The sequence below is a fragment of the Squalius cephalus genome (assembly GCF_949319135.1).
Source record: "Squalius cephalus genome assembly, chromosome: 8".
Taxonomy (NCBI): domain Eukaryota; kingdom Metazoa; phylum Chordata; class Actinopteri; order Cypriniformes; family Leuciscidae; genus Squalius; species Squalius cephalus.
Window position 1 is genome coordinate 38000082 of NC_137129.1, and position 121896 is coordinate 38121977.

The window sequence follows — 121896 nt, forward strand, 5'->3', positions numbered from 1 at the left end:
ATCTCTAGTTCTGAGGCCTATCCAACACCACAGATTGCGCACCTATCTATCCCCAAATCTTAGGTACGCAAATGAGGGTTGCGGCAATTCATCTGGTACGCATTGTTTAATTGGGTAGCGCATGCGCACCTGCGCACCACTTATGTGCATCCCTGTTTATACCCAAAGTTGTAAAGCAGATTTTTTAAGCAGTTTTTTATTTTTTTATTTATTAGACTATACTATTTATTAGACTATTTAAATATATTTTTTTTTTATGAAGATCATGCAATCATGACCATGCACAGTATATGTCACTCAGGCTTATAGGCTAGCTAGACCATAGACTGCCATCAAGGCCTCAATGAAGGGGATTATGTGAACAGAAAGGGGGTTCCCAATGTAAATGTGCAGCCCAATTATACTGTGATTCTTAATATTCCAGATTAATAATATTATATCAAATAAAAAAAGGCAGTTGACAAATCTTCCATATCACAAATGTGAAAGCAAAATTGCCAGGATCTGTGCATGACTTAAGCATTTTCAGAGATTCACATTTATGCACATTATTTGAAAAGTGGTAAGGAAAGTTCCACAATTAAATATCAAGCTCACTGTATTACATACACTTATGCTGATCCTAACAGAACTGCATTTGTTCATAGGTGATTATGACATGTTCCTGCCAGCAGACAGGTGTTTTATGACCCCATTCCCTGACCCAACCAGTTACAATTCAGCTCTAGCCAGGACAAGGGCACACAATGAAATGAACTTTGGCTAACTAAAGGGAAGATTTCAGTGTCTGAAAAGTCTGAGGGTTGCACACCTGACAGGGCCTGTGACACTGTTGCATGTGCCATATTACACAAAATTGCCACAAAAAAATACAAAAATAAAAAACACTTTTCATTAAATGTTTAATAAAAGACAAATATGCTTGAGTTCCTTGAGTTTTATTTCAATTGTTCTTTGTAAAGAAAAGCCAGTGGTCAAGTGCCTGCAACAAGAGATATTAGACACATGCCTCATACAACAAATAAAAAGGAAAAGTTGGCTACACTGCCCACCTGTAGGCCTATGTCTCCTCTGTCTGTGCAGACTCTTCTGTAGGCCTTTCTGTAGATGTGGAATCCAACTTATATTGCATGCACCCATAAAGCATACAAGTATAAATTACGTAAAGTTATTTATGCACTTGCAGGTAGGTTCCTCCATATGACAGTTATCTGAAAGGGTTTATTTACTGTCCAGTGCAATGGAAACAAATGGACATTACAAAGTCTTATACTTTCTTTCCATTGGAAAGTTAGAAAATGTCCACTTAAGGTAACAAGTGTTGGTGTATTATGTAAAAGTGCACAAAAGAGGAAAACACAATTACAATGAACTACACTTGGGAAAAATGTGATCAATAACTCTTTTTCAACTCTTCTTCAATAAATAGTTTTACATTAACATAAGTTTATCAGTTTTCACTTTTACAAGTCAAAGCAATTCATCATGGCTCAAGATTTAACAGTTGAAATGACTATACAGCCTTAATTTAATGCAGCAAAAAATATTTTACAGTGTAGGCTACTAAGATATTTTCTTTTTTTCAGCCTTTATCTTGGTTGATTTTATAAACAGACAACCATGTATTTTACAGTGCCTTTTATAGAAGAGAAGAGACTATAATATAACAAAAAATGACCATTATGTAGAATATTTTGTTCTTCACTTTTATTTGTTCCCATGTTCTAGTGTGGTGACTCTGACATTACAATGAACAAAATAATTATGCAATTATTAAAATACAAAAATATAGGATAAGTGATAAAAAACATATAACATGGCCACTTCTAACGGATTTAAATTGTCTGCTACTTTTTGCCAGCCCTCTCTCCTGGCTTTTGTAGACTTTGAGGCGTTCCCTGGCGTTTTTTGATTAAACATTAAAATTCCGAATAAACTTCGACTATCTTGCTCTGCTGAGGAGAAAAACTGAGCGCGCTCTTTGGCCACGCTGAGCAGCCAATAGCAGCGTTGCTGATCAATGTTTCTACGATCGATACATATCCCCTTTTAAGCCAGCGCGTGAACGCGCAGTTATCTCAGATAACTCAATCCAGCTATACTAATCATATCCGGCAAGTGTGTTCGAAGAACTCAATTAGTCGGATTATGATTAGCACGATGAAATCATCTTGGATGTGTCATTTGATCTCGGATGTAATAAGCAACGTACGAAGAACGAGCCCCTGGTCTGGGAACTACATGCGCATTTTCTCGTATTTGAGGCGTGGTTTACGAATGCCCAGAGCCGTTTATTGGGCGCTACGAATGTCTATCAAATGCGCCTGTACGTAGCTCATAGCCAATCGCTTCAATTATACCAGATGACGTATGTAGAGTGAGAGAAATTCGACGAGGAAAAAGACGATGGGTCAAAGATTTATTTGTACACGATGGCGTTTAGCGAATATTACCGTTTGTGCAAGATAAACATGAGGGTAGAAGGTAACGTCGAGTCTGATATAAACAAACTGCTTCGGTGTCGTCATTATCTTGCTGCTCCCTCCCCGTTCTGTGATTGGTTCCCTTTTTCAGGGGAAAATTAGTCCCATGGTGTCCAGACTGCCTAGCAGCGTGAATAGAATCGCGCTGCGAGCAAGGCAGTATGGGGAAACCCAGGCTAGTTGTTGCCCATAACACGCTAGCATTCTGCTAATGACGTTAGCATTCTGACGTCATTGACATTTTAAAAGACTTTTTAAACCAAATAAGTGACTCTAAAAAATCTAACACCCAGCAATGTGTAATTTCTTTGCATCTCCTTTCGCATACAACATTTAAATTACTAGACAAAAAATTATATCCTGAGAAAAGTGGGTTTTGAGGGGTATTTCGCCATAGACCTCCATTCATTCTGCACTCGCGAGCGAGCGCCCCCGCATGGACAGAGACGTGTTACTGCAACCAATCCAGATCCCGGAAGTAAGCAGAGAGTGCCAATTCTCTGATCCTGCTCGCCTCGTGGGCCCTGTCCCAAATGGCGCACTTCATGCGGACTTTCGGTCTCGTGGACTTGAATTGCGCGTGCTCGCTGAGTCTACGAGTCCGTAGGCCGTCCCATTCACATTTTACCGCTCTGAAGTGTGCTCAGCAGCGCCCCCTTTGTACCCTTGAAGCGGTCTTCCGCGAAGCCCGCATAGAAGCAGGCTCCACGCACTTTAACTACCCAGGAATCCTTGCGAAAGGCCAATCAGACAACGGATGGGAGGAGATTTCACTCACGGATAATTGTTGACATGGCTGAGAAGAAAATATTATGTTTTTTATGACCTAAATGTACATTTTACCAGTTGTTACCTACAGTTTATACAAACATTATGGTCATCGACCAGTGGTTGATGTCTCAAACATAATAATAGCGCGTTTAATAATACGATCGCATTATGATTCATTAAATAAATAGAACCGAATGTCAGGGCTTTACTGAGTCATATGTAAACATAGTATGAATATTGAAACCTGTAAATTGAAATAAAATATGTTTAAATTATGTTTTAAAATTGTAATCTTAGTTCTAATGGAACATTATGTAGCCTATTATTATGTACAACTGTATACATCATTTAAATAAGCATGATATATTTATTGTTTAATGCCCAGGTGATATGCACAATATCAAAATACAGAACTGTAAAATTAGGCTGTGTAGTTGACATGCAGATAATAGCGCAAAAATGTGATTTCTCCTGGCCAACAACAACCAGGCCGTTATTTCCGGCGTGCCGATCGAGTCTGTCCCAAAAATACCTCTCAATGCGCCCTCGTGGACTCGCACCAAGGGCCGTATAGGTCTGCACTACATGACGTCACCAAAGTGTGGACTCTGAGGAAGTCCACAAGTCCGGAGTGTGCCATTTGGGACAGGGCCTCAGTGGACCTACCCATCCCATATATATAAAGATAATAAATTCTTTGTTTACGAGGGTAAGTCAGATCATTGGCAGAGGTATTTGGACACCATTGAGGACATATTTATGAATAAAAATATTGATTTTAGATAATACAATTTCTAAAAAGTTACTTATTGTCCCTTTAAAATAAATTTTTTGAAGTGAGAAAAGCGTTAGAAAATATAAACTTGTGTAATGTCGTGTAACCGCCTGTAGGCTGCACTGTAGCTCCTGTATAAATACATAGAGAGGCTTCTTGATTCGCGTTGTTGTTGTTGTTGTTGTTTAGACATGATTTCTCCATTTTAGTAGTTTTTATTTTATTTAGATATATATTTAGACATTCTAAAAGACTACTTTTTGTCAAGGTTTAGATATTTTTGTTAGATAAGTATCAGGTTTTGCATTATGATTACAATCAAACAATAACATTTGGTTAGAAAGGGAACACAATGCAAGCATTTTTATTACTCAGTATTTGATCATTAAAAAATCAAACAAAATAAGGGATGGATAGTGATAATTCAAAACACTTATACAGACATTTTGCAATTAATTGGTATTTTGTTCAGTTTAATTCTGTTAATAAAACTTCAGAAGGGAACAGCAATTATGATCTAACAGCAAAAACATAAAGGCATTTTTAGAGTTGTTTTGTCTGAGTGACACACACAAAAGTAAAGACTCATAACTCCAAAACTATAGCAAGGAGAGTCAAAAGGTATCGTTTGATAGAACACTTTTACATTTCTTTGAAAATATAAATTACGTTACATTTGGACATTCTCCTGTCGAGAAACTGCTGATAAAAGACAAAAATATATAATTTTTATTATGATTTTGCATATCTTTCTTGTTTGACATGCAATAACTCAGGAAGGAATTAAGGTTGGAGGAAAATTCTTGGTGAAGTCTCTCTACATGTGAGCTGCATCTGGATAACATTTTGTGGTGATCGCTGTTACGTCCAGAGCCGTGAGGTTTTGTTTGTGTGTGCTCAAGCTGCTGTTTCTCTCTCTATCACTGTCTCTCTTCATAGGAGAAATGTTTCCACCTGATGCACATAATCAATGCCCTGCTGTTGATGCTGGGAGGAGAAGGAGAGGATTTAAACTGCAACCATCATCAGAGCTGTGTTGGTAAAACTTTTCAGTCAAAATCAAGACAGGATATTGTCATTGAAATAATACAAGTTGCAAATAATCTGTTACAATCAGGAACTGAGATAACTCTTGGCACCAGCTCATATAGGAGTTGTAGGAAACGAGTTGATAAATGTGCTAAGCAAGCAGCTGGAAATTCCAATGTAGATATTGAGGTTAATTATAGCAAAGCAGAATTATGGCTAAAAACATTGTTAAGAGTAAATAGCAAACATTATGAGACAATGGGCAGACTGGAAGACAGTTCTATAATATCCAGAAAAAAGCTTTAAGATGAGACATATTTTGTGTTATTGCACGTTTGAAAACGAGCACAGATGGTTCCGGGAAAATTGGAAAACACATTGCACCCCGGAAAGATGAGAGACTTGTTTTGTAGCCAAGTATGCATCATTTGGTGAGGAATATCTCGTGATCAATGCTTTGGTTTGGGCTCTTTGTAACCGTGAGAATCTGCTGTCAATAAAGATTTCTCACAATCCGCCGGCGGGACACTTAGGGTTTAAGGGGATAAAGTAACAAAGCAGCAAACAATCATTATCAAACTGGAGGTTAAAAAACAGTAATAAAAATTTAATAAATAATAAATATTATTTTAACTATATACATACAAACTGTAATTATTTTATTTATTGTTGCATATGCAACAGATATCAGGAACACCTATTAGGCTCAAATAAGAGCAAACACAATTATTATTTGTGTGTCTCTGTGTGTGTGTGTGTGTGTGTGTGTGTGTGTGTGTGTGTGTGTGTGTGTGTGTGTGTGTGTGTGTGTGTGTGTGTGTGTGTGTTTTCTTGTGTGTGTATGTGTGTGTGTGTATTTTCTTGTGTGTGTGTGTGTGTGTGTGTGTGTGTGTATGTGTCCGTGTGTGCTTTTGAGCGAGAGAGTCTCTTTTGTATCTTTTCTCATTTATTGACTGTATTTCGCATATTCTCAAAATTTGCTGTTGCAGTCTTACCAGTTAATTTATGTGTGTGTGTGTGTGTGTGTGTGTGTGTGTGTGTGTGTGCGTGCGTGCGTGCGTGCGTGCGTGTGTGCGTGTGTGTGTGTGTGTGTTTGTGTGTGTGTGTGTGTGGGCGGGGGGGAGGTGTGTTATTTGCACTCTTGATTTTTTAGAGTGTCACCCCTTCATTGTTGTGCACTTGTTTTCTGCACAGTGGCTGATTTGTAGTTTGTACCACCAAAAGTTTCTGACTTTTCGTATTTTTTCTTATTTCCCATTCATTTCCTATGTCGGTCATTTTTGACCACGAAGGAGCCAATTATTTTTACAACCCTTTAACATATCCGAATGATGTCCATGATATTTTTGTGTGTTCACATAGCTAATACAACAAAAGTCACCAATTTTCAAAAAAATGCAAAATTTCAAAACGTAAAAGTTTTCGGTCATTTTTGACCGAAGAGGGCCGGTCTTTTCACAGACTTTTCTTAGAGTTTGTCCTTATCAATGTTCATAAACAATTTAAATGATGTTCATCTGAAATGATGATAATGTTGTTTTAGAGATTTTAGAAACAGCTGCTCAAAATGAAACTCCTCTCAATGTTTCTGTCAGGTTTTGGAGAAGGGAAGTACGTGTCGTTTGAGGATCGTCAGTGGCATCAGTCGTGTTGCATCCCAGACTTCAACATTTTATGATTCAAAATAGCTGAATAACTAACCATCTGAGATTTCGGTATAGAGATGAAGGTTAGGATCATAATTTTCAGGAATATTACAGCACAATGAGTGTATGCTGCAACGGGCTGTTTGTTTGTTTTTGGCATCTGATAGAGCTTTTGGACTTGGAAACAGTGACGTCAGACTTAACAAGTGGACTGAAACACAAATGTTTTAAAATTAAGTGAAGATGGACATTTTTAATTAGTCAAAATGAAAAAAAGATTTACATTGATTTATTACATGTAATGTGTTTCCATGCATTTTGTTGAGGTGTATTTTCTTGTGTAGCCTATTGTATATACATGGTTGATTATTCATGTTGCTTATGTATTATAAAAAAAATTTTGTGTATTAATTGCTATTAATCTATTACCAGATTTTTTTCCAGAGTGCATGGAAGTGAATGTATTAAAATGGATCTAAAATAACTATATTTTCTAAGATAGTAACAACATGAAATTAATTACATTTTTAACCAATTTCTAACCCTAACTCGTGTGGTTCCTCAGAGAACCACCCCTTTTTAAAGGGTGCTTAGAGGATCTACAGAACCCCAAAAAGTTCCTCCAGGCACCTTTTATTTTTACAGTGTGGGATTGGGATTCTGATCGTTCCACCAGCATGGAACCGTGAATGAGAATGTTCTGGAGAGTGATGTTGTGGCTCTCTGTGAACCATGAGCTGTCGCTCATTGACTGATCGTAGGCTTCTGGTAGGGATGTAGACTCGTAGGAGCGAGTGAAAGTAGGAGGGAGCTGAGCCTGTGATAGATCTGTAAGCAAGCACCAATGCCTTGAACTTGATGCGAGCAGCGAGAGGTAGCCAGTGCAGAGAGATGAACAGAGGAGTGACGTGGGCCCTTTTGGGCTCGTTGAAGACAAGACGAGCTGAAGCATTCTGGATCATCTGTAGAGGTTTAGTTGCACATGATGGAAGTCCAGCCAGAAGAGCATTGCAGTGAACAAGCCTAGAGATGACCAGGGCCTGGACGAGAAGTTGTGTTGCATTTTATCACTATCTACTGTAAAAAGCAGCTGTGCTCAATTTTCATACAGATCAAAATACATTAAACATAAATAGCAATATAAATAGGCATCTTTAATAGAATAATCTCTACAATATCCTGAAAGAAGGAAAATATTTTTTATAAGGTTTAATTTTATAAGGTTTCATATTTGTTTCTCTACTTCATATCAGTACCATCAGATATTTAATCATCCTATATTTCATTTAAAGATGTATTTAACTGTTTCAGTACAAAATTCGCATTTAAAATGAATCGGATGTGTTGAAATTTGTCTATCTACTCTATTCTATTTTTGTGGTTAAACAAACCTAGTTTTACCATTGATTAAATATTTGACATGGTACCTTGGTAATAGGACAACAATGTTTTTTTTCTTCTTCTCCTTTTCCTATTTTTTCCCCAGATATTTTGTTATTACCATGATCATAATATCATGGTGTTTTTTAGGTATAGTTTGAAGATCCATAATGTTGTGTATGAATATGGTAATCATACAATTATACATATATTGAGGTATTACCATCTGATTTACCACAGTATTATCACAGATCATTCTGTAATTGAAATGGTAAAAACAGCTTTGATATCATTTATTAATGTTATCACATTCTGGTTTATTTTGATGTAAAAAAAAAAAAAAAACAGACACTTTCACTTGATCAGGTTGAGATGGGAGAAAACAAATGGCATTAACAATTATGAAAAGTTGAAAATAAAATTGTTAAACAAGCATTATATTTTCACAATATAATTTGCAATTATAGCTAGAAAATTTAACAATGAAAAACAAATGATGAAAAAATAGCAAAACATGTTTAGATTTGTAATATAAATCATTTTCATTGTGTATTTCAAAATTTGGGCTGTAAATTCATTTGTTGTGTTTGACAGGTGTGATGATCAGTGGAGTTGAGTTTTTACCTTTATAGTTTAGATATGGGCTAAAATATGGATAGAGTTTCCCAGTGAAAGACTGATCAGTGAAAGAGTAGAGATGAGAGCTGGACTCCACATCATAAAAGGAGACCAGACCCTTCACATAATCCACAAACACACCGACCCGCTGCGGCTTCACTCTCACACACAGAGAGACATCAGGATCATCACAGGCATCATATTCATTCCCATTCCTCAGAGCCATAGTCCAGTATCCATTACTGGGAGTCAGTGCGATCTCTCCCTTCCTGTTAATGGATTCTCTGGCTACTCCTAAAGTCCAGTCAGTCTTTCCCTTCACCTGCACCTCAAAATAAAATCTCCCTGAGGAGAATCCCTCCTTTCCCAAGACATCTACACATGTATCAAATCTCTCTGGTTTGTCTGGGAGTTTCTGTCTAATGTCTCCATGTCTCACTTGTTTTCCATCATCAGACAGGATGAGATTAGGATGAGCTGTATCAGGATCCAGAGTCACATCCACTGAGAAAACAGAGAATATGAATCACAACTTAATACAGATATTTAGTGATGATGTGTGTAATATGTAATCAGTGTTTAATAATACTGTGGGTCAGTGATGAAGCTGTGAGTATCTGAATGTAATCTAGTGTAGTGCAGACAGCACACTGTACCTGCATACTGCTGTATCCTCTTCACTTCTGTAGAGACTAATGACAATAAAACACCATCAGATCTTTGACATGTTTATGTGTGAATTATAGACAAGATTTAAGGTTATATTTAAAGAATTGTGGACAACATCATGTTTTATCTGATCAATGTTTCTCTGCTGATATTTAGAGAATCCCTGAACTCCTATTGTGTTTGAGCTCTAAATATTCCTCCTTTTTAGAACATTTTTGGGAAGGTTTTATGAAATTTGTATTTGAGATATTTTTATGCCTAATGTTATTCATCTCAGTTTTGGAGTGGATTAGTGTTGTGGTTATTCACTAAAGACAACACTTTAAAAAAATATTCTTTAAGAAAATGAAAACCAACAGAAAATGGCAGAAAATGAATGTTTCTTTCTGTAATTTCTCATCTAAAAGTGTTCACAGATTTACTAAAGCCTCAAGGTTCTGGTTACAGTGATGAAGCTTCTAGTACAAGATGAATTTACTGCATGTTTCCTGAAATTAGAGATGAATATGACCTGCTCTCTTCAAGAAAAACTGTGATGATAATGAGACACAAACACATGATCACACACTTCTCTTATTTCACCTTGATCAGACTCATTCTTCATTACTGATATTAAAAGATGATAAATATATGTATCTGTGCGGTGTATTTGATATTGCTGTACCAGTTAGCGTGAGTTTCTCCTGTAGAGAGTCCTGCAGTTTAGTCAGAGCTCTCCTCAGAGTCTCCAGACTCTCATCAGTCTTCACACTGATCTCAGACCAGTTCCTGGTGTTTCTAGAGCTGCACAGGGATGAGTAAATCTACAGCAGGAGAGAGGAGAAATCCTTCAGCATGGGGAGTGTTATGGTGTCATATACTGCATTATCATTGATCAGAGAGATGTTGACTGACCTGTAGGAGGTGGAGGTGATCTTCAGTGTGTGAGAGCTGCTCCAGCTCAGTGTTTCTCATCTTTAGCTCAGTGATCTCCTGCTCCAGCTCTTCAATGAGCTCTTCCTCCTGTTTCTCTGCTGCTTTCTGCTGCTCCTCCATCATCTCCAGCAGTTCAGTCTGACATCTCTCAATGGAGCGGATGAGATCAGTGAAGAGCTCCACACGGGCTGCTTTCTCCTTCTCTGTGTTTCTCTGATCAACCAGGACAATCAATATTGTTTCAATATTGTTAATATTATCAATGATTAGCTGTATTGTGGGCATGATGCATATTACAGAGTACAGACATTAATTATGTCTAAATTCATGTGTCCAGCAAGCAACCAACCACAATTACTCACTTTTCTGACTTCTGCTGAGTGTTTGATGTCTTGAATCTTCTTGAATCTGTCCTGGATCATCTGTTGTGTGTCTTGAATTATCAACTGAGTCTATGAACAGAGAAAATTTGATTGATGGAATGACATGATGAGGGTGAGTAATAATGACAATTTTTATTTATAGGTGAAATATTTTAATATTGTTAGTACTTCATACGCACTTCTTCTAAAGAAACAGTGTTGTGGTTCTTGTGATCTCCGTCCGTGCAGGACAGACACAGACATGTCTGATCATCTCTACAGAACAGCTCCAGAGGTCTCTCATGTTTCTGACATATATAGTCCTCCAGATTACTCACAGGATTGATCAGTTTGTGTTTCCTTAAACCTGCCACTCTCAAATGAGGCTCCAGGTGAGTTTCACAGTAAGAGCTCTGACACACCAGACACGACTTCAGGGCTTTCAGCTTTCTTTCCTCACAGACGTCACACAGAACTTCAGCTTTTTTCAGAACTTCAGCTTTTTTCTCAGGACTTTTCTTTTTATAGTGATCTACGAGCTCTCGGAGTGTGGTGTTAATCTTGAGATCAGGTCTGTGCTTGAATGTTTCTTTACAATATGGACAGTTGCAGGTCTGGCTGTTGTCCCAGCACTTATTCAGACATGTCTTGCAGAAGTTGTGTCCACATGGAATGCTGACTGGATCAGTGAACACGTCCAGACATATAGAGCTCCTCAGTCAGTGGACCGCTGGAGGAAGACATCACTGGAGAGAGAAATGATGAAGATAAATCACCTGCATTAGTGTAAAGTCAAAATCATGTTGAGAAAATGTCCAGAATGAGCAGAGCTTTATTCTAAACAATGCGTGGCTATTTTCAAGATAAAATATAAGATAGATTTGAGTGGGTTATTGACTCACATGGAGGAGGAATAGCCATACTCCCTTTCCTTTCTCGTTTTTTTGTTGATGGTGGAAAAGATTCTGCCATTGTTCTTCACCTCTTTATGACTTTTCAAGGCAAAAGAAAACAACAACAGAATAGTCTTAAACAGGAAATTATGTTTACATTAAAGGACAGCACAAATAACCTTTCCCCCAAAATTAACAAATATTTTGTATGCCAAGAGACATTTAATATTCTTTTAAGTAAATGTGATTTTCAGCTGCAGTGTATTTCAAATGAAATAGCTTTAATACAATTCTGATACCATTTCAGTTCAGTAAACATTTATTCTAGGAGAAAGGTTCCTTTCAAACAGTGAGTGTATTCATAAAAAAACTGAACATTAAGCTGTTTATACTAAATGAAAACAATATTAAACAAACTTTTATTTAAAATATTTTCTGACAAAAATGTCAATAATAAATAAACTGATGTATTATTTCATCTTGTCAAGCGTGTCTGCATTCAGTCATACTTTCTTCACTCTTCATAAGGTGTTTGACACATTTGTGCACAAAACTTTGTAGCAGGTTTTTCTGTGTAAGGGTCATTTATACTTCTTGTTTCTTTATTTTTTATGTTGTATGACAAAATTAAAGAAAGCCCAAACTTTGCTTTCACAACCAATCAAATGACATTTAAATACAATTCTGATACCATTTCAGTTCAGGAAACAACTAAAGTAGTTAAATGAGTATTTGACGATTAAACACTCGGGCCAGTAGCATAAACAACTATTATGTTAAGACTGTCTAAAGAACTAAATCAGTTATTTAGGGGTTATCTGTCTTACTTTTCGGTCTCAAATTAGACCAATCTACGTTTTCCTGTGACTTAAAAAAAGTTATGAACAGCCTGAAGGAAAAACATTTGATTAACTTGTAAGACAAGTCTTAGTAGTTTATGCAAACAGACCCTGGTTCTGTTCAACTGTTGTTCGACATAAACCTACTAAACCAGATCACTTCCATTAGAAATCTGTTCAGCACAATCTCTCTTATATTTCTATCTCTTACCTGTGAGGATCAGATATGTCCACAAGACTATTTGAACAGATCAATAAATATTCTGTTGTTTAAAGAGGTTTATCGTTTCAGGAGTCCATATCATTGTTGATCAGATAGTTTTACATTCTCTGAATCTCTCTGAACTAGTAGAGGCAGGGTTTAGTCGATCTGCTCAGAGAAACACTGCTATGATTTTACAAAATCCAAATTAAAAGGTTTATAATGTCTCAAACAAAAGAAAGCAGCAGTAAAACGAGTTTCTCGACATAACGATTTATCTCAGTGTTTGAACAACTAGTATAAATGGTTTTAATAACATTTATATCAAGATGCTTACACAGTCCAGTTTTTAATTCAAGAACTGGCCACCAAACAACACACTGTCTCAGTTTTATTCAAAACAAGATGGTAAAAAAACAAAACAAAAAATAATGACAAACAATTTTTTACAATAGCTACACAAGTTTGATGGATATCCAAAAGCAAGAGGCAACGGTCTGGATCCACTGATGCATCATCTATGTAACGTAATAAATAAAAAAATTCCAGCATTATGAGCAGTTCTGGAACCTCATGTTTGCAATATATATCATGCAATAACAGACTACAAAGCTACATGAGAGCTTCACTACGGTAAGCGAAAAAGCAAACACAAATGGAGAAAAGCAGGAGAAGATCCAGACGTTCTGGACCGGAGAGAATCAGGATTGACTGAAGAGGTTTGGTTTGTGTGAATGTCTGTGAGTGAGACTGAGGGGATCCGTTAGGCCGAGTAATCCTGCAGAATCACACAAATCACACTATTACACTCTGGAGAAAAAGATGAGCTAATATGTGTGAAAGCTTCGACAATTCAAATTTACATTATTTTATTAACAAAAGATTTCTCAATATATATAGCAGTGGGAAAACATCAGAATATGCAAATACTGTCATCACTGATTGGTCTGTACATAATCTGGCACATTCAAACTTTAGTTTATATAACAATATTTGAAGTTATTTACATGGTACGAGATGAGTACATCTGAACTTACCGCTCTGGGTTTCTTGTTCATCTTCATGTCAAATCTGTAAGGAGAAAACAAATGAACTCCATCATGGTCAGATCAACTATTGAACCCGATTAAAACCCTGCATGCAACTAACTAAAAAACCCAACATGTCTATGAACTCCACAAGCATGCAGCTGAAAAATAAATGCAAAACCAGAACAAAACTGCAGCAACATCTGCGAATGATGAGGCAGAAGCAAGCATCACAGCATTCATCCACGCGACGTGGACGGCCCTGCGCAGCTAACGGACAGAAGACACGGGACTGAGAAACAGGAAGTAAAATTGAGACTTACTCAAAGTCATAATCAAACATGCCAGAGGGGCTGAAGGGGGCAGCGTTAGGAAGGAAGAGAGCATCAGAGGTTAGTGCACTAGACGACCAGCACATCAATCCCACAGTGGACTAGATAGGGTGTCAACACTTGGGTTTATATGTAGACACTAAAGCATCCTCTATAGGGCATCAGTGAATATCAGACCCTAGCTAGTGCTCATCTTATTTAATGGGAAACAATCCTGGATGCAAACTTCATCTGCTCCAAATCAAACCACACATAAAATCAAGATTCGCCATCATTTTTGTGGCTTAATTATAGGATTATATCAGCAAATGGAGTTTATTTTGTAAAAAAATAAGGAAACATTTGAAAGGGTCTGAAAATAGTTAATATATTAGACCCAGTTAATATCAAACCTTCCAATCCATAGTAAATTTCCATAAAACATCTCAGTGAGATGTTGAAAACTAGCTCCTCAATCTTCCTTCTGTCCTTCTAATACAAACACAGATTCAAACGGTTTCATTTGAGTGTTTCATTCTTTAATCAAACCAGCCTCTTATAAGTCTGAACTGGCCAAAACAGCATTAGATAATCATTAGGACTGAGTAAGAGTCTTTAGGCCAAATCCATAAGAGAGGAAAGAACAAATATAAAATAACAGAAAGGAAAAAACAAAAATGAAACTGAAGTAACTCCTCCCGTTTGGAAAAGAGGCGTGGCAATCATAATCATCTATGAATATGTTAATTTATAACTGCTCCCACATCCACTCAGAGGAGTCCACAGGACATTACATCAAATATTTCACAGCCTGTTCTGAATTAGCACTGGATCAGCTGGAATGAGGTCTTAAATAAATAACCATCTTATATCCTGGACCCCAAGGGCATGCTGGAGATCGGGTACCTGTGTCTGTTCTTGTTCTTGCGTTTCTTGTGGCTGTTGTGGTGGCTTCCAGAGGAAGACGAAGCGGCTTTCTGGGGTTTCAGGTCCTGTAAGGCTCCGTCTGCCTCCTCTGTGTCTTCCTGGCTGGGTTCGTTTTCCTGGTTCTGGAGGTCCGGGGACGTGTCGCTCTCTGTCCCGCTGCCTGGCTCGCCTATAGGAGCAGAGGAAAAGGAAAGTTTATAAACATAAAGTGATTAACACATCAGGCCACTAAGTACACTTGTACACAATCAAAGTAACTTGCAAAACAATCATCAAATTTGCATGGGGTTTCTCTTAAAAATTGGTTTCTCTTAAAGGTACACTATGTAACTTGTTTTTCTCAATACATCATCCTTCTTCATCATCAATCCTTCTTCCAAAAAGTGTTTCTGCCCTACCCTACGCATGTTGTAAGTGTTTATATTTTAGACCTGAAGGGATGTTTTTTTGCGTGGGCAAATTGCATAGATTGCGTGTCTCGTCATATCCGTAAATAGAAAAAAGTTTTCACATTGAGCGAGAAAGGTTGACATGAAGCAGCTAAATCTCAAACATCTGAGAATCTGCAAGCAGAAAGAGAACCAGATTTGTTTTTGTTTTTACAAAAAGTTCCATTGTGTACCTTTAGGTGTGTTCGATGTAAAACGAGACAGAGAGAGCTGCAGGTCAGAGTAATGGTGTGAAAAGAGTTGTGTTCGACTTGAAGCGGCGCTGTAAAGACCGATCGGTGTATGACATCAAAGCACTGCGAGAGCGATTCGAAACCATACAGAGCCGTCTGCTCTCGTGGTACTTTGATGTCAGACACCGATCGGTCTGCGCAGCGCCACTTCAAGTCCAACACACCATTTAACTTTGTGAGCTGCCAACCTAGACAGCATTTCTGGACTCCACATGCACATTCTGAATGTTCATTTGACGATACCCAAAAATGCTGCCTAGGTAGACGATGAGCCTATGAGGGAGGGTAATCCCTACACAGACAGCTCACTATGTTTTAAAACACAGTCCATTTAACAATAAATGAAGATTCATGATTAACTGAAATTTCTTGCAAACAAGAAGTTTGAGATTCTACTCACGTTTTTCATTCATATGATCAGGAATCCCTCCAAGAGCACAAACAGCCTGTAAGACATTTCACACAAAAATAATGAATTTAAATAATTTTCTTAATTATTGTTTAATATCTTTGTTATTATTTCCTATTATATATTTCTAAAATACTGACCGCCACTGATGTGACAGAGGACTTGCTGAAAAGACGTTCCGCTTCCTTGAACTTCCTGTTCCTCCGATCAGTCTTGCTGTTGGAATTCCTAAAGCAGAAGAAAGCTGATGCTGACCTGGATGACTTTAAGATTTATATTATACATCATTAAACCACATGATGTCACTTTGCACTCACTTTTGATTGGTCAGATATCGGTCCCATCCTCGAATGATGTTCCCGTACATCTGAGTGTCCTCCAGGTAACTGCCTTCAAATGCATAAATCTGTCTTTCCAGATTCACCAGAGTCTCCTGAGGAAAAATACATGCAAAATCTGTAAAGTATATATATATACTCTGTACTTACTGTTCATTTAAACATAAAGATAAAACCGAAGTCAAGCCAAATTGCCGTTAAAAATAATTGTAGCTGCAGCTGTCAATCATACATGGCCTACATATGATCACATCGTAATAATGTTAATTTCACTGTGCAGTTCTACAATCTTGGCTCATTTTTTTGAAACTGTACAAAGTAAACCTCAAGCTATGCACATGTGGCATGATGTCTTTAATGTTGTATATCTGCTGTATGTTGTGCATCAGGAGGCGCCATAACAAAAGCGGCTAACATAGTTAGCATGTTAACATAAATATACAAGTTATACAGCAGTAATTGGCAAAGTCATTTTGATATATATAGTACAAATATGGTTATCTAAGACTATCCGATTATTAAATACAAACACACATGCATTAATTTTAAATCATGTATATGTACAAGTCTATTTCAGTCTCGCGTTAGCATGCTTATCACAAATACGGGTATTCCAGTCAATATACGCATTAATTAGTGCCGGGTCAAGATGGATTTTGGACTTTTGGATATTTAGAAACGTGTATAATTACCGCAAGCTCTTGCTTTCTCTTGACCAGCTCGGAAAGCTCGCGGCGGGTATCGGGGATCTGCGGTGGAGTCGCTTTGGCGTGCATCGCCATGATGGAACTGAACTGCTCAATGACCGAGAAGAGCTGACGCGGATCCTACGACTGTAGTACTTCACATGTCCTCCAGTCCGACAGGGGACGCTCGCTCCCCTCCACAGGAGATTTATTTTTTTTATTCAAGAAAGAAAAATTACAACAGTGCAAACACGAATCTTTTAGAAATCTAGAACATTTCCAACAATGTACAAATTAAACTAGTAAAATCATTCTTGCACAATCATAGGACAAAAATGAAAAAAAAAAAACGAAACAAAGAGAGAGAAAAAATAAACAGCAAACAGATATTAATCATGGTACATGGAAGATCTCATCATATTTCTTCAAAAAAGAAGTACATTTTCTATTGTCACTTATTCTTAGTGATTTGATTAAATATACTACTTTACATAAGGAATCTTTAAAAGTAGGAATGTTCTTAAGAAAACTTTGTTTGTGAAAATAAAATGTTGCCACAAGAATAAGAAAGTTAAAATGCAGAGACGAGAAGCCATCACAAATGCGTTCTTCGGTTCTTCTCTTCATTGTCTTGTTACTTACAGGAGTAATTTGGAGGCCCCGCTGGGATGATTGTTGGGTGGTCTGACTCCAAAGATTTGTTTGGGTTTTCAAAAAGACAAAAAATTAGCATGTATTCCTCCAAACCTCTATGCTCCACACCTGTAACGGGATCCTACAGGATTTTCTTAATGATTTTTAAAAAATAGCAGTTTTCGATTCATATCGTAAGGTATGTGATTAACCTTAACGGAAGACGTTTGTTTTCGGTTGTCAGTGTCATCCCTCTAAATTTAAGTTCTTTAGGCCTTTCGGTTTGGGTAAGATCAGTTTTATGCCAGGGAAATATAATAATAATATTCTGACGGTGTATACAATTGAAGCCCATGCCCATTTGTGTCAATCAATGTCTAACATTTATCAGATTTGAGATTACATAAGTAGTTGTTTCCATGTGACGTATCCTCTTTGACCAATGAAACACGGACACTAACGGTTAAGCCACGCCTTCATGATGTTTTGCGTTTGCGTTCTTTTTCTTTCTAGCCAATATGACATTTCTATCAGCTAAATAACATGGAGCTCGCCCCGCACAACAAGATCTCGCGCTTTCTCCCGCTTTTTTTACTTTCCCGTCATTTTACACACAAATGTATCCAGTAGCCACCAAGCGGCGCCAGAGTATTTGTTATAAAAGCAACTAGCCTTGCGTTTACTAATGTAAAAGCATGCCTTTGGGTTTGGGGTAAGATTTAGGGAGGACAATGGAACGAAAGGAAGGAAAACTATTAATAAAATATTTAATTAATTTCAATATCCTTTTAAACTCAATGGGTCGTAAAATTGTAGAATTGTATAAATCATTTAAAATAGTTTTTTTTTGTTTGTTTGTAATGCGTCTGCCAAACTATTTTTCTGAACCCGTCACGTTTACATGTTGCCATGGCAACAAAGAGTAAATCCGACCGAAACTCTTGAGCGAGTTCACCTACAACAGCATGAAAACACGAGCACAGGCTTTTCTCTCGATGTTTAAACTGACTGGTCATTATTAAATAAAGACTTTTCTTCTGTTTCTCTTTTTCTTTCTCCCTCTACACATAGAGAACTGCATGATCAGGGAAAGGAAGGCATGGGTAAACTACACAAAGGACTGAATGAATGTGAGTGATTTACCTCTAGTGCCATTAAATCTGCTAAAGAGTTTTTATTTTACTGTATTTATTCTTATTCACAGTCATGTATCTGTTTCTATAGTAGGTCAAGGATGTGCTTCCTCCATTCCTACCAAGTACCAGACAGTCATCATCAGTAATGAAGAGAAGAAAGGTTTTTCTTCACAGACAAAGAGGTTTCAGGGTCACCTGGTGAGTTTCATAAGTAATCCAACTCTCCCACATTCAATAAAAAATCTGTCTGTCTGTTTGTCTATATGTCTGTCTGTCTGTCTGTCTATCATTTCAGAATGAGAACCCAGGTCCTGGTTCATATGTCTCGCACGCAGATGCTGAGGGATGCAGTCCTTCATTCTCTAAAAGAGGAACGGGCAGCTTTGCGTCTAAAGTGAGACCCTGATCATCAGACACTTTAATTACTGATTTATCTTACATTAATCAATGCATGTGATGTCTGTTTTATCATTATGTAAGGTCTTAAATCTTAAAAGTTCAAAACATACTTTCATTTTTAGACATTAGGCATTCTATATTGTTAAATAGGTTCATTTCTTGCAGCTCACTGAAATATGACATTAATATAACGACTGTTTTTGCATCTCAAGGCTGGTCGTGTGCCCCGTAGCTTCCCGAAGTTATGCCCAGGACCTGATGCTTATAACCTCCAGACGTCTCTTCTTTACAAGCACGATTTTAACAGAGGAGAATCCAGAACGTTCCGTCTGCCTCTTGCAGTAAAGAGGGAAACGCAAAAGAGTGAAAGTCCTGCACCAAATCAATATGATGTACATATGTAGTATCATTGATTACAGTAAATATGACTTTAGCAAGTACTCCAGTCTTCAGTGTCACATGATCCTTCAGAAATCATTCTACTATGCTGATTTACTGCTCAAGAAACATTTATTATTATTATCATCAATGTTAAAAACAGTTGTGCTGATTCATATTTTTGTGGAAACCATGATGCATTTTTTTCAGGATTCTTTAATGACTAGAAAGTTCAAAAGAACAGCATTTATTTGGAATAGAATCTTTTGTAACTTTTTAAACTTCTCAATTTAATCTGTCCTCGCTGAATAAAAATATGAAAACATTTAAAATATCTTACTGTCTCTAAACTTTTGAATTGAAATGTATGATTAATTAATTTTATTTTTTTCTGTCAGGTGTCTTATGATGTCGTGAAAAGAAATTCAACCATTTCTGCTCAATGTGCATTTCGCTCCAAAACCAGACGTAGTGTTACTTTAATGGACAACTTTAAAGGACCTTCTCCCTGTGAGTAACTCACATATTTGACCAGTTTTAGAATAATTAAGTTAGAGGTGCAGTCCAAAATGTTAAAATTGTCAACACTTCATTAATTAACAGTAATTAAAATCATCATTATATTTTAAAGCATGTGAATATTGATGAGTGTTGTCGGCTTTTCAAGGGTGTGAATGTTCCTTTGCATGTGCATGTAATTACAGCCACTGTACAGTTGGAATTATGGGTTGTATTTTAAATTCAGTAGAGAAATGAGGTATAGTATTCATTGGAAAAGAAGAGATATGCCTTGCTGTAATCACAATCAAATATTGTAATGCTATTAATCTATTTATTTATATGTTCATGTTTAAAGCTATCTACTGCCAAACATATGAAAGATATTACAGATTATGAATCTTTCTATCTCTGTCCTTGTTCTGAAGGCCACTATAAAGTGAGTGATGCTTTGGTCCAGAGGACTCCTCTAGTTCCTGTCTCCTGTTTTAAATCCACCACCGCCCGGATCCAGCCGCCAGTGAGAAACAACATCCCCGGTCCCGGGACATACAACCCCTATCAGCCACCAGAACCCGTGAAGAGAACCGTTCTGCCGTACGTGTTCAGTCACAACTGGACTGCAATAAACTTAAACCAATCAAATACATTTTATTTCATGCTCTTAAAGGGACAGTTCCCCTAAAAATGTAAATCTTGTCATCATTTACTCACCCTCATTTGTTCCAAGCCTTTATGAATTTCTTTCTTCTGCTGAACACAAAAGAAAATATTTGCTAGCACTTTAGTATGGGGAACACAAATTCACTATTAACAATGACTTTTGCCTCAATAAACTCCTAATTTACTGTTTATTAATAGTTAATATGGTAGTTTTTGTAGAGTTTAAGTTTAGGAATTGGGTAGGATTAAGGGATGTAGAATAAGGTCATGCAGAATAAGGCATTAATATGTGCTTTATAAATACTAATAAACAATCAATATCCTAGTATCACGCATGCTAATTAGCATATAGTTAATAGTGAGAATTGAACCCTAAAATAAAGTGTCACCAGAAATGTTGAAAGATGTCAGGAATCAAATGGTTGATGGACCCCATTGACTTCCATTGTATTCTTTTCCCCAAACTATAGAATTCAATGGAGTCCATCAACTGTTTAGTTACTGATAATCTTCAAAATATCTTCTTTTGTGTTCAACAGAAGAAAGAAATTCATACGGGTTTGGAACAACTTGAGTATGAGTAAATGATGAGAGAATTTTCATATTTGGGTGAACTATCCCTTTAAGAGCAATAATGCACTGGTGGAACGTCTACTATAAAATAATTTCTTTTTGGCCGTTTAAATATTGCTTGCAAAGAATTTCATCAGAATACACAGCTACTTTTGAATATATTTGACATAACACAGCTGCTTTTATCATTAACTAGTTTTCAAAAGCCGTATAAAGATAATCATGATATCTCAGATGTCTCATCATTCTTCACACTGGATTAAGCTGTTTTATGTTTGTCACATAAAATGATCAAAGTTGTATCGCTGTGCAGAAGGAGACACTACTTAGGATTGTCAGCGCCACCTCTGATACCCGCTAAAGACCCACCCTTCCCCGGCCCGGGACACTATGATATAGTGAACAACAATCCTCCAGCCAAACACCTCGTGTCCAGCGCCGCCTTCCTGTCTGGAACAAGCAGGTGGATACAGGAGGACAAAGGACAGGACACACCTGGCCCAGGTAACACTTACATCATCTCTGCTTCATTGAAAAATCAGGCTTTTACTTCATTTAGCTGGAGTTGGCTAAAGAGTTTACAATTTTGATCATGGAACGATGTACTGAATATCCTAAATTTCCTCCTCCCAGGTTTCTATGAACCCACAGTCCTTTCAAAGCCATCATTCTTGTATAATGCTGCAAAAATATGGATTCCTGCTTAAACAGCCGTAGTAAAGAATTTACTTATGGATTTGAAGTATTTATGTGCTCTTATTTCATAAAATGTCAGCCACAGTAAGATTATTATTTCTTCTTTTTTCTTATTGTGAATTATTATATCAAATTTTTACTATGACAGGTTAAGGACTTTTCTAAATGTGTATCACTTTAATAAAACCATGTCTAGTAGCTTTTGAACTTCTAGCAGACATGTCTCGAGTGAACAAATCAAAGCATTCTCAGAAGTGTAGATCTGCTCTCTCGGTCTGACTCACGTCTGAACAGCTGAGCTCCAAACCCTTGATCCCTCAGCAGCTGATCCTGGACCTGCTGGACGGGGACCATGATGATGAGGGATGTGCTTCAGCTGATCCTGGGTCAGTGGTGTAATGAGCAGCTGTTGTGGGACTAGAGGAGGGTGTGGAGGTCTGTGCTCATCTGAACAATGCCAAAATCTATGAGGGGATTTCAGACGCTCATGACTTGGAAATGTCCTCTGTCGCTTCAGGGAATGACCTCTGCGCAAGGTCAACATGATGCATAAAATGATTCATCAGGGCTGTTTATTTTCTGTTTGATACCTTTTTTAGATTATGGTGTCACAATTTATAAGATTACTTGATTATGATTTTGCTATGTATTATTGACAACATGCTAATATACACTAAGACCTTCAATGTTTTTGAAAGGTCTCGTCTGCTCACCAAGGCTGCGATTATTAAAAAAAAAAAACAGTAAAAACAGTAATATTGTGAAATATTATTACAATTTAAAAGAAGTGTTTTCTAAGTTAATAAATTGTAACATGTAATTTATTCCTGTGATCAAAGCTGAATTTTCAGCATCATTACTCCAGTCTTCAGTGTCACATGATCCTTCAGAAATCATTCTAATATAATGATTTCTTATTTTTACCAATGTTAAAAGCTGCTTAATATTTTTTGTGAAAACTGAGATAATTTTTTCAGGATTCTTTGATGAATAGAAAGTTCAAAAGAATAGCATTTAATTGAAATAGAATTTTTTTGTAACATTATAAATGTCTTTACTGTCACTTTTATCCATTTTAATGTGTCCTTGCTGAATAAAAGCATTCATTTCTTAAAAAAAAAAAAAAAAACCTAACTGACCTCAAGCTTTTAATGGTAGTCTATATGCTAATGTTTTTTTTAATGATAATTATGAATACATATACTATAAATCTTCAATTTTGTAAGCTTTAAAATAAGATCTACAACAGGTCTGTGTTGAATTTGCATTATTTATTTAGTTACACATTTAGGGCTGTATTTAGACATTTCATTTCTGAAATTTGAAATTGTGTGTTTTTTCCCTGTACATATTTGTTATAGGTGGTTGCCAGGTCATTGCTATGCAGTTGCTAATGTGTCCTGAGTGATGTTGAGTGTGATGCTCTTCAGTAGAGCCACCCTCAAGTCTGACTCCAGTCCCTCCCTTAATGTAAGATGCAGAACAAGTTTCTCACTGAATTTGAATTCCTGGGGTTACTGGTTTTTCATATGCTTTCAGTCTTTAACAATACCATGAGTACAGGGGCCAGTTGCATAAACAGCTATTATGTTAAGACTGTGTCTTAAGGACTAGTATGACCAACTAGTGGTTAGTCAAGGGGCAATCGGTCTTACGTTTTAGTATTAAATTAGACCAATCAACGTTTTTATGCAACTGACTTAATGAGCAATCTTAGAAAAAATGCAATGACTAACTTGTAAGACTAGTCTTAGCAGTTTATGCAACGGGCCCCAGATATTATCCCATTTGAAAGCCTTTAAATAAGAATTTGCTTTTATAGAACTTTGTTTCATTCATACTAGATCTAGCTGTTGAAATATTTGGAGTAATAAGAGTGCAGAAATGCAGAATGTTGTCCACCCATCCCGTGTGTCGCCTGTTGGTGATATCTCAAACCCCGCAGCTGTTCGGACCACCCCCGTCAGCAGCTGTGAATATGTTCAAATGCTGACCTCACCATTGTCCGATACAGCTTCTCTTTATCTGCATATCATACAGATTTCATAAACTGATCTTAGCTGATAATGTGATGAGATGTTTTTGAGATGAGCATGCTATTGACCAACATATTCTAAAAGGTCATCTAACATCACATGTGAGGAGGGATCAGCTGTAATGAGGTTTCCTTAATACAATAATTCACATTTAAATACATCTACTTATAATCTGCTCATCCTTATGATGAACCTATAGGTTTTTGTGTGTTGAACATAAAAAGATGATTGCACACAATGAAAGTGGAATTTCACCAGTTTTCCAAAAAAGTACCATTAAAGTAGTCCATCTAATTTTGCCGGCAATAAGTCAGACTTGTTCTCGGTGCATGTTGGACTCCGGCAGGGCTGCCCTTTGTCGCCGGTTCTGTTCATAATTTTTATGGACAGAATTTCTAGGCGCAGGCAGGGGCCGGAGGGTGTCAGGTTTGGGGACCACACGATTTCGGCTCTGCTTTTTGCGGATGATGTTGTCGTGCTGGGCCCATCAGACCAGGACCTTCAGCATGCACTGGGACAGTTTGCAGCCGAGTGTGAAGCGGCTGGGATGAGAATCAGCACCTCCAAATCCGAGGCCATGGTTCTCAGTCGAAAAAGGGTGGCTTGCCCACTTCAGGTTGGTGGAGAGTTCCTGCCTCAAGTGGAGGAGTTCAAGTATCTTGGGGTCTTGTTCACGAGTGAGGGAAGGATGGAACGGGAGACTGACAGACGGATCGGTGCAGCTTCTGCAGAAATGCGGTCGATGTACCGGTCTGTCGTGGTGAAGAAAGAGCTGAGCCGCAAGGCGAAGCTCTCGATTTGCCGGTCAATCTACGTTCCTACTCTCACCTATGGTCATGAGCTTTGGGTCATGAGCGAAAGAACAAGATCCCGGATACAGGCGGCCGAAATGAGCTTTCTCCGCAGGGTGGCTGGGCGATCCCTTAGAGATAGGGTGAGGAGCTCGGTCACTCGGGAGGAGCTCAAAGTAGAGCCGCTGCTCCTCCACATCGAGAGGGGTCAGCTGAGGTGGCTCGGGCATCTGTTCCGGATGCCTCCTGGACGCCTTCCCGGGAAGGTGTTCCGGGCGCGTCCCACCGGGGAAGACCTAGGACACGCTGGAGGGACTATGTCTCCCGGCTGGCCTGGGAACGCCTCGGTGTCCCCCCGGAAGAGCTGGAGGAAGTGTCTAGGGAGAGGGAAGTCTGGGCATCTCTGCTTAGACTGCTGCCCCCGCGACCCGGCCCCGGATAAGCGGAAGAAGATGGATGGATCTAATTTTTTATGAACAATAGCCCAATATATACGTCGTTACTCACTTTTCTGTATGTTCAAATTTGCCATTTGGCAAATCATTTTTTAACTGCTCGATTTTCATCTTAAAGGGATGGTTCACCCAAAATGTTTAATTCTTTCATCATTTACTGACCCTCATGTTGTTCCAAACCTGTATTAATTTCTTTCTTCTGTTGAACACAAAAGAAGATATTTTGAAGAATGTTGGTAGACAGTTGCAATAGCCATTGACTTCCATAAGTCAACTGTCTGTTTACCAACATTCTGTTGAGGAATCTAGAAACCCCTGAGCCTAGGGGCCTGTGTAGACTTTCATCCGCCCATGTAGATGACAGACGGCCACTTCTGAGAACAATGCAAAATGCACAAGGTGCACAAGGAGACGCCAACAGGCTTGGGCTTCTTCAAAAGCACATCCAAAAACTCCATTATACTCCAGATGCATCCCAATTCACATATACACTATGCCATTTTGTAGACTAAAATAGTGTGAGTAGTGTGTTCACAATGAAAATTCAAACAATTAGAAGTGTACGTCAAATACCTGGATGATGCATTTATTTAACCAGAAAAACGAAGTGAGGAATGTTGGACCCTTCGCGCACTTAATTTGCACCATTTTAATTATGTAGCGGTATAAATGTATACACTAGACAGAGTATGTAGTACATACTAGTAGTGTATGTCATTTGGGAAACATCATCAGATTTGCCCTTCGTATCAGTGACGATGGTGCATGTAGTTGTTGGGTAGATAACAAAATACCTCAGATTTTGTCTAACCTCTTTTACCTGTAGTTCTGCCTCTCTTTTGGGTTTATTAGCTGACCACATTAGAAGAAAATTTTTATGTGAAATCTTTACAAATCACTGCACATATATATAAAACCCATCAGTATCTACTCATAATTAAACCCTGATTTAAGATGAATCACATTTGTAAGTTGCTTATAGCGTCAGCTAAATGAATCTGTTTTCTGGTTTGGTGGCGTCCAGTAAAGACTAACCTGACCGCATTCTCACCTATATGACTCAACAAAGCCTCTTTTATCACATATGTGCTGTTCTCCATAGCAGCGAGACATAACAGATGATTTTAGGAAGGGTACGTAACGAGTGTGCGATGACACCGGATACACATCCCCAGGGTTCTGCGCTCTACAGATCTCAATTGTTTAACTCATGACTGATTGGATCTACATTTAACTCAAAATACCCGCAAGCATGGACTGAAAGCAGTCTGAGAAAACTCTCCTCATGACTGCGTTGCATGCGGTTTTTGACCTCTGTGTTATTTTTTTATGTCTGCTTTGGCTGCATTCTGATGTCTGTGTGTCTTTTTTTATCCATTTGACCATTTTTGTTTTGGAAATGCTGCTGACTCACACAAATGTAAGTGGTTTAATGCAGGTATGCTCCACTAGTTCAGTGCTGGTATTGTTGGCTGGGTTATATCAGTGGTACCAGATGGCTGATTTACTCCGTGCTGCTATCATGGCCTGATTTCAACTCTTAAATGCTCTAGTTAAAGTATTAAATAAGACCAGCCTCACATTTGCTTACACATGACCCAATCCTGTGGGAACCGTAATGACATTTCCAGCAGTCTCAGATTGTTGTGGTGTCAGTTAGAAGGGTCTGAGGGTCTTTTATTAATTATTATAATTTGTGTCTTGGGCATGGTTCACTTTAGTACATCTTTAACTGTAGTTCTAACAACATTTTTTTTTATTAAAATGTAATTTAATGTGATGTTTGATGTTTTTTAAGAGAAATAATAATGTTATCAGTTTGCTACGACTAGTTTCAAGGCAGACCTGGTACTTAATTAAATAAATGCAATATGAATTGATTAGTTAGTTCGAGATATAAGGCAACCTGCTTATAATTTAAGAGCAATCTTTGTTGTTGTTTTTTGAGAACTATATAAAGCTGACCTGTAGCCTTTGTGTAAAAGAAGTAGGCTAAATGAGCAACACATTCGTTAGTATATTTAATCATATATCATAATCCCTTTTGAAACTATAAAACCTTAGACACTGCCAACTCGCTCCCCAAACTGCCAACATCTATATATCCAAAATTACCTTCATTACTTATTATTAAAATAGTAAGCATTTTTACAGAACAATTGTTCAGCTAAATGCTCAAATGTATTATATGTTTTTTAAAAAAATTTTTTTTTTTAAATCACTCTTGTAATCACATGTTGCGTTTGCAGGCCCACCAGTCATAATGTATGTTGGATGACTTCTAAAATATGGGATCCACCTCAGTTTTCCAGTGGGACGCGTTAAAGGACGTGTGTCCCTCCATCCTTCTGCCGCAGATCCAGCTTTTAGAAAGCAGGGGGAGCCATGCTGAAAAAACCAACAAAACTACCTTTTTCTTTACAGCACGTGAGCAGACTCCAGTATTTTCCTTCGCTTATTGAAGTAAATTAGACATATACAACCAGAAATAGTTTATATAAACACGAGAAGCCTTTTTAAACGTGGTAACTGTGTGTCAGTGTCCCCCATGCAGGTCAATGGTACGGTCCAGTGGACAGGCACAGACCGTCCCGCATTGAGAAGCTGTATTCGGCGAACGGCTGCTGTGTGGTGGGCAGGGCCCTGGACCTGGGCCCCCCTCTTCTTCTGTCTTTAGTTTTCACAGCTGAGATTACACAAATTAGTAGGAATAGCGAATTTAATCAATCATCGATCGGTTTTCTCTTTTAATAGAGCGCAACTGTTTGTTACTGGTCAAATTTAAAGGGCTACTGCATTCGTGTGTGTTCAAAACTGGGAGTTCCTCTTTTTACGCGTCTCTTTTGGACCCTGTAATGGAATGACTGACTACAAACCATGAACAAAATGGAGAACAAGGCTCTAGAGAGCAGCTTTGAAGAAAAACTGACGCTGTCAGACAAAGGTATGTAGCCTACAACTGAAATTAAGAAATACGAACACAATGTCCATGAAACCCTGGATAAACGCACGGGTTGTCAAAGGACACTGAATATTTCAGGGTGGTCTTCGTATGTACGCACAATTTCTGTCATTTTATAGTTTTTATTTACTGTATGACCCTATTAATATGTTAAAGGTGGATGTTTCTGTGCCGCCTGTCATTAAAAAACGATAAAAGTAGCGGCTCAGTTGCGCGTGACCTGGATAGCGGTTATTCGCATTTCTGTGAGGAAAATTTGTCGTGTATCGTGAACGCTGTTAATTTGTTGTCCCTAACATGATTCGGACAATATATACGTCGTTTTGTTCATTTGATCATTACTATGTCTCCAGGGGGGAAAAAACATCAGTGCGTTTATTAAGAGGTTTCATAGGTCTAAGCGCAGTGCCGGTGTGCGCAAAAACAACCACGCGCACGACTGTTTACCCCCTACTGTCTATTACAGTAATTATCCAGCACAAAATGAAAGCTCACAGCTTTTTTGCCATCATCATTAACCATCCCGCTCATGATACAGCACTCAATGTGATCCTGCAATTAGCAACTACCATTCTTATATTGTTTGCAAGTAAAAATATATAAAAATACAAGATTAAGGTATTTGCCAGTGGGTAAGAAAAATACATATACTATTCATCTAATATCTTTTAATAAGAAGACAAAGATACTGATTAAAAAAAATGTATTTTATGATGTGCATTAATAGTCTGTGTCAAATAACATCTCTTGCATTTCATGCAGATACATTTGTACTAATTTTCTTATACATGAAAGAGAGAAATTAGTTTATAATTGTGCATTGAATCGTATTTAAATGGATTCTGTATAATTGTTATAGATCTGTGGTTTAAACTCAGAGGTTGCAGGTTCAAATTCCATTAGGTGTGATTCGTGAACTACAGCTATTGTGTCCTTCAGCACATCATTTAACCTCAGGTTCTTGTCATAATGCACTGTAGGTCTTTTGAAATAGGATGCAATCCTTTAGGTTTCACTAGAGTCCTCTCATAAATCACCGTTAATGGCAAGGTCAGAGCTTCCAGATGTGTGCTTGCAGGTAGACTAATGCCAGTAGATCAGTGTGTGTGTTATGCTAAGAAAACATCCTAGTCATTATCTCACAAGATCTAAGTTAGAGCAGCACATTCCTGTCTCTTAGTATTCGCCTGGTGGATTTAAAATGTAAAATTCAAAAAGGGTGTTTTGAGCTGGCATACCACATGTACACTTGTGCGGCCCTAAATGATAATAATGTGCAAAAGAGGAGGAATCTCAGTAGTGTAAATGCATTCCTATGTGATGACTGTGTTAAAAACAGACCTCGTTCTCTTCATTTTTGTCCTGAGCCATAAGTTTCAGCCTAGCAACCATGATGATGAATGTTACATTGTAAAGCTCCCATAATATAATATAATATAATATTCTTGTAGCCCTTTAATAGCCTCATTCCTTCTTTTTAAAGGACCATTCAGTTCTGATCTGGTTCCTCCCACATGTTGTTCTGGTATCCGTTATTCACATCCTGTGAATGTAAAGCTGATTCTAGATCAGTGGCAGCTGTATGTCTCACACCTTCAGCTATTTGAGTCACAGCAGTGTGGCGTTATTATTATCAGTTCTGATGGAGGCCTTGTCCTGCAGTCTAAGAGAGAGAGAGAGAGAGAGAGAGAGAGAGAGAGAGAGAGAGAGAGAGAGAGAGAGAGAGAGAGAGAGAGAGAGAGAGAGAGAGAGAGAGAGGTCAGAGAATCCAGCAACATTGATTGCTTTGTAGTGAGTGTTTTGGGCACTGGACTAAGACTCTTCAAGACTGAACTTGTTCAAAAGGACACTGTTACCCCATCATCACAGATGAGACGGTACGGTTCTCTCTACAAAGACTGCCAGGTTTTCTCTCTCACACATTCGAAGACATTTTCTGTACACTGCACATTGAGATCTTGATTTTGTTCTTTTATATATCTTTGCTGTCTTGCAATAAAAACCAAGAAGATTTTAGAGCCTTATGCCAGACGAGAACCTTCAACATTTCATTCTCTAGTTCACTAGGATTGTATTTATAATTAAACGTATGCAATTTTAACAAAATAGCTATGTTCGTCAGCTAACGTTATTTTGGTGACGTATTTAAATCAGCAGAATTTGCAATAAAAATGTTCATCCGTACAGCCAAAATGTCTCTTGAGAAAGTGCAGAACCACTGAAGAACCTTTATTTTTAAGAGTAAGCCCAGTTGAGAATATTTGTGAGGTTTATTTCAAGCTGAAGGCTTTTGTCTATGTTAGTAATGTATGACGTGGATATTCTCATTCTCAGACACTCAGAGTCACTGACGAAATATTTCCTGCTTTTTTTTCCAAGAGGTCTTGGAGGGTTGGAAATTTCAATATCTGGCCAAAGTGGCCAGCTCAGCAAGACTGCACAGGATTCTTGCGACAGGTTTCATACATAGAATTTCATAATAATATTACCCAACATACTGCTATAACAAAAAAAAAGCATGCTTTAAAAAAATTCTGTCTAAAGCAAAGCAGTTTAAATAACCTGAAAAGCTTCCATAGATTTTAATCATCTAAATTGCCAAATCATACCAATTGTTGTCATAACCAAAATTTCCCATGATAAATATAGATCCAAGAAACGCAAGACATTTTTACTTCTGCTTTCAGTGGAAAAATGAGTAGTTTGTGGCATATCACCAGATTTTGTAGGATTTTATGTTGAATACATCATGGCAGTAAGTAAGTGTGTTGTTTTCCAATGTTGTTATACAAGTAGACCAAGTAATGAGGGGATGACTTCTATTTCTGGAGGTATCTTTGGCAAGGGCTGCTTGTCATAACCGTGTGGGAAGACGGAAAAGGAAAGGGAGGAGGAAGGAATAGAGAGAGCAGGGAAGCAGCAGCATGGAAGGATTTCATTTGAATGTGAGATGTTTGTTTCCAGAGGCTTGAATCTGAAGTTTTATGTGGGCGGAAGAGCAACAAGATGAGACAAAAAAAAGACGAGAACTAGAGAGAGCTGTAAAATCTGCCCGGAAACAGCTTGGATTACATGGACAGAGTATGTTTTCTAATAATATTCATTTGCTGAATTAATATCAGAGATTGAATTTGCAAGACTTATGAGATAGCAACCATTCAGACCATCTTACCAACTAGAAACGCATTGTTATTATCCTCAGTCTTTAAAAAATTCCTCTTTATATGAGATTTTTTGACTGTATAGTCTTCTTGTTTTTCATTGTAAGTTCTGCAGATCAGTATTTTGGTTTCTGGTTTCTTCAGTGCACTAGTAAATCAATACATTGTCAGTGTTTAGTACAATATTTCATAGTTAAGAAGTTACTTCTAAAGTTACTAAATTCTGTCATCAGTTGTTCACCCCAGTGTCGGCCCTAGACTTCTGGGGGCCCTAAGCAAAACTTTAAGGGTCCCCTGTGACTGTCAGTGCATTGATAAAAAACCCAAAATGACCCCCAACCTCTTGAACCGTTTTTTATTTTATTTTTTTTATAGAGCAGGTGAAACAGTAATACAACAAAAAAGAAGAAAATGACAAACAATAGGACAAATACAATATAAAACAGATACAAATGAAACATCTCTAAAAATAATAGTTTACAATACAGAAATTGAAAAAAGTAATCAAATGTAAAAAAGAAACCACTGCATAGGATTCACGGTATGAATTAAATATACATTGATTCCTGTTAAATCTAAGTTATTCAGTGAAGAGCAGTGAATGATTCTCTCTTCTTTTTGTTGTTTTATGAACAATAAATGACAGACAGCAGCAGTAAGATGCACACATCTAATATAAGCTATTGACAAGCATTTCATTTGGACACATTCCTACATATTTATGTGTGTTTTTGTCCAGTTAAGTAAACGCCTGAAGCTCAGAGTAGACTATACTTGTCCAGGTTTTGCTCCATCTCAGAGCTCGTGCACAGAAAGCCTCCTTCGCTGCTCAATATGATTTAAAAAAGAAAAAATTGTATAGTGCAAGTCCGGCAGGAGACTGTATATTACACGTTACATGATTTAACTTATTTGTATAATATGTAGGAAGGCTTTAAAGGAAAGGAACGGAATGTGGCATAATGTTTTCATAATCTTTGGAAGCAAAAATCAAAAATGATATTAATCACACAGTCCTATAGGCATTAAATCATCTTTGAGAGCAAATGGCAGGGTTTGGGGCCCTACGCAACTTGCGTACTTTGCTATAGGGAGGACCTTCATTTGTGTTCTGAAAAAAAGAAAAGAAAAAAAAAGTCTTACGAGTTTAGAACAAAATGAGTGTGAGTAAATTATGACAGAATTTTCATTTTTGGGTGAACCATCCCTTTAATTATAAGTTATCCATATAGATAACCTCAGAGATCCACAATGATTTGAGTTGTCAAACAAGAGAGATGTTTAATAGAGTCCAATTTTTGCATTCTGCTTTAGTTTTATACAACCGTGGGAAGTTTAGGAAATGCACATCCGGCTCTACTTGGACACTAGATGACCTGGATGTCCTTCTTTCCTCTAACATCAATAACAGACTTTTCAATGACCTCTTAATAACCTTAAGCAGCAATAGGCAGACAATGAAGTCATTTTAACATGGAGATACGCCATCATTTGGCAGTTCTTTCCACTCCGCGCTCTGTTTACCCTAAAGCTCATAATGATGGTGTGCACTGATGTTTTAGATCAAAAGCATTTCTTTTTTAAACTGCCAGTGTGCACTATGAAATTAGAGATTAATCGTCTTCTGCTTCAATGATGAGGTGTGGCGTCTGCAGGGCCGTGGAAGTCAGGATCATGTTTTTGTTGGCAAAACTGTTTTGTCGCAGAAGCTGAAATGCAAACAAAGTGAGAATTTGTGTGATTAGATCAAGTCTTCACTGTTGCACAATGACTTCTCTTGGCGGCAGGAAAACAGTGGAAATCTGTCTCCGTCTTACGTAAGCGGGGCGTGTGAATTCCTTTTGAGTCAGAACATGAGAAAACAGGATCTCCTCAAGGACAGAAGATTTGAAATGAACCGTAATGAATTTGTGTTTACCAACACAGAGATCTGAAAATGAGGTCAAACTTTGAATAATTTCTGAATAATGCATTTCATTGTTGGTGTGCTGAGAGAATGTTTGTAAACGGTGGTTAAATATGCTAATTTATGCAGAAATGCAGTTAATTTTTCTGTAATTAGAAATGCCCAGAGTCCATTATATTCAAGCTTGTGGCATTCTAGCAAACGTTACTCAGCACTTTCAGTTTAGAATACATTGGTTTGATTTCTTTCATCCTTTCAGACCAAAAGGGATTTTCAGACTTCTGTAATCTCCTAAACTTCTACAGAATAGTGGAGAATTTAACATTCTTGCTGGTTTTCAAAGCTTTCTTTTGCTCTGTAAATCCTCTGACATAGTGTTTTCTTTGTTGAAGTGAACTTTTAGAGTTTACTCCAGTGGTCCGTGGGCTCTGTTTATTTTTTGACGCCTTGTCTACAGGGTTGGTGGTCTCTATGTCGAATCAATAAAGTGTGGTTGTTGAGACTCTGGTGTGCCTGGAGTCCTGGACTATTAAAATATTTATTAGTTTTTCTGATTATTGTGTCCAACAGTATTTTACTGTAATAAAACAATAAGCCATTACAGGTTGTGCTTAAAAGGTGATTTTACCAGAGTTAAGTTTTGTTTGGAAAAGCACAATGCCTAAAACCATCTTAACTGTGGGAATATCAAATGGTTTCATTTTATATATATAATGATCTATTTCACATCCTTTAATGGCTTATTGCTTTTATCAAACATTTGTTTAAATTTGAGAGGTGAAAAGAAAACATTTTGTAAATGTGGTTTTATTTGGAACTTTCTATGAATTTTTTGTATCAGGGTCAGAAATTAACCAGGACTTAGACAATGACATTGCAGATATTTAAAATGGGCCTGTAGTGAATTCCTCTGTTTGTTTGTTTTTGTTTTTTGTGATACTTAACATTTAATAATATAATATTTTGTTTTATTTTTTATTCAAAGCCTACTGTGTATTATTTACAGATGCTATTGCATTGTGATGTTTATTTTATTAATTTTAAGTAACAGCCATAATTGTTCAGATTGAAAATTTATTTGCATTATTTAAAGGGGGGGTGAAACACTCAGTTTCAGTCAATCTCATGTTAATCTTGAGTACCTATAGAGTAGTATTGCATCCTTCATATCTCCAAAAAGTCTTTAGTTTTATTATATTTATAAAAGAAAGATAGGCTGTACCGAGTCTTTCCGGAAAAAAACCAGCGGCTGGAGGCGTGCCGTGTGGGCGGAGCTAAAGAATCACGAGCGCTGTTTACTTGCTGTGCTAACGCGCCGATAGCTAACAACACACAGAGACATTTGAAGCAGTTTTACTCACCGCCTCCGGTTCCAATGCACGACCGTGAACCTTTATCGTTGGGACTGCTCCATCCTTAAGCATTAGACGATCTGCAAATCTGGCGTCGAACTGCGCCTTGTTTATAAAACAATCATCGTCGAAATGCAGGGAACAAACAAGAACACTTGCACAACTCCGTTGATGCTCTGGAAAAACAAACTCCATCCACTGGTCCCTTAACGCTGGGTTCTTTGTGAATCTGTGCAGGGTTGTCTTGCCCTGGCATTGGCAACCAAAAACACACTTCTTTCTTTGACATTGTGCTAAAGCCGAGCAGAGCGCTTTGTTGGGCGTACTGCTTTCGCTCTCTTGCTCTGGTGTACGGGTGCGCGCGCGCCCTTCCGGGAGAAGTGCCCTTAGGACCCGGATAAGGAAATTCCGCCCCATCTGACGTCACACAGGCCCATACTCGAAAAAAACTTTTCGAAACTTGTGACAAACCGGAAGGAGAATTTTTGGCACAGAAATACTACATCAAATGTACAACTTAATTTTTGAAACTTTGTCCATGTTTAGCATGGGAATCCAACTCTTTAACAGTGTAAAAAACTCAGTATGCATGAAATAGCATTTCACCCCCCCCTTTAAATATAAAGTATTTGATGTAAATGAAGCGACATTCAGTGTTCTACACTCTTAAAAATAACGTTTTTTTAGTGACATCAATGGTTCCATGAAGAACCTTTAACATCCACAGAACCTTTCCATTCTGCAAAAGGCTCTTTAAAGTGTAAAAGGTTCTTTGGATTATCGTGATGTTCTTCACACTAAGAAAAAACAAAAGCAAAAAACATTGTATATGTTGAACACAGTGTGTGTTAGTGTCAGATGCTGTTGTTTAGTGTATGCTAAGGCTGTTGGCATGAACTTTGTGTGGTGCATATGAAGTCTCAACTGGTTCACCAGCAGCTGTAGCCATCAGTGCGTCTTTGACGAGAGACATGAGTGTTTAAGAAAGAGAAAACAGTCGTTAGCATGTGCTTGTGTGTGTGTTCGCACACCCCGTCTGTCGCCTGTCCCACTCAAGTGTGGTCACAGAACTGGCCTACTAATATTAGCTCCGCAGCTGCACAAGTGCGTTGGCCCCTTTGCTCATCATTATTGCCACATAACACTGATCTAGAAACAGCATTGCCACACCTTAAAGTGTTTCAGCAGTCGTAATATAATCTAAAACAGATGCTCTATGCAATTGCTAAGAGAAACATCTATTATGATGTGGTGGGAGAGAGTCTGCAGCATGTGTCGTGATCTCAGAAGGCGTTTCCTGCTGGGAATGAGTCACATGACTCAGAATTTCTTGGGTTCTTTCCCTGATGTTCCCACATCTGCTTCTGGTGACCTTCAAAACGATTCTTGTGTCGCCACAGCATGTGCAGCAGGACGGCTGATTAACACTTTCCCCCAAGTGTGTCTGAATATTTATAGACACGGTCATATGATGAATGTAATATTAGCTGCTCTTCACTGAACGCTGCCTGATCTTCTGTTTTTATGTTTTAAATATCGAGTCATGGTGGCCGGTGTCATTTCCGCATTCATCTTGGCTTGGGAGAGACAGGTTGTCCGTCCTCCATTAAATGACCTCGGCATCAAGTGGCTCCTAATGGAAGGAGCGTGCAGGGAATTACAGGGCCATTTCCTCCTAAACACTTCGCTTTTTGCTCTGTTTGGCTGCATTTGGACAATTGCTTTTTGTTTAGCAGGTACTTTACTCTAAAACAGATTACAGTGCTCTAATTGTAGGGTGCACCTGGAGTAATTTGACCTTTCTGAAGCGGTTTGCTCAAGGTGATAAGGTGTATTGTTCATTTTATTCATCCTCTTGTTTACAGAATCAAAACACCTGACGTCCAGAAATCTAACCATCTGATTCACAGTCATTTTCACTGGTTTTCATTATTATGACTTTCAAAAGCCGTTTAATACTGTGATATGTCAGAGAGCATTTACTCTGACACTTCTGCCAGGATCAGCTGTTATGACAGACAGCATCAGTTTGCTCTGTTTTACATATTTATATCTGTCCTCTTCTGCTTCAGTGCACAGAGACAGCTAGACATGACACGGACAGTCCCAGATATACACTCCTCTACACCCCTGTCGTACATTTTCTCATTGTTTGCATGAATTTAAACGCGAGTGTATGATTTGGGGCACGATTCTCTCTCTGGGACTAATTTCGGGTAACATGACTTTTGTCGTAGGGCAAATTCTGCAGTAAAAAAATATATAGCTTGTATAAAGCTAGTATCACATGATATTATTAATTTCACCTCTTTTGTCTATAAATTTTAATTATTATTTCCATTTTTTTTTTTTATCATTCAAATGGAAATGATACAGTTTTTTTAAAAAACTTTACACATACACAGAATGAATTCTATTTATCAAAGAATCATCACTGCAACTGTTTTGCAAATTGATAATAATAATAAATGTTTCTTGAGCAGAAAATCAGCATATTTATTTCTGAAGGATCACGTGACACTGAAGACTGGAGTAATGATGCTGAAAATGACTTTTAAACTGTAATCATATCTCACAACATTACTGTTTTTACTGTATTTTTAATCAAATAAATGCAGCCTTGGTGAGCTTTTTTTGTCAATTTCACTCCTCAGTGGATTGTGATTTCATGACACCTTTAAGAACGGATTGTTTTCAATTCATTTTCGTTCGCCCATGACATGGGTTGGCCAGAGCTGAGAGTACTGCACTTTTGTTGTTAGCAGAAAACATTGAATAAGCCAAAACATTCTGATGAAATGTGTTGAGCTTTCGGTAGAAATGGTTGTGTGTGGGCGAGGACATAAATGCTGTTTTGTGCACGGCTCTTTAAAATGATTCTGAACCCTTGCGCATGGGATTTTTAAGGGGTCAATCTATCCTTTTTATTTCTCAGAAGTCCACTTGGAATTTTAGTGAAGGTTTACTTAATATTGTGTATATTGTATTATGTTGCACTTACAAGATTACAAAGACAGACAACTTTATTCTGTGTGATAACATTGTAGCTCGAACAGTAGAGCATCTCACTAGCAATGCCAAGGTTATGGGTTTGATTCCAATGAAATGCATGAATTGAAAAAGATGTATTGCTTAAATGCAATGTAAGTTGCTTTGGATAGAAGTGTCTGCCAAATGCATATATTTAAATAAGCAGTAAGTCCAGAAACATTTACTAAGAAAGTAAACCCTTTGACATTTCATATATGTGGCTGAAGGCAGCTGCCATAACATGTAGACGGATAGATGTGGGTCACTGCACATATAAACAAAGTCACTGTGCCGACATCCTTCACGTCCACACACATAAGACATCCTTTATGTCTACACACATAAACGCACAGTTTAAGCATGCATATACATCTGGATGCTCTTTCCATTAAACCACTCAAGGGCAGCTTTAATATAGAAGGATAAAAATCACTTAAAGCGGCTTATCTCGTTTTTACTGATCTGAGGTCAAGGCTTTTGGACGTTTGCTGGGAAAAAAACACATAAAAACACAAAGAACTGTTGAAAAATGACATATTCTGAAATATAAAATACAATGTATTCTGAGTATCATTGTGCCCTGAATGAGATGAAGTGTTTATTGATGCTGATTATTTCTAGATGATTGATCTTGATCATCACACACCAAACAAGCACGAAGCGTCTCAGTTGGAGACCAGTTAGCAAATGATGCAATACTATAACGCTTACGGGTGTCGTGGTTTAAAACGCTCGCCGTTGTTCTGTTTGTTGTGTCTGTAATCGGGGAAACCGTTCAGGTTCTTATTGTTGGATTGAGAATAATTTCGTTTTGTGCCATGAGCTGTCTAGTTTGAAGAACACCTTTTAGCCGTTAAGTCGGTCTTGCCCTACAATCTCACAGTCATATATCAAGATATAGGCCGTTTCTGAGTTTCCATTTGTGCAAGTGTCTGACTTCACTGAGGGGGAGAGATGCAGAGGGTTGTTGAAATATTAATAGTGTTTGGATGATTCCAGCACTCCTCTGGCTCTGTCTGTGTGTGTGTGTGTGTGTGAATGCAGATGTGGGTAACCCAGTTTATCCAGCATGTTGATCAGCGAGACAGATTGCTGCCACTCCACTGGATGCTTCAGAAGAACCCCAAGAGAAACGTAATTCTGTTGCTTTCATTGCTCTGTTTTGTATTTCTAGTGCTGTGAATGTTTTTACTTGCATTGCTTTTGAAGTTATCTTCAATTTTGTGCTTAGCCACGTCACATGGCAAAGACCATATAACAATACAGATGTTCAGTGTTAGGCATGTAGAAACAGGTGTTATGGTTTAGGTAGCACAGTGATTTGCTGCAGAGTTTCTTCTTTATTTTAAAGTAAGTCTGTTTTTGTGTCAGAGCTACTGAAACACTGAGATCTTTATCATGTCATATTCCAGCTTTATTTGGAGCATCAAATATACACATTTTCACATGTTTATTCCTTCTGTATCAGAAGTATAACTGGGTCATTCTGAAGAAATGGTGCTATTTGTTCCTGAAATTTTCAGGAAGATTATTCATAAACTGTTCTTTGTTACCAGTAAATTCTTAGTATTCAATTTACTTAGTAGTTATTTGAATGGAGTAAATTCTGGTAGTATCACTTTGTGTGCCTTGTTGTAATGGAAAAATATTAATACACTACCCTTCAAAAGTTAGGGGTTTGTAAGTTTTTGTCTCCTCTGCTCACCAAGGCTGCATTTATTTGATCAAAAATACAGTAAAATGAGTAATATTTTGAAATATTATTACAATTTAAAATAACTGTTTTTTATTTGAATATATTTTTATATATATTTTAAAATGTAATTTGTTTCTGTGATGCAAACGTGAATTCCCAGTCTTCAGTGTCACATGATCCTTCAGAAATCATTCTAATATGATCATTTTTCAAACATTTCAGACTATTGCCAATGTTGAAAACAGTTGTGGTGCTTCATATATTTTGTGGAAAGCGTGGTACAAATGTTTTTTCAGGATTCTTTGATGAATAGAAAGTTCAAAGGAACAGCATTTATTTGAAATAGAAATCTGTTGTAGCATTATAAATGTCTTGACTGTCCCTTTTAATCAAATATATGCATCCATTCTGATTAAAAGTATTAATTTCTCAGATAAATCTTCTCGACCCCAAACTTCAAACTCTAGTGTATAACATTTTTGTCTCCAAACATGCTTACATGCGTGACTGAAGGTCATGCTAAATAGTTAATAATAACCTAGCAAATATTATCACATTTTTCACAGTCAATATTTTTGTTCTTTGTTCCCAAAAAAAAGGATGATCAAAATTATTTTCCCCTCCAACTTTTGAGTCTAACAGGGCAGAAGTGTGTAAGCTTTTATTTGTCTTATTTATTGTGCATTATTTTCTAATCGGTACTAAATTTGACTCAGTGGGATCTTATATTGTGATCTTATTAATTATAGATCAGCATTAAGTCACTGTGACACAAATAGGCAAAAATGACAGCGTTTCCTGAGAATGATCCATGTGGAAAGACTGAAATGAAGTTTATCAGCTGCAGGACACGTACAATTAAATTATTAGCAATACGTATTTGTGGCATTTTCAAGTGTAAACAGTAGAAGAAATATTCTGTGTCCTTGTTTATCTGCGCCGCTGCTCTCTGACGGTCGTGTGCCTGTGTTGTTCTCTGTTGCCATCCACACAGACTGTAGAGACGCATGCCACACATGCCTGAGGTCCGGCTGACCCAGATCCACTCAGCCTTGTGACTTCCCTCTGCCATGGACGGGCCGCTGACCCACTTCACACCATTGTGTCTGTAAAGCCCTTCACACTAGTGCAAAAAACACAGAACTGTGCATTTACAGCTGTGTATTTAAAGCATCAGGGTTTTCAGAGATAACCACGTGTAGGAAAGGAAAAAATACGAATAGGATCTTGTTAATGTGTCGATTTTTTCCTCTAGGAGTGAGATTTAATGGAGAACAAATGGACAGTGTCTTCACTTGAGTTTCTGAAGAGATCTCAAAATCGTGCTCAGTTTTGCTTGATTTCAATATATATTCAATTTTTTTCATAAAGTTAAGAATAAATGGTCTGAGTTATGTATTTTATAGCCCTATGTCATTAGTTGTCTAATTTCTATTTTTATTCTCCTATTGAATTTTAGGAGAAACATCTCACGGAAATGATAGAACGGCAGTTTCTTTCAGTTTTTCTCCTTCAGTTGGCCTAAAACACTGTGTTCGTTGTCATGCAGTTTAAAATGGTGACCTCAAACACACAGGTTTTTCATATTTTCTGTCACGGTGTACTCTTTGCAAACTTTAGCCACTGCCTACAACACGCTTCACTCCTTCACTGAAAACTGAAAATAATTATTTGAATTCTTGCACATGGGAACAATACAAGTCGACACCATTATGACTAAAAGTTTGCTAAGAAGTATTTCCTACTAAAGCAATGCACTATTTGACTGGTAATCATATCCATAGCAGACTGGTGGGAGTGGCCTTGGACGGCAATGGGTGTTGAAGTTTTCTTACCTATTTGGCAAAAGTGAAGACAAAAACATTTTTTTTTCTGTTTTCTCTAGTCATGTAGCACAGATTTCAAAAATGTTTTCGCCTTTCTACTGGCAGCCAGGTTTTACTGAAAGACCTTTTTGCTGGCGGTGAAGTTCCCCTTTAATTTGTGAAGTTTTCCAATAAGGACCCAAAACAGTGTCGTGTGACTTTTGCTCAGATGCCGTATTTCTGTTATATTTATATTTGAAAGAGCCATATTTTGTGGTGCCTGTTTAGAAAATGTCTGCTTTTAGTTTTCAGAAGTGTGCTTTATGCCTGGTGGATGAATACAATATGTCTGGTGTAAAAAAAAATCACAAAGACTGACAATGAAGGAGAGACCTGAGCCATATATTATAGTTTTTTATTAATATTTTGCATTAGCTTTTATTTTTAAATTTTCATTTTAGTTTAATTTGTAGTAATTTTATTATGTGCTTTTGTCATTTTTATTAGTTTTTTATTACTATAATGCTTTAATTTATTTAAAAATAAAATAATTTTTACATTTTATTTTAGTTCTTATTTTGATTTTTTTTGTTCTTATTTTGATTTCCACTTAGTAATTTTAGTGCTGCAAGTTCATTTTTGCAACTTTTTCCATTTGATATTTATATTTTGTTTTATTTCAGCTTCATTTAAATTAACAAAAAATGCAACAACTTAGCAACAACTTAGCAATACATAGCAATACAATGCATAGCAACACCTTGGCAACCACCCACAACAACCTATCATGGTTGTGAGTTTTCCATGAAAAGATGTAGTTTTTATAGTTTGCATTTCTACTATATATATTTTTATATATTTTTAAAGAGTTTCAGCTCCTTTTATGGCTGATGAGGGATTGTGGGGTCTATTTTTACTGTGAGCTAGAGTTGAAACTCGATCGGGCTGCAGTGGACCTGGCAGATCAGTGTCTGCCCGTCACGTGAACTTTTACACTCATACGCAGGTGTGTGTTTAGCTCACTGCGGTCAGGTCTGTGAGACAGTGATGCCCTCTGCTGTGACTATAGGACTGCTTGCATGAATCACATTATCAGGGTGAAGATTCCTCCTTGTGGCCTTTTCTCTGAAACACTAAATGTATTGCAACACAAAGCCTGTTAGGTCAGTGAGATCTTTCTCTTTTTTGCCACAAACGCCAGACCTCTCGTCACTGTAGTGAGATATTCTTCGCTGTGTCTCAGATGATCTGCCCAGACACGTCCTAAACCCTGTGTATGCTTTAGTCTCGGGGTTTACTGCTGTTTTTATCTCTTTGTCCCTCTGCCCAAACATTGTCTCATCCCTGGATCACATGCAGTTTTTCTTTCTCTTTCAAGCTCACAGAACCTTGGTATCAACCTCTTTTCTACATTTTCCTAGTGCATTTTAGGAGGTTTCGTATTTGTTCCTGTTGCCATGCTGATGGGTGAATAAGACAACATGAAACATTATAATTAATATAATGAGGTTTCAATAATTCAGTTTCCCTAAAAGTACAATCAATTTTGTGGGTTTTTTGTTAGGTTTTTTTGGAGGTGTCACAGTGTTGGTTTATGTTCCCTGGTGTCCACTAGAGGTTTCTCTCCCTTACTGTCACCATTCATTCTGGAACTGCATTTCCCACGATCCTTTGTCTGTTCTCATCACTCATCATTGCACGCAGCTGTTTCCCATTACATTGTTTAGTTTCTGTGTATAAATACCCTGTCTGTTTCAGTCCATATCACGGAGTCGTTGTATATTGTCACCACACTTCAGAGGTCTGTGTTTCTGCCTGTTTCTTGTTTTGTTTATTTGTATTTGATTGCTAACGTGGATTTTGAACCTTGCTTGGACAACTATGAGTTGGATTACGCTTTAATAAACCACTACTGCCATACTGCTTTTGGATCTACCTATTTTCCTGTGTGTCCCCGTGACAGGGGGGGATAAAAATTAAAGTGTTAAATGTAAAATGTTACGAGTTAAAATGTTTGGCCTATAGCAAAATTTGGCCCACAACCATAGCATAATAATAATAATAATGAATTGTATTATTATATTTATATTATTATTACTAAATAAAAATATTAAACAAAAATAATAATATTGTTATTGTAATATTTAACTGTAAAATAAAGTATTTAAGAAAAATAATATAATGATAAAACTATATAATATAATAGTAAAATTGCTAAATTATGTATATATTTATGGCTGTTTTCATTTCTTCATTTTCAAACATAAAACCATTGAACTTTTTGGTGGTAAACCACAGGGAGCACTAAAGCTTCTATTTATTTATTTATTTTTTCATTTTTTTATTTTTTTTACATTTATTTGATATTTATTTCAAAATCTGCCCCTCAAAATGACTTCAAGCCCCCATATTACCCATTTTATGTGTACTTTAATATATCGTAGGTAATCGTGCAAATTCTGTGGAAGTCTAACGCATCATTGGAAATCATAACTATAGAGGCTGCTCTTGTTTTCATGAGGAAGATTTGAACTTTTGACTTTGGCGATCAGTAGGCGTCCTGAAAGATTTCCCGATACATTAAATCTCCGTCCTAAATTTGCTGTATTTTTCTGATAACAAATCAGTGTCTGCTTATGGTATCTCACATCTAACATGCTTTATGTGCCTGCCTAATTGCTTCTGTGAAGTACTAATTAATTCCATCTCCAAATTAGAGTAATTTAGCATCTGATTAGTGTGAGCATGTCTGTTTCTAAGCAGAAGAAAAATGGCACACTTTCTGTGTCTTTCCCAGGACAGATGGCGTTTCTTTGTTGATGCAGACAGTTTGTCCCCTTGGTCTCGATGGTGAGACATTGCCCTGCTGCTAACCTTTACAGACTGAACATGGGAACTTGACTCCCTCTAAAAAGAGCACGGAGGGGAAGCTGGCACTTATCATTGGACTTTGATGCGTGGCTAAATGTTTGTAAGGGGTCGAATTGCTAACAGCGCACTTTATTTCATGGCATATGTTTTACTCTGAGTTATTTACAGTAGCAAAGCTCAGCGATTTTCTCTTTCCACTTCTAAACAGCAGTTGCTTCTGTAGGGAATCAAGCTTTTTGTCTTCCTGTCATGAGGTCTGCCCTAAGAAGACGACAGCTGCACAGTCAAAGACACAAACCTCATTGACCCCAGAAACAACTGGAGAAACACAGACGTGTCCTCTAATCGAAACAGGATGTTTATATACATGCTGACCTCATGTTTACCCTGTGAGGTCAGAGGTCAAGATGCTAGTCAACTGTTTAACATTTAAATAATGATTTTGGACTTGGTCTGACACAATAGATATGATTGACACAAGGTCAGCGGTCAATTTTTAAGTAGATATTTAACAAATGCTTTTTTGCAGCATTTTTTGGTGTTTTTGGGATAGGATAGTATAGACTAGACAGGAAGCGAAGTGGGAGAGAAACGGGGATGGGATCAGGAAAGGCCCATGAGCTAGTACTCGAACTTGGGACGCCTGAAGCTTGCCTGAGTGCTGCCCACAAGGCTATCGGCTTCGACTACAATGCATTTTTTTCATGTAGTAAATTTTAATTTGCATTTCTTAATCATTCATTTAATTTGCATAATTAATCTTGCATATCTTTCAAGTTATTTTATTAATACATTTCTGTGAACGATTCCTGATCAGTTCTGGTATTCAATGTTTACTTTTTATGATCCAACATTTTTTCTTGTTGAATATCCATTTTCACTTGGAAATATGTCACAAAAATGGTTGTACTTGTTACTTGCGGTCCTCCCTCATGGGAAACCCTGATATAAGCTATCATTTTGGTGTGGAGCAAAAATTAGACATTGAACATGATAAGTATTGGGGCAAGCTACTTTTAAAAGTAATGCATTACAATATTCCATTACTACCTAAAAAAGTAACTAACTGTGTTACTTAGTGACTTTTATGGATGCGTTACGTAACTTCTCGTGTTACTTTTCTCCCCTGGACTCGGCTTGTGCAAATTCGCGCCTGTACAGTAGAGGACGCAGCTCGAACAAAACATTCAGCTGTGCTGCCACTCTGGATGGCAGAAGAATACGACACAGCAGTTGTTTTTGTGCGAGTGAGATGAGTAAATGCATGATCACACTTAGTCTAGATCCAATATGTGCACACAACACCTCTGCATTTACTCCCGATTTCTCTCAACATGGGGAAAGGATAGGTGTCAGTCAATAAATGGGAAAACAAAGTAACTTTTGTTACTTATTTGAAAAAGTAACTGATATTTTGTTGTAAATTTAAAAGTAATGCGTTACTTTAATAGTTATTTGAAAAAAGTAATCTGATTATGTAACTCACGTTACTTATAATGCTCTACCCCCAATACTGATCATGATATAGAAGCGTTTGATGCTCTTTAAAATGGTTTCTTCATGTACCCATCATTCAGCCGTGTTACAAATTAAAATGACTTTTTAGCAATGACTTTTTTGCTACATATACTGTCTATTTGAAACCGAGATGAAGCTGTTGACTCGAGACCACCAGCTCTTTAATTGCCCTTCATATATCCTCTCCAGCGGGGCTCACTGCGCCAGCGGACCTTCAGAGTGTCTGAAGCTCTTCCCTGCATCTGATATTAAGACAATAAACATATTTAGTCAGCTGTTAAATGAGCAGTCACTACTGATCCTGTTATTTAATTACATTCATGCCAAACTCATTATCCAAACTCATCTGACGGACTGCAGTCATGGATTTCTACAGTATAGCATTCGGTTTAATCCTCCAGAAGCCACTAAATCCATTATGGTGCGGATGGGGGAGGGTTTAAGACTTGCATTTAACTAATGAAAGCACTATGTTGAAAGGTGGTTAAAGACCCGATGAAGTGGCTTGGCTAGTGCATGTTGATACTGCTGATATTGACATTAGTGTAGCGAGTCATTCCCCTGGCCTCATCCACACCTTTATATTCAGAGAAAAGAGATACACAAGAGGCCAATGATTCTCTGCTGTGTTTCTCCTGTGAAAATCCTGCGGGAGGGAGATCACAGCATATTTTACGTATGAGTAAAGTGTGAACAGGATGCTAATGCCCTATTAATGGGGTTGAGGTGTTTTGCTAGCGAGAAAGCCGAGATCATTTCTGCACAGTGAATCTAGGTTAAAATCTGATACTGTCTCAGTCTGCATGCTGGACACGTACAAAATACTGTATTAACATTCCTGCAAATTCTTTGTTGATACACACAAGTCCTTAAAATTGTTCTGTAGTCATCAGGGAATTATGCTGAAAATCATGATGTTGTTTAATATATCTCCTGATGATGGTAACCATAGTTATCTGCATATGATTACTGCTTTGCACAGTTTGCAGATGATGTAACACATAACAACGTCCCATAGAGATTTAAGGAGGGACACAAGAGACCAAAATATCAGGGAGGGCTTTTTTGACTTGGCTTGTAAGAAACCACCGAGCACATACCGTCCGTTAAATCAAACACCCAGAATACCCTAGCAACACACAAAAACAATAATTCATTTTTTTTGTTTCTTTATTCTATAGCATTAACAAAAAGCTTAGCAAATTTGCAAAAATATTTTTTGCCCACCACATTAACCGTGGTATTTATTTGACCCACTATATTTCCGTCATAAAGAAATTGAAAAAAACTGAAATATACGCTACATAAAAATGTTAATAACAATAATAAAATAATATAATAATAATTATACATAAATAAATATATATGTATTATTTTTATGATGATGATGATAGTCAAGTCACATTTATATAGCGCTTTATGCAATACTGATTGTTTCAAAGCAGCTTCACTGTAATAAACGGAAAATAACTGTTAATATTGCAAAATTTGATTATAAAAAACGACTTTAGATTTAATTCCTTTCAGAATTAATTCCTTTTGAAGTTCTTGCTAAAGTTCTTGTACTCAGACTGTATGATATCAGGCTAAGATTAGTTGAAAGTGCATTGTTTCCAGTTTCTTTTCATCCGCTAAAGAGCTCATTCTGTTTTATCTCTTCATTGTAAATCATTTTCTTTCTTTTTTTCTCTTTCTCTCAGTTCTCACATCTCCTCCAGAGACGAGTGGCACTCTTCAGAACGAGAATGAGCTGGACAGTGAGATCCTGAAAGCCGACGACACAACGGTCACAGACTCGTCCTTCATAACAGACCCTCCCTCAAAAACAGAACCAATCAGATCTGACGCAAGAGTCAGCACACCCGGATCCAGTCCCAACCCACCGGCAAAAAAAGGTACTGAAAAGACTGTGTCTCAAAAACTGTGTTTCATTAGCTTTCTGGTGTTGGTTTATTGGATATGTCCATTCATATGCATTACGGTCTTGTGGACATACAATGGCCGCCTCGTGCACGTGATTGTGGAAGGGACAGTTCACCCAAAAATGAAAATTCTTGTAATTAATTACCCTCATGTCGTTCCAAACCCATAAGACTTCCCTTCATATTCGAAACACAAATGAAGATCTTTTTGATGAACTCTGAGAGCTTTCTGTCCCTCCATTGACAGTCTACACAACTACCACTTTGACTCATTTATTTACAAAATTCATATAGTAGAAGGATGAACAGAAGAATAAAAAAGAAAACGTATTTGAGGAATCCATCTACACGCTCTCGGCATTGTAAACCTCATGCATGTGAACATCCACCAGACTGACTTTTTAAAGACCCTTCTAAATTCGTCCTAATCAGACGGTCGTGGCATCAAGCCAAGTCATTGTTTGTGAAGAGGGCGAGACGTGGAAACCCGGCATGGCCGTGCATCAAAGCGGGGAGCGAACCTTGGGGTGTGTGTGTTTGGGGAAGGTTCGCTGAGGGTTCTCGAACAGTCTCGAGTGTATAAGGCTTAGTCAAGTCCTTTTGATGGTGGGCGCGGGGCAGACCGGTTGCCATAGCAACAGTTCGATTCACTGGGAAAGAGTTGCATATATATTTCATTACAAGGAGGACGTGCTTAACAAGAAGAATGCATAGATGAAAAACTGTTGTATGCGTCTTAATTGAATTGAGCATCCTTTACCTGTGACTGTGTGACTCGCCACATTTCTCTTCAATGCCGTGGGTTAAACCATCTCTGCAGTTAAAGAGCCGGAGTCACTCTTATCTTGATTGAATCAGCTCACTCCTGAGGCCAGGAAGAAAATGGAAAATGTCAGTTACAAGCCTCTAATTTACCAGGAAAGAGAAATGAGGAAGAGGGGGAGCTTGAGAGACAAATTACTCAGCATATGTCTTAGGTATCATGTCGACCAGCTCTCATCAGATTAAAAGCGCCATACTTTACACTTTTTGAAGCATTTTACATTTAAAGTTGACTTAGAATGTCGTCATTTATGCTGCCTTTTTCAATCTTCTAATCCTTAGAATCACACAGGTTTTTGTTACTGTTGCTTTTGTTTTTGTTACTGTAACCTTAATACATAAATGATAGCGATTGACTGCCAAAATATCAATAAAATAAAATAAAATAAAATCTAGCTAATTTAAATGACAGGCCTGCTTTTCTTTCAAAATGTGACAGCATTGTGTCAGCATTAATATATTATATCTAACAATCAAGCAAAGATTAACGATATTTCACATATTATATGAATGTTTACTTGAATAATTGATGCACTATTTACCTAAATTGTATTTGTTCTATCATTTATAATTTTTTTAAATATATATTTTTTTATGTTATAACTTTTTGATATTTATAGTAATATAAGAATATTGTATGTTATATATACATCTGTATTATAAATATACATTTATAATATTTACAATATTTAACATTTTAAGTTTTTTTACTTGAGTATTGACACTTGAAAACTATTTGCAAACGACTTTCTTATGTCATTGTCAACTTTAATGTAATTCGAAAGCTATGAAAAGTCCATTTTAAAGCTTAATCTGCTTTTTTCTCAACAGATGGGATGAGTTCGGAGCAACGACAGAAACAGGCCAAAAAGCGGCGAGAGGAACGGGCCAAATATCTGGGTGAGGCTTTATAAACACAACTTCTGTCCTGCCCTGCAGATCTAATGATGTGGTTGTACAACACAAAACATCAATCTAGTAGCGATTGAAGTACATCAAAATATATATAATTAGGGACTACTGAGACTACAAAGTGAAGCCAAATAATAGTTAACTCAATTATACACTATTACCATGTGAAACAGTTTGTAATTAATACAAATTTAACTGCCAATACAAAGCCAGCTGGTTTCTAATGATGTTCGGTGAAGTCAGCAGTATCATGTAAAGTAGAAACTGATGTGACTGACAGATGTCCTGTGATTTGTGTTTACTGCTGCAGACCAGCGAACCCAGGAGCAAGGTAAGATACGTCACAGGATCAATCATTTGATTAAGTGGATCGTTTCCATTTTGTTCATGTCCTGTGCTCTTTGGGTCTGTGCTCTTTGTTTTTCTCATTTGGTTGTGTCCAATTTTCTTTGTCCACAATTTCATAAATCATTACGGTTAAGGAATAGTATATTAAATATACCTCATATGCACAATAATACTTTGCATATCTTTTTTCCCTGTTGTTATGTTTTTCCTATTGTTTTCCTATTGTTGTGTTTCCCCTGTTTCCTATGATTATGCATTTTAACAGAGTTCATGCTCAGTTACAAGAAACTACCCATCATTTTTAACATCTATAGCAGTAGCTCAAGAACATTTGCCATCCCAAGCTACAAATTATTATGAATACATGCATATTTCATCATTCCCATGTGCAGCAGCTTTTATAAATCAATGCATGTGTCTCATATTCTCCACTTTTAACTATCTGATAGATCCCTGCAGGCACAGGGTGAAAAATGTGCCATCATTACAGTTCATTTAGCCATGCCCCTCTCTCTCAGATTAGCTGTAATTACTTTTGCCATTAGCATGATTAGCCTGCTTGGCTATCAGCTCACTTTCAGCTGGAGAAACGCAGATAAACCTCAATCTCTAGTCAGCTGTTTATCGGGTCGACAAGTCCAGTCATGCACCACAGCTGTAGGCTTTACATAAAGGGTTTATTGTAGTTTGGGACAAAACATCTTAGCTTGACATATGCTGTGTATACAAAGATATAAACCTAGCTTAGCTGTTAGAACGAAGCAATCGTTGTAATGCCGGATTGCTGCTACATTGAATTGCACTGAGAATAAAATCTATTTTTCAGTGCAGTCGCACTGTCATATTGCATGAAACTAATAGGATTATTGAGCTTGTTTAGCTCGCTAGCGGTTCACTGGAGCTGAGACCAGTGGTTTAATGTGAAGGCTGAGATCATCTTATTTTGAACAGAATTGTTATATCATTTATAAAGGACTGAAGGGTTTTATGTAATTGGATTTAGAGTAAGTCTGCTTATTCGGAGCACAAACCACATCTCTGCCACACAGTTTTAAATAGTCTGCATAAGAGACTTTTTAAGTTAATGTTAAAAGAAATTTGTGAATCTGAAATTTGTGGTACAATATTTTTATGTAGTAAAAAAAGCAATATAAAAGAAATAAGGCAATATGTGAATCTATCTATCTATCTATCTATCTATCTATCTATCTATCTGTCTGTCTGTCTGTCTATCTGACTCTTTCTGTATGTCTGTATATCTGTCTATCTCTGTCTGTCTATCTGACTGTCTGTATGTCTAGTCTGTCTATCTATCTATCTATCTATCTATCTATCTATCTATCTATCTATCTATCTATCTATCTGACTCTTTCTGTATGTCTGTATATCTGTCTATCTCTGTCTGTCTGTCTGTATGTCTAGTCTGTCTATCTGTCTGATCTATCTATCTATCTATCTATCTATCTATCTATCTATCTATCTATCTATCTATCTGTCTATCTATCTGTCTGTCTGTCTATCTGACTCTTTCTGTATGTCTGTATATCTGTCTATCTCTGTCTGTCTATCTGTATGTCTAGTCTGTCTAATCTATCTATCTATCTATCTATCTATCTATCTATCTATCTATCTATCTATCTATCTATATATCTACAGTATCTATCTTTCTATCTGACTGTCTGTCTGTCTGTCTGTATATCTGTGTATATATATATATATCTGTCTATATCTCTATATATCTATATATGTCTATATCTCTGTCTGTCTGTCTGTCTGTCTGTCTGTCTGTCTGTCTGTCTGCCTGTCTGTCTATATATGAAAAAATGGCATTACCAAAGTACCCTGTCCAAACAGCTTACTGACACATTACCATGGTACTTCTCCTTTTACTTGTCTAAAAAGATGTTAATCAACAAAATACAGACACATTTTCTCTGTGTTCAGATTTTTGTCATGTTTGTGTTCAATCAAATTGTGTCCTTCAGTGCTTCTCATTCACATATAGCTTTTGTGTGAATCACAGCTCGTCTCATTACTGAGTCACTGCATTTCCTGTGTTATTCAGCCGATGTGCTTTTGAACTGAAACAGGGTAAAGTAAATACAGTGGGTCGCCCCACATGGATCTAAAGCAATGTTGTGAATGGAAGCAGTTCCCCTGTGTCTGTATTCCTCAACTCAAATCCCATCTGGACTGCTGTGTGTGTGTAGACTTAGTTATGGTTGAGGGACTGAAAAACAGGAAATTCCACTGTGTGATGTCTCGTGTGTTCCTTAAATCGGGCCTGTGAGCAGAATGCATCCAGCTGCCGCTCAGCGTGCTTGGGGTTTTAAATAAAGAGCTTTGATTGGTTTTTAATTGTTTTTGAAGTCAAACTGCTGAACACACAGAGAAAAAGGCTGTTTTATTAGCAGTTTAGTCTTTCCTCAAGCACTGATTTATAAATATATAAATATAAAAAGTATTCAGTGGTGATTAAATCAACAGCTATGGGTGAGATTGCACAATTGTGAATGATTATTAATGTTAAATGAACGTAAAACAATTAGTTCTGATTTCCAAACAACCAAATAAGATATTCACATATGAGATATTTATCTAATTAATTTCTGCTAGACACTAATGAGAGTTTTGATAAATGAGGACCTTTTCTGAAGACCCCAGCTAACAAAAGTATGTTCTAAGAACAATTGCTAATGTTCCCATTAAGTTAAAAGATGTTTTTTATCGGTTATACGAGCATTAAGAGAGCATTTTATTATTTCACAAACATTATGGGAATGTTACACGAAAATGTTCGTGTAGAAACGAACATCCAACTAAAACGTTTCAGGAAAAAGGTTCATCAACATAAATAATGTTTTTTGCTAATGTTTTGAGAACATTATTAAAGACATTGAACGAACGTTCTGTTAACGTTACTTTAATGTATGTTCATATTTTTAAGGAGAACCTCACCAGAACGTTAGCCAAAGATCTGAGAACTTTCGCTGTTAAAATGATTCTTAAATGACATGTAATTGTTAACCCTGACAGAAATTGACATAAGAAACAGTGGTTAGCATCACCCAAAAACTCTCTCTCTCTTCTCTTTCTCAGCGGCGAAGAAAGCTCAGTGGCTGGAGAAGGAGGAGAAGGCACGGCGTTTGCGCGAGAGCCAGTTGGAAGAGCGGAGGAGGAAGTTGGAGGAACAACGACTGAAGACAGAGAAACGAAGAGCTCTGCTGGAGGAAAAACAGAGGCAGAAACTGGAGAAGAATAAGGTGTGGAGACGCCATGTGCTCAGGAAGGGGGGGCTGTGGGAGGACAAACCAGCTGCAAACATAATGTTCATTGAGCAAGTGACATACAGTTAGGGTTAGGGTTAGGGTTAGGGTTAGGGTTAGGGTTAGTATAGCAATGCAAAGCTTGTTAGGTGTCAAATTCAAAAGTCGATAGTTCAAATTTGATGAACTACCAAATTTCAGATTCTTTTTAGGTGAAAAAAGTAACCAAAATTGGGTTCATCCTTGTGATTGTCTTTTTCTCCACAGGAGAGGTATGAATCCGCCATAAAGAGGTCAACCAAAAAAACGTGGGCTGAGATCCGTCAGCAGAGGTGGTCATGGGCCGGCGGCTTGAACCAGACCTCCCGCAGAGAGAGTAAGTGTTGCTAGTCAAACTTTATAGTCTCATACAACTTTAGCAGACAAACTAGAGTCATTATATCCATCTAAAACAATACTGATATGAATTTGGAAACTTCTTATGTTGACACAATATTGTTTTTGACTCCAGCAGTGTTTGTTCTGTGTCAGTCAGTTTGAGTGCTGAGATTTTACTGCGGTAGATGGTTAATAGGCGTCACCATCTGGTTATGATTTTGTTGATCCATTTAAATTTTCAAAAAGACATCAAAAAGTGAGGGAGGAAAATCATCCTATGATGGTTTCACCAACAAAAACTTGCTAATCATTGGCATCAACATCATTTCTATGGTTTATTTTTATGTTTTACTGTGGTTTTTATATGGTTTTTATTCTTTAAAAACATTATTTCTGGTGTTGTAGTAGCTGTGATGGATGTATGTAGGCAAAGGACTGTGATATAATCTCTTTCTCTTGCTAAGATGTGATTTTCTCCATATTATTAGACCAAAGAAGTTAAAAGAGATGTTAGTGTGGGATGGGCGTTGTTGTGTCTACTGCAGTGTAATGATAACACAAATGATAAGAAGTCTATTCTTTTTCCTCTAATTTAATGTTGATGTGTCTTCAGTGACCAGTGTGTTACAGGAAGTGATGCCATGTTGGATCACTTTGTACAGTTCTACCCTGTTGAAAAGACCAGATCAGACTTATAAATTTCAAGTATGCTGGTTGGAGTTGGTAATGATGGATGACCAACATGTTTTTTATGGTTAAGCTGGTTGTGGACACCAGGATGACATGCTAGAAAACATCATCCATTAAAAAACACATGCTGGTGATAATTCTGGTCTTATCAGTAGGATAGTGCTGATTTACCGGGATAGTCTAGTATGCACTACTGTTAAAGAGTTTGGGGTCAGTAAGAATTTGAAAGAAATTATTACTTTTATTCAGCAAGGTTGCATTAAATTGATAAAAAGTGACATAATGTTACAAAAGATTCTATTTCAAATAAATGCTGTTTATTGAACTTTCAATTCAACAAAAAAATCTGAAAAAAATGTATCAAGGTTTCCACAAAAATATGAATCAGCACGACTGTTTTCAACATTGATAATAATCAGAAATGTTTCTTGAGCATGATTTCTGGATCATGTGACACTGAAGACTGAAATGATGCTGAAAATTCAGCTTTGCATCACAGGAATAAATTACATTTTAAAATGAAAAAATAAAATATATTCAGTTATTTTAAATTGTAATAACTTTTTACAAAATTACTGTTTTAACTGTATATACTATCAAAGAGATGCAGCCTTGGCGAGCGTAACAGACTTCTTACAAAAACCATTAAAAAATCTTACCGACCCAAACTTTTGAACGGTAGTTTATCTAAATATTTAACTTTTGGTCAGCATTCATGTGCCTAAAAATGGTTGTTAGCATTGTATGGAATTGAATGTACATCTTAAATGTACGATCATCTTACATGATCACAAGTTGATGCAAGAGTGGCCCGCCTCCTCCAGCTCTCCCTCCTGCAGTCTGCATGTCCCTCCAAGCGCTCCAGCTGTGCGCCCCGTCCCGCCGTCACTCACGGGGTCAGTATGAACGCTCTGCTCTCTGTGTTGCGTTCTGCAGGCAGATGCTCGGCCTCCACGGTCAACCTGCCGCGGCAGACGGAGCCTGTGATTAACAACAGGCTGTCCAAGTCCTCGGCCACGCTCTGGAACTCGCCCTGCAGAAGTAAGAACGGAGCGGCTCCCGCGTTTCACCTCCCTCCCAACCCTCCGTCTGGTTTTTTTGGTTCTTCAGTTGTGTTTTCTCATGAACTACTTTTGATTTGCTCATTTCTGGTGGCCTGCTTGCCTGTGCCTGTGCCCGGTGATCGATGGTCATTCTCACACCTCTCTTATTCACTCCCCCACCCCACAACCCCTCGTTCTTGTGTTGCATCGTGGGTAATCTCTACTTCCGTGCACTTTTTGATCAGCGCTCACATTGTTGCATCATAGTCTGTGATGGTTATTTATCTGTGGTCCAGTAAGTGGTGGAAATATTTCATCTCTTTCTTATTTTTGTGTTCCGGTCATCATTTTCAGTCTGTGGTGTGGGTCATGGTGCTGGTGGTGGGTTTTTTAACCTGAGTGTGTGATTTGAAAGGCTGATTATTTATCAGTGTTCATAAAACAGTGGTCTGGTCACCAAGTTAGGATACATAATATAGTATGTGCCACTTTAATTGACTAATCTGATTTTAATCAGTTTGAATGACTCATATAAATAAGTGATGCTGTGCAATAGTTAAGTATTTGTAAAATGTATCTGGCTGTGTTCAGACTGGAATACTTGCATACTGCTTACTGTGTACTGCTCATTTACACTGTATACTAAGGATGGGAATGGAACAGAATTTATTGCTCATTCCAAATCCACTTAACGCTTCTGGCTTATGTTTTTTTTTTTTTATGTGTGTGTGTGTGAGAATCTCAGTGGTTCTCAACTCCAGTCTTCGGGACCCTTTGCTCTGCACATTTTGTATGTCTCTCTTATCTGACACACTCAGTTCAGTTCATGGAGTCTCTCCTGACGAGCTGATGATCTGATTCAGGTGTGTTAAATAAGGGAGACATACAAAATGTGCAGAGCAGCGGGTCCCGAGGACTGGAGTTGAGAACCACTGTGTGAGATAATTGGGGTAAGTTCAAAAATTACTACATTACTGTTCAAAGTTTGGGGTCAGTAAGATTGTTTAAAATTTCTGTTATGTATGGACCCGCACACGACATGCGGGGGGGAAAAAATTATATTGTGGCCTCAAATTAACAATTTGTTTCCACAACTCACTAATACATAAGAACGTTTTACTAATTCGTTCCCTCGTTTTGCTAAATCATGTCCACGGTGTAAAATTTCGTTTCCTTGTAGTTGAATCAAAGCGAGGAAAGGAATTAATTCAACATGGCCACGATTTACTAAGAGGAGGGAACAAATTAATAAGTTGTGGGAATGAATACTTAATTTGTGGCCATGATATATATATATATTTGACCACATGTAATAGGCTCTCCAAGGCTGCATTTATTTGATCAAAAATACAGTAAAAACAATATTGTCAAATATTGCTACAATTTAAAATGTTTTCTATTTGAATATATTTTTAAATAATTAAATCCTTTGATTGCAAAACTGAATTTTAAGCAGCCATTAATACTTTTCTGCTTAATATTTTTGTGGAAACTGTGATATATTTTTTCTGAAAACTTTGATGAATAGAAAGTTAAAAAAAAAACAGCATTTATTTTAAAACATTTGTCTTTGTAACACTATAAATGTTTTTACTGATACTTTTGATCAATTTAATGCATCCTTGCTGAATATAACTATTAATTTCTTTCTTTTTTTTAAATCCCAAACTTTTGAATGGTATTTATATATATATATATATACTAAAGAAATATGTTTAGTATAGTGTTTAGTATGAAGAAACACTAATCAAGTTAGTGCAATCAACATTTGAAAACATCATTCAGTTATATATATATATATATATATATATATATATATATATATATATATATATATATATATATATATATATATATTTAAATATTTATGATTCTGGTTAAGAACTGTTTCTCATTTCCCATCCCTACTGTATACTGCACACTATTTTTAACAAGTATTATGTGAAACAGTATAGCATTATGCAATGCTAAGCACTTGCAAACAGTAGTATGCTACATATCACAATGTGTAAATAACAGTTATTGTCCACATTTTCAGTCCACTCTTGTTGGTCCAATCAAATTAAAGACAAGAGGTTAAAAATCATAACACTCATCATTCTGCAAATGAAAGGTCAGTTTAAGCACATTGCATTATATACACAGCTAAAGTAGTATCGGTATTCTATGCAAATGGATACTATGCACAGTATAAATGCTAGAACCTGCAGAGACAGTAGTAGTATGGTAGTTATTCTGAACATACCCTTATTTTAAGTTTCTCTCTAAGGAAATAATGGGTTTTCTAGAATGCTGACATCCACATGCAGCAGAAAGTACCGGTGACAAGTCAGCAAAACTGTAGCTATGCAGATGTGTATAAATCAACATAATAACAGCATTGTGCACCGCATGGCAACTGTGTAGCTTGTGGTCTGCTCTTATTTCCCTGTCATTAGAGATGACCACTCAAACTGCACTTTTTGCTGAGATATAATATATAATATTTAGGTTATGTTATATTTAGCTGCAGTCTTGTGAGACTTTCTGACCATTGAGGTTTATGTTTTTGCAACAAGCTTCCTGGAAATACTGCTAAATATTGTTTTCATAAGATATAGAATGAATATAGTTTAGAAACAGGAGTTTATATCCTAGATCGTGATCAAACCTTCTGTTACAGTAGTTCAGGCAACAGCACGGTTTGCCGCAGTGGGGGAGAAAAAAAGGCAGCTGTTGCCTAGCAACGGCCAGTGACCAGCCGTCACGAAGTGTTGTAAATTTTCTCGTGTTGCTAAAGTGTCAAATCGGAACACCAACTCGTTGCTACATTGAGAACAAGGGTCTGTTTGGAGACACAGTATTGTTTTAATGCTATTTATTGCTACATTCGGAGTGTGTTTCTGCCTGTTGGTGCCCAAGTGTGTGTGTTTGTAGCAAAGGAGCATGGGAGAAGACGAGTGTCATCAACACAGATTCATTTCTTCGTCACTTCACTTGTTTTTCTCATGTCTGTAGAGAACTGTCATTCAGCCATCTCTGTGACAGCCCAAACCTCATTTTAATGTGCTCTCAGAATATTAACACCGCAGCATCCCATAATTCCCAGAATAAAACCAGTTTTACCCCGACTTTGAGCATATGAATACTCTAATTGTTCTGCTTTTAGAGCGCTGTTCGTCTAGACATGCAGTTAAACCATGCAGAAAATTCACAAATTAAATCTCTTAAATATTGCAGAAGTTTCTCCTAGAGAATAATGAGATTAAATGGAGAGCAAAATTTTACTCCTGAGAAATTTCTCCTGAGAAAAAGACTCATATTTGTCTCTTCTAGAGGTTGAGAAAAGATCTCAATGATGTCTTAAACTGTGCTCAGACTTGCAGAGAATACTAAAGTTTGCGATCAAAAGATCTCAATATGAACACAAACTTGTCTCATCATATTTTTGTAAGACTAAATAATCTGAGCGATTTACACAACCGTTCAAAGGTTAAAGTTGGTAAGATTTTTTTTATGTTTTGAAAGTAGTCTCTTATACACATCAAGGCTGCATTTATTCAATCAAAATTATAGTAATATTATGATTTTACATTAATTCTATTTTAATACAATTTAAAATGTAGTTTATTCCTGTGATCAAATCAAAGCTGAATTTTCAGCATCATTACTCCAGTCTCCAGTGTCACATGATCCTTCAGGAATCATTCTAATATCATGATTTGCTGCTCAAGAAACATTTCTGATTATTATCATCAATATTGATTATATATATATATATATATATATATATATATATATATATATATTTACATTATACTTTTACAAGGATTCTTTGAAGAATAGAAAATATTTGAATTTATTTGAAATGGAAATATTTTTTAACATTTTTCTGTCTCTATCCTTGCTGAATAAAATTAATAATTTCCTTAGAAAAAATCTTGCTGAACATTAACTTTTCAATGGCAGTATAAATAAATTATCGCTCTTTACTTTTAATGTCAACGATTGGCTCATTTGTGTCTACTTTTAGTTCTTACTAGACATTTTAAGAGAAAAATCTTAAATGAAACATGTATTAGAGCTCCATTTTGTCTCCTGATTTATGAAAGAGAAAACTTAAAATAAAGCATCAAAGTCTAACACACTTAAACTTTAGTTACTGTATGATTGATTTAACCAGCATGAGTAAGATTGCTGGTCAGATTCACTAATTAAGTTGAAACTTCAAGTCCCTTGAAGTTACAATGAGCCGATGAGCAAATAAAGTGTGTGAATGTGTGTGTAAAGAAGTACAGCAATCACAATATTCACAGCAGTGTAGATTCTGTGTCTTGCAGGAGTCCAGATCAAGACATCACTGTCAGTGTTCACTCAACGAAGGGCTTGAGAATTCCACTTCCAGTAACAGCCTCTCTGATTGGTCAGGCTCCTCGTTACTGGATGTTACAGCCAGCCGATTGGCTGAGCGCTTGCTTCGGCCCTTTGTCGAGTGACCTGCGGTATGTTGTCCACATGTGCCGATGCTAACAGCTCCCTCTTGTGTCAGCCCGCAGCTTGCGCCTGAGCCCGTGGGAGAGCCGCATCGTGGAGCGCTTGATGACGCCCACTCTTTCCTTTCTGGCTCGCAGCCGGAGCGTCGCCACCCTCCAGAACAGCAGCGACCCTCGTGAGTTACACAACACACATGCACTTAACATGTCAGGAGCTTAAAGTAATGGTTATACTCACCACATACAGGCACACACCCATGTAATGAGTAAAACACACATCATAAACAGGCCTCATTGAGTGCAAACAAGCAATTGTTCTTATTTGCTGAAATCAAACAAGAGATCTGCAGGTGAAAGAGTATGCACTTTCACCGGCTTCCATTGTTAATATTTTTAACCTTAGTTCAATGTAAAGCAGTTTTCGTTTCTAACCTTCTACCTGTTTCTACCTATTTTCTTGTGTTTGAGCTTAGTATGAGTTTGTCTAATGCATACATGAACGTTTAAATGTTTGCATCTGATGGAATTGCGTGTTTTTTTTTTATCTTTAAGATTTCAAATGAAAGTACATAAATTTCAGACCATATCAGCCAATAACTATTTCATCTGCTGATTTTCTCTTTGATGTTTGGAGTTACTGTATACTGCAGTGCACAGTTTCTCCTATTGTACATTTTGTTGAATTTACATAAAACAGTACGCACTTTTACGTCGAGTATACATTTTGCACAGAAGTCCCTTATTACCTCCGTGTTTAATTCAACTAGTAATGTCCAGTTGTCACTGCAGAAATAAAAATGGTTATTTTTCATTCTTTTTCATCCAGTTTTGTGTCAAAATGTCTGTCCATTTAAAAATCATAGTTTATTTTTTAGATTGGAATGCAAAGTCAAGTTGAGTGCAGTGCATTGTGGGATATTATACCCTGTGCTTTGTTTATGTACTGCATATTTAGGAATCTTACTGACCCTAAACATTTAAACACTAGTATGTATTATCTCAATTAAGTATGTAATGTTTTGAGTATAAGTGACTGTCTGTAAACATCTCTGTGTCTGATCTCAGATCAGTGTTCCCGCTCTGCGTCCGTGTCTCCTCTGACGCCCTGCTCCCATCATCATCCTCACCAGCACAGCGCTGAACGCTGGAGGGTCTCGGCCAGCACTCCCGACATCACACAGCGCGCGAACAGACGCAACTCCACACCGGTAAAACACAGTAACACAAACAATGCAGAAATATTCAGATAAAAATGCTAATATAAACTCCCGTTCAAAAGCTTGAGGACTGTATCTTTGTAAGATTTTTTTATGTTTTTGATTGAAGTCTCTAATTCTCACCAAAGTTGCATTTGTTTGATTTAAAATACATTAATATTGTAAAATGTTGTTACAATTTAAAATAAATGATTATATTTTAATGTAATAAATTGATATATTTTGAAAAGTCATTTATTCCTGTGATTTCTAGCATCATTACTCAGTTTTCAGTGTCACATGATCCTTCAGAAATTATTCTAATATGATTTGATGCTCAAGAAACATTTATGATTATTATCAGTGTTGAAAACAATTGTGCTGCTTAATATTTTCATAGAAAAACGTGTTTTTCAGGATTATTTGACTTTTGATTAACTTAATATATCTTTACTTATTAATTTACCTTTTAAAATAACTTAATGATATTAATAATATTATAATATTTCTCAAGAAAAAGTCCTGGTTTTCATGATTTGACCTTTAAAATGATTTATCAATGTTTTCCTCTAGTTTGAGAAGAAGAAGAAAGAAAAGAAAGACAAGGAACGAGAGAACGAAAAGGAGAAGAGCGCTCTTTCTAAAGAAAAGGTGGAGAAGAAGAGAAAATCCCAATCCATAACCAGAACAAAAACAGAAGCCAGGTGACTCTCTCTCTCTCTGTCTCTCTCTCTCTCTCTCTCTCTCTCTCTCTCTCTCTCTCTCTCTCTCTCTCTCTCTCTCTCTCTCTCTCTCTCTCTCTCTCTCTCTCTCTCTCTCTCTCTCTCTCTCTCTGTCTCACACACACACACACACACACACACACGCTCTCTGAGCTCTAAGCTGCTGCAGGTTAAGTACTGTGCTCTCGCGAGCCGAAGAGAGGCTCTGATGTGATGCAGCCCAGCGAGGCGTCTGGCAGGCTGTTCGTTTTTATACAGGCCTTTGTGTTCAGTTGCTTTGTGGAAAAAGTGATAAATTAGCCATTAAAGGATTAAAGCTGTACTCTTATTATGGCTGTCCATGTCCTGCCTGATTATTTACACTGAGTCCAAACCAGGCGCCAAGGTCTCAGTGTAATTTGTTTCCTCACTGAAAGTGACAAAATCCACATTATTAGTGATACTTGCTAAGGCAGGCGTCACTATTATTATTGTTCACACTTAGGGTTAGTGTATATATGTGTGTGTGTGTGTGTGTGTGTGTGTGTGTGTGTGTGTGTGTGTGTGTGTGTGTGTGTGTGTGTGTGTGTGTGTGTGTGTGTGTGCAATAATCAGGGTTAGTGTGTGTGTGTGTGTATTATATTATAATTTTTGAAGCACTTACTTACTGGAAATAATATGTTTTGGTCTATATTGGAAGGTTCTTCATTCTATTCTCGGTTATGAAGCTAAAAAACTAAATCTAAAACTTAAAAAATAAACCTAAATACAAATATCAAAAACTAACAAAAATGACAAAAGCACATTATTTAAAATTTTTATTAAATGAAAATGTAAAATATCAAAAGAATGTAATGGAAATCAGAATCAAAATACTAAGAAAATCTTTTTTTATTGTGGTTGTTTTGATGTATGTTGGGATGTGTTCTTAATTCTCTTCTTTTTTTAGCCCAAATATCAAAGCTAAAAACAGAGCTTCATCACCTGCGACGCCCAGGAGTCGTCCCCTCTCCCCCAATCCAGCGGCGTCCCCCAAACCACCCTCATCTTCAGGCCGGACTCCTCCTGGCACCAAGACCCGGCCTAAACGGGCTCAGACTCCCGCCCGCATACAGGCCCCCGCCGTCGCCGCTGTCGCCGTGGAAACCAAGGAGCCCCGTCAGGCTGACCCTCCCAAGGACACAAAGAGTGAGTGTGATCATCATGACGACCGAAGCTCTCAGATAAATCTGCATGACGGCTCAATGGTTTTCAAGGAGCCCAGGGCGACTTTTATAGCTTTAATATGTATGAACGAAACGCAAGTGCTTTTAAGGATTTTACTCTTCTTGATGAACTGTTTTTTTCTGTTTAGCTGCTCCTAGTGTTCCTGACATCACTGTCTCGTCTGCTCCGGCCACGCCCGTCACTACCTCTGCACCAATCACAATAGCTCCTCAGACACCAGAGGTGGCCCATGTGGCTGCCACTCCTTCTCGATCGCTCTCTCCTGAGCCCGGCCCTCCGACCGCCAAGCCCACAGCTGGGACCAATGATCCAGAGGAGGCGGCCAGGGTTTTGGCGGAAAAGAGACGTCAGGCACGTGAGCAGAGAGAGAAGGAGGAGCAAGAGAGACGAGAGCAGGAGCAGAAGAGCAGGTTAGTTGATTGGAGAGTGTCAGTCTTGCATATCAAACACACACTTTTCAAAGAACCGCTCATTTAGATTGACTGACATTTACTGTGATCACAGCAGAATTATTTTATACTTTATATTTATACTAAAATAACCCTGGTTGGCTGAGTTTCTGTTGCTTTTAATGGTGAATTTCCAGGATTTTTCCAGTTGTTTGTGATTATTGGAAAACAATAAAAAAAAAATTGAGATTGCATTCACAAAGAGCAAATTCAGAAATATTTTAGAGCTGATCATAACGAATAAATATATATATTTACATTTAGATTGAATAATTTATCAGACTGTGATTTACATGATTTTGTAAAAGATTTTATTCATTTCAGTTACTTACACATTTGATTAATAATAAATAATCAGACGGCCCATAAACAATCCATAGGTGTTCCTTCTTAACACTGTTATTTTAGTATTATTGAGAAACTATTCATATTTAGTCAATTCATATTTTCCATTTTTTATTTTCCATTTCATGCTTTAGTAATTTTGATGTTTCTTATTTGTATTAGTTTTTTTAATATGTCTATATAGTTTTATTTATTTTTATTTTAGTTAGTTATTTTTAGTATATTATCTTAAAATAAATGAAAATGAGAACTGAAGTGATAACAGGTTTTTTTTTTACATTTTATATTATTTTCAGTTAATGATTATTTTAATAATTATTTTATTTCAAGTAATCACAATTTTTTTTTTTTTTTTTTTTTTTATGGGTTCAGTTTTAGTTAAATATAATGACCCTGCATCTGAGGTGTTGACTAAGAGTATCGAGCATAAGTCTCTAGATGCTAACCCTGTCTCATCTTCATCCAGAGAGCTGCGTGAGGAGCACGCCAGACGTGAGGAGGAGGAGAGGAGGCGCAGGGAAGAGGAGGCGCGCTTCATGGCAGAGCAGCAGCGTCTGCAGGAGGAGAAGGAGGAGCAGGAGAGAGCAAGAGCCGAGCACGAGGAAAACCTGCGTCTGCAGAGACAGGTGAGCAGTGCATCATGGGTAATGGCTAACATTGATGACAGACTTCAAGTCAAATCCAAATAATGTGCATTGTGGACTTTTATATGGCCAATGACAATAATGAAATTTAGAAAGAAGATGGACAATGTGTTGCTGAATCAGAATCTACAAATTTGCTCAAATCAGCTTTGTTTCTTCTTTTCATACATGCATTCCAAAATCTTTTAAAATCCATCTGCAGTCTTCTGTAAAATCATTTGAATACAAAAGACCTTGAAGGCATCAAGGTGACCGAGGCACAGGCAGACAGAAGGGCATTAACGTGAGTGCTTTCATACGACGGCCTCAGCTCGAGTCTCCCGCAGTGCATTAGCAGCCGTTCAGACCCGTACACACACGAGAAGACGATACGCAAGCCTCCGGGCGACTCTCGTCTGCTGCCCTTCACACTCGCCATCAGGTCGCGCAGAGCCCCTCTGACATGAAGCCTGCGTGTGTTCTGGTTTGATCTGATCATGCAGGACAGGCCTAATGGCTCTGTTTGTGGCTCTCTGGACGTACAAAGGACAGCTGTGGTGTCTGAGCAGCATCAAAAAGGATTTTTTCAAGATCTAAACTGTGACAAGGGTGCAGATATGCATAAGCAGATTAAACTTGATGCCACATATGGATTTAGTGGCAATAAGATTAAGCTTAATAATTTTTTGCAGTGTACTTTAATGCATTTATGTCTTTAAATTGTATCTAATCCATTTTCTTAAATGCAGTGGTAAGATACTGTGTCTAGGTCAGTGTTATTGTAGTTTTATTTTTATACTATTATAATTTTTGTTAAATTGTTATATATATATAATTGATTTAATTTTAGTTATTTTAGTTTGTCACTGTGTTTTTTATTTTTTTTATAGAGATTGCATTCACAAAGAGCAAATTCAGAAATATTTTAGAGCAGATTATAACCGCATAAATTGTGTATTCATATAAATTTACATTTAGATTGAATAATTTATCAGATTGTGATTTACATGATTTTGTAAAAAGATTTTATTCATTTCAGTTACTTACCAATTTGATTAATAATAAATAATCAGACGGCCCATAAACAATCCATAGGAGTTCCTTCTTAACACTGTTATTTTAGTATTATTGAGATACTATTATAGTTTTTATTCATATTTTCAATTTCAGGGGCAAACTGAACTATACAAACCAGCCAAAACTTGAGTCCAGAGCCATAGAGAGAAAGAGTTGCGACACTCCCATAGACCTCCGTTGTAAAAAATGGCGGCGCTTTTAACCGCCTACTTCCGGGATTTGAAGATCGGATTAGTTCCAAACACTGTCATTTGGGCGTTGGACACCATTCACTTACATTGCTGCGCGTCGAGTTGTTCCAGAGTTAAGTTGCTGAAATATCGACCTCTTTTGAATTGTCAACTGTCTATATTGTATCAGAGGCCCTTTGCGATGCTTATACTGGTCTTCATTTGTACATGCACAGCGTAATTATTTATATTTTATGTTGGTTGTTTCAACCAATTTTCAATCACTGCCTGCTAGCTAGTGCGACTTCGTCAGCTGTGACAGTAAGAGTTCGGTAATGAATCGCTACCACCTTTATAGCAACTTTTATTTAATTTAATTTTTTGGGATACTAACTTTTCATTATGTTTTATTGTCTTGAGTGAAGCGGCTTGTGAGAACAATGCTGGACCTCTAGGATTGTTATGGCTATCACTAGTCCTGTCTGTTTCATGGATCACCTGCCCCTGGTTTTTGTTTTTCTTGTTCACACACACTCACACAAGCACACATTTTTGTTGTCTGTCATTGTTTAATAAAAAATATTTAAGCGAACTCTGAACGGACCGCCACGGCAGACCTCTTTGCGAAGGTAGGCTAATGGCTGAATCAAAATTTATAAGCAAAATCACGGGAATCAATAGCCTAATACAGCCCAGTTGTGCTAAAATAAATATCATGAGACGTCCATCATCAGATGAATGATATGGAAAAGTTAAGTTAGAGCCATTAAAGCCAGTGCTACTACCCATGCGAACATGAACACAAGCTTTTCCCTCCAAAAATATAGCCTAACTTATCTAAGTAATATACAGTATTTCGTTGTCACCCTGCCTCTCCAAATGCAAAACTGACATTAACAAAATGCAATAATGCAATAACAGCTGAAAAAGTACTTGGGTGTGTGTTTTATTTGATATTTATCGTTCAATAATGCGATCGCTGCTGTCTGTCCCATAGAAGAACATGACAGCCAGCGTATGTTTTGGAACTATTGGGGCTTACATGAACCACGTGACAGCCATAGCGGCGACATCAAAGAGTGTCGCAACTCTTTCTCTCTATGGCTCTGCTTGAGTCATGTCAAAGGGCTTATGGGAAATTTAGAGATTTGTGTAGGGGATTTATGGGTAATGAAGTTTTATTTGTATCTTTGCCAGCGAGAGGAAGCCGAATCCAAAGCCCGAGAGGAAGCGGAGAAACAGAGGATAGAAAGAGATAAACACTTCCAGAAGGAGGAACAGGAGCGCCTGGAGAGAAAGAAGGTAAAATGAGAGACTCCTCAAATGCTTTTATTGAAAGAAAATTGAAAAAAATCTCATTGCTCTCTAAGAGAAACAATTGAGTGGTTTCCCTTTTCTGTGGATTCGACTAACATCCATGTTCACCTTTCTAGCGTCTGGAAGAAATCATGAAAAGGACTCGTAAGAGTGACGCAGGGGTACAGGTGGGACACGTCTGTTTCATTAAGTCTGAATTAATCTCACACACAGAGCAAAAGGAGAATGAACCTGCTTTATTTGTGTCTTTGCAGAAAGACGTTAAGACTCCAGCTCAAGTGAATGGCAGAGTCTCTGACAACGGTAAAAATCGATTTGTATTATTGTGCATGTGACGTAAACCTTGAAAAAATAACTTTTCTCTATTAAAAATATTTTAAATGAGTTTAAAGGAAAAATATAAATCTGCTAATTCTCTTGTCTTGCAGTAATCCAGAAAAATCCTTCAGAAACTCTCCATAGTGGTGCGACAAATTTCAACCAATCACAAGGAGACGTGAAAATGAGGTAAACAAGACATTGCACGATTAATTGCATCATTTGAAATGTACTAAATACAGTGTTTTGAGATCATATCTAATAGAAATACGAGAATTACACCCATGTTTCTTTCTCAGCTCTGTGTCCTGGGACGCGGCACCCGTCATTAATGGTGTCCAGCCCACCAAACATCAGAATGGACTGTCCTCCAATGGAGAGGCAGCAGACTTTGAGGAGATCATCAAGCTGTCCAATCACAGTGGCAGTGGAAACAGTGGGCAGGGTCAACCTGCTGACCCAATCATGGCCTTTGAGGGAGGGGAACCGTTCATGATGAAGGCGGGACCTATGAAACCTCAACATGTGGCAGGTAAGATTGGACATTTTTAGATTAGATAAGACATTTTATTTAATTATTGTCATGACTAATTACCATAATACTGTAAAAAAAAAAAATACTGTTGTATTCTTGTAACGAATGCAACAGGGATTTAAACAACATACTCTGGATGTACACTGATGTATTAAATATTATACACTGCCCGGCCAAAAAAAAAGTCACTGTTTGGATTTAAATAGGCAAAGGTCTATGATTGGATCATTATTGCAGTGATTATTATATTTCTAGCATGTTATATGTTTGGCAACAGTTCTTCTAACCCTAATTGATGAGTATGTAGCTATTCATTTCTTAAACAACCGTGTTGGAAGACACATCATGACCATATTCCAGGATTCATCGGGCTCAAACTGTGAAAGAATGGTTAAATTCATTGAAAGTCTTTGGGATGTGCTGGAGGAGACTTTACAGAGTGCTGGACTCTTGCATTGGCAATACAAGATCTTGGCCAAAAATGTATGAACCTCTTGAAGGAAATAACATCACAGCATTTATTTTTCATGCTCCCTCCCAACCATACTTTCGCAATTTGAGCCTAATAAATCTTGACATTCTCATCCTGGAATCCTGGAATATATCCTGATACTGGTATTATGAAAAAATATGCTTGTTAATACCATATAAAACATGCCTGTTACAAGCATTTCAAAGCATGTTTATGAAAGTGTAAAATTGAAATGTACTGCAGTAACAGTTTAATCTATAATATATTATTGAATGATTATTTATGTGAATGGGATAGTTCACCTAAAAACAATTCTGTCATTATTGAACTCCTGTTGATAGAAACCAATCTGACTTTCTTCCACTGAACATAAAAGGAGATTTTTGGAGCTTGACTGTGTGAATCACTTCATTTTCATTAAATTGGAAAAAAAAACAGCCTGGGCATTTTGCAAAACATCTCTATTTGAGTTTCATGGTTCAACATGAGGGTTCTGGGTGAACAAACCTTTAAAGACTCAATTAAACATTTCTTTGTGTCTTTTTTTCTCTCTGCAGAGGTCCTGTGAGAGAGCAGAGCCTTCGGTGAGAGAAGAGAAGCCTTACGCTACCACTGCTTTCACCCATGACGTGTGCCAAACCAACAAAAAGACTGCTTTAACTTTAGAAACACAGCAAGACAGAAACCGCCGATTTCTGTGCAAGCACTTTGAGACAGTGGAGGAGAACCTTAAAAAGACACTTATATACATATACAACGTTTGCAAAAAGTCTCTGTCTATTTCACTGTGTGTCATGGTGCAAAGTTTCTTTAAAAAGTCACCTGCCGATTGTGTGGTGCACCTTAAAAGAGTCACTATATAATGAGTTTTAGAAAATACACGATGTTTGGCTATCATTATGATATTAATTGTTGTTGTTGTTGTTGTTGTTGTTATGATGTATTGTTATTGTTCTTTTAAATAGAAAACCGTGTGTGTCTTGAATTATTGCGTTATTTAACGTGTGGAGCATCAGAAGAGGGCGATATTCTGTATGTTAATGTATATTTGCCTGATTATGACAGACCTGTGGAATAAATCTTTATAAAAGGGACTGTGTGTTAAGTCAGTGCTTACACATAAAGACATGTTTTTTGTTTCCACAGTTTGTGTTGTGACATGAAATATGTTTGTGCAGCGACTCCACACGAGTGTTACTGAGAGTCAATTTAAGGTAATAAGAAATATTGTAAACTACATACACTCACCTAAAGGATTATTAGGAACACCATACTAATACTGTGTTTGACCCCCTTTCCCCTTCAGAACTGCCTTAATTCTACGTGGCATTGATTCAACAAGGTGCTGAAAGCATTCTTTAGAAATGTTGGCCCATATTGATAGGATAGCATCTTGCAGTTGATGGAGATTTGTGGAATGCACATCCAGGGCACGAAGCTCCCGTTCCACCACATCCCAAAGATGCTCTATTGGGTTGAGATCTGGTGACTGTGGGGGCCATTTTAGTACAGTGAACTGGCATGTTCAAGAAATTAATTTGAAATGATTCGAGCTTTGTGACATGGTGCATTATCCTGCTGGAAGTAGCCATTAGAGGATGCCCAATTGGCACTAAGGGGCCTAAAGTGTGCCAAGAAAACATCCCCCACACCATTACACCACCACCACCAGCCTGCACAGTGGTAACAAGGCATGATGGATCCATGTTCTCATTCTGTTTACGCCAAATTCTGACTCTACCATCTGAATGTCTCAACAGAAATCGAGACTCATCAGACCAGGCAACATTTTTCCAGTCTTCAACTGTCCAATTTTGGTGAGCTTGTGCAAATTGTAGCCTCTTTTTCCTATTTGTAGTGGAGATGAGTGGTACCCGGTGGGGTCTTCTGCTGTTGTAGCCCATATGCCTCAAGGTTGTGCGTGTTGTGGCTTCACAAATGCTTTGCTGCATACCTCGGTTGTAACGAGTGGTTATTTCAGTCAAAGTTGCTCTTCTATCAGCTTGAATCAGTCGGCCCATTCTCCTCTGACCTCTAGCATCAACAAGGCATTTTCACCCACAGGACTGCCGCATACTGGATGTTTTTCCCTTTTCACACCATTCTTTGTAAACCCTAGAAATGGTTGTGCGTGAAAATCCCAGTAACTGAGCAGATTGTGAAATACTCAGACCGGCCCGTCTGGCACCAACAACCATGCCACGCTCAAAATTGCTTAAATCACCTTTCTTTCCCATTCTGACATTCAGTTTGGAGTTCAGGAGATTGTCTTGACCAGGACCACACCCCTAAATGCATTGAAGCAACTGCCATGTGATTGGTTGATTAGATAATTGCATTAATGAGAAATTGAACAGGTGTTCCTAATAATCCTTTAGGTGAGTGTATGTTATATTATGGAAGCTTGTTTTCTGCTGGCTCGGACCAGACGGGATAGCCTTCATTGCCCTCGTGCATCGATCAGCCTTGGGCGTCCAACACCCTGTCACCGGTTTGAGGTTTGTTCCTCCTCAGATCACTGTTGGTATATTCTCAGCACTGCTGACCGGGAGCGACACACACAAGCCTTTCAGAGATACTCTGATCCAGTCGTCTTGCCACAGCAATCTGGCCCTTGTCAAAGTCACTCAGATCTTTATTCCTGCCCATTTCTCCTGCATCCAACACACTGATTACGAGAACTGAGGGTTTGCTTACCATCTAATCTACCCAGACCTTAATATATGGCCTTGTTAGGAGATGATCAATAATATTTGCTTCCCCTGTGACTGGTCATAATGTTTTAGGGAACTTGCACTTTTTAGATTGAGTAATAGCCTACTACATTAACCTGGAACGTTTTCAGACGTTTGCTTTGTTTCGAAACAGAACAAAATGTTACATTTTATACTTTTTCAAGTACAATTAAATGTGGGAACCTTTTTACTTTCAATCAAGCATGTTTTTGCTAAACACGTCAGCTTTAAAGGGATAGTTCACCCAAAAATGAAAAATCGGTCATCATTTACTCACCCTCAAGTTGTTTCAAACCTGTAAGAATTTCTTTTTTCTGCTGAACACAAAAGAAGATATTTTGAAAAATGTCTGTAACCAAACAGTTGATGAACCCCATTGACTTCCATAGTAGAAAAAAATACTATGGAAGTCAATAGGGTCCATCAACAGTCTTTTGTGTTCAGCAGAAAAAAGAAATTCTTACAGGTTTGAAACAACTTGAGGGTGAGTAAATGATGACAGAATTTTCATTTTTGGGTGAACTATCCCTTTAAAATGAATATTTTTTTGACAAGTGTAGACATACTCATATAATTCCTTGTGCAGTGAATAATTTCCACCAGTGGAGGGCAACACAATCCTTCAGCTCTGAATCTAAACTCCAGCCAAGTCTCTTATGTATGCTGAACAATATCCAGTTTCTACAGTACACTTGCATTGATCTTGCCCCATGTTTATGTATGTTTTATTTGGGCTGTTTGAAAATTAGGCTATATCTTCTCGCTCTCCAGTGAGTCTGTGCATGTGTACACCCAGTTCTGGTAGTAGCCTATAGTAATGCACATATGAAGAAAACACAGTGACAGAAAGCTAATATAGTGTATTATTTACAGCGGGGGAAAACATTGTGGTTATCCTTAAATCACATTTTCCCAACTCTGGCAACAACCATCCCAAGTTTCACCACCACACACCAACTGACATGGTGTTGGCCCTGATAGTCCGGTGGTCATCTCAAGCACTGTATTTTTAGATGGATGATAACAGATACAAAGTGAGTTATGACTAAGGATGGCACTGCCAGCTGGATATTAATTCATTTGGCATGACAGGAATGAACATGATCTTAATGAGTGACAGAACACGCCATCTGAGTCCACAAAAAACTGCTCTCAGGTTTGCAATTGATTTGGATAACCCTTAGGAAAATTCTGTTGCTCTTTTAGAGTTTAGGAGACTTTTCAATTCATGCATCAACTTTGTCGTAGATGTTTCTCCTAAAACTGTTGGGGGAAGTTAAAATAGACACAAATGCAGCTTTAAAATCAGATCATTTTCTCTTGGAAGATGAGAAATGTTTGAGTTCATGCTGAAATCTATGACTTTTAAAGCAGATTTTTGTATGTTGGAATATCTGAGCAAAGTTTGAGACTTTTTTAAGATCACTTTTGAATATCTAGATGAGACACTTGAGAACATGGGTTGAGAACATTCTTTCCTATGTTCCTATATGTTTCCCATAAGCTGCAATTTTAAGAGGGTTAAACTCCAAAGTTGTAAAGCACAAAATTCTGATGCCATTTATTTTATCAATATCATTATTTTTTATCTAAATTCCAAACTTTTACTATTAAAAATAGTTTTCGTTCATTGAAATAAATATTAGATGAAAAACTTACAATTAAAAAACTTGAAATGCAGCCTTGGCAAGTAACTGAAATTTAAACTAAATACTAAAATATAAAAATAAAAGTAAATCAAAATATTGATAAATACTAAAATAGTATATAAACTACTAATCTTACCACACAATTTTGCATTGCAAATTGACCAAGTTGGCTGAATCCAAAGTTCATATTTGTCTCTAACCTTTGACCTTTAAAGGCCTGTTAAACAGTATGTTGTGCCACAAAGCCTTGGCGCACAAGATGGACGACATAAAGCCTCACTGGAGTCACTGCAAGGTGTGAAGACAACTGAGAATTCACTGTCTGTTTGTTTTGGTTGCTGTTGATAAGTGTGTGAATGAGTGTGTAAATGTGGGTACATGTGTGTGCGCGCTGCATGCATTTGCATCTAAGCACACTCTATGTGTTATATTATCAACCTCTCTATTTAAATGTGGTCTTGCAGCATGTTTCCGTCAACCACACATTTGCTTCAAACAAACGAAGTTGCCTTGTTTTATGCCTCTATATACGAGCTGCACTGTGAAATATTCTTTATAAGGTGTCCAGTGTATCTCTTCCTTTGGGTTTTAGGATAGAGGTTCCTAAATACACAGAGTTCTGTGGCCAGTTTGGTTACTATTGTGGATTGTATTTTGATTATTTGGTTGATGTCATTGATAGTAGTAATGTGAGCCAAGCTTGAGAAAACTTTGTGCAGAGCAGAACCAATGTATCGGACAAACTGTATGAACAGTGAAATATTATTGAAACCTTCACTAAAGAAAAACAGCAAACTCTACAATCTGTCATTCATAAAAATAGGTTGAAATAATATTTGATATGATTTTATTTGATTTACCAGCATGAATCAAATCCAGTTCACTTTGAGTCATTAGCCTAAAGGGATTCACATGTTCCCGCCTTGCACTGTAAATGTTTACACAGTGTGTTCAATCAAGACAATATGTGTTTTCTTAAAAAAATTAATGTGGCTGAAAGTCGAATTAAATTGAATTATTATTTTTTTTTTTTTGCCTGCAGCTGAATTGTTTACATATCAGTGTTATTTTAGTATTGTTATAGTATTTATTAATATTTTGAATTAGCCTTTTTATATATATTTTTTTCATTCTAATTTTATTTGATGTTTCAGTAATTTTGTTATTTGCATTTGCCATTTTTATTAGTTTTTGAAATATTTCTATTTAGCTTTAATTTTTTTTATTTCCGTTTTAGTAATTTTAATACATCAACTTAAACTTATTTCAATAAGTTTCCAAGGCAATTTTAAGTTTTTCATCTAATATTTATATTTAATTCAAATTCACCTTTTATTCAAATACTGTTTTAAGTTAATAGTGACAACACTGTTCTAAATATACAATATATTTCTGCTTATCCCTCACGAGCTTGGTGACAGTCAGAAGCTCTAATAATAATGTTCTACTCATGGAAGGACCAATAATAAACACTTTGTGTAGTTGGTTCTTTTAATAAACTTCATATAGCAGGCTGAATGCATCTGGCATACAAGAAATGACTTCGCATATATAGCTTCGTCCATCAAATACAGGAAGTTCTTTGTTCACTGCATATGCGCTGCATTTACTTTTGCTTTCTGTCATATTCCTTCCACTCCTGAACACTAGAGGTGAGGCTGCTCTCTTTGTTTTGTTCATATTTCTCTTGTGCATGTTTGAACATGTTTTTAAGAATAATTTAATGTGATAATTGTTGAGATGAAAATGTATGCATGCACTCATGCGGCTTCACTAAAATTGTAAAGGCCTGGAAATGGACAAACTAAACACCCTGCAAGTTAAGCAGAACATTGAGAAAATGTCTCAAAGGTTTTTATTTTTTGCTAGCTTGTCCTAAATCATTTTCATGGGATGTAGAAACCTGAAAGAGAAATATGGCTTTAAAAGACATTGCTTCTGAACAGAGAGTGGGGAGAAACAGCACATGGGTTTTAGAATGGAAAAATAGTTCTTAACTGAACACAAAACCACAAGATGAAGTTTCCACTGAACGTGTGCTACACTCTTTCGAAATATATAACACAGGAACTCACTCTAAATTTGGTTGTGGTGCACATGTAGATATTTAATTGTGGTTTTTCACATCGAAAAGCTTTTTCTAGCTCATGCTTTGTTTCATCACACACGTTTCTGCTTTGCATGTGTTCAGGTTTGAGCATCCAGGCGCATTCAGTAGTTCATCTACATCAAAAATAAAGACTTTATTGGAGATGAATTAAGCTAACATCAAACTGTCTGGATGCAGTTACCCCCCTAGATCAGTTTGGGAATGTAAACAGTTTGCCAAAATGACAGGCAGGATTGCAGCCGTGCTGCGCAGCGATCTTTCATTTATTCAGAACATGACACTCACTGATAACATTACAGGCCTCCAGTGTTCAGGCCATATGAATGACAGAATAGAGTTCAAATTGGTCAATTTTTATTTATTTATACTTTTTTTTGACATAATTGATATCATACACCCCTTGGGCAAGACCTCTGGTGATTTAAATACAGAGTTGAAATTGGCTCCAAGTATATGGCTTTCAGGTTTATGATCCCAAAATTACAATTAGGATATATAATAATTAGGCCTATCAACCTGAATCTCCATATATATACATATACATATATTTAAAGACATGATCATATACATTTTTAATTTTTATATTTAGTTGTAACATACACACTGCAGATCTTCACCAGAAACGTTCTCTGGCCCTGTTGCGGATTACTATTTTGCAGCTGCCAGCAGTCTTAGAGAAGAATGTTTATCTATCTCTGTTTTTTAATATGATTATTGGAAGCCATTGTCAATGGCATACTATAGCAACATGCATAGTGTACTGTATGAGACTATGCCAAGAATAACCTTTAGTTGTGTTTCTCAACCTTGTACCGGTAATTTAAAATCGGTGTAGCTGCAGTGTAACAAAGGAGAGGGGAAAAAGAAGAAGAAAAATGAACCATCTAAAAAAGGAAATGGAGATTAGCATATAGGCTAGCTAGCAATGTTTAAAACTGTATCCAACTTCCTGAAACACATTCAGGAAACACGTGCACACGTTGGAGGGCGAGACCTATGCAATACATTCATTCATATTTTCTAACAATATATAAATAGTTCATATATTTTTTAAGGAACCCCTAGAAAAGGCCAGTATCTTGTCTTACAGAAACATATGCATCAGTAACAATAGTATTTTAGCAGACGTGTTGTCAGACAGATTGGCTCATGTAGGCTGACTCCGTTGTGTTTCCTCTCTCGGTGAAATACTGCCTGGTGCTGGACAGATTTCTCTGAACTGGCTCAGCGGCCTGTGATTTCAGCTGTCAGTATGAGAAGCTTTCAACAGGTGTCTGACATAGAGGCGCTGTGTCTGTTTTACCATGTGTAGATGCTGCAGTGGTGCTCAGAGCAAAGAAAATAGCCATATATTATATTAACATGCATGTCTTGTTTGAAAATTAATTCAAGAGAGAAAAAAGTAGTTGTGTTAAAATGTAGGCCCAAGGAATTCTGTGTAATTCGAAATTGACTGAAGAATGTGTAAACGCAGACTATCTCTATCAGGCCCATAAAAACCTTCATACTTTAATTTTTTTCGATTCAACATCTATAGTTTTATAAGAAAAGGATTAAATAAAAAAATAATACCAAAAAAGGGGCGTGTATAATCCTCTGCGTGCGCGCGCGCGCGCGTTTACTGCGTTGAATGATCAGGAAGCTGAACTGTCTCGGAACGAAGCCTTTGCGTTTCCTGAGGCGACCAAATGGGCACTTCTCATTTTCATTACTCCGAAACATTTCACAACTGAACCCTTTTAGGTTAGAAGGGCGAAATAGAGCAGAATAAATCAAATCAGACGTACATTGAGCCGCATACGACGCATAATACACGTTATTCCTCCGTCGCGTGCTCGCAGCGCCTCTGCTCGTGAGCTCGCGCTAATCACATCTGACTAGCCTCTCAGGTGAGTCTCTTTATACACATTTTAACACTATATCACTATTTTCTCAATATTCTCAGCTGGTGTTTCTCCTTAAAATGTTGTTTCATGTTATTTTGTTGATATTGTGTCTGGTTTTGCGCGATTTATGCCGTTTCAGATTAGCAAAGGGGCTAATGTTAGCATAGCGGCTAACAGTAGAAATGTAATATGACTTGTAATATTCTGTATTTTGGAGCATAAAAGGGCGACAAAATGTGATTGAGTTATTTAACTTGCAAAAACCAATACAATTCCTTTTATTGTTCATCCAGATTATGTTTTTTGTTATTCTGAACACGTTTAGGGTGATGCATTTTATTTCTGTAAATATCCTTTATTTTGTTATTAAAACACACCTGAGCGAGGATGACTGCAGATGATGATCGTGTCAAGTCGGAGTTGCATTTCTATTGTGATTGCATTATCCTAATCTCATTCCTTTTCACCCTTAACACGAAAGAAGTGAAAACGAAAGTGTTTGAAATACGTCTTATAAAATGGCCTTTTTTTTCGCTGTTTATTGGCTTTTGCATTGAGATATTACTATATAAACGGATCTGAAGAATAATAGTGTTTTCCACAATTTCTCTATCTAGACGGCAAAACAATACCTAGTCTGTAGTCACTTGTTTGGAGGTTTTTAAGCATCTAGGGACCTAATTTTGGGATCTCAAATTGTCTCAAAACCTAATAAAATGTCTATTGAACTTCCCATATGGTGCATATGGAGTCTAAAGTGGCTAGGTAGACAACTCAATATGTTCAGAGACTCTGCCAGTGAATGTGCTCTGTACTGATGATTGCATCAATGCAAATGTTTTTTCCTAAGTATTTCCTGGCTAGATTAGTATCTAGCTACACTGGTTGAGCTGGACTGCCTCTTACACTAAATGACTGGGGGATAATTGTTTGGCATTGGCAGCAGCTTTTCCTGTTCTGCTTTGACCCCCGATGCAAATACATAGACATATACGCACACAAGTCTTTCATACTAGAAGACACACCTTGTGTATCCCACACTGAAGAATGTTGCGTATCAATTAACTTCGGCTACTCATGTTACAAGATAAATGCACTGGAAAACCAGGCTTTGTGATGTTACTCGTGGAGTAATTGTTTGACCAGCTTATGCAAGCAATTTTTGCTATATATTCTATTCAGAAACTGTTCAGTCCTTTGTATGTTTTGCAAATGCACTGGCTGTATATTCACTCTTGTATTGCAAATGACTTCTGCATTAATTTGCATAATATTAAAAGGAAGTGTGATTGTTTTGAATGTTTAAGGATCTGAAACTATTTCACCCATACTTTCCAGCTCGTTGAATCTGTTTGGCTCTCATCTTTGTCCTTATTTGCTGCTTAGTTTCAGGGTTTTTTGTTGTTGTTAATATTTGATTTATCTGGTCAACACAAACAGAATAAATTTGTAGTGGGTCAAGGTAAAATAAACCCTGATCGTAAATGTTGATCAGTTAGGAAATCAGGTGCAGATGTTTGAAGATAAATAGTGTGTTTTAGTTGCATCAGTTACCGTAAACTGGAATTTGTTTTGGCAGGTGCCCGTGTTCAATACTAATTTAGTATAATGGAGAGATAACAGTAATCATTGTCAGCAAGGCCTATAAATATTACTGTGTTGAAAAAAAAAAACATTAGACAATGCCCAAAACAAAGATGTAAATAAATTTACAACCATATAGATCTCAGAATGGCTTATATAAAGCATTTATATTAGGGCTACTAATGATTTTGATAAGAATCCGCTGTCAGTACTTTCCTTAATGTTTATATATATATATATTTATATTAGGGCTGGACGATTTTGGCTAAAATCATAATCGCAATTAATCGAACAAGTTACCTCAATTACAATTATCGAACGATTATAAAAAAAAAAAAATTCTTTCTCATATGTCACTGGCAAGGCTTATACTGTAAATATGTTCACGGTTATTTTTTCTAATGAAAGAGTTGCATAATCCTATCATTGTGATTCTAAAATAATAAATAATAATCCTTTTCATATTGTGTAGCAATATTAACACACAGTGGGCGGAAATATTAATAGGATTAAAAAACCGAAATAACCAACTTGGTAAAATTACGTCAGTTATAGGCTCTGAATTTCGGTATTCGATTACTTTTCGATTAATCATCCAACCCTAATATATATATATATATATATATATATATATATATATATATATATATATATATATATATATATATAAGGATAGCCTAGTTATCTTTCTCATAAATGAATATAAATGCATGACCTGAAGGATTTTCAGAAATATATTTAGTAAATGTTTCAAATATATATTTTTTGCTACTGCAAAGTCACTCATCAATAATAAAAGAAGATTCTATTGATTGCAGCCCTATTGATAATTGATAAAAAGATAATTGAGATGTAATGACTTTGTTCATCTAAGTTTTTTTGGGGGGGCTTTTAATTGTTTTTTCCTTTCTTGGGGACTTTTCTCCATAGTCCTAGTCCTACATTTGTTTTATAATGGTATACTGTGCGAGTGTGATAGCCTTGTGTTCATGTGATTCTCTTTTCAGGTCTAAAGATACTGTGAGCACAGAGATGTCCAAGCCCCCGAATTCTGCTTCTCGGTCCCGTTCCAGGTCTAGGACTAGATCACGGTCCTACTCACGATCTCACTCGAGGACTCGCTCCCGCTCTAGATCCAGAAAGCGTCGCTACAGGTTGGCAAATTTAATAGATTTCAGCCACTTCCTTTGCAACAAATTGATGATTGAATGGCATTTTAAATGAGAAGTCTGATTTTAAGACTGACATAACTCAGTTTAAAAACAGCTGCATTAGAGAGCTTTATCCTGCTCTTGAAATAGTCATTTAATATTAAAATAGCACTGAGATGAGAGACCATATTTTTCCTGAAGGTTGCTTCTCCTTTTGTAAGTGTTTCTCCTCTAACAGCCCTCCCTTTTTTTTACGTGTCCAGTAAGAGTTAGTTTAAAAACGGTTTCCTTTTGTCTGCTGTGTCTACCTCTTTCCACTGCATGTGGATTAGCAAGTCTCTTCCACAATCCTGCTATGCTGGTCGATTAACGTTATTCTTAATAATCAAAAAGCGCAAGTGGTAAGGCATTTTCCTGTTAGTGAATGTTTGGTTTAGTCACTGGTAAATTTGGACCACAGTGCCTATAGCAAAGCTTGAAAAATGTCCTAACTTAATGTATTGCCACCAGGTTTAGGTAATGAATTCAAGTTGCAGTTCCATTTATAGGAAATTTCCATAAGCAACTTTAGAAGATGTGAAGAAGGCATAATCTTATATTCTGTGGTAAAAGGTGTTGTAAGAATTGCATCAGTTGTGAAATTCAACATGAAGTGATTTAACACTTTTTAAACATTTTGCTCATTGCAAAAACCCAAAAAGTGAATTGTTCCATTTGAATGAATTTTGATTCTGTAGCGCCATCATGTGGTCATGAATCATAACTGCATCTTTCTCTTTTTTTTATCTAATTTTGCTCTAATCCTCTTTCTGTGCTTTGCATTTTCCTCTTTTCTGTTAGTTCTAGATCAAGATCCCGTTCGCACAGCAGGGAGAGGAACTATCCTTCTAGAGATTTCCAGGGCAATCGTGGTTATAACCGTGGTTATAACCGTGGCTACCGGAGGCCCTTTCAGTACAACCGGGGCAGAGGGCGTGGCTACTTCCCACGAGGGAACTATTATCGAGGTGGGAGCAACTATGGTTACCGTTCCAACCATGGTTCCAACTGGCACGGCCATAGAGATCAGCAACAGCCATACGACCACTCGTACAGCCCTAGGAGGGGGCGCTCGCGTTCCCACACACCACGGAAAAGATCACCAAGCCGAAGCCATTCACGTCATTCCGGTAAATCTTCCTCGGGGCGTTCCAGACGTTCCAGCTCCTCCTCCCGCTCTTCGTCCCCACGACGACGCAACTCAAGTGCGGGACGACCTCATGCCAAAGAAGCCAAAGGAAAGGCTTCACCGGGTGAGAACAAAGGATCCAGCAAGGAAGCATCCAAGCCTACAGGAAACAGCCCAGAGGAACCCAGTAGTAAGTGGGAAGGCCTATCTGACTACGATGGCAGTCCCAAACGCAGTGTTGCATCTGCTGGGAGTCAGTCAGAGGTTAAAGTGTCTCTTTCTGGAGGTTCCGGCAACGGTGGTCCACTGTGGCGAAGCATTGGCCCTGCCAGTAAAAGTCCACCGGCAAAGACGTCAAGTTCGTCAACACCAACTGGCTTTGGGTTCTTCACAAAAGACGACCCGAAGACAGAAGACAAATCGGCCTCCATCTCAACTGCTTTCAAAAAGTATGTTTTTGATTTTGGCTTTTGGATGTTTTCCCTCTTTTCTTTTGTCCTCCAGGCAGTTTTTAATCAATCATCATTCTCTCAAATGTGTTTAGTCCTTGTACAGCAACAAAGATCCTTGGAAGAATAGAGCTTATAATGGAAACCAGCTAATTTCAAAGTCAAATGTCACAAATGGGCCTTTACCTGTGCTATGAGGTTGTTTGCAATCCCATAATTTAGGAGATAAAGTTTTATTGATGTAAGTATGGAAAAAAAAACTCCATCTTGGTTAGTCGTGTCTGCATTGCTGAAAAGTTGATCCATAATTGTGCGCATGTCTTAATTGTTGTTGTAAGTAGGCTTTCTTGTTTTGCTGTTAAAGGTTAGTGCCAACTGGTTTGAAAATGTGAATGTTTTCTAATACAGTCTGCTCCTTAATAATAATTAACACGTGATCGTCCACCTCAGGTTTTTGGCAGAAAAGAAAAAGCCCTTATCAGACAGGGATAACGGAAGGGGTGAGTCTTTAAGCTTGGGCGACGCTGACAGCGAAAAGAGCGGCAGTAAGTCGAGGAGCATGTTCGAAGCGTCTGAGGCTGGCTACGACGGCTCAAAGACTGACAAAGGACTTCCTTTTCTGGATGCTGAGGAAGAGGAGTATCGCCAGGAAATGAAAGACAGGAAGACTGAGGAAGAATCCAAGTATAAAGAAAAAACCATTGTCACGATGCGGGGCTTAACTGAAGAGCGTTTCGGGAAATGGGACGACTATCTGGCCAACAAAGATGTAGAAGAGGATCTGGATGAGGAACTTTATCGCAGTCGGAAGCATGCTTCTAGAAAAGAAGAGAAGGCCTCCAAGAAGAAAGAAAAGAAAAAAAGCAGGATCAGTCCATCCGCTCCATCTGCTTCTAGTGTGTCAGAGAATAGAGGCAGGCCACTGTTTCCAGCTGGAAGAGAGGCCTCGCCCCCGGCTAAATCCTCAGGGAAGAAAGACCCACACTTTAATTTCAGTATAAAGGCATTCACTGATGGTGGAGAAAGGTATACATTTTAAAATCATGATTTATAATAATTTTTTTTAATGTATGACAACTGGATACATGTGTATGACTCCACTGCTTTCCCTCAGCTCATCAGGTCCATTAGCTAAAGAAAGACATTTGTCACGGGATCTTGTGCACCCTGGTAAAAAAGATCATGAGGAGTTTCGCTCGATCTTCCAGCATATTCAGTCTGCTCAGCTTCGCAGGAGCCCTTCAGAGCTATTTGCTCAACACATAGTCACCATAGTACATCATATTAAAGGTAATACCAGTCCAATCTAGTGGTTATGTGCAATTTTACATTTTAATTCTGCACTTTGTGCTTTGAGGTGCCTCAAGGTGCCATTTTTCTTTGCAAAATATGGAGAATTTTTGAATTTATTAAAATGGTGGCATGTAAGAAATTTTCTTTTTCTACTCTCTTGTAGCTCAACATTTCAAGTCATCCGGGATGACTCTGAATGAGCGATTTGGAATATACCAAAGAAAAGCTGCAGAGATGGAAATGATGAAGCCGAGAAAGAGTCCTGAGATCCACAGGTAGGTGTATTTGCACTCATTCATGTATCTTATGGTTTAGATGCCTTGTTCCTCTTGTCCTTTCTTAATATATATATATATTTTTTTTTTTTGCATGTTCTTTCACAGGCGAATCGATGTGTCTCCCAGTGCTTTTAAGAAGCACTCTCACCTGTTTGAGGATTTCGAAGAGAGCAGCTACAAGGTGACACAGCGTTTTCAAATCTGAAATTCCTGCCCAAATGTGTACCAACTGAAACTGCAGAAATGTGCTATGAGGTGTAAAATGCTAATGCACAAGAGCCCCAATCTCAATCTTGTATTACTGAGCGTTACGCTCTCACCCTCCAGAGTTTGTCGTATGATTAATCGTGGGTACATACTTGCCCAAACAAAATGGCTAAACAAAAGGAAGTGAAAATTGATCCTGTGTCCAAGCCTTTCACTGGACCGCTAACCAATGCAATAGTAAGTATATCTCCTCAAAAATGTGTTTATGAAAAAAAAAAAAGTGAGGCTCAGTACTAATCAGTATTGGGAAAGCATGGAGCATGCTGCTTTCCCATGAGATCTGTGCGTTTTTGTTTTGGTTCGTTTTTTGTCACATGTCTTGATAGACGTCTGTCACATTTTCAGTGGGTGTCGAATATATTATGTTCACATTATTTATTAAAATTGCACATATTTCATTGGTTCCATCACAACTTGGCTAAAATCAGCCAAAACTGTGAAGTCATAGAGGGTGACTAAAAATGAGGATTGAATTTGAGGTTATTCCTAAAAATGACCAATAGATGGAGTATTTCAGCTGGGTTTTGACTGTCATTGTCATAAGCATCTGCCATTTCAGTGTGAGACAAATGTTCTCTATCTCTTCTTTTTGTGTTTAGGTTAATCCAAAATTAATAACATATTAATTAAAATAATGTTAAAGGGTTAGTTCACACAAAAATGATTTTATCTTTCAAATCTGTATCAGATTCTCGCACATGCTCTTTCTTTGCAATTGAATGAGGATGAATGCTGTGTCAAGTTTGCTGTGTCCAAACAAAGTAGTCAACCTTTACTTTCATTGTTTGGAATAGAGCATGCTGGAGATTCTGCTAAACATCATCATTTGTGAAAAAGAAAGTTATGGATTTGTAATGACTTAAATTAATACAATTTTATTTTTGGACTGAACTATCCTTTTAAACTTAAGTTCAGTTGAAATCATATATTTCAACACAAAATAAAGAAACTTGTACATTTAGTTGTTTACACTGTATTGATTCAGAAATCAAATGTGTTAATTATTATGGACATTATTGTGTCTCCACAGGATCATGGTAAAAAACATGAGGGCGAATCTTTGGACCTTCGTTTGGCTATTGAGCGCCGTAAAAAGGATCCTAAACGAGAGGGGGGAAAGAGTTCAGCTGGCTCACGCACGCCCAGTCATGAACTCTCCCCTGACAGATCCTCCAAACACAAGAAATCAAAGTATGTTAAAGATGTCCTATTCTTTCTGATGAAAAATATTTGAATAGAACTTGATTTCTGTGCCTGGGTCTTATTGTCTCCGTTTACTGGACTGTGATGATTTGTGACTGAATGTTGATTTAACTTGTCAGTTTTATTTACAGACAGTGGAACACTTTATTCATATCTAATACCATGTTTGGAAGGCAGCACTGTATTATTCTTCAAACATTCTATTTTTAATGTTCTATATTGTAATTCCTGTAATTCTCTAGTTCTAATGTTCTAATTCAGCTAAATGTACAGACTCACTTTAAATTTTGTAGATAGTTTCAGCCTTACGTGTGTGTGTGTGTGTGTGTATATATATATATATATATATATATATATATATATATATATATATATATATATATATATATATATATATATATATATATATATATATATATATATATAATATTTATTAGGGATGGGCATTTTTGTCAATTTCTCATTTCGATCACTGATATGTTGACAAATAAAAACATGAAAATTAATGTTGACAAATAAAAATAAAGATAATGAAAATATTTTAAGACTGTTGCGAAAATTAATCTTGACAAATTGATGCATCATAATCTAGCAGTGTTATTTTTTCTAGTCATATGTTCAGTCACACTGCTAGATTATGATGCATCAATGTTTTTGAAAAAGAAACTGACCGTCTCTGCATTTGAGCTGAAACTCTGAATAAACACCACCCTGCAGCGATTTGCTTGAGAGTTAATAAACTTAACCAAACGCATCCCATATTAGATTAATCTGATATATAGACTACCACCTATTACAACTTACATCTGCACAAAAGGACACGAATGCACACATGAGGTTTGCACCGTGCTAGTTTGAAAGGGTAACTCGATCCCGTTGTGGATTTGCTCTTCCCTTAACGCTGATACACGGGCAACTAAGGGTGCTTTCACACTGGCCTCATTTGCTGCGGTCTAATGCTAACCAATCAGACCTCAGGTACCGCCCAAAATGCTGTGATTAACCAATCAGAAAAAAACCCAAATATATTCTTTTAGTCAGGGCAATCATTGTTTTCATGATCAATCGTCACTATCACATTTGAGTACTTGTGCCCATCCCTCATATACGTATGTATGCATGTATGGTGTATGTATGTATGTATGTACAATGCAAGTCATTTTTCTGAAATTATTAATGTTTTGGCTTACCGAATTGGGATTTGACATTTTATTGAATTTACTTGCATACTTAATTGCAATTTGTTTTTGTTTTTTTTCTTCTTTTTAACTTTATAATGCAAAGATGGTGTCATGTTGTGTGTCTATTCTCATACTCGTCCAACAGATGGCAAAGCAGCTCTGATGTGGCTTTTAATTTCCATCGAATCATAGCCTAAAACCTTAGTCTGGGTTTAACACTCATTCTTTTGCTGCCTTTCAAGCACTACTATCTCTTTTGGGAAATGCAAATGTATACACTCATGTCATCTTTATCCTCATATTCACCTCAGTGAACCTACTGATCATCATTGTTGTAGAATCGCTTCTATTACAGCGTTTGCTTAGGCTTTCGGCTATTCTATCATTTCAAAACATGCATTAATCACAGAATCATTTCACAGTCACTCAATAGACTATTTTTTATTCTGTTCTCCCTCATTCTGAAGGAAAAGCAAGAAGAAGCGTGAGCGCTCACCCTCCTCCTCCTCATCTTCCTCCTCCTCTCCCTCTCCTCATCCATACAGAGGAAAAGAGTACCATCCGGAGGAGCACATGGAAGGAGGAGGGGGTTTTAACAAGGCCCGCCTGGGGTCACGGGAGTTTCCCGGGCCCATGGAGCGCGGCCCTCGGGACTATGAGGGCCACATGGACAGGGGTTATGAGAGAGGCAGAGGAGGATACGACCGAGGAGGATATGACAGGGGTCGTGGGGGTTACGATCGGGGATTTGTGAGTATTCTACAATTCTCGTGACATTGATAGGAATTATTGATCATTGATGAGGCACAGATGGAATTTGTTTATGCAGTTATCACTGCTTAATGTCGAGCTTTGTTCCTCGCTGGCTTCATTCCCAATCCTGAGTGTTTTCATTTTCAGAGAAAGAGTCTGATGCTAGCATGTTGCTAAGCTATCATAAATAAGCCTAATCTGAAATGTTGTTTTGGTAGGCAGCTCATTATATTTTAGGATCAATACAATTTTTCCCAAATTCTCTTTTGTTAATTTGGTTTTAATGGTATATGTTTTAATAAAGTTTTTAATAAATAGCATGTCTAATTAACTGAATTCAAAACCATTTAATATTTTATTAAAACTAACAATAATAGTGACCAATGAAATTTAATGTAATTCTTTCAGATTTTTAGTTTTTTCCCTTTTAATTTTTTTTGGATTCTGTGTTTCATGATTTAATACAAATATATTATCAAAAATTGTGGTAATCAAATGAATGCTTAAATTATATAATCTTTTAAAGTGTAATTAATTTTGGTAACACTTTATTTTACAGTGTCCTTGTTACATGTTACATGTACACTTACCATAGTAATAACAGTAAATTATGCATAATTATATGCAACTAACCCTCAACCAAATCCTAATCCTAACCCTAACTCTACAGTAAGTACATGTAGTTGCTTAATATTACTCAGTACTTAAATATATAATTACTGTAACAATGACACCTTAAAATAAAGTGTAACCTCAATTTTTTTGGCAAACAAAGTTCTGCACTACAGAAGTTTACTGTTTAAATTCAATCATAGATGAAAAATTTATATAAAAAATAGTTTTAATACATTTTATCATTACTTCGAGAAGTATGATCTACTGTACAATAATACTATTTTGAGTAAAACTTTCATGTGGAATGCAGACTTCATTTTTCCATAGCAGTCTTTTTACTGGTTTAAATCAGATTATTATTATTACATGGCTCTGTGGAATACTTGATTCTGATTGGTCAATCCTGCCATCCATGTTACTCCCTGACAAAACCCGCTGAAAACATAAAACAGGCTCATCCGGGTTACTGAAGTCAGCAGCACTATACGCTTGCTAGGAACGGTTTTTCTTTTTACGACTATTGTTTTGTACACTGTTGGATTATAAGATGACAAACTGGTATGATTTTAAAACAGTTTAATTTGAAACCAACATCTTTTACCCCAATAATTATTTATGTGTAAGTGGTATGACTGTACTGTATCCCTTAAATGTCCGTCTAGTTTGAACTTGGCGCGCTAAGAAGTTTATTCTGAGATAAGCAGCTGGATGTACATTATCCCTTACTTATTCCATAGCACAATTTGACTAATTGTATGTAGAACTACTTTTGGTTTATTAATCCAAAATGTGCCAAATTCCGAGACTTTCCGCGTTATACAGTAAATTCCATTTTTACAACTGGATTCTGTAATTCCGCCTGCTTTTGTATTTGTGGCACGATGATCCTGAAGTTGTTTTCTCATATATCAGTTGATCTGTGCTTCTCTTGTATTTGCAGCCCAGAATGAGAGGAAGAGGATGGAACCGAGGAAATTACCCTGGCAACAACACCAATAACAACCCTCCAATTATGGGCGGCCCTTCACGCCCCCCAGAGGAAGAGTGGGACCCCGAATACACCCCCAAGAGTCGGAAGTACTTCCAGGTGTGATTACTAGCTTTGATCTCAGATACACGCGCCCCCCTAAACTTTACGCTAAAAGCAAAAACTGGTGGTTGGTTGCTTCGCATGTCACTCAGACAGTCTCTTCCTGTATAAGTGCGCAATTTTGGGACAGAATAAGCTGCATGGTGGCCAATAGGAGAGTTTCAATTTACTTCTCTCTCGTCTAACTGCAGCATGACGACCGGGACAAGGAAGGGGAGATGAAGTGGGTGGACACTCGGGGGCGCGGCAGAGGCAATTTCCCCCGCAGCAGGGGCACCTTCATTATTCGCAAAAGCAGCGGCAGCCCCAAGTGGACCCACGACATGTTCCAGGGCAACGCTGAAGAGGGAGAATTGGGAGATGGCAGCTCAGAGCACAAAGATGACGAAAAGTCTGGGGAAAGCCCTGCTTCCAAGCCATAGACGGATCAGCAACCATTTGTGTCTGTTCTCCTCTACCGTCTCTAACTCAACGAGAGCCCTCGTGAGAAATGCATCCTCGTGTGTTCAGGTGTTGGACTGTGAAGCCCCATACGGTAGAGCCATGTCGTTTATAGCATCACACAATCTGCTACTTTTTCAGTTTTTGACGTTTTCGCTTGTTTTCGAGGTTGTGGGGGGTGATGATTTGAAGGAAAAAATTCAGTCATTCATAATTGATTTTCATTTAAAAAGTGCAATAAAAAATCGGTGCACTTGTGCCTTAGATTTAACTGTAGTTTTATGATTCCTTTTTTTTTTTTTTTTTTTACTTTTAATTTTGATCATTTCTGCCAGTAGATTTTCCCCTTTATATGTTTGGAATTGCATGTAAATTCATTCATTTATATTTCTTCCCATTTTATTTTATAATGTCATTGGTGTACGGTTCAGTCTTATTGGAGCATATCCCTTGCGGACCAATACACTGTGTACTGGGCCGATTTTCTCCAGAAAAGTGTCTGTTAAAAAATGTACAGATTAAGATTGTCCTTGTCCTAACAAATGGGTTTTCAACTATATTTAACGTCCAATTTAGTTAATTTTCTTCCCTTAAATGATGCCACTAATGACTTAAAATAGTCTAATTACTTTGTGAAGTTTAAAAAAATAACTCTTTTTTTCTATTTTGAGCAAAAAAATCTTGTCAGTTTTAGATCATTCATCTGATTTTAAAGTGTAGATAATAATAGAAACATGCAAGACGAAGCTTGTAATGAAGCATTTATTGCATTGTGTTTAAACTATCAACCAAAATGTAAAATAGTTCATGCTGCATGTGTTTAGATCATGTGGTTTTTCTTCCATTGATCTCTGTATGCTGCACTGTTCAATTGTGTTGTAAGGATACTCTGGGGGACTGACTGCTTTCTTTAATCCTGCTTTGTGATGACATTATACTGTAACGCTGTGACGTTCTGTTAACATTTACAAACTAATTCAGTGCTTTCAGTCTCCATGGTGAATTTGAAATAAAGCCCGTCCTCTGTTTTACACGTAATCTTTTCTTTCGAGTTGCCTTGGTCTTGTAAGACACATCGGTTATAACAGCTGCTCTCAACAGCTGGTGCCTTTTAGTGAAGAGCCTTTATGATGAGGTTCAGCTGTAGTACTAGTTATACAATGTCATGTGAGCGTTTGGTGATTAAAATCTCATGTTGCAGTGCAATACAGTTACTGTTTTGTTTTTTTAAACATTTTAAGTGTCAGGGTGTCCATTCATGCTCCTGCAGAGTTTCGCTCTAACCTGCTCGAACACATCTGCCTGGAAATTAATTTGCTGGTTCAGGTGTGTTTGATTAGGATTGGAGCTAAACTCTGGAAGAAGGTTGCCCTACAGATGCAGGATTGGACACCCCTGATTTACAGCAAGTATATTGCATTTAAAGGGATAGTTCACCCAAAAATTTAAATTCTGTCATTTACTCACCCTCAAGTCGTTCCAAACCTGTAAGACTTTTTTCATCTTCGGGACACAAATGAAGATCTTTTTGATGAAATCTGAAAGATTTCTGTCCCCCCATTGACAGCTACGCAACCGACACTTAGACACTTCAAAGACTTTTCAAAGACAAAGAAAAAACCTCATTGGTTTCTGCGGAAGCTCAAACGTGCTGCGTAACATGAGAATGAACCTCATTGGTTCTTGATGAAGCTCAAACGTGCTGCGTAACACGAGAATGAATCTTATTGGTTCTTGCTGAAGCTCAAACGCGCTGCGTAACACGAGAATGAACCTCATTGGTTCTTGCTGAAGCTCAAACGTGCTGCGTAACACGAGAATGAACCTCATTGGTTCTTGCTGAAGCTCAAACGTGCTGCGTAACACGAGACTGAACCTCATTGGTTCTTGCTGAAGCTCAAACGTGCTGCGTAACACGAGACTGAACCTCATTGGTTCTTGCTGAAGCTCAAACGTGCTGCGTAACACGAGAATGAACCTCATTGGTTCTTGCTGAAGCTCAAACGTGCTGCGTAACTCGAGAATGAACCTCATTGGTTCTTGCTGGAGCTCAAACGTGCTGCGTAACTCGAGAATGAACCTCATTGGTTCTTGATGAAACTCAAACGTGCTGCGTAACACGAGAATGAACCTCATTGGCTCTTGATGAAGCTCAAACGTGCTGCGTAACACGAGAATGAACCTCATTGGCTCTTGATGAAGCTCAAACGTGCTGCGTAACACTAGAATGAACCTCATTGGTTCTTGCTGAAGCTCAAACGTGCTGCGTAACACGAGACTGAACCTCATTGGTTCTTGCTGAAGCTCAAACGTGCTGCGTAACACGAGAATGAACCTCATTGGTTCTTGCTGAAGCTCAAACGTGCTGCGTAACTCGAGAATGAACCTCATTGGTTCTTGCTGGAGCTCAAACGTGCTGCGTAACACGAGAATGAACCTCATTGGCTCTTGCTGAAGCTCAAACGTGCTGCGTAACTCGAGAATGAACCTCATTGGTTCTTGCTGGAGCTCAAACGTGCTGCGTAACTCGAGAATGAACCTCATTGGTTCTTGATGAAACTCAAACGTGCTGCGTAACACGAGAATGAACCTCATTGGCTCTTGATGAAGCTCAAACGTGCTGCGTAACACGAGAATGAACCTCATTGGCTCTTGATGAAGCTCAAACGTGCTGCGTAACACTAGAATGAACCTCATTGGTTCCTGCTGAAGCTCAAACGTGCTGCGTAACACGAGAATGAACCTCATTGGTTCTTGCAGAAGCTCAAACGTGCTGCGTAACACGAGAATGAACCTCATTGGTTCTTGCTGAAGCTCAAACGTGCTGCGTAACATGAGAATGAACCTCATTGGTTCTTGCTGAAGCTCAAACGTGCTGCGTAACACGAGAATGAACCTCATTGGTTCTTGCTGAAGCTCAAACGTGCTGCGTAACACGAGAATGAACCTCATTGGTTCTTGCTGAAGCTCAAACGTGCTGCGTAACACGAGAATGAACCTCATTGGTTCTTGATGAAACTCAAACGTGCTGCGTAACACGAGAATGAACCTCATTGGTTCTTGCTGAAGCTCAAACGTGCTGCGTAACACGAGAATGAACCTCATTGGTTCTTGCTGAAGCTCAAACGTGCTGCGTAACACGAGAATGAACCTCATTGGTTCTTGCTGAAGCTCAAACGTGCTGCGTAACACGAGAATGAACCTCATTGGTTCTTGCAGAAGCTCAAACGTGCTGCGTAACACGAGAATGAACCTCATTGGTTCTTGCTGAAGCTCAAACGTGCTGCGTAACATGAGAATGAACCTCATTGGTTCTTGCTGAAGCTCAAACGTGCTGCGTAACACGAGAATGAACCTCATTGGTTCTTGCAGAAGCTCAAACGTGCTGCGTAACACGAGAATGAACCTCATTGGTTCTTGCAGAAGCTCAAACGTGCTGCGTAACACGAGAATGAACCTTGAGTCTTATGGGTTTGGAATGACATGAGAGAGTAATTAATGACACAATTTTCATTTTTGGGTGAACTATCCCTTTAAGATTCTTAGGTTTTTTTTTTTTACATATTCACTTTTGCAAAGAACATTAATTTTTATTATGCTGCTAAATAATTTACTGCAACTGAATGAATGGAACTGTTCAATGCTCAATTTCTAAAAAACCTTCCAGGTGATTTAAAAGCATAAATAATTTTTGTTAAAGTGCTTCCTATTATATCTTCCACATAAAATGTATATTTGTCTAATGCATTTAGTTGTGCGACTACTGTTCTAGGTGTATAATCTTCTGATTATTTATTGTATCCTTTAAGATGGGTGAGCAGGGATATGGAAAAATAAAAAACATACATTTTTCCATAAATTAGCGTTATGGAAGGTGAAGGGTGCATCTTCCACCATGTGTTAAGACTGGGTAAAAATATTTGTTCTTGTTTTTTATTTAAAAAATGCATAAAGTTTATATACACAAACATTTGAATTTTAATATGTATTTATAGATATAAAATGTATTTATAGATATATAAAAAATGCAAAAGAAAATTGATCCATCAAAACGTCCAAATGATCATTCAGAAGACAAAGGCTTGTGAAACCAACCTCAAAACAGACGTATGCAAATCAAACTCTCAATCCTTCCCTTTTTAAAGGTATATTACACCTAAATCTGTTGCACAGATAAATGTCTTATTGCATTTAATATTTGCATGTGGTGATAGGAAAAGAAATATGAGATGGGAGGAAAAATTATATTTCAAATTCAATGCGTTCTCAAGCAAAGGTATGGTGTTCCCCTGAGAAACTTTGAGTTTGCTTACAAGACCACTGAAAAATAGTTTTTCTTCTCACCTCATATTATTTCCATCACAAGTTTTGCAACAGAACGCAAAATTTCTAAAGAGAATATTAGGGATGCACGATATATTGGTCGCCATATCGGTATCGGCCGATATATGTTCATTTTTAATGTTATCGTTATCGGCCCGATAAGAAAATTCGTCCGATATATTAAAGCCGATAAATAATGTATTTCCTTCAGCTGAGACACTTCAGATGCTCACTGTTCAACATGATGGTTTTGAATTGCTTGAAATATGATTGGAATCACTTCGAAAAAGGGAAAAACAGTCTGTCATATTGGCTACATGAAATTATAATGAGAACATTATTATAATTGTGTGTTTGGGAAATGGATTTTAATGGTGAGACTTTTGTTTTTGTAATCTGTAATCTCAAAAATTATATTGGATTTAGATTTATCGGCCAATATATTGGTTATCGGCTTTCAAAGCTAAAGAATAATCGGCTATCGGTATCGGCCAAAATTTTCATATCTGTGCATCCCTTGAGAATACAAATGTTTTGCCAAAGAAAAAGCATTGAAATATAATTTTTCCTCCCATCTTATTTTTTTTGTAACACCACCATGTAGGGTTCTCTGTATGCATGAAACAACTGTGTCCTGAAGGTAAAACACGCTACTAGTGATAGTGAACTCGACCCAGTGTGCCCGTTCCGGTGACGAGTATATCCGGCTGTCCGTTCCTCCAGATCTCCCTGACGATTCGTTCTCTCTCCTCCAGTCTTCTGGCTCTCTCCAGCTCTTCTGCCGAAGCGAACACATTCACGCTCTTAATGGTTCCGTTCAGCTGGGTCTGATCGCTCAAGGGACTGACGGTGAGCACTGGGACTTCTAGATCCTCGTCGTCTCCTGTCTCACTTTCCTCCTCTTCCTTGTCTTCCTCATCCTCGCTGGACTCTTTTAGTCGTCTCTTGTCCGGTGTGGAGGGCTTCTTTGTCTTTGAGTGCGATCGGCAGGTGATGCCCAGCAAGAGGAGGACCAGAGCCAGCAGAAGACCTGAACACACACCCAACATGAAGTACAGCGCGAAGCTCTCCATGTTCACTGTATTAAACACAGGAGAGAAATGGTCAAGAGCATGATTGAGTGATATTTGAGACAAAACTCAAAATAAAGATTTCATATTAATATATTAAACAACATTCATATAAAAATATGAATGTATTAATTTACATACACCGTTGTATGTTTTTGAAAGAAGTCTCTTATAATCAAGGCTGCATTTATTTGATCAAACAGTAATATCAGTAAGATTGAAAATTTTCATTTTAAAATGTATTCTCTTTTAATGTCTTAGAAATAATTCTAACATGCATATGATTAAGAGTAAATTTCTTCAGATTTAAAAAAAAAAAATTGCAATGTGGTTTCTTAATTTACTAGACTGACTTGAGGCTAAAGAAAAATCTTAAACCCCTGAGAAAAAGAGAAAGAAGTCTTTAGGAACATGTGAGCCGTGTCTCATGAAGTCAGAGGTGTGAAGCCAAATCAAACAGAACACTAAAGTCCATGGAATGGCTTGTTATTTTGTCCTTGAGGCCAGAAGTGCGACGGGGCATAAAGTTCAGTAAAACCGACCCAAATCTTTGTTTAGCCAGGTGCCTTTCAGCACTTGGGTTCTGAACCTGGGCATTAATGAACCATTTGTGTTGCTCTTTTACCTTTTATATGTGCGTAAGTGGCCATGCTGTTACTCAGCAGCTCCATGTCTTTCCTTATGGGGTTCATGATGGCTTCTTTTTCTTTTCTTTTGTGCTTTCTTCTCTACTTTATCGCACCTCGACCTTCAGCCACTGTGGTGGGGGAAAAAATAGATATGCTTAAGCTTATATGACATACAATTAAATGTTGGGTAGGCATTTTATTTATAAGCACTTTTTGTTATACTGGTTAAAACTATCTTCACATCCTGATAGCAATCAATAATAGAAGTGGTCTTAATATTAAAGCATGTACATTTATCTTCTGTGGAAGTCTCAGGACCAAAACATTTTCCTCCAATCATTTATTGCATTCAGTCCAAATGCAATGATACGATGTACCTGCCTGTCAACATGTATTTCCATACCTCCATGCACTCAGGATATGAAGAGTTGTAGACAGACAGTCACAAACACACAACAGCCACCTTTTACAGTTCCTCCTCCTGAACCAAAACAACAAGCTTTTGCTGTGTTCACGCCATGTCATAACCGTAATTATGAGATGGCAACCTGTGGCGTTCAACTCGCAGCGGTTCGCGCCCTCAGACTCAGATTTATGCGTTTCAATGTCAGCACTATCAACGGCGAAATGAATCTGCAGTGGTCAGGTGGTACAGGTCAGTGCTCTTTACGATCATTATTATCGCAATGGTAGGCTATATGCTTTGAAACATGAGGTAATATAACAGCATCTCTCATGAGTCATGACTCGTTGCAGACTCTGCCGGCTGCTCTGAAGGGAGGGTGGGATCTCATGCTTTTAAAGCTAGCTCGCTATTGCTAGCCTCTCCGAAATTGCCTACCAATTAAAAAAAAAACACCCCTATTCAAACTTCTGGGTGTTGTGGCTGGTATGCCTACATGTTGCTATTCTGTTTCTAGGGTTTTCTGAGTTGTTTCCAGCGTGTTTTGGGTGGTTTCTATATGATTTTAGGTAGCCTATCATTCGGGTTAGTAGCCCAAAAAGTGTAGCCTGACTACGTCAGACTTCCTACTTCCGCTAATTTCACCAGGCTACAAAAAGTGTTGAGTTGCGTGCAAAAGTTTACTTTTGGTTATGGTTTTTGGAAAAAAAACTCAATTGCAATACTTATACTTGCATGCTTTAGTATCACAAGGACAACTGAAACAACATGGCCGGCCATGCTTAATTAGAAAACTCCCTAACTTGTTTATTTTGGCCCCTGAGGCTGAGATTGCACATTAAGGAGTGCTATTAAGGATCATTATATCATCTCTTTCCACACAGGCCATTTGTTACTGCTGTTGTCCTTGCATTGACCCAGGACTCACTGTTTGCTCCCAGGCAGACTTTCCAATTTTTCCCACAGGAACCGAGATTTTATGAAGACGTTCACATGCTGCTCGGGGTCTGCGTGGGACTCTTCCCTGGGAAACTGGGATGGATCCAGCTTGTGTCACTCTCTCCAAGAAGGAAAAGAGGAGGAGGGGGAGTCTTAAAGCTGAACATCTGGAGCCACACGAGTCCTGGATGTGTGCTTGGCAAGAAACTCCTCCGGCCCAAGCGAGGAAGCGATAAAAAGCATCAGACTATAAATGCGGTGACTCCCTGTGTGCGTCCACACCATAAAACCCGCAGTCGCTGAGACCATGCCGAGATCACGGAAGAGGTGCCATGTTATTGTCTTCCTGTTTGTTTCCTCTTGGGTCTGTAATTACAGCAAACTGTAATCTACGCCATCAAGGCCCAAAGTCTCAGCCGCCCCGATCCCTATCTGCAGCGCTCTTGGCAGGACAAGGGCACAAAGTCCACTAGAGCGAAGCACATTATGTTGACTGAGATTGTTTGTCCTTTTGCTTTCTGAGTCAAAATGCTCTACTTTTCTCCTCACAGATGCCTAAAGAAATGTTTTATTTGCTTTTTAGTAGTTTGTGAGATTTAATGAAGATATCATGTTTGTGTAATACATTATTATCTCAGATGTTAAACAGACACAAATAAGAAGATCTTTGTGCTTAAGAAATTACAGACTAAATATCAAAATATGATCACAACATGAACTCACTTTTCTCATTCTATTTTTCCAAGACCAAATTATAATAATTATCAAATTATCATGATAATTGTTTTTAAAATTCTATTTTTTTATTAAATATGATATGATTATATAAATATTATTGAATATAATAATTGTTGTTGTTTTTATACAATATTATTCAATATAATGATGATAATTATATAATTATATTTATAATTAATGTTTATTATAATTATACAATATTATTGAATATAATAATAATAACAATTAGTAGTATATTGCATATTACATAATTATATTAAATTAATAAAAACAATAAGAATAACAACAGTATTATTGTTTTTATTATTAATACATTTAATATACTTTATTTTAATGTATTTGACTATATTATAATATATATATAAAAAATATGATTCGTATACCTTTATTATTTATATATATATATATTTTTTAATAATTCTACAATAATAATAATGATAATGTTGTTAATGATTCTTAAAATTATGTAATATATTATATTATTGTTATTATTATTATTATTATATATGTATTATTTATTTATATTTATTATCAATACACTAATACTTATATATTGTATACAGTATAATACTAATGATCATAATTTTTAATAATATTTACATAATAGTAATTATAAATGTTTTATTATATTGACTGTTATAATTATATTAAATGTATTATTTATAATAATAGTGTTGTTGTTAATGTCCTTATTATAATGTTTTATTTAATATAATTATGTAATATTCAATATACTATTCCACTTCCACTACTATAATGTTTATGCCTGTTATAATCATTATAGTAATATATATATATATATATATATATATATATATATATATATATATATATAATATTAATTTATCATAATTATACAATAATATCAATAATAATAATGTTAATGATTCTTGTAATTATATAATATAATATTAGTTTTATACATACACACACACATATATATAGATGGATAGATAGATAGATAGATAGATAGATAGATAGATAGATAGATAAATAGATATAAAATATTATTGTTTATTATTACACAATAATATTCAATAAAATGATTAATAGTAGTAGTAAGTAACAGTCATATAGTATTATTTTGAATATGACAATTATTAATCATAATAATACAAGAAAAACAATAATATTTATTATTATTATTTTAAAAACATCATTCTTATAATAATGGTAATAATTCGTTCTAATACTTTATATAAACATAAGGAACAAAAATTCTATTGAGCACTGAAAGAGCACATTTTTAACAAATTGTTCACCTAGGATGTTTGAGAGACTAAATTTCCAGTAGTGAAATATTTAAACCCAGGGATTCTTGTCTTTGTGTCGCTCTGCAATCCTGTAAAGCCCCTCCAGTGGGTTCAGAAACACTAACTGCATCCCCACACATAAACAAATGACAAACAGGAACCATGATACCAGAAATATAAGATTACACTAAAAGCTTGTAAACATTGTCAAGTTCTGCTCCTCCAAGTGCCAATTAGCGTGGGACGTATGCCACAAGCTCCAAAAATACTCCCGTCAGCGACACAGCATTCCAGACAGAGGCTCACTGGCCTGAGTGAATCATCAGCACAGGACGAAACAGCTCTCAAACACACATACCATCTCACAGCTGTCAGATCTTTTCCCCGAAGAGCAAACCTGCAGAGGGCATGTAGCAGCAGATGTCTGAGGCTGCTGAGCTCAGGCTTTTCTCTGTTCTCCAATCAGCAAACTGATAAAGCATCTTTTGCTTTGTCTTTTCAATGTCACAAGAAATATGTTTTTCATAGTCACATTTTAAAAACATTAGCAATCAGACAAAAACTAGTTTGTTCAAAAAGTTTATTTATAATTTAAAGTGAAAAAACGTAAGAAATTTAGAAGAAAAAAAAAATTCAACAATCTTTTTGTTCTAAACTCATGCCTCTATGGAAGCCTGTTTCTGAAATTGCGACTTTTTTATCTCACATTTCTGACTTTTTTCTCGCAATTCTTACTTTTTTGTAAGGAATTGCGTGATATAAAGTCGCAATTGCGAATCATAATCTCGGAATTCTGAGAAATAATTTATTTTTTCCTAAGAACTGGACTTTATAACTCACAATTGCGACTTTATATCTTGCAATTCCAAAAGTACGAATTCAGAGAAAAAAAAGTCAAGACTGTGAGATAAAAAGTCGCAATTCCCTTTTTTACATTTTTTTTATTTAGTGGCGTAAACAAGCTTCCATACGCCTCACATGATTTATATGTAATCAAAACAAAGCAAACAAACAAACTAGATTTTTATATTTTCTGAATAAAATGCGAGTGGTCCTTTCTCACAGCCACAGTGCTGCTAGGATGTTGTGGGTGGTTGCTAGGGTGTTGTTATGCAGTTGCTAGGGTGTTGTGGATGGTTGCCATGTTTTTGCTATGCAGTTGCTAGGGCATTGCTATACACTTTGTTATATACAAGGTGCTGTGGTTGCTATGCAGTTGCTAATGTGTTACTATGCGATTTCTAGGGTGTTGTGGATGGTTGCTTGGGCATCGCTATACAGTTGCTAAGGTGTTGCTAGGATGTTGTGCCTAGTACCTATTGTATTTTAATGCAGGGTGTTCTGGGTAGATGCTAGGGCATTGCTATGCAATTGTTAGGTTGTTGTGCTTCTATGAGTGTTGTGGTTGCTGTGCTGTTGATCCAAGTTAGAAGAGTCAGCCCTTATGTCCCTGTGATACTCTGGTCTGATATGACTAGTCTCTCCTTCAGTCTGTGGGATTCCTCACCCGGTTATAGTTTTCAGCAGACTAAAATAGTTTAAAAGTAATAGCAAGCACTTTTAAAGTATACTAATCTACCCACAATGTCACATTTTATCTTTAATGTAAAGTCAACTAATTTTGATGTTTAATCCCTTTAACAGAAATGAAGTATTTAATTTCTTACCTTTTCTAACGACCCATCATTTCTATCCAGAATGTCCCGGCGGAGGAAAGATGAGTCCCGTATCCAGAGGTGGTGTGACCTCAGCACGCTGGAAGATAAAGCGGGAACACACGAAACACTGAGAGGTGCTTGAGTTCCCGTTTACACACACGTCTGTGCCTGACATCAGCAGAAGCAGCCCTCTGTGGTCACGCACACACACACAGCGTCTCTCTCACTGGGACCAGACCATAGAAAAGCAGTTTGGGTGAAGGGAGGTGTTTCCTGTCAGAGGGGAAAACAGAGTCAGGGAGGGGCGCGCGACAGGAGAGTTTACACCCTCAGGATGGCAGTGAGATCCAGGCCACATTTCACACCCGCTGGTCCACACATCATTGTAAACTTTGGATTCTTCACGTCCACACATGTATATTTGAATGTGTGTGTGTGTGTGTAAACCACAGTAAAACACACAACTTGTTATCTTTAATCTCAGACAGACTATCGATGCTTATCTGAATGAAGTAAGTGTAGTTTAAATGTATGGTCTAGTATTTATACACTAAACAGTGGCCTCAAATATGAAACCTTTTGATGCCAAGGACCTAAAATATGACAATCCGCTCGTGAAAGGCAGTTATATAAGGAAAGGCCCTAATAGAAAATAGTTAGTATGAAATTATAAAGACAACATTTTAAAAAAGTGTTTATGTTATACTAAAGCCAACATTTATTTAAATATTTAGATGCTTTTCACAATAAATATTGGTCCAAATCAGTTTTACACAAATACCATAAAATCATGCATACCATACTATACAGTATAATATGGTATGCATGATTTTATACTTTTATATATATATATATATATATATACATACAAACAGTAAAAACAGTAATAGTGTGAAACATTATTACATTTTAAAATAGGTGTTTTCTATTTGAAATGTTGTAAAATGTAATTTATTCCTGTGATCAAAGCTGAATTCTCAGCATCATTACTCCAGTCTTCAGAGTCACATGATCCTTCTGAAATCATTCTAATATGATGATTTGATGCTCAGGAAACTTATTTTTTCAGGATTCTTTGAAAAGAAAATTCAAAAACATAATTTATTTGAAATAGAAATCTATTGTAACATTAGAAACATTTTTAAAAAAATGACCTCGAACTTTTTAAAGGTAGTAGTGAATATAATATTTTGATTTATAAAATTAAGACAAGTATTGTCTCTTTGTCTGAGTCATTAGTATAACATTAAAATCACCAAAACACCAGCCGATTAAAAGACATTTTTATACGACCGAGCCCTGCTCAATTTTCTTCAGAAAAACTTCTTACAGTATTAACATTTACAAAGGGAGCCAAAATAAATGTCCTACATATGCAACATGCAGAGCTCAAAAGTAATGATACATAGCAAATGTAAACCTCAAACCAGCCTCTTGTTTGTCTTTCAACATTCAAACACTCAGGCTCGGGCACCTGAATGATGTCTCTTTCAGCCAGCGTGTGCAGGCTTGAATAAGGCCGACCGCCCAGCCTTTAGGACGGGCCACGTCTAACATGCGAGAGAGAGAGAGATCTGTCTGTTGAGGGTTAACCCTGTGGGGTGGAACAGTACAGGAAATGTAGGGAAATGCAGTGGGCACAGCGCCTCAGCGTCAGGCTAACGCTGGATTAAAAGAGCTCTTTGTGTTCCCTCCCGTCCACCGAGAAGCCACTCTAAACCGTGCGTCGTCCCAAGCCTAACAACAACCAATGAAAACCTTCAATCTTTGACGGTACAATGAGCCATGCTCTTCAGATAAGTGTTTGTTGAATCTGACAGATATGAAATTATATAACCTTTCTGTCCCTCTGTTCACAGCTACACAACTACCACTTTGATGCTTCAAAAAGTTCATAAAGAGATCGTAAAACTAATCCATATGAATTGAGTGGTATAGTCCAAATTTTCTGAAGAGACACGATGAACAAATAAAATTGAGGCTTTTATTCACATAAACATTCATCAATTCACACATCAGTTGTAGTAAAAGGAAGCTCAAGCATGTTCACTTGACGTGTGAGAACCAATGAGGTTCATTCTCGTGTTACGCAGCACGTTTGAGCTTCAGCAAGAACCAATGAGGTTCATTCTCGTGTTACGCAGCACGTTTGAGCTTCAGCAAGAACCAATGAGGTTCATTCTTGTGTTACGCAGCACGTTTGAGCTTCTTTTCCCATCATAAAGGACAAAGGATCACCTTTTCCTGTTTAAAATACTGCAAACAAGCTTTATTTGATAGTCAAACAACGCATGTAGTAAAAATCAACACCTTAAAAAGAATATTTCCCTAATTAAGATTGAAATTTTATAATGGGCAACATGTAATTTTTTATGTTGTGTAATGTTTTTGTTTACCAGAATACTCCTGTTTTCCTGTAACTGTGGCTTGTGTCCGAACAGGAATGAGGTTTATGAGTCATTTCAAAGATGATGATTATGTGGTCACCGAAAAATTCCTGCATCCTCATACGCAATGGCAAAATGTATGTAGCATTCTGGAAGCAAAATAATATTGTTCCAAAATAAAATTTAAAACCTCTTTCCACATTGACCACAAGCTGAGACAAAAACAGAAGAATGAGGAAACTTAGGAGACAAAAGCATTCCTTGTTTTCAGTCTGATCTAAAGGCTCAAATTGATTTGATTGCTCATTTTACACACCTTTACGTATAAGTACATTTACTTTTCCAATAGCTTGCCAAGTTAGATGATTCCTCTTAAGTCCAATCAATGACTATGTTCTATTAGTTATACTTTTTATCTTATTAAAATCCTAATATTTTACCACAAATTTAAAAAAAGTTCACAGAAACATTCATTACACTGCAAACAAACAGTGTGTTGAGTTGGGCTTTGTACCAGTATTTGCATTATGTAAACTAAACTTAATTATAAGTGTACTTGTAAAGAGATAATAACATCAGCATTAAGAATAAGAACACAGTAATCAGAGGCGTTGTCTAATCAAACACAACGTCAAGTTAAAGAACTCATCAATCAATGGTTATTTCATCACATTCATCCGTTTATTGAGTTTTCAAACCACTAGAGTAGCACAAAGTAAACAGAAATCACTTTTCCCACACTGTTCCTTGAGAACACATACAGAACTTTTTCAGTTACTTACTAGCAACAGTGTACACATAACTTTTTGCTTCATGAATGCATTACAAATAATAGTGCGCATTCCAAAAACCATACATTTGCAAGACAAACATAAACTATTTTTTCTTCGAGTATTCTTTCCGTCCACCACCTGCTCCAAAGTTTCGCACGCGGTGTATTTTGGCCAGCTGGGACTCTATTGTCTCTCTGATGTTCATGTGGTCTGGGATGTGGACATAGCGCACGTTTCGGCCAGTGACAAACAGGTCGTCCATACTGGACATATGTCCACGTCTGTCCCTGTACAGAACCTTCTCCAGCCGGATGTTCATGAAAGCGTCCACGTTAATAACGCATCCCCTGGCCGTGCTCTCGTCTCGCAGGTCAACGGTGGTCACCTGACCGTGCAGACCCTGCAGGAGAATCACCAGGCTGTTCTCGGCGATGGTGCGCTCACGAATCGAATGGCTCACTTCCATGTTCACCTCTGCACAGAGAAATCATTAACAGTCAGACAAAACTTTCTTTGTAATTTATTTCTTTTTTACTGTTCATGACTAGCCTGGAAAAACCCAGACAAACTTCCGGCAAATTTAGATTTGCTCTGCAAGTAGTCTGGCAAAGAGCTCATTCAAGCCGATTTCTAATCCGTCCAATTTCTGATCCGTCGAGGCACCAATCAGAAAAGTTGAGGCGGACTTTACCAGATGACGATCGCTCTGATTGGTTTTAGGTCTATCCAATTGCGCCCAGAGGCATTTGAGCAACGTCCGTTGGTGAAGCGCACCAACTTTTAAATGCATTATTATATTCAAATTGCAAACACATGAGGACAGTCTCCATGAAAGACCCACTGGCAGATGAACGTGCTACTACATTTCTCTCCGAAACGGTAGGAAATTAATAATAGAGGATTTTAACTGTGACAAGATGATTGACAGGGCAGTTTACGCGACAGATCCGTCCGATAAAGATGGCGAAGTAGTATGTCCCAAAGCTTGCCTACTTTTTTGCTACACATTCAAAAGTAAATACCTTTTCTTCACAAAAAGAGTACATACTTTTATGGCGTAGTGTAACTTAGGCGAATTGGGACGCAGCATATGGCTTTACACGATGACGATCGCTCTGATTGGTTTTAGGTCTATCCAATTGCGCCCAGAGGCATTTGAGCGACGTCCGTTGGTGACGCCCCCTTTGGAAATGAGTTATTAATGAAGCTTTGCCAGACCATAACTCAGTTACTACTGAGAATGGTCTGGTTTTAACCAGGCTAGTTCCTGACAAGTATAAGCAGATAAATACTGGCGATTCTCTGCCAATTAACTGTGAAACGGCAGCCCCAAATAAACGAATGATTTGTATTATTACACCTCCAGCCACACACTCTACATTTCTATTTTAATGTTTTTAATTACAGGCTTCTGAGATGCTCTGCTGATAGACAAACCACATATAGCACCTTATTAAATGTTTGAAGGAAAATCTGCAAATTAGCTTTGTCAAGCAAGGTGAAATGCAGAATGAAAAAGTAATAGTCAATTACTGTAGACATGTAAATAAATTAAATTAATTACATTTTCTCTGATATTTTTAGCCACAAAAAATGAATGTATTTGCATTGCATCAAACAAAGTGTTGTTTGTATATACACAAAATCTTGTTGAATTTTCATTTTGAGGTTACACATTTCCCAATATGGGTCTCACTTCTTCCAGATATATCAGTTACAATACACCAGTTTTAACATTGTATGTATTTATATGCTACAACGGTTGATATTTATTTCCCTCTGTAGTGATTAGTATCTTTTCAATTTCACTAGCAACTATAAGATCCCCATTTGCGGTCTGATTCTAGTAACAATGCAATAGTTTGGAAGTAGTATTGGAACAGTGACTAGTTGCAAAGACACAGTACTAGTGACTAACTGAATAACGTTACACTAACGTTAGTCACTATTCATTAGATGGGTCAATGACGTGGCGTGTCAATTCTGGTGTCCGAAGCATATTCATAATATTAAAAATGTATACATTTTTAAATGCACTTCATTAAGTGACTCAACTTCCTCCTCTTTAATTACTCATGTGAGAATTCATTATAAATAATTCATCTTTAAGGAATTATTGAGCTCAAAAGTCCCAAAAGTCATTCCAGGTAACTGTCCCGGCTTAAAATCTGAATACAAAAAGTAATAAAAAAGTATTTAAAATCTACTTTGGCATAATTGTATTGATGTTTTCAACGTTACCTACAAATATAGTGATAATACTAAGCTTATTTACATTTGTATGACAGAAAGACTTATGTCTCCAAATTGTGATTTCTCTAATGTAATTCCTGGATAACAGACATCAATGACCATTTTGGACCATAATGCATTTTGGTATGTCATGTGACATAATATTGTATCAAAAAGAAGATCCTGAAGGAGCACCAGAACATGTGCAAAGGTCAGGAAGCGTCTCTTAAAATGTTGATATATTGACCTTTTCGGTCACTGGTGCACTTTGTAGCAATATCATGTGTCCTTTTGGATAACACTAATAAAATATTTATAATGTTTTTATATTCAAAAACTATCTATTTGACCTAAAAAATTACTTTAAGTGATGATAGCTAAGTTGTAGTTTCCCATAGGTGGTTAAGTTAGTGCCTGATTATAAAGAAAAAATATTTGTTTTGTCATTTTTAATTAAGATTTGTAAACTTTTAGGCATAGTTATTATAGTTATATTATTAACATTAACATTATTTACATAATTGTATGTTTTTTTGCCATATTTTTGCTGTCATTCATCTTGATTTCATATGATTCAATGAGTCACATGGGTCATTATCATTGAATTTAATTTTGTAATGTTAATGGTCAAATCATGAATAATGTAATCATATTTATCAACATTTTATTAAAGCTTTAGTATAGCTTCTGGTGTTTTAAGGTCAATTCTGTCCTTCCAGATGCCTCTGTCTTATAAAGAGAGGCAGAGACGGTTCAGAGCCAGGATAAACGCAGCTGCAGAAGCTAGGGCTGAGTATCTTGGAAAAAAAAGAGCAAGGTATTATAGTGATTATTATAGTGACTCAGTGGAATGATAGTGTATCAGTAACAAGCAAACTTAAATATTAATCGAAATAGGTTCTCCTATAAACATTCCTATAAACTAAACACGTAATACGCATGTACACGCCGTCAGCGTTCTCACAGGTTCGCGTTTTTAGAGTTTGCACAGAGAGAACTAAAGGGTTAATGGTGTAACTTTAACTGGACAATAACTTTATTCTAGAGCTGCTATAAAGCCAAAACAATCTCTGTTACTTTAATTTCCTATTATAACTGTAAAGCTGCTTTGAAACAATCTATATTGTTAAAAGCGCTGTATAAATTAAGGTGACTAGACTTGACTCATTTGCAGTAAGTCTAAATGTTTTAGCTGTATAATGTGTTGGACTATACCCTTGGCCATTGTTTATGAAGCATTATAATTTTACAGATTTACTGTAATTTTACAGATTTGTAAATCATTAAAAACTTGTCAGTGTCTCTTACTTTGTTTCAAGTTTGTGTGTTGGAAAGAAAAATGATACTGAAGATGGTTTGTATGGTAATCCTGAAAAATATTGCAGAATGTCCTTCTGTCTAACAGTATGTCATTCCGACTAACAATGACACAGGCAATTCATTTAACCCATATTTGTGTGTTAGATTACACAATTCAGTTTTTTGTTGATTTAATGATAAAAACAAGTCTTATTTACTTTATTGGAAAACATTTTTATACATTTTCCAGCTTTATTTTAAATTTGGTTCTGAATTTTGAGTTATCAGCAGCCAAAAATTAGCCCATGTCTATATGAAATCCCAAATTGATTATATCAATTGTGATTAAAATGTAGTTTTCCGATTGTTTGTTGAGCTCCAATTATGGATATCAGTACATTTGTATGAGCCAACAATGGTAGAAATTTAAAAAATCATTACGTTACCCAGGAATGACATTTTCATGGGGAAAAAGATCTGATTCACCAAAAAAGTGGTTAATTACATTCTTGAAATGTGTACATATCATTGCATTTCATACACAACACTCTAATAAGTATAGAAAGTCCTAAAATTATATATTTTTTGCCAGTTTTTTTTCCCCCCACATTTTAAATCCTTATCCGTCATTCACCCAGATAATATTAATATACGTATCTAATGAAGTACAATTTAACGAATAGGTTGTAGTGAAATTGAAAACGATACTAGTCGCCAATCATGAAAAGACGTCAACAAATATTAAACTTTCCTGCAACTGTAACGTTTTTTAACTAACGTTAAAGATATAGCATGCGATCAGAGAGGAAATATCTAACGTTACCATGATCCTTTAACTCTCACATAATCCAGGGTCACTCATAAATGTCTCTTGAAGTAAAAATATTCGTTTGATTACCTTACTTTATGTGCTTAACATGCTCAAAACATCATGTTTACATCCTAAAAGGTTTCGAGCTCCGCGCTTCGTCGCAGAGGAGAGTGACGTCATCAAGACGTACCGGTTGAAATCGTTCGCGCGCTCCCTCTAGCGAGTTGCTTGGATAAACATCATAGGTGACGTGTTATACTTTTTTTAGTGAATATTTATCTCGGTTTGGTCTTTCTCTCTGTATTAATGACTCTATCTGTGTGTTCTTACTACTTGTATCGCAATGATTTAATAATAAAAAAAAAAAAAATCGGTTTAGTCTTATTAGTCCAGTCATTTTAAGCCAAAATGGGGGTCAACCTTGAACAAATTGCAACAGAAGCAAACTCAACTGATTTTGTATCCTCAATATATCCTGAGTAAGGGGGAAAAAGCTTCGAAGAATCCCATTAGGGGAAAGTTTAGAAAAAGACCCAAATATACCCCATTCATACGCCTATTCATTCTTTTTTTACTTGAATAGGGTAAACATTTTAACCTTTAGATATCACCATGAAAATTATAAGTTGATTACTTACATCAAGACAAACAAAAAAATGTATAACAAGTTTTTTTTAATTGTTTGTTAACATGGACAAACGGTGCATAATCTAATTATGTATGTGCTAATTTGCATAAATACCACAAAAGATCTAAACATTGGGTATAGCCACGTGAAAATGTCTTGTTGAATCTTGTTGACACATAACAGTAAAATACTTGATGTTAAGGTGTGAATGGAGCCCATTTAGGCTACCCATGAGCATTAATACATAGAGTCAGGAAGAAGTACTTTAGAAACCAGCCTTTATTAATTATTATTGCAGAGATGGGGTTTGGGGCTGGGTCTGTGGGACTGTTTCTGGGGATTCACTTTTTATTTTACCTACCTTTTGTCTTCTGCATTCTCCTTACCATTGTCTCCTGTTCTTCCCTCAGACTCGTCCCCCAGAAACAGTCCCACGGACCCAGCCCCAAACCCCATCTCTGCAATAATAATTAATAAAGGCTGGTTTCTCAAGTTACTTCTTCCTGCCTCTATGTATTAATGCTCATGGGTTCCATTCAGACCTTAACATTAAGTATTTTACTGTCATGTGTCAACAAGATTCAACAAGACATTTTCACGTGGCTATACGCAATTTTAGATCTGTTGTGGTATTTATGCAAATTAGCACTTACGCAATTAGATTATGCACCGTTTGTCTAGAAAAAGAATGAATAGGCGTATGAATGGGGTATATTTGGGTCTTTTTCGAAACTTTCCCCTAATGGGATTCTTCGGGGCTTTTTTTCCTTACTCAGGATATACTGAGGATACAAAATCAGTTGAGTTTGCTTCTGTTGCAATTTGTTCAACCTTTTTTCATAAAATGACTGGACTATTATTCTTAAAGTTAAATCGGTTGATTTCTCTGTTGTTGTTCAAGAAAAAAAATACAATTCATGTGGCGGGGCATGTTGTCACAGTGGACATCTGCTGAGAATAGCTTTGTTTTTAAAATTTAAAATACGGTCTAAAGTTAAAAAGCACCCACAACATACTTGTATTTAACATGTATTAATTGCTGTGTATGCTACATTTGACTACAGCAATTATGACAAGTAGCTAATTACTTAAAACACAACATTTAAAATTGTGACAAATTGCCCCGAACTAAAATCTTATACTGAGAACACAGTTCAACAATTAAATCACATTTTTTACATCCTTCAGTTGTCTAAATTTATGCATGTGTGGTTTTATTGTGTCCTTTTGTTTACACAAAAGCTATATGATTTTTCTGATTTTTTTCTGTTATTTTAATCATATCTGTATAGATTTTGTAATGCACATGTTGTAAACACTAATGAAACAGCAGTGGCAGTGCCAGAAAAACAGGTTACATTGAGATTTGAATGAATAACAGCAGGAAACCATAGTTTTCTGTCAGCAAAATGAAACGTTTTGTTCCAGCGAACTTAAAAATGATTGACTTTCGTTTTGCTGTAAAAAAATAGTTGACAGATGAATCGGTTATTGTGGGCGTAAATTAGAGGTCCAACAGAAAGCGAACATCAATCAACTGAACTGACATTTCAGATGAGTAATTTCCCCGTTGAAGACGTCCCCAGAAGAGATTTGGACAGATCTGCCAGTTTCAGGAGACATTTTTCAAAAAATTTCCCTTAATGTAGCCTATAGTTAAAAACAATTGCAAAAAGTTGAAAACACATTGCATTATGTATTTTATTCTATTTTATTTAAGTATAAATAAAATCATCAAACACAGTACAATTTTGTTTCCAGATTGTTCTTAATTATGTTTCTGAATGTATCTATTCCAGGCATTTTCAAATCTCCCATTTATTTTTGTGCCCTATCAGACCTACCTCAAGCTTCCTGACTCATGGCCTTCAGCGACTTCCCTTCAGAGCTCATCCATCATGGCCAGCAAGTCGTCTCCCTTGTTCCCGGGTCCCTCTGTCTGGCTTCCCTCTTCATCAAATTCTCCTGCTATGCGTGCCAGCTCAGTACTGGCCAGCCGATCCTGGAATACAAAGGTAAAAACTCAGGAGAACTGATATTTTTTAAAAGTGATTTCTATTGTGCCATTTACTGAAGTTCAGTAATAATAAAATGATCGTAAAGATGTGTCACTAACGTAAAAACAAACAAAAAAATGTGGTCTCTTTACAGTAGTATTGATGTGGTTCAAGATTACAACAAACCCTGCGTGGAATTTGAATGAGGTGAATTTAAAATGTTGGCATGTACTTAAAAAGTTATTGTCTACTAAACATTATTGCAAACTCATAAAACATTCTTGAATTAACAGTAGCAAATGTGTGGTTGCTTTGTTTGGTGTTAACTTCCTTTTGAATGGAATCAAATGCCAAAAAGCTCTCTAGTGTAAGCTTGCCCTGGAGCAAAACTGGTGTTTATTAGTATAAGCAGGGCTGGCAACTTTTAAGTTTAGTTAGGAGTGAGAATTATGGAAAATGATGGATAAGTGTATTATGATTGTCAAAATATTTGGTAACTAAACAGAAGTTCCATTTTAGTGACAACATGTTTCAACATGGTACAATGCCACTGTTTTTATTATTGCTTGATTTCAATTCCGTGTGATTTGATTCCGATCTTGATTCAATATTGATTCATTTAGATAAATATTAGGTACAGTAGATATGTTAATAGATTAAGGTTAAAAATAACAACTCAAATATAAATAATGCGTTTTTTATTATAATACCAATGTAATAATAATTTAATGATATAAGTACAAATATAATATGTTACTATAGTGCACATGATATTTAATTCAATTCACGTTGATTTGTATAGCGCTTTTCACAATACATTTCATTCAAAGCAGCTTTACAGAAAGTGCATGAGTCCATATTACAATTTAGAGTGATCTGTTATCAGAGGTAAGTAAGTTAAGGATTTCAGAAATGTAGACTACATATACAAAGTCACAGTTAGCTAAAAATGTATTAATTTACACAATGTAATAATTTAATACAGAAACAATGAGCTCATTGAATTCGAATACTTGTTTGTTAACAAATGATTATGACATTTAGAAAAATTAGCATTGGTGCAAAATTGAGCAAAATACTCCTCTCTATAGCCATATTTTCTAGCCAACTAATGTGCTATGGTCATTAAATGGCTTTCCTGAGGTAGGCCTAAATGTAACGTTATGTGACATATGTTCTCCAGCTGTTTTATTGACCATTTCCACAGGTGAAAAACACTGATTGATCGATATTATGTATGAGGCATATACATTTCGTTAAGTTGTACTGTAACCTATTGTTCATTCGTGTTTAGTTACTATTAACTAGTAGTAGTAAGAGTAAGAGATGATCGGTTCACGTGCCGCTTGAACTGAGGCGATCTGTCACGTCACATTTACAAGCGCCAAAACGGCATTTATTGTTTGAATTTCGTAATAAAATTGACAGAATTTGAGAGGTTCATATTTGTTTAATATGAAAAGTAACCTGCTCTCTCTTGTCTGTCAGTGACAGTGTCCTCTTCTTCGTGATTTTTCCTCTGCATGAGAAAATGGAGTCAATTGCATGCGTCTCATTTACTAGAAGCATAGGCCATTGCCAGCCCTAGGCAACAAAATAAAACAAAACGAGGACTTGAGCAGTTTTGTGAAGTGCATGACACATCACCTGTGTGACTTGTATGTTAATGACTCTACATGACTGGTGCTCTGTTCCTTCAGAAATTCCACTGAAAAAGTTTGAGAAAAGGTTAGAGTTAAAAACATTTTAACCTGTTATTTTTAATCAGTCCTTCAGTAAAACTATATTTTAAAACAACAGTTCACCTTTATTATTCTTTGCAATACAAAATTAGATGTTGAAAAAGCTTTTATCCACACACAAACACACACATATATATACAGGACAAAGTATCAACCATGCCTCTGAGGTTGTGTGTGGACGTGGCAGGATTATGTCTGGATTAGTAATGCTTACATGCCCTCCTCCTCCTCCTCCTGATCTAAGGTCCACAGGTTGACTCTGAAACCAGCGTCCACATTCAAGAGTTTCTGCACCTCCATTCCACCCATCAGTTTAGCGAGTAGATTGAGTTCCTCTGTGGCCAGAGGATTGGGGGTTGTGTCTGCCTGTCCAGATATTCACACAAAAATACAATGACATCCAGAGAGTGTGTTGCAAAGATAACACTTCATATTACTAATATAACTTTAGTATGAAACATAAGCCTGATTTAGTTTTGTGCTTTTTCCCCTCAACATGAGCAGTCTGTTGGAATGTCCCATGATGCCTGCAGTGAGGGTGCACCTGCTTTAGTTTCCCTCTGCTGTTGGAGGTGCGTGATGGATCCATGTCTTCAGGTGAGGGTGTGCTGTACCTGTGCAGATGTCATCAGAGATTCACATGAGCGTGAATTAAGAAATATGTTTTAGGATGATACAACCACAAATATAAGAGGTTATTTGAAGTGTCACCCACTTAAAATAACGTGTATTGGTCAAAAATACAGTAAACATGTAATATTGTGAAATATTACTACATTTTAAAATAGCTGTTTTCTATTTTAATAAATTTTAAAGTGTAATTTATTCCTGTGATGCAAAGCTGAATTTTCAGCATCATTACTCCAGTCTTCAGTGTCACATGATCCTTCAGAAATCATTCTAATATGATGATTTGCTGCTTAAGAAACATTTATTATTATCATTATTACTATCAATGTTGAAAACAGTTGTGCTGCTTAATTTTTTGTTTGTGGAGACTGATTTTTTTCCAGGGTTCTTTGATGAATAGAAAGTTCAAAAGAACAACATTTATTTGAAATATATATATTTTTGTGACAATGTAAAAGTCTTCACGGTCACTTTTGATTCATTTAATGTATCCTTGCCGAATAAAAGTATTAATTTCTTTAAAAAAAAAACAAAAAAAAATTTGAACAGTAGTGTATATATATAATTAATTATATAAGAATATTATACTCACATATATTTGGTATATAAACATACTTTTTTATATAAATTTGATTATTTGAAAAATATTAATTATTGCTGTTTATTTGTAATAAATATAATAAGTATTTTGTATTATAATTAGGGCTGTCAAATGATTAATCGCGATTAATCGCATCCAAAATAAAAGTTTGTTTTTACATAATATATGTGTGTGTACGGTGTATAATTATTTTCTATATATAAATACACACACATGCATGTATATATTTAAGAAATATTTGCATGTATATACTGTGTATATATATAATATTTATATTATATATAATTTATATTATATATAAATATTTTATATATAAATAACACATTTTTCTTAAATATATATGCATGTGTGTGTATTTATATATAGAAAATAATTATACTCCATACACACACATATATTATGTAAACACAAACTTTTATTTTGGATGCGATTAATCGTTTGACAGCCCTAATTATAATAAACAATTATCTCTATTAAATAACATTGTAAATAAATATTATTTTGTAAATGTATTTAAATGTCTATAATATATAATAAAATATATTTATTATATTTTATTGTAATTACATTTATTATATATATATATTTATTATATTATTATTTACATTTTTATTATTTACATACGTTTACAAAAATTTATATATAATATTGAAATTTTAAAAAGCATTTATAATTCCTAATTATTCATTTTCACATTTACATGTTGGTGCCCAGAAGTGTGACCCTGTCTCCAGAGAGGTCAATGGAGCCCGGGTGTACAGCACTTGTGTAGCTTCCTCCACTGGGGAACCTTGATCTCCTCACCTCGCGCCCTTTAGCATTAAACCACCTGCATGACAAGAACGCTTACTGGAATTCTGAACAAAACGAGTGTATGACTGTAAGGATGTGATCATATTCCCATGAAACCTCTGTGTTTACCAGTCAAAAGCTGCTGATGCAGAACTAGCCTGCCGGCGTCCTCTGACCTTCACCTGCTTTACCTGATCAAACCAGGAACCTCAAATCCCTGTGGCACCGGCCCTGAGGTCCGCATCACAAAATGCCCGTTAGGGTTCTGGATTTTTTCTTTCAAGAAAATGGAGATCTGTGAATGACAAATGTCACAAATTTCATTAAATCAGTATGTGTGACTACAACCACATGACAAAATAACTACGCTTGAACGCTCTTACAGAAAATGGCATGCCTTTATGATTTGCATACAGCTGTATGATCTGGCAGCCATCCATTTCAAACACTTACAACAATAAGCATTCGCATAGGTAAATAGCTCACCCTGATTTGCATATCTTGAAAGAGAACCAGCAGCGTATGTCGGATGAGTTGAAACTCACCATCGGATAAGGGTGTGTATACCTTAGAAAGAGGTGCTTTTCAATTTTCAAGTATGCACAAGAAAGAACAATAATCTTGGCACAGAAAAGCAACTTGATGTGCGATAGATTGTAGATAGAATTACTTCACAACAAACAACATATTTTAAAGAGATCCATTGATATTATTTTTTTTACATAATGAAACTAGATGTTTACTCTGGAAGCTGGTTTCCAACACAGAATACAAAAAAGTAATTGCGACTTTATATCTTGCAATTATGACTTTTTTCTCTCAGAATTGTGAGATATAATCTTACAATTGCAAGAAAAAAAGTCAGAATTGTCAGATAAACAGTCGCCTTTTTTATTTTATTTTATTTCCTGGCAGAGAAACAAGCGTCCATAGTTTACACCACTTAGAATCTAAGTGCAAAGCAAACTAGTTGTCGGTGTACAGCAGAGCACATTTACCTCAATAAGCTGCCGCTGGGCTTCGTTGATCTGGTTAACGAGGCTGGGATTATCCTTAACCAGTTCCTTGATGGCGTCCGTGTGGTTGAAGGTGATGAGCAGTAAATCTTGTGGACGTGGACACAGAACGATCTGATACTTAAAGGCCATAGTCATCAAATCATACAGCTACAACAAAGACAACAACACACATTTAAACAGGTAATCAGTATTAAATATAAACTGTGCTTCAAATTATTTAGTTTTATTCAAGTTAGAAATATTATTGAATGTGCCTGACTACATTTAAGTCATTTTTCTGGGTTGGAACGAGAAGAAATAACACCATTCTACAGTTACATAACAGTGTGAACTGTTAATGGTTCATAGATAATTTAAATAACTTATTGGTTTACTTAATATTCAGAAGTACAGTGTTCAGGAACACAAGTAAAGCCAATGTATTTTGTCTACTTTTTTAAGTTAAGCAGTGGAGTCGGACACTTTTTTTCAAAATCAAAATGGACAGTTCTTATTTTTGATGGAATATTGCAGCGTTTATCATAAATAATTTATCCGTGCACCATTATTTCTTTCAAATTAATTCCCTCCCTCTTGCAGTGACATCTCTTCTCTTCTCTGATGTCATTTTACTGGCTCAAGGGCCGGTCAACCTGTCACTCAAATGAGATCGACCAATAGCAAACCCCAAACTTCCAATCGATTCCCCATGGACAAAATGAAGTCCCACCCTACATTTTTTCTTGTTCGAGAAGCCGGATACACACTCACTGGCCACTTTATTAGGAACACCTTGTTAGTGCCGAGTTGGACACCCTTTTTCTGGTGAGTGATCGTCACAATAAAGAAGAAAAGAATATCGCAACTTCAGTTTATGTGGATTTTAGTTGCTTTTTTTACTTTGTCACATTTAGTAACCTGTTGATGATGGCATATTTTTAAGTCATTTTAAGTTCAGTCGAGACATTTATTTGTTTCTGCGTGGGGAGAGGGTGAGTTCATACCTTGTCCATGCTGGCCGGGCTAAGACGCATAATGGAGGTGTGTGCTATCCGTGTCAAAACTGTCCGCAGAGCTCGGTGGGAATACAGATCCTGCGGCCGCAAGAGCTCCTCTAGAAAAGCCTTATTGAACATAGTGCCCACTATATCATTCATAACTGCACAAACAGAATGATGACAATTGAGAAAAAGAGAAAGACTGAGGCAACATCACAAAAAAAAAAGAAGCTGCTAAAATTTGCATAGTAAAATACATTTTGTTCGTTTTTTTTATGGTAGTAATTATGGTTTTGATTCTGAATGATGGAGATTATATATCGTGGATCTTTTTTTTAAATGACTTATTTTGGTATGTCACTTAGCCTACCTTAGAATCAGTGGTTGGGCGGATTTTTAATCTTAATTCTTGATTTTTTTTTATAAATTATTATATGGTGTGCTCAATGTGCGCTTTTCCCCACAACAGATTCTTTCACACATGATCACACTGCATGGCACATGTACGACATATCAAATATTTGTAACAAACTTCAAACTTGTTGTACCTCTTTTCCTGTCATCTTCTGTCCAACCACCTGCAAAAAGAGAAATGAACCTGCGTTCAGACCAAAATCCTGTTACATGCCATTCTCCATGACTCTGCATTTCAACAGGACGTGTAATTGAAGATTAGACGTGGTTCATTAATCTGTCTGTCACACAAATTTCCCTCTGACATCAGCTGAGATTGCATGATCATGCATGTTAACATTGGCCTACAGGCAGGGCCGGTTCTAGACATTTGGAGGCCCTAGGCAAAATTCATGTTGGAGGCCCCCCACCCCCAATAAAAAACACTTGAAACAAATATGATTCCTAACCTTTTTATTTATACAACATTTAATTTTAAATTTAGTATATTTTTACTTACACAGTACATAAGTTTGGACAAATTACTATTTTTAATGTTTTTGAAAGAAGTCTCTTATGCTCATCAAGCCTGGATTTATTTGATCAAAAATACAGAAAAATAATATAGTGAAATATTATTACAATTTAAAATAATGGTTTTCTATTTTACTATACTTTAAAATATATTTCTGTGATGCAAAGCTGAATTTAGTGTCACGTGATCCTTCAGAAAACTTTATAATATTCTGATTTATTATCAAATGTTAGAAATGGTGCTTAATATTTATTTTATAACATGTGATACTTTTTTTCAGGATTTTTTGATTATTAAAAAGTTGTTTTAAAAAAGTCTTCACTATCACTTTTATATATGTAACACATCCTCGCTGAATATTCCTGTTTTTTTCTGTATTTTTGATCAAATAAATGCAGGCTTGTAGAGCATAATAAGAAACTTCTTTCAAAAACATTAAAAATAGTAATGGGTCCAGACTTTTTACTGGTAGCCTACTACATCAAACTTTATCTAAGGTAATCTCTTTTTTGTTTAATGAAGATGTTATTGTTCTTGTTGTTATTTTGCTGTTTTATTCAGTTTATTCACAGTTCCAGAATACCACTTCAGTAGATGAACATGAACGTGCTTTTATAATTTTTTTCATAGCTGCGTTATGGGCAGGATGTTTCCCTCCCATTTAATCAATATTGACTGCAGATATTGTCATATTATTAATATCAGTAATATGATATTATGTATTGCATTGCTACCTTAAATATGCTATACACAAATCAAGTGGAAGAGAAAGATACGATCGCTACTGAGCAGAAAAAAAATTCTAAACTAATATTCGTATAGGCTATGATGTCAGGGTATTATGTAATCATCAGCATCAGAATATAGAAGATAGACCCATAGATATGAGATCCTTTATTTGAAACATTTAAAAATGTTGCAGTGTGTTGGTTTTTTAACTTTGAATACGTCTTGTCTTTTACTTTTGTAGCTTTTTTACTAGTCAGCTCCCAACGCGATGTTATTCATTGTACGCACAAATTCAAAGCGTCGCGACTGGGCACGTTAATGACGCTCGCGCTCTTTTAAACTCGTAGACTAACAAAGCGGTGAATGATTTTTCCAGAAATGACGCTGATCTACAGTAGCCCACAAGTTTATATTTAAAATACATTGCAATCACTCCAAAATCGATGACCTGCATTACGAGCTGTGCTTCTTTGCATGCCTATTTAGGCTTTTGCTTCACACTCGCAGCACCTGATGGATGCGTTCGTTGACCGCCGCTGACGTCCCCTCGGATTTAACTGGCTGGCGCCTCTATACAGTCATGGGCTGGCGTTAATGTGACGTAATGTAACAGTCTATGCTATGGTTAAGATAAACATCGTCACTATTTTTAGTTAATTAAGACATTTTGAAATAAATTGTAGATAGGACATTTGTACAAATTTTTTTTTTTTTTTTTTTTGTCCCTCTGTCTGGGCCCCATCCCGCCAATCGGGCCCTAGGCACGTGCCTAGTTTGCCTTTGCATTAATCCGGCTCTGCCTACAGGGCTTATTCCTGATCTTTCTATAAAAACTTATTACATTTACTAGTCAGAATAAAAATATTTCTCAACTGGTTTTGCTTCAGGGCACAGGTTTATTGTGTGAAGGTACAAACATGTCTTTAAAAACAAACTTTGATATTTATTACAATTGCATAGGTCCAATAATGTGCAGAATGACTGACATCTGAATAGACTGAATAGGAAGATTAGCGATCAGTGGGACACTTGTGGATGTGGCTTCAGTGGTCAAAGGTTTACCCTATTATTTGCTTTCTTTTTTATATATATTTTTTTATTATTATTATTTGCATGTAACGATTTCCCCCCGTTTTCCACCAAGAATCACACATCTTTATCGTCTGTACTTTAGTTTTTGTTCTCATAATACATTCATAAAATAGGCCTACACGTGAAGATGTGCAAGGCAGATAAAGGTCATTTTGATGCACTAGTTTACTGAAGCAGGATTCGTTAGTTAAGCAGTTATCATGGGCTATGGGGTTGGTTGGTTACCTCTCTGAGTTTTATCATCGTTTTCATCCTGCGCTCGGAGGCGTTGATCCAGAATGTAGATCATTTCTCCGCCGAGGTTTATGATGAGCAAAGGAAGAGTTCTTTGAGACATGTTGAAATGAGTTATTGTATTAGCTGCTCACTTTCACGAACTTGTTACTGTAGTTTGTCAAGTTCATTTTCTTCTGGTTTAGTACACGCCGCAGAGACAGTCCCATCAGGGCTTTTAGTGGGGCATTATGACGTCACGTAATGCCACGCTGACCCGCTGCTCTTGCGCGCGCGCTCACACACACCTCACAGACGCGCGCGGTGGATGGATTACATGTATTTGCATATTCCACTGCATTGTTTATTCGTTCATTTAATGAATCATTAGTTGATTCAGTAAATAATCTGTTAATTTTAGAGACAGCTGGTATGATGTATTTATTTAAGTTTTATTGTTATCTTTGATCTAACTGTTTAACCAAACCAAATATTGATTTTTTATATATATAAATGTATAAGACTTAAAGCATGTGACAACTTGCCCTAACTGTAAAAGTGTAACATTTAAGTTAAGATCTACTTTCCTCATAGAACAATTATGTGCCCTCATTTTAAAGATATCATAAATGCTGTTCATGGAAAATGCTTCATTCATTCTTCTTCTTAAATTCATCTGTCAGTTATAAAGTTTTTAATGATTTTCATACGCCGTCTGTGTATGGAGAATGAATGCAAACTATTTCAGGGCTCATTTTACATTGACCGTTTAGGCAAATGTAGTCAAATGCAGTAAAACTGCATCAGTTAAAGATGTAAAGTACATGGCAGAAGGAAAGACGGCAAACATCTCCGAACTGTCTGATGCCAGGGTTCGAATTCAATGTAAACCTATTCTAAAACATTCTTTATTTCTACACGTGACTTTGTAAGTATATATATATATATTGTTGTTGTTTGAAAATCATTATGTAACACATTCCTATGAATTCCATGTGGTTAGGATGGCATAATGGCTAAATGCAAATTACTTTTAACAGGGTAAATTCTTGCACGTTTAACATGTGGAACTGTTGAAGTGTGGGTTTTACAGGTGATCTTTGCTGTCAAAATGGTGAAACTAGCTTTTTATGATTGCACTTGTTTTACAATAGCAATGTTTAATAATGTGATGAGTGATTTTAGCTCTCTTGAAATATTCAGAGACTAATGTTCAAGCCTATAATCTTTATATAACTATATCATTATTTTCATCCATATCAGAATATAATTTTTTTATTTTTTTGCAGACATTCCTGCAGAAGGAAGCTAAGAATATGGGAAACTTTCAGTACCTCTCTGTGTTTATAATGTAAGTTCCATTGTGATGAGTAATATGCAGACAAACATGAAAACATTTAGATTGAAACTAAAGTGAGAAAAATACATAAGTGACACATTGTGCGTAGTATTATAATCGATATTTTTTACCTGCAGGGTGGCTATCTGTACGTGTGAGGGTATGAAACATTTCAGCATCTCTGAAACCCTCAGTTACAAGTATGTCAATCACGAGTGGATGATGAACATAGAAGATAACAAGCTTCTATCAGCTATATCAATCCCTGGAACACACCAAAGCAGCAAAGGCTTGACATCCACACCAATGTTTCAAGCATGGGGACTGCACAACCAACTGGATGCAGGCATACGCTTTTTTGAACTGCACGTGTCTTCCGACAGCATCAAGTATGATAAGACTGTAAGCGTCCAGGAATCAGAGACCCTTCGTTATGTTCTGAAAACTCTGCGGACATTTCTTGCGAAACAGAAGAAAGAGACACTGTTGCTTAGACTGACTCCAGATGAGGGTGCTGTTGCTCAAGTCACAGCATATTTAAGTACAGATAAATATCCTCTGTGGAGAGACAAAGAGATTCCAACAATGGGACAGGCGAGAGGGAAGATAGTCTTGATTCAGAGTTCAACATTACAGTTAGGACTTCCTGTTCATATAACAGAATTGGATGCAGACATGGATGCAAAAGAAAAACAAATGAGACAAAATATCAAGTTAGCTTCAGAAAAGTGTGATCATGAGATGATGCTCACATACACTGGGGCCAAAGGAGAAAACGAGGAACCGCTAGAAATTGCAAAAATACTGAATAAACAAGTTGACGATTATCTCCTTGATCTTAAGGGGGACACCAACAGACCACACTGTGTAGGTATAATTGCTATGGACTTCCCTGGTCCAAAAGTCATCCAAACAATCATCAATTTTAATGGCAAATTAGGAGAGGGGTCAAATATAGTAGGTGACAGTGGCAATGAAGATGTTGCTGTACCTGATTCTGTTGAGAATGATGGGAAAGAAAAAGAAACAGAAGTATCCTCTTCAGACGAGGAGCATCCTTCTCAACAAGAAGAATCTCAGTCCACAGGAGAGGAGCATACAGAGGAGCATACAGGACAAGAATCTCAGTCCACAGGAGAGGAGCATACAGAGGAGCATACAGGAGAAGAATCTCAGTCTACAGGAGAGGAGCATACAGGAGAGGAACATACAGAGGAGCATACAGGAGAGGAGCATACAGAGGAGCATACAGAGGAGCATACAGGAGAAGAATCTCAGTCTACAGGAGAGGAGCATACAGGAGAGGAACATACAGAGGAGCATACAGGAGAGGAGCATACAGAGGAGCATACAGAGGAGCATACAGGAGAGGAGCATACAGGAGAGGAACATACAGAGGAGCATACAGGAGAGGAGCATACAGGAGAGGAGCATACAGGAGAGGAGCATACAGAGGAGCATACAGGAGAGGAGCATACAGAGGAGCATACAGGAGAGGAGCATACAGGAGAGGAGCATACAGAGGAGCATACAGAGGAGCATACAGAGGAGCATACAGGAGAAGAGCATACAGAGGAGCATACAGAGGAGCATACAGGAGAAGAGCATACAGAGGAGCATACAGGAGAAGAGCATACAGGAGAAGAGCATACAGAGGAGCATACAGAGGAGCATACAGGAGAAGAGCATACAGAGGAGCATACAGAGGAGCATACAGGAGAAGAGCATACAGAGGAGCATACAGGAGAAGAGCATACAGGAGAGGAGCATACAGAGGAGCATACAGGAGAAGAGCATACAGGAGAAGAGCATACAGAGGAGCATACAGAGGAGCATACAGAGGAGCATACAGAGGAGCATACAGGAGAAGAGCATACAGAGGAGCATACAGGAGAAGAGCATACAGAGGAGCATACAGAGGAGCATACAGGAGAAGAGCATACAGGAGAAGAGCATACAGAGGAGCATACAGGAGAAGAGCATACAGGAGAGGAGCATACAGGAGAGGAGCATACAGGAGAAGAGCATACAGGAGAGGAGCATACAGAGGAGCATACAGGAGAAGAGCATACAGGAGAGGAGCATACAGGAGAGGAGCATACAGGAGAAGAGCATACAGGAGAGGAGCATACAGAGGAGCATACAGGAGAAGAGCATACAGGAGAGGAGCATACAGAGGAGCATACAGGAGAGGAGCATACAGGAGAAGAGCATACAGAGGAGCATACAGGAGAAGAGCATACAGAGGAGCATACAGGAGAGGAGCATACAGGAGAAGAGCATACAGGAGAGGAGCATACAGGAGAAGAGCATACAGAGGAGCATACAGGAGAAGAGCATACAGAGGAGCATACAGGAGAAGAGCATACAGGAGAAGAGCATACAGGAGAAGAGCATACAGGAGAAGAGCATACAGAGGGTCATACAGGAGAAGAGCATACAGGAGAAGAGCATACAGAGGGTCATACAGGAGAAGAGCATACAGAGGGTCATACAGGAGAAGAGCATACAGAGGGTCATACAGGAGAAGAGCATACAGGAGAGGAGCATACAGGAGAAGAGCATACAGGAGAAGAGCATACAGGAGAAGAGCATACAGAAGAGCATACAGAAGAGCATACAGGAGAATCTCATTCACATGATGAACATCTTGCGACAACTATCATAATCAGAAGAAAAATTATTAAAAAGGTAAAATGCCACAAAGTTCATGCAAGACCCCGACCATCTCCTTTACTTTAAACATTATAAGGGGAATCTTAGTCTTAATAAACATAATCACCACTTAAATGTTGAACACTTCCACAATTTGATCTCTTTAAACTACAGCATATGTATCATAAGCAGCAACACATCCTGTCAGTTAAATAAAATACACAAATAAACAATACATTATTTTGTCATTCATTGTTTGCTTGTCAAGAAAAGATTCTTGCTTTGTGGTGAAGGCGTGAGAGGAGCCTCTGCAATCTATGCAACTGTGGTCTGAGTGAGTGTGCACTTAGGGCCTTCCCTTTTTTACAAACCACAAAGGAA

General features: G+C 37.0%; 7 protein-coding genes, 1 long non-coding RNA gene and 1 pseudogene across 20 annotated transcripts; 5 read left to right on the top strand and 4 right to left on the bottom strand.

Moving 5' to 3' along the window:
* Positions 1-8652: 8652 nt before the first annotated feature.
* On the bottom strand, positions 8653-11392 carry LOC307163576 (E3 ubiquitin-protein ligase TRIM39-like; annotated as a pseudogene). Its single transcript, XR_013824077.1, has 6 exons — positions 10849-11392; positions 10649-10738; positions 10266-10499; positions 10036-10174; positions 9359-9394; positions 8653-9206 (listed from the first exon to the last, which is right to left on the bottom strand). The product of XR_013824077.1 is annotated as an E3 ubiquitin-protein ligase TRIM39-like (transcript).
* A 1568-nt stretch (positions 11393-12960) lies between these two features.
* Positions 12961-17975, bottom strand: meaf6 (MYST/Esa1-associated factor 6). 2 transcript variants are annotated; one of them, XM_079879701.1, is made up of 8 exons: positions 16970-17975; positions 16257-16372; positions 16080-16167; positions 15931-15976; positions 14828-15017; positions 13934-13963; positions 13620-13653; positions 12961-13360 (listed from the first exon to the last, which is right to left on the bottom strand). In XM_079879701.1, exons 1-8 carry the CDS (start codon positions 17057-17059, stop codon positions 13346-13348), a joined length of 609 nt encoding a protein of 202 aa, XP_079735827.1. In that variant the 5' UTR covers positions 17060-17975; the 3' UTR covers positions 12961-13345. The 2 variants fall into 2 exon arrangements, with proteins under 2 accessions (XP_079735827.1, XP_079735828.1); XM_079879702.1 differs by lacking the exon at positions 13934-13963 and having other exon boundaries at positions 16970-17153.
* stpg1 (sperm-tail PG-rich repeat containing 1) lies at positions 17724-23051 on the top strand. Of its 3 annotated transcripts, none has more exons than XM_079879688.1 (9): positions 17724-17795; positions 18668-18726; positions 18821-18930; positions 19028-19126; positions 19344-19523; positions 19908-20019; positions 20436-20604; positions 21557-21747; positions 21877-23051. In XM_079879688.1, the coding sequence occupies exons 2-9, from the start codon at positions 18696-18698 to the stop codon at positions 21948-21950; spliced, it is 966 nt and encodes a 321-aa protein (XP_079735814.1). In that variant the 5' UTR covers positions 17724-17795; positions 18668-18695; the 3' UTR covers positions 21951-23051. The 3 variants fall into 3 exon arrangements, with proteins under 3 accessions (XP_079735814.1, XP_079735812.1, XP_079735813.1); XM_079879686.1 differs by lacking the exon at positions 17724-17795 and adding an exon at positions 18255-18308; XM_079879687.1 differs by lacking the exon at positions 17724-17795 and adding an exon at positions 18255-18308 and having other exon boundaries at positions 18824-18930; positions 21877-22654.
* A 4678-nt stretch (positions 23052-27729) lies between these two features.
* map7d1b (MAP7 domain containing 1b) lies at positions 27730-68899 on the top strand. Of its 4 annotated transcripts, XM_079879666.1 has the most exons (19): positions 27819-28165; positions 47223-47417; positions 49098-49166; positions 49489-49509; positions 52626-52789; positions 53060-53168; positions 54797-54901; positions 59432-59551; positions 60441-60583; positions 61145-61275; positions 62222-62460; positions 62627-62909; positions 63760-63919; positions 66361-66465; positions 66597-66647; positions 66735-66783; positions 66909-66987; positions 67098-67330; positions 68363-68899. In XM_079879666.1, exons 1-19 carry the CDS (start codon positions 28099-28101, stop codon positions 68371-68373), a joined length of 2334 nt encoding a protein of 777 aa, XP_079735792.1. In that variant the 5' UTR covers positions 27819-28098; the 3' UTR covers positions 68374-68899. The 4 variants fall into 4 exon arrangements, with proteins under 4 accessions (XP_079735795.1, XP_079735792.1, XP_079735794.1 ...); XM_079879668.1 differs by lacking the exon at positions 54797-54901; XM_079879667.1 differs by lacking the exon at positions 49489-49509.
* A 7017-nt stretch (positions 68900-75916) lies between these two features.
* Positions 75917-88689, top strand: thrap3b (thyroid hormone receptor associated protein 3b). Its single transcript, XM_079879664.1, has 11 exons — positions 75917-76188; positions 78777-78923; positions 79761-80537; positions 80988-81563; positions 81652-81827; positions 81994-82105; positions 82214-82289; positions 83406-83566; positions 85227-85509; positions 87068-87214; positions 87409-88689. Exons 2-11 carry the CDS (start codon positions 78802-78804, stop codon positions 87637-87639), a joined length of 2661 nt encoding a protein of 886 aa, XP_079735790.1. The 5' UTR covers positions 75917-76188; positions 78777-78801; the 3' UTR covers positions 87640-88689.
* Positions 88690-91420: 2731 nt separating this feature from the next.
* eva1bb (eva-1 homolog Bb (C. elegans)) lies at positions 91421-98887 on the bottom strand. 2 transcript variants are annotated; one of them, XM_079879704.1, is made up of 3 exons: positions 98681-98887; positions 93677-93808; positions 91421-93059 (listed from the first exon to the last, which is right to left on the bottom strand). In XM_079879704.1, the coding sequence occupies exons 2-3, from the start codon at positions 93741-93743 to the stop codon at positions 92635-92637; spliced, it is 492 nt and encodes a 163-aa protein (XP_079735830.1). In that variant the 5' UTR covers positions 93744-93808; positions 98681-98887; the 3' UTR covers positions 91421-92634. The 2 variants fall into 2 exon arrangements, with proteins under 2 accessions (XP_079735830.1, XP_079735831.1); XM_079879705.1 differs by lacking the exon at positions 98681-98887 and adding an exon at positions 95012-95041.
* A 2828-nt stretch (positions 98888-101715) lies between these two features.
* On the bottom strand, positions 101716-117818 carry lsm10 (LSM10, U7 small nuclear RNA associated). 5 transcript variants are annotated; one of them, XM_079879682.1, is made up of 12 exons: positions 117534-117818; positions 115108-115137; positions 114566-114720; positions 113562-113729; positions 113050-113130; positions 112755-112858; positions 112472-112600; positions 111085-111154; positions 110755-110906; positions 110446-110506; positions 108646-108803; positions 101716-102305 (listed from the first exon to the last, which is right to left on the bottom strand). In XM_079879682.1, exons 1-11 carry the CDS (start codon positions 117643-117645, stop codon positions 108684-108686), a joined length of 1182 nt encoding a protein of 393 aa, XP_079735808.1. In that variant the 5' UTR covers positions 117646-117818; the 3' UTR covers positions 101716-102305; positions 108646-108683. The 5 variants fall into 5 exon arrangements, 4 of the variants coding, with proteins under 4 accessions (XP_079735808.1, XP_079735809.1, XP_079735811.1 ...); XR_013822099.1 differs by having other exon boundaries at positions 101729-102305; positions 112693-112858; XM_079879683.1 differs by lacking the exons at positions 113562-113729; positions 114566-114720; positions 115108-115137; positions 117534-117818 and having other exon boundaries at positions 113050-113235.
* LOC307163595 lies at positions 108743-112530 on the top strand. Its single transcript, XR_013822106.1, has 3 exons — positions 108743-108816; positions 111045-111137; positions 112486-112530. It is a non-coding gene; the product is annotated as an uncharacterized lncRNA (long non-coding RNA).
* Positions 117819-118815: 997 nt separating the features above from the next.
* LOC307163333 (uncharacterized protein) lies at positions 118816-121528 on the top strand (the record flags this gene model as incomplete). Its single annotated transcript, XM_079879367.1, has 3 exons — positions 118816-118872; positions 118998-120731; positions 120784-121528. Exons 1-3 carry the CDS (start codon positions 118838-118840, stop codon positions 121526-121528), a joined length of 2514 nt encoding a protein of 837 aa, XP_079735493.1. The 5' UTR covers positions 118816-118837.
* Between the last annotated feature and the right edge of the window lie 368 nt (positions 121529-121896).

Coding starts and splice junctions, on each gene's coding strand:
- meaf6 (XM_079879701.1), bottom strand. CDS start 17,059: ATGGCGATGCACGCCAAAGCGACTCCACCGCAGATCCCCGATACCCGC. Junction 16,168..16,256: donor CGATATCTGACCAATCAAAA/GTGAGTGCAAAG, acceptor CTTCTGCTTTAG/GAATTCCAACAGCAAGACTG. Junction 15,018..15,930: donor TGATCATATGAATGAAAAAC/GTGAGTAGAATC, acceptor CTGCTCCTATAG/GCGAGCCAGGCAGCGGGACA.
- stpg1 (XM_079879686.1), top strand. Junction 20,020..20,435: donor CTTTAAAGGACCTTCTCCCT/GTGAGTAACTCA, acceptor CTTGTTCTGAAG/GCCACTATAAAGTGAGTGAT. Junction 21,748..21,876: donor ACAGGACACACCTGGCCCAG/GTAACACTTACA, acceptor TCCTCCTCCCAG/GTTTCTATGAACCCACAGTC.
- map7d1b (XM_079879666.1), top strand. CDS start 28,099: ATGAACAAAATGGAGAACAAGGCTCTAGAGAGCAGCTTTGAAGAAAAA. Junction 52,790..53,059: donor AGAAACTGGAGAAGAATAAG/GTGTGGAGACGC, acceptor TTTTCTCCACAG/GAGAGGTATGAATCCGCCAT. Junction 62,461..62,626: donor CCCTCCCAAGGACACAAAGA/GTGAGTGTGATC, acceptor TTTTCTGTTTAG/CTGCTCCTAGTGTTCCTGAC.
- thrap3b (XM_079879664.1), top strand. CDS start 78,802: ATGTCCAAGCCCCCGAATTCTGCTTCTCGGTCCCGTTCCAGGTCTAGG. Junction 78,924..79,760: donor TCCAGAAAGCGTCGCTACAG/GTTGGCAAATTT, acceptor CTTTTCTGTTAG/TTCTAGATCAAGATCCCGTT. Junction 85,510..87,067: donor GGGGTTACGATCGGGGATTT/GTGAGTATTCTA, acceptor TTGTATTTGCAG/CCCAGAATGAGAGGAAGAGG.
- eva1bb (XM_079879704.1), bottom strand. CDS start 93,743: ATGAACCCCATAAGGAAAGACATGGAGCTGCTGAGTAACAGCATGGCC. Junction 93,060..93,676: donor CACTTACGCACATATAAAAG/GTAAAAGAGCAA, acceptor TGTTTAATACAG/TGAACATGGAGAGCTTCGCG.
- lsm10 (XM_079879682.1), bottom strand. CDS start 117,645: ATGTCTCAAAGAACTCTTCCTTTGCTCATCATAAACCTCGGCGGAGAA. Junction 115,138..117,533: donor CGATGATAAAACTCAGAGAG/GTAACCAACCAA, acceptor CTCTTTTTGCAG/GTGGTTGGACAGAAGATGAC. Junction 108,804..110,445: donor TTAACATACAAGTCACACAG/GTGATGTGTCAT, acceptor TTTGTATTCCAG/GATCGGCTGGCCAGTACTGA.